This window comes from Pelophylax lessonae (genome assembly GCF_965119305.1).
Source record: "Pelophylax lessonae genome assembly, chromosome: 4".
Classification (NCBI taxonomy): domain Eukaryota; kingdom Metazoa; phylum Chordata; class Amphibia; order Anura; family Ranidae; genus Pelophylax; species Pelophylax lessonae.
The window spans coordinates 302,678,661-302,816,040 of record NC_138771.1 but is presented as its reverse complement, the minus strand read 5'-3'; the positions used below and the strand labels follow the sequence as shown (position 1 = coordinate 302,816,040).

The following is a 137,380-nucleotide window of genomic DNA, read 5'->3' as shown; positions in this document are numbered from 1 at the left end:
CATTTCACATTCCGTCTTCTGCCAGTGTAGGGAGAGGTCTGCTGTGCTCATCAGGGAGAGTTTGCTAGACACATGTAGCGCCTTGAATATCCACAAAAGTCCTTTTCAGGGCTGGTATTTATCGGTATAGGTCTAGTATCTTTTGAGCTTAGGGAGAGGTATCCTGTGGTTGCTTTAGGGGCAGTTAGAGATCGGCTGCAGTCACACAGAAATCACTTTGTCAATGTCCACAAAAGTCATTTAAAATGCTCCAATGTCGTTTTAGGGTCTATTACAGTCTCTTTACTATAGGGGCAGGTATCCTGTGGTTGCTGTAGGGGCAGTTAGAGATCGGCTGCAGTCACACACAAATCGCTTTGTCAATGTCCACAAAAGTCATTTAAAATGCTCCAATGTCGTTTTAGGGTCTATTACAGTCTCTTTACTATAGGGACAGGTATCCTGTGGTTGCTGTAGGAGCAGTTAGAGATCGGCTGCAGTCACACACAGATCGCTTTGTCAATGTCCACAAAAGTCATTTAAAATGCTCCAATGTCGTTTTAGGGTCTATTACAGTCTCTTTACTATAGGGGCAGGTATCCTGTGGTTGTCACAGGTGTGTGAATGGACCCTATATGTATTAGACAATGTATTTACCGGCTGCTGTCATTTCTGGCTGATTTATGAAAAAATATATATATTTTTTGCTGTAAAAAAAAAAAAAAACATTTAGGGCAACTTTTTCAATTGCAATACTTCTGTTATGACATTGTCCATGTGCTGGGACTATTTGTGTACAGCTAGTACATCTTTTGTGGCTGAAAATATGACCTAAAGGTTTTCAAAGTTCGCCTCCCATTAAAGTCAATGGGGCCTGCCTGCGAACTCGCGGTTCGCGGACTTTTGAGAAAATTTGCAGCTGGCGATAGCGAACCGCCCCGGCCGATGTTCGTCCATCACTAGTCATTTACTGGCCCTTTACTCATGTTAATGACTAGAGTCTATGATCGGTATTATTTTAATTCATTTATAGCTGAGGCTTAGTAAAATGTGTTTACTTTACTACAGTTTATGATGAATGAACGGGAAGCTCTGTACAGAGCTATTCCTTTCCATTCATTCTGTGCAGCTGGGGGCTTCAGAGAAAGGGACTGATGAATTTGTCCTCAGTCCCATTCTTTATTACAAAAGTAAGACATCAGGGGTCTGTTTAGACCCCTGATATTTCACCAAAGCCCCCCAACAGGGGGCCTAAAAATATGTAATAAGATATTTAAACAAAATAAAACTGCAAAAAATAAATAAAATAGTAAAAAAAATAAAACAACAAAAATATAAAACTACTGACACCAGAGGCAGAACAACCAGGGTCGCAAAGATTGCAATTTCAACAGGGCTGTTGCATTCCGCCACCGTGGGGAACCCCAAGACAGCAGGAAGGTGGCCCACTGCGGGATTGTAATAAAAGGTCCCACAATGGGAGTAAAGAGCCCTGGGATCAGTAGGAAGGGCCCTGGTCGGGGGCCAGGGGGGCGTTTCATGACTTCTTGCACCGGGGCCATGAAGGTTCTAGTTACGCCTCTGCTCTATTTACTTTTTGTTGCAGAAGGATGGAGCCATCTTTGTTCTGGGACTATAAGAGAACAGATTTTACTTTGTGGATTGAGATGCTGTTTGACAGATGATGCAACATTGTAGATCCTCGTGCCTTTACAGATCTTGGCTGTGTTCAAAAATGTCCGGCATAGATCATCTCCTTTTGTGGTCTCTCATCTTGACATCTGCTACAAAGCCAGATCACTGAAGGACTGGGGAAAAGATTCCTCCCGCTCGCTTGTAACAGACATAATCTCAGCCAAGGCAAAGTCACATGCCTGAAGCCCAAGGATGGTTTTTTTTTTTCAAATGCTTTGTTTTTATTGAGAATTTATCCAATTATACATTATACATAACATTTATGATATCTCAAACATTTCTAATTTAGCACATGTTATACTATCTCTACTTTTCCTCTTGCTGTTTCTTCAAATTCTCCTTTTTTCTATTTTCCCCCTCCCCCTCCCTCCACCCCCCCAAAAGAAAGCAAAAAACACAAACAAACAAAAAAAAAAAAGGAAAATAAATGTAATCTCCCCCTCCCCCCTCCTCTCCCCTCCTCTCCCCCTCCCATCCCAAGTCCTCCACGGTTGTAAGAGATGGTGGGCCCTTCCCGTCCTCCCTTCCTTTCCTCTTATTTTATTTCATTTTGCCATATGTTGTCTCCCTTCTTCAGAATTTATGAATTGGTTCCACAGTTCCCAAATTTTCCTATGTCTATCTTGCCTACTCTGTGCTGTGGCAACCAATTCTTCTAGCCTCCTATTGTCTTCCACCCTATGTATCCAGTCGGAGACCGAGGGTGGTTGTGTTTTCTTCCAGAATCCTGGGATACATGTTTTTGCCACGTTTATTAAGAAAGGAATTATCGATCTCGCGTATTTATTTACTGGTATATCAGATATATTTAACAGGAAAAGGCCTGGGTTTTCTTCTATTTCATATTCCGTAAACTTCTGGATTATATTTCTCACTCCTGTCCAGTATGTTTTTATCTTGGGGCAACTCCAAAATATATGGTATAATGTGCCTACTTCTCTCCTGCACCTCCAACATAAATTAGTTTCATTTGGAAACCAGTTATGGAGCTTCCTAGGCGTGACATACCACCTCGTTATAAGCTTATAGTTCATCTCTTGTATTCTAGTACATCTAACTGGTTCAAATGCCAGCCTCAGTATCCTCTGGATCTGGTCATTTGACAGTTCACAATTCAAGTCTGTCTCCCACTTTCTTACCCAAGGTAGTTCTGGTTGTTTGTCTGGGTTTGTCAGTAGGCCATAAGTGATTGATAGGGTCCGTTGTAAATTTCCTTGTTTTACACATGCTTGTTCGAATTTTGTTAATGCTCTGTCAAAATCATTTGGGGATGGCAATGATGCTAAAAAGTGGTGTAGTTGAATTGCCTGCCAAAATGGCATATTAAATGGTCCTTCCCTGTCCGTCAATCCGGCCACCGAGGGCCACTTTTTGTTTATTAAAAAAGATGAGGCCTGTTCCTGCCCTTTTTCCCTTAGTACTGTAAACTGTCTGTCGTCCATTCCCGGTAGAAACCGAGGATTGCCTAATATTGGGAATAGGGGAGATCTGTCCGTTGTCAGTTTAGAGTATATGTTTGATCTTGTACAAATTCGTAGCGTGTTCCCAATTATTGAGTGATATTTCAATTTCTTAGGTATATCTTGGTAACACCACATAGCTCTCTTCAAATTTACCTCTGTTTGGGCCTGTTCCAGTTCTACCCACAGTTTAGTGCCCAAGTGGTGCCACCAATCCAGGACTCTACTCACATGGGTAGCCTGGTAATATGCTTTCATATCTGGAATAGCTAGGCCTCCTATTTTTTTAGGTAGCGTCAGCGTTTTCCTGGCTATACGCGGTTTTTTGTTGGACCATATATATTTTACATATAAAGAATGTATTACCTTAAAAAACTTGCTAGGTATCTTCACCGGTAATGCCCGAAATAGATATATACATTTTGGTAATACGATCATTTTCAGCAAATTGCATTTACCGAACCATAACTGCATTCCTCCATGCCATTGTTCTTGGAGTCTTTTAGTTGATACTATCAAGGGAGCGAAGTTGAGATCATACACTTGCTCTAGTTTCGCCGGAAGGAGTGTTCCCAGATATCTCACTGCTGTTTCATTCCATTTGAAATTAAAGTTATTTTTCAAAGCTCGTATTTGGGTCGGGGGGATCCCCACTCCCATTGCCTCCGATTTCCCAAAGTTAATTTTCAAATTTGATATTGCCCCATACCTTTTAAACTCCTGTATAAGGTTCGGCAGTGAGATACCTGGGTTGGTGAGGGAAAACAACATGTCGTCCGCGTAAGAGGCTATCTTATATTGCTTCCCTTTTACTCTTACTCCCTCAATATCTGGATTTCGCCGAACTGTACAGAGGAATGGTTCCAATGTCAATGCAAAGAGGAGGGGTGATAGCGGACACCCCTGCCGTGTGCCGTTTTTTATTGGGAATGCCTCTGATAGAATCCCATTAGCTTTCACCCACGCTGATGGGTTTGTATAGACTCTGGTTATCTTATCTACCATCGATTTTCCTAGACCTATATATTTGAGCACGGCGAACAGAAAAGGCCACCCGACCCGGTCAAATGCCTTCTCTGCATCTGCGCTCAGCACTACACAGGGCTTCTTTTCCTCATTTACTATTTGAATCAAATTGAGTATCCTTGTGGTATTATCTTTTGCCTCTCTTGCTATCATAAAGCCCACCTGGTCCAGGTGTACCAATTTTGGTAATACTTTTGCCAGCCTGTCTGCTAAGACTTTGGTGAATATCTTTAAATCTACATTTAGTAGAGATATTGGTCTATAGCTGCCACAAGCAGCTGGATCTTTGCCTTCCTTTAAAATCAGTGAGATGTGTGCCGCTAAGGTGTCTCTATTTAGTTCCCCCTCTAAGTCTGTTGCGTTATACAATTTTACCAGGTATGGGCCCAGGGTTGGGAACAATAGGTGGCAATATTGCATTGTTAAACCATCTGGTCCTGGAGCTTTCCCTGGTTTCATTGCCTTTATTGCCTGTTGTACCTCCTCTATAGTTATTCCTGTTTCTAGAAACTCCCGGTCTTCCTCCGCCAATTTGGGCAGTTGTGACTGATCTAGGTATTTTCCAATCTCCCGGTGTGCAGGTGGATCTCTTTTTAGGTCATATAAGGTGGCATAGTATTCCTTAAACACCTCTGTTATTTGACTTGGTAGGGTTTTCTTAATCCCACCTGCTGTTACAATATGTGGTATGTATGACCTCAACTTCTGCTCCCGTACAGTCCTAGCCAGCGTTTTTCCGCATTTATTTCCTGCCTCGTAATTCAACCTACGACATCTCTGTATATCTGCCTTAGCTTTGTATTTTAGCAAATCAATGATCTGTTTTCTAATAGACGTTAACTCTACCAATATATTGTTTGATAGTGAGTATTTATGTTTTGTTTCTAATACTCTAAGTCTATCCAGTAGCTGTGTCATTTGTTCATTTCTTTCCCTTTTAATGCGGGCGCCATGTTTAATTAGGATCCCTCTCATCACTGTCTTGTGAGCCTCCCAGAGAATTCCAGTTCGACACTCAGCTTGATCATTAGTCTCAAAGTAGGCTTTAAGCTCTTGATTTACTTCTCTTAAAATTTCCTCTCTTTGTAATAGACTCTCATTCAATCTCCAACACTGTCTTTTCTGTAGGGCATTCGTTGTCAGGCTATATATTATTGTAATAGGTGCGTTATCTGACCAGGTAATGCTGTTAATGACTGAGTTTTTAACTGCCTGTAGCTGGGCATGAGGTATCATAAAGTAGTCTATTCTAGAGTAGTTCTTGTGTGGATTTGAATAAAATGAATATTCCTTTTCGGTGGGATGTTGTAACCGACAAACATCAATCAGCTGAGCTTTGTACAGTGCCTTTAATATTCGTCTACTTATTCTAGTCGGTAATGCTGAGGTCCCGGAAGAGGTGTCTACTGCTGGAGCCAATGGAGCGTTAAAATCTCCTCCCAGGATCAACTGACCCTCTGAGAAGCTCACAAGACTACTCAATATTTTCAATAAGAATACATCCTGTTTATTATTAGGAGCATAAAGTGTCGCTACTGTCACCTGTATTTCGCCTATTAATCCTTTCAGGAATAAAAATCTTCCCTCTGGATCTTGTCTGCTATCCTGTAAAGTCCAAGGGACATCTTTTGCTATCAGGATCGAAACCCCTCTTGATTTTGCATGTATGTTTGTAGAATGGTATGTATATGGGTATAGCCTATTTTTGAGGTAAGGTATTTTATCTGTCCTGAAGTGCGTCTCTTGTATTAATGCTATGCTGACGTTATGTTGCTTTAACTCATTCATTAGTATCCGTCTTTTTTCTGGGACATTTAGTCCTTTGACATTATACGAAGTGATTTTTAAGTCTTCCATCTTCAAATGTTCCTATCCCAATAGAGAATGAGAACTGAGAGAGGAGATATCAGAGGAGAGAGAGAGAAAGAGAGGAAGAGAAGAGAAAAAAAAAACCACACACCCCACCCCTCTTCCCACCCGTCGGCAGAGGGAGAGATCCGAGCTCGTAAGAGATCGGATCTGTCCCTCGTCGACTCGGATAGTAATCCTATCCTTTCCTCACACCGCACTGCTAAGTGCGTCCTGTGTGAGTTTCTTAAAATAAGGGGCTTGCCCCGGTGTGACTTCCCGCCACTTTCTAACATCTCCTTCCCTTTCTTCTTCAAAATAAAACACCCGGAGAGAAGGGAGAGAAAAAAAAGCAATTTGGTACTTCATTAGATCTGTTTCCCCCTCTACCCATAGCAGTGGACCGAGTCCATGGAGAAGTGGAAGAAAAGGGCGAGGAGGGAGGGCAAGGTACAAAAAGTACAATAGAGCTATCATTGTCCCACCTCCCCCTCCCAACCTCCATATCCCAGTATGTCCCTCTATTCAAACAGACATTCCTCTCCTATCTCTTTCTTCTTATATAGTTCTTGTCTTAATGCAGTCTAATACAAATTTTATATTATCTCAATCCTCCCAAAAAAAAAAAAAAGGGGGGAATTCTCCCCGGTGATTTCGTTAAAGTGATTATCCTGTAATACACTTAACATGTGACTTAGTGAAGTAATACCATACAAAAAAACAAAAAAACAAAAAAACAAAAAAAAAGGAAAAAAAACCCTGGTTATTTCCTTAAAGTGATTGTGCATTAGTAAATCCTAGACATAGTGCCCAAAAAAGAAAAAAAAAAAAGGGAGACATACCAAAATCATATCTTGTGTGTTTATCTTGTAAGGGGTGTTGTTTCCAAAAGTAAAACCCTCACCCTTGTTTCTTGTGTGAAAAAAAAAAGAAAAAAAAAAAGAAAAAGGAGATATACCAAAATGATATCTCGTGTGTTTATGTTGTAAGGGGTGTTGTTTCCAAAAGAAAAACCCTCACCCTTGTTTCTTGTGTGAAAAAAAAAGAAAAAGGAGATATACCGAAATCATATCTCGTGTGTTTATCTTGTAAGGGGTGTTGTTTCCAAAAGTAAAACCCTCACCCTTGTTTCTTGTGTGAAAAAAAAAAAAAAAAAAAAGGAGAAAAGAAATCCTGTCCCTCACTAAGCTCTATATGGGACATACTATAAATTACAAAAGTCTCAGTCCTATTTTAGTTCTTCGTGAATTACTCATCTTCGACTTAAATCTTCTCCTCTTCTCGCAGTTGTCCCTTTCTCATGCTGTTGGGGATACTGAAGCGGTCCCTCTCTAGGTAGGGAACTCAGCCAGTTACTGATCTTTATGGGTTCTGTTTCTATAAACCGAAAAAAATGCCATTCGGTATTGATACGTCCTCAATTTGTAGTGCCTGTCATTTCTACGGAACGTTATGGAAAAGGGGAAGCCCCATCTATATGTGCACCCTGCATTCTTAGCTAATTCCAATAGTGGCCTTATAAGCGCTCTTCTCCTTAGTGTTCCTCTGGAGAGGTCTGCATATACTTTTACTGGTTCTCCTTCCACTGTTATGTCCTGGGCTTCCCATGCCGATTTCAGAATAATTTCTTTGTGCGTAAAATAATGTATTTTACAGATCACATCCCTGGGCCTCCTTTCCTCCTTACTTCTAGGGCCGAGAGTTCTATGAATCCTCTCTATTTCCAAATTTTCTGGATATCTGTCCTTCAAGATCTGTTTAAAGATCTCCTTTGCTGCCTCCGCTAGATTTTCATTACTAATAGTTTCAGTGAGGCCTCGCAGATGAAGATTGCTACGTCTACTCCTATTCTCCATGTCCTCCAGCTGTAGTTGTATTGCGTCCTCTGTCTCCCTCTGTACTTCACATTTTAGTTCTAAAGCTGACAATCTCTCCTTTATCGAATTAATTGAGGTCTCTTCATTTTCTAAGCGGGTTGCAATAGTTTGTATATCTTTTTTAACTTCCTGGATCTCTTGCTGGTGCTTCTCCTCTATTCTATTGATCATTGTTTCTATGTCCGCCTTAGTCGGTAGTGCTTGTAGTAAGCTTATCAGTTCCGAGTTTTGTGTAGCGGTCTGTGTAAGCATACAGGGTATCGGCGTCTCTCTATGGCTGCTCATTGAGCTATTAGGTTCCCCTGTAGCCGAGAGAGAGGTCTCTAAAGAATTTGGTATATCACTAGCCTCTGGGCTTGTGGATGTCATTTTTTTACCTTTGGAAGCTTTCTGGCTGTTAGAGAAAAAACGCTCAATTTCTCCCTCCGTTTTACTTGCTTGCGTCTTTCCTATACTCTTTCTTCCTCTCCGCCTTTTAGCCAGTGTCATCCTTCTCTTTTATCTCCTCAGTAACCAGGTTCCTTATTTTAGGGGTGTATTTTGGTAAGTTAAACTCCCTTACCCTTGAACACTTGTATAATTTTTAGGGATATTGAGAATATTGAGGAAAGGGTCCCGCACCTCCGCCACCCAGCTTTAAGATAGGGTATCTTACTTCGTGCTCAGCATCACTCCATATACACCAAATACATTGTGATACTCACGGTTCCTGATGTAATTACCACCTTCCTCAGACCCTCTTTCTCTTTTTATGTAAGGTCCAATATTTTCAGCAGACTTTATAGGGAGCAGGAAGCTGGAATATTCCTTTGGGGGAAAAGGGGGTTGGTAAGTAAGCCTTCCGGGTTCCACACGTCTAGATGAGTGGGGGCTAAAGACTCCTTTCGGGTCAGAGCCCTCTCTTCTCAATCAAACTGGGGTTGGTCTGTAAATGTCTACTCAGGTGCCTTACCGGTGGAGGGAGGGGTGTAACAGTCCCTGTAGTCAGGAATAAAGATGTATGGTCCCCAGAAATGGGGGTAGAGATGTGAGGTCTTTATCTATAATGCTGATGCTATAAGATCTCTATCAGGCAGGGCTAGGGTGGCGAGTCCCGATTTGAGGGAAGCCGGGGGTGCAAAGTCCCTGTCTATAGAGACAGAGGGACACAGAGTCTCTATACCTGTCCGCAGGTGTGTAGGGTCTGTGGAGGTGGAAGTACAGAGTCCCCTATAAATATACAGGTGGGGGAGCCCAATGGAGGTGTGTAGTATTTAGAAATTTTATGTAGTAATGTCCAGGGTCAAAACAGCGGGGTCAAAACAGCGGGTTAAATCTGTACTGATATTCCCAAAGCACAGTGACCCCAAGGAAAATTGCACTCTCACTATTTGCCACGTCTCCCACACCCGTTGTATGCCTTGAGCTTCAGAGCAGCCTGAGCGGGTGGCTGAGTCCCTGGCCCCTGGCGCAGCGCTATGCTTCCTGCCTGGAATGTATGTCAGACTCGGATTGAGTGTAAAATCAATAGCTGGCTTTGCTCACCGCTTTGTCCAGGGTCAATGCTGGTGTCTCGGCGGGTGCTCAGCCACCTCCGCTCCTCCAGACCGTCTCCACACCGTGTAAGGCTGCTCCACTCGTGTCGGCTGCGGCTGCGGCTTCGGCGGGTCTGGCTCTCCTATCTCTCTCCGGGTTTGCTCGTGGAGATGCAGATCGTGGCGGCGCTCGTCACCCAGTGGTACTCACATTACCGCTTCCGGTGCACGCCCCCAAGACAATCGGGGTGTAACTCTTACCATTCTGTAGCCTGCCTCCAAATATATGTGTGGACTATTTGGAAGGTATGTGACCCTCAAGGATGGCTTTTTAACAATAAAATATACAGCTTTTATACATATATATATATATATATATATATATATATATATATATACACATACATATACACAGTATATATTTGAAAATAAGTGAAAATGTCCAAAGTGGGCCCAATTAGCCATTTTCCCTCCCCGGTGTCATGTAACTCCTTAGTGTTACAAGGTCTCAGGTGTGAATGGGGAGCAGGTGTGTTAGATTTGGTGTTATCGCTATCACTCTCTCTTACTGGTCACTGGAAATTCAAAATGTCACCTCATGGCAAAGAACTCTCTGAGGATCTGAAAAAGGAATTGTTGCTCTATATAAAGATTGCCTAGGCTAGAAGAAGATTGCCAAGACCCTGAAACTGAGCTGCAGCACGGTGGCCAAGACCATACAGCAGTTTAACAGGACAGGTTTCATTTAGAATAGGCCTCACCATAGTCGACCAAAGAGGTTAAGTGCACATGCTCAGCGTCATATCCAGAGGTTGTCTTTGGAAAATGGACGTATGAGTGCTACCAGGATTGCTGCAAAGGGGTGGGGGGTCAGCCTGTCAGTGCTCAGATCATACGCTGCACACTGCATCAAATTGGTCTGCATGGCTGTTGTACCAGAAGGAAGCCTCTCTATTAGCTGTGGACAGAGGTAACATTAGGGGTGCAATAAACCCCTGATGTCTCCATGATGAGAACCTGTCACCTGCCCAATGCTATGGCATAGGGGGCTTGTTAAAGAGATGCTCAGCCCTCTTTCCTGTTTGTTCCCCCTCTTACCTGTAGTGCTGTAGTCTCTTAAAGGAAATACTCACCTGCATAGCCAATCCAGCGTTGTTCCGCTGCAAACCGCCATGTGGGTGACATATACCGGATCCTGTGCGGCCATCTTAATCCTGTTCAGCTGGCTGCCTCTTCTGGGTGCAGGCAGCCAGATACCAATGGTGAACTAGGCCCACCCCTAGACCACTCTGTATGCCTAAACATGCAGCCTCCTGATGATACAGTATTCCGGGTGGCTATAGGATGGGATACATATGATTCTTTCCGAGGTCAGAATGGTGGCAGAAAAAAAATAAACACAGAAATAAAAGCAGCAATTCTGCCTTGGGAGGTGAGTTTATGGAGTTAAGTTCCACTTTAACTCTCTTGTAATAGCAATAAAGTTAAAAATTCAAATAAAAAAAAAAAGGAAAAAGCAACCCTGTCACATGCAAACGCAAAACACACATAGGTCGCACATATGTATGTAAACAGCAACCACGCCACACATATGAGAAATCACTGCCAATGTTGGGTTGAGAGCAAAAACTCTAGGGCGATCATTCTCAGCTGACTCTAAATTGATAACCTCCAAAGGCTTTAAAACCTGCAATTTTAAGGCTTGACATGTTTGGATTTGGTATCTACTTACTCAATATAACCCCATCTTTTATATTTTACAAAAACATGGTTATTGTGTTTATGTGCACTAAAATTAATTTCAGTTTATTTTTTACTGAAAATTTGGATTTGATAAATATTGGCAACAACTGCCACCTTCTAATTCTACATGGCCCTGCCTTTAGAAAATAGATAATTGTTTTGGGCATTTAGGCAATTTTCTAGTGAGAATGCTGATGACAGGAACATAAAGGATTAAAAGAACCGTGAGCTGAAACTCACATTGCCTGACTGACTGACTACATACAATTACCCCTGAGAATTTTTATGGTGTATTGGTAATTTATATAGTACTGTCATGTGAATGGATAGGACACAATTTAGGTAGCAGAAAAACGTATACCAATATCAACAATATATATACTGTATAAACCTACTGCCTGGTTGTATTTCTATGTTACTGTCGTCTACAACTAAGTTTGAGCTAAAGAAAATAGACCTGCTTATACTTGTAGTGCTGCTCTAAGCAAAAAAGGAAGGTATATAATGTCCCGCTGGTGCTCAGAATTGGGGTGCCAACATGGGATATCACCATCCAGTAGTGTGTAGTATGCTTAGAAAAATCGCTGCTCCCTCTGACATATTTAGCCCCACCTATCGGACCTTAGTCTTAGAGGTTCTCTATGACTAAGCGCTGGTGGGTGGGGCAAAACATGTTAGAAGACTTGGCATGTCAATGACACGGATATCACAGAATGTGTGGGGAGGGATTTTTCTTTTTTTTTTTTTTCTTCTCTTATTTATACATAGAGGTATGGAGGAATAATCAATGTTTATTTGACTTGGAAATGCCATATATATATGTATGTATGAATGTAAATTTTTATTTTTGTTTTCTTTTTCTCATTCTTCTATATGTATTTAACTAGAAAAAAAAAAAAAAAACATTTAAAAGAAAAAAAGAAGACTTGGCATGTAGAGTGGTTTAAGGCTGAGGCCATCTTACTATGGGTGTTTGCTCTATTTGTTTATCAACCCATTGTTTTTTTTTTTTTTTTTCTTTTTTTACCTTTTAAAAGAAGGCAATTAGATTAACAAATACAGCAACCAATGAAAAATTATTATTTTACCGCTTTGAGGCTCCGTTCACATGTAGGCGTTTTTGGGCGTTTTTGGAGCTTTTTTCTGCTCACTGATCAGCTCTCAAAACGCCCAACAAGACAAATCCCATTCATTGCAATGACCCCTGTTCACATCTGAGCGTTTTGACGCCCTAAGGAAAACGCCCAACGCTCAAAAAAGTACTTGAGCTTCTTTTTGGGCAGATCACAGACGTTTTGTCCCATAGACCTCAATGTAAAGTGATATTTGGCGTTTCACAGGCGTTTTACAAGCGTTTAGTTGCTCCTGATCAGCTCAAACAGCACAACTCTCCACCCAGCTCTCCACCCAGCTCTCCACCCAGGTCTCCACCCCCTTGGCATGCCTCTGCTGTGAGCACATTTTCCTGAAACATGGAGAACAGCTTAGGCAGTTTAGGTGACCAGACCCTGCCATACCAAGGTGACCGTAGCCTGCTGTCATACCAGGGTGACCGTAATGTAGTTTAGGTGAACTGACTCTGCTATGCCAGGCTGACCAAACTCTTCCATGCCAAGGTGACCGTAACGAAGTTTAGGTGAACTGACTCTGCTATGCCAGGCTGACCAAACTCTTCCATGCCAAGGTGACCGTAACGAAGTTTAGGTGAACTGACTCTGCTATGCCAGGCTGACCAAACTCTTCCATGCCAAGGTGACCGTAATGTAGTTTAAGGTAAATTGACTCTGCTATGCCAAGGTGACCGTAATGTAGATATATATATGGAATCAAAAAACACCATTTTGAAGCCCTAAAACCCAATAAATGCCCCTAAAAAGTGCCTAGGGTTCTGGATCATGCCACAGGGACTATGAATCTGGCAAAAAAAAGTTCTTAAAAATTGTCGTTTTTGATAGAGAGCCAATTATTGAAAAAAATAAAAAAAAAAAGATTTCTTTGGATTTAGTTTTAATTTTAGTGTCTGGGGGGTCTAAAAAGTGTACCTGTGAAGTTTCAGCTCTGTAGCATGTCCAGAACCATAAAAAAAAAAGATCATGCAGAAGAGGAGGTCCCTGGGAGGTCCAATGCAGAGGAGGAGGTCCCTGGGAGGTTCCTTTGCAAATGTTGTAAAAAAAACACTCTGCTTTTCCATTGGTCACCAAAAACACCTGTTAAAAACGCCCAAAAAAACGCCTGTAAAACGCTTGCAAAAACGCCTATAAAAACGCCTGTAAAACGCCTGAAAAACGATAAACAAACGCCTGAAAAACGCCAAAGCCTACATGTGAACGGAGCCTGACTCAAATAAAGTAAAATCTGATAAGTCTAGGTTACTATACACAACTTTTAGCAAGAAATTATTAAACTGATTTCAAAATTCACTCCAGAATACAGATGCAAAAGGCATTTTAATACTTTAATCATTTATATTATTTATATTATTATTACATACACATGCATTCAGTAAATAAGGCTTTAGGTACTTCATTAGGAGAATATACATTGTCCTGCCTAAAAATTCATTTTGCTGAGGGGCGTGGCTAGCGGGACATGTGAGCGGACGTGCTTTTGGCGGCTCTGAGCTCCCCTCGCTGTAATCCTGCTCCATCCTTGGAATCCTACGCTCCTTTTTCGTTTTTTCTTGCTGCGGGAGTTCGGTGCAGTGTTCTGGGTGCCTCCGGTTGCCATTTCGGTGGATGGGCAAGAGGAGAAAGCAGCCTCCGGCCAGGATGAGCGTTACCACCCGGTCCTGCCAAGATGGCCGCCGCTCCACCATGCCTCTGCCTTCCCCGGCCTCCACTCCGGATCTGTTTGGGGAGGCATCCGGAGCCTCTCCACCGCATTCACCGGGTGCCTCGGCTCCTCCGGAGCTTCTCTCCCAGACGTCCCCCAGCGCGGATGGGATGGATGACGATCCGGCGCAGGAACCCACCCTGAAGGACGTTCTGCAGGCCCTCAAGGTAAATCATTCCGATCTTATGGGGAAGGTGGCAGAGCTCAAGCTGGACATTACTATCATGCGCCAGGACATGAGCAAAGTCCGGGACCGGGTTACTGAAACGGAACGTCGCATTAGTGACCTGGAGGACACTGTACACCCCCTGGTCCCTGATTTGAGACAGTGCGGGAAGAGGCTTAAAAGTGTGGAGGACAAGATGGACGATTTGGAAAACCGTTTACGCCGTAATAACGTACGGCTGGTGGGGCTGCCAGAGCGGGTTGAGGGGTCTGACCCTGTGTCCTTCCTGGAAAGCTGGTTCCAGGAGGAATTTGGCCAAAATTCCCTGTCCGCATGCTTTGTGATTGAGCGGGCTCACAGGGTACCAGGTAGGCCTCTCCCTGTGGGCAGCCCCCCCCGCACAGTGATAATTCGCTTCCTGAACTACAGGGACAGGGACTCTATCCTTCGTTCTGCCAGGATTAAAGGGAACCTGAAGATTAACAATGCGGTGGTCTCTCTTTACCCGGATTACTCTCCTGTGGTCCGCACTCTGCGGGCTAAGTATCAACAAGCCAAGCAGATGCTCCGGGAAAGGGCTATGCAATACTCCATGATGTTTCCTGCTACCCTTTGAGTCACCTATCAAGATAAAGCACATTTTTTCCAGTCTCCTGCTGCTGTTGTTTCCTGGTTGGAGTCCCTGCCTCGCCAAGACCGGGGGTCTGGACACCGAGCCCCTGATACCTGATCTGTCTTCTCGGATGCTGTTTTGGTTCAGTTTGGTGATGGCCGTCACCCGCCCAGGACCACTTGGACTCTTTTTCTGGGAGTGTTAGGATGCCTTACAGCCCTTCTGGTGAGGGGAGCTCCCCCTCCTAGAGCTAGGGGCTGCCTTGTTTTTGATTCCCCCTTGTTCTACATTTTTTTTTTTTTTTTTTTTTCCCCTTGACTTGTTGAACACTACAGTTGTGTACTTTCCTTTGGTTACATGCTGGGGACATTGCCCAGGTTGGTCTTAGCCGACTGACCCTGGCTGGCCACGTTCTCTCGCTTCCAGTACAAGTTTTTGGGATAAAGCCCGCGCCTAGTTTGTTTTTTTTATTCTTTTTCTTTTGGGCGTCCGGGCAGGGGATTCTGAGGGGTTATTTTGTTTTTTCCCCCCTCCCCCCTCCTTTTTTCTCCCTGATTGTTTGTGAGCTGGGGGGCTGGGGCTGTTCCTTTTGTGAGCCCTGTCCCCCCTCTTGTCTTATGTCTTTTCTGTTTGGTTGGGTGTGTGTTTGTGTGTATGAGGTGTATGTGTGTGACTGTTTTTCTGTGGCCTTCCTCTGCCTCCGGGATCACGCTGCAGTACCTGGGGATTTGGTTTGTTGGGTTTTACAGCCCTTCATTGCTTATTTGATGATTTATCTATGTCACGGGTCACGTGTGTCTCCTGGAACGTGAGGGGTCTGAACTCAAAATTTAAGAGGGCCATGTTGTTTGATTTCCTGAAGAGCCATAAGCCGCATGTCCTGTGTTTGCAGGAGACGCACCTGACTGGCTCTCGCACCCGTGCGCTACACAAATATTGGGTCTCTAGTTCCTACCACTCCACTTACTCTAATTACGCTAGGGGGGTCTCCATATTGATCCGTAAGGGGTTGCCCTTTGTGTGTTCCAGGGTGCTCACGGACCCGTTTGGCCGCTACATTTTTTTACATTGCCAAATACATGCGGTACAGCTCCTCCTGGTGGTGGTGTACGTGTCTCCTCCTGTTACGGCTGCCTTCTTCTCGGACCTGAGTGTGGGGTTGGCTGACTTTCCCTGTGTTCCTACTCTCCTGTTGGGGGACTTTAATTCGGTCCTGGACCCTATCCTGGACCGCTTGCGGCCCCTCCAACATGAGTCTAGGCTGTTCAGTCAGTGGTGTGCCTCGTGTAACTATGTTGATGTCTGGCGCCTGCGCCACCCGGTGGCGAGGGTTTATTCTTGCCAATCTAGAACGTACAATGCTCTTTCCAGGCTTGACTATGCCCTGACTTCCTCTGACATGACACCTTTGGTTCACTCTGTGGACTACGTTGCTCAGACGCTTTCGGACCATTCTATACTTACGGTTGAATTGATGTTGGGCCACAGGGTCGCTTTTCGGACGTGGAGGCTCAGCCCTTTATGGGTCTCTGCGCCTGAACTGCGGGACTTGGTCCTCCAGGATATGAATTCCTACTGGGAATTTAATGCTCACTCCTCTACCGCGGGGTCCCGCTGGGATGCCTTTAAGGCCTCTACTCGGGGCGCCTACATCTCCCGCATCGCGGCCCATCGCTGTTCCAGCCGGGCTGCTTTGCGTGAGCTGAAAGGCTCCCTGGCTACTGCGCATGCTCGTTACGCTGCCGACCCTACTCCGGTGCTCCGGGATGCCCTGGTTGGGGCTCATACGGCCCTTAAACTACACTTGATTGACATGACTCGTAAACAGCAACTGTATCTTGCTGCTAGACTGCATGAACATAGTGGGAAGAATGGTAAACTTCTGGCCTTTCTCTCCCGGGCGGATTACGTGGACCGCTCGATTGCCCAGATTAGAACGACTGATGGTTCGGTAGTGGCGGACCCACTGCGAATTAATGAGACATTCCGCTCCTTTTACTCTGATTTATATTCGGAGCCGGGGGCGGTTGATGAGACCGAGCTTGTGGGGTTTTTGGACTCGTTGGTCTTTCCGGTGTTGTCCGATGCCCACAGGCTGATGTTGGACGCTCCTTTGACGACTAAGGAGATCGAGACGGCTATTGGCTCCCTGCCATCTAATAAGACACCAGGACTCGATGGCTTGCCCGCGGAATGGTACCAGGAGTACCCCGGGGATCTTGCCAGTAGATTGCGGGACCTTTATAAGGTGGCCCTGGATGAGGGTGAACTCCCGGCATCTATGCGGGAGGCACTCATCGTGGTACTGCCCAAACCGGACAAGGACGGCTTACTGTGTGACTCATATCGACCCATTTCGCTGCTTAACAGTGATGTGAAGATTCTTGCAAAACTTTTGGCTACCCGCCTCGCTAAAGCTATAACTACCCTTGTCCATCCCGATCAGAATGGGTTCATGCCTGGGAAGAGCACGTATGATAACATTCGCAGGCTCCATATACACCAATACACTGCAACTCAGGAGGCGAGGAGTGGCCTGGTGTTGTCTCTCGATATTCGGAAGGCCTTTGATACTGTGAGATGGGACTTCCTTTGGCAGGTTATGTCGAAAATGGGGTTTGGCCTCCAGTTTATCCGATGGGTGCGTTTGCTCTACTCACGGCCGCTAGCCAGAATTTGTACGAATAAGGATGTGTCTGCGACCTTTTCCCTCCACCGTGGTACTAGGCAGGGCTGCTATCCGCTACTGTTTGCCCTTGCCATTGAGCCGTTGGCTCTGGCGGTGCGACAGACGGTGACGGTGGGTGGTATCCTTTGTGGTGGCCTGGAGGAGAAATTTTCGCTGTACGCGGATGATGCCCTCATATATCTGGATGGCACCGAGTCCTCCTTTGAAGCCTTGCTGGGAGTGGTGGAGGAGTTCGGCGGGGTGTCCGGCCTTAGAGTGGGATGGGATAAATCGGTGGCTTTTCCGCTTGGCCCACCCGCGGATTATAGTTTTTTACAGCGTTTTGGCGTCTCCCTCTCTACAGCGTTTAAATACTTAGGGATACGGGTACACACGGATCTCCAGGTCTATAGCTCTTTGAATGTACAGCCTATTATCGCCCACATGGAGGTTCGGTTGCGTACCTGGTCTTCACTGCCACTAAATCTCATTGGCAGGATTAACATTTTTAAGATGATTTACTTACCTAAATTCCTTTATGTTTTTCGGGCTTCCCCAGTTTTTCTACCTAGGCGGTTGTTCAACAAAATTGACTCTGCCCTTACCTCCTTTTTTTGGCAGGGCTCCCGCCCTCGCATGGCCAGGTCCTCTCTCCAGGCCTCCAAATTCCAGGGGGGCCTGGCGTGTCCAGACCTTTATAAGTACTTCATTGCGTCCCAGCTTACGTACTTGTATGATGGCCTCGGCGATTCTCCGGGTAACTCCTCCACCATTCTCGTATTGGCCATGCATGGCTCGCAGGCACAGGCTACGGATGCCCTGCACAGATCTGTCCCTAGACGCTGCTCCCGTAACTCTCCTATGGAGGTAGGGTGGTTGGCCTGGCATGCTGGTAATAAGTTGTTAGTGGAGACGCCTGCTGTGTCTCCCAATGCCCCATTATGGGATAATCACAACTTCCCCGAGCTCTATGGTCATCCGGATTCGGGCTGGTGGTCTGGACTTGGGGTGACCCATGTCTCTCACGTCTTTCAGTCGTCTCATTTTGTTTCCTTTGATGACCTGAAGGCCCACCATGGTGTGAGCAACCGTTTTTTCTTTAAATACCTGTTATTACGCCACGCCACCCGTGCACAGTTTGCGGGACTGACCCTGGAGCTCGGGGAATCCCCGATGGAGCTGTTATTGTCTATTGAAGGGATTAATAAAATGATCACTACGTTTTATATGAGGCTGCAGGCGGCGGGTGCTGACCCGTTTAAAACGGCCATGGGCCGGTGGGTCGCGCTCTTGCCCGACCTGACAGAGGAGACATGGGAGGAGGCCACGGAGGTTTGTTTTCAGGATCTTATTAGTTCGAATAATAGGTTAATACAGTTTAAATTTATCCATCATCTGCATTATACACCCCAGAGGTTGGTCCGTATGGGGGTAGCCCCGGGAGCCGCTTGCCCTAGGTGCGGCTGTCCTGCTGCGGACTTGCTCCACATGTTCTGGTCCTGTCCCCATGTTAAAGGTTACTGGACATCTATTTTTGCCTTTTTTACTAATAAACTGCACCTGTCGGTCCCTCTTACTCCTGAGGTAGGCCTGCTGGGTGTGTTGAATGACATTGTACATCGTGTACGCCCTAGGATCCTGCTCCGCATCTTACTGTTCTATGCCAGGAAACTTATTTTGTTACATTGGAGGAGGGCTGAAACGCCTACCATACAGGAGTTCTATGCTTTGGTGCGCAGTGATGTTCCGCTTTATAAGCTAATTTATAAGAGTAGAGGGTGTCCTAAAAAGTTCACTAATGTCTGGCAGCCCTGGCTTGATGTGGAAGACTCGTATTGGGCAGATGCCCCTTTGCCCTCCAGCTTATCTCTCGATTGAGTCTGAGTAGCCCCGGATGTTATGCGGTTTATATTTGTTTTATTACACGGGTTGTTTGTTCTATACCCCCCCCCCCCCTTATCTTGGGGGGTGGGTACCTGGAGGTAGGGGATGGTGTGTGATTGTGGTGTGTGATTGTGGATGTGTGGGTGTGTATGGTATGGTTAGTCTTGTTGGTATGTTCCTTTCTCCTCCCCCCCCCCATCTCTGTGACAACCGGTTGGGAGTGTAGCCTCGCAGTTGCTTGGCCCTCCTGGCTCTTTGTAGTACGCATCACATTTTTTCCCCTTCCCCCCCTTGTTTTGGGCCGTTAGGCCCCTCTCTACTCCCCCCCCTTCCCCCCCCCTTCTGTGGTGTTAGGCTAAGATGTCTTCTGATACCCTTGTGTAATTTACATGCTTGCCTTACACTTGTTTTATGGGCTATGTTGCCCTTGTGTTTTCTTTTTGTTACTGTTATGCAAAAATTTAAATAAACACCTTTCAAAAAAAAAAAAATTCATTTTGCTGAATTTCAAACTGGTAAACCATAAGGTCATGTTTATTGCTCACTGTATGGCACCAATAAAAATATTACACATTTCTCTGATTTCAATAATTCTTTAATAAAAGCTGTTACATACATAATTAAAACATGTTACAGAAATGTAACTTATTACTAAATTCCATAGTTATATATTGAAGCACTTTTAGAATGTTATCAAGATACATGTATATGCATAGAATATTCACATAGCATTTAAATATATGTTTTAAGCCTCAGATAAACGAAAATTGCGTAAAAGTCATTAAAGAAACATTCAAGAACCGTATATTTCAAACTTAAAACTGACACATATCATGTCATCTCCATAATACTTTGGTTTCTGAACTTGCAACACTATTTTGTGAAAGATTTAAAGTTACATTTGATTATCTGAGGGATGATTCGCTGAAGGCAAATAGCTGGTTCACTTTGCAAGGGAAGTTGAGCATTGCAAGCGAGTTTAGTGAATGTGGTGAAATTCCACTTTGCATAGAATCACATGAAGGTAAAATGAAAAAAAAAAATACTTGTATATAATTGGATGATGAAAGTCAATAGAGCTTAACCTCAGTCAATAAACTCTAGGCAAATTTCCTTCACAAAGTCCAATTTCCCTTGCAAAGTGAACAGGCTATTTACCTTAGTAAATCAACCGCACATTAAAGTATTTGTTCCAAAACCTTGATAAACATCAGGAGACAATGGTTGTCAGTGGTGTGAAAAGGCGTTGGGGCTGTTTTGCTAAAGAAATAATGTTTACAGAGGTCTATGTTCACTTTGAATGCCCAAGTGTACTTAAACCCTATGAAGTAAATGGAAGGCAGCTGGAGATGTTTCACAGAATCGAACAGTATGACAGTTCTTTTTCAATGACTGTACCCTGTAATCCTTAATTCCCAAGGCACTCACTACTAAGGCTTCATGTAAACGGGATGTTTGGCTAGTTCTCCTGATGCTGGAACTTGACAGCTAGTAAACAATGTTTTAAAAATGTCTGTTTTCCCACGTTTACATGCCGCGTTTATGCACCTTTAGCGGCATTTGCATTTAGAAGCATTTTTACATTGTAAATTGATCAGAAATGTATCCTCATTGAAAACACGTATAAACAAAATGCTTATAAACACGAGTTACCGACTGCCCCATAGAGGAGAGTGGGCTCCATCCTTGTCCGTTCTGCATAGCGGAGAGGAAAGGACCTGTCATCCGTCTGCTCAGCAGGGATCATCGGAGAGATCAGCCGCTAAGCCGGTGGACTCGGCTTGGGCGGATCCACCCCATGCGAAAGGGGCCTAATGCTCTCATAGACTTTACAAATTTGACGTAAATGAGGTTACATACATTAAGCTGGCCATTCATTATATAATTTTCTTGTTCCATTTTTTTATTAGATTTACCTTCAACTATGTAGTTCAAGGGCCTGCCTGATTGCATACAAATTGAAAGTGTTTAGGTATGACCTCATTATATAGTTTTGGTAAATCTAAAGGAAAATTGTATTAAGAGAATTGTAAAATGTATGGCCAGACTTACCTATATTAAGCACCCCTTATAATTGAGTAATAAATTGTGAAGTTAAATAATGTTTACTTGTCACTTAGATAGGTCATAAGATGTATTTTTGAAGGATTTTAAGTCACATCTGTTTTTGAATAATGCAGAATACACTATAGTAAAATTACATATGACAGCACAGATCAGTGTGTATACATATGCATAATAAAAATATATTCAGCATATGTAATAAGTTTAAGGAACATATACTATTTAAAATATATCATAATTAAGAAAAGCATTCAATTATATAGATTATAATTACATAGAATGCATTAAGATAAAAAAAATTCTGCCTTTACATTCCCTTTAAGGGAAGCTCTTATATATCTGCATTAATATATCTGCATTCCCTCTGTAAGCACTGGTGATTTATATTGATTAAAGTCAAGCCTACCCCTAATGATTATTTTGTTTTTGGGGCTAGGGTATGATATGACCCTTTCTATGCATTGTTCAGGATGTCAAGAAGGTTTATACAGTTAAGAATGATGCAGTGCAAATTGCAGCAACCCATGAAAACCATAAATATTTCAGCATACAGGCGTCATATCAGTGGAGGATACAATCTGAATGGTTGTCATGTTAAAAGAGCTTACTCAGTTTGCTTATTCTATGGAGAAATCCTGTAGGATCCTAGTGTCAGGATCTCCTCCTAAACTGTTGTAGTACTGGCAGGCAGTGGCGTCAGCAGGGGGGGCAGATCCCGGGTACAGCCCCGAGTGGGCCCCCAAAAAAGCCCCGGATCTCCTATCCCTATAGACAATTATTAGCCCAGAGACCCAAGGCCTGGGGTTGGCCGGGAACTCGGGGATTGGCAGCCTGCCCTGGGGCCGTTTGCAGGGCTGCCTCTGGAGGAGGGCGAGCGCCACCGCCTGTTTACACAGAACAAGGATTTCCCACTTACCCCACGCAGCCAAGTGTCAAGTGAAGTCCCGCCTCTTGCACTGGCTCCTATGATGGACGTCTCACTGGTCCAATGCCAGGACATGTAATGTGCATCATAGGAGCTGATCCATGAGGCGAGACTTAGTGTGGCAACAGCCGCATGGCGTCTGGTTGGCGGAAGATCCCTGCTCAGTGTAAACTGGCTGCTCTTCTCTCCCCTCCCAATGTACTGGCAAGGCTGCGCTGATAGACACTGGCAAGGCTGCTTTAATGGGCACTGGCAAGGCTGCACTAATGGGCACTCTCTGACCAGGCTGCATTGATGGGCACAGGTAAAAATGAGCTGATGGGCACTGGCAAGGCTGCGCTGATGGGCACGGGTGAGGCAAAACTGATGAGCACTGTGATCAGGCTGCATTGATGGGCACTGGCAAGGCTGCATTAATGGGCACTGGCAAGACTGCGCTGATGGGCACAGGTGAGGATGAGCTGATGGGCATGGGTGAGGCTGAGCTGATGGGCACTGTCTGATCAGGCTGCATTGATGAGCACAGGTGAGGCTGAGCTGATGGGCACTGATCTGACTGCATTGATGGGCACTAATCGGGCTGCATTGATGGGCACTGATGAGGCTGCATTGATGATTTGATGGGCAATGGTGAGGCTGCATTGATGGGCATTGGTGAGGCTGAGCTGAGGAGCACTGATGATGCTGCATTGATGGGCACTGGTGAGGCTAAGCTGGTGGGCACTGATGAGGCTGCATTGATGGGCACTGATGAGGCTGCATTGATGGGCATTGGTGAGGCTGAGCTGATGGGCACAGGTGAGGCTGCATTGATGGGCACAGGTGAGGCTGAACTGATATGCACAGGTGAGGCTGAGCTGATTGGCACTGGTGAGGCTGCATTGATGGGCACTGGTGAGGCTGCATTGATGGGCACTGGTGAGGCTGCATTAATGGGCACTGGTGAGGCTGCATTAATGGGCACTGGTGAGGCTGCATGTATGGGCACTGGTGAGGCTGCATTGATGGGCACTGGTGAGGCTGAGCTGATGGGCACTGATGAGGCTGCACTGATGAGCACTGATGAGGTTGAGCTGATGGGCATTGGTGAGGCTGCATTGAGGGGCACTGGGCATTGTGCATAGTGGGGCATTGGGCAGGGGTGAGGGGGGGGGGCATTGGGTGTAGCGTGGGCTGGACTTACTTTAAAATGTGGGAGGGGTTACAAATTTCCTTTTCGTGCTGAAGCCCCTGGTCTTTTTCCCAACTAGCAACACCCCTGCTGGCAGGTTTTGCTGGGTTGGATATGAGTTGTAAATAGACAGATAGATAGGTTATCTTCATTTTTATCTGTGAAGAGCTCAGTGTGAAATTGGTGACAGCATTATTCCACTTTTTTCAGGTTTAACTTAAAAAGAACGCAAGATCTTGTATATGATGGTCCAGTACTCATTATTACACCTGCCCTTAACTATCCATGGAGGCAAAACATCTCACAATCTGATATATATATATATATATATATATTCTTCAGGATATATATTGGATGGTGTTGAACACAAATAAAAAGGCACATTGCATTAAATAATTTATGACATTATACAGTGCGGCATAATATTCAGAAGGATGTTGGTAAACTCTACTTCTTTGATTCCTAAATAGTATCAGTAAATGCTCTGACATACTACTTTAACTCTAAATTCTTTCTAAATTGAACACCATGAACTAATCATATTTGAACACCTCAAACTTGATAACAATCTTCTTCCATGATGGGATCACTGCTGTGCTTTTATTAATATTTTCACTCCAGCTTTCTGAGAGCGCTGCACAGGATACCAATTTCACCTGCAGGAAAGGAATAGTTATGAAGTTTAAAATCCAGTTTTTTTTGACATGTGATTCCTTGCATTTAATATATTTGATAGGTATTTTATATATCTACCATCATTTCCCATCAGTTTCATGTTCTCAGGGGGCTGCAGATACCGCATACACCCTGCCATTCAAGTGAATGCATGCTAATTGTATTTCCCAAATAAGACCGTGTTTCTTGTTCAGGAAACACTTACAAGAACCTGCACAGGAAAATAAATATAACACAGAAAGAGGGATTTCTGTTGATTACCCCAGAGACTTCTCCAAAAAAGGAAGACGCTGGGGCCGCTATTGTGTCCAGCCGGAGATCGTGCATCTGGAAATGACCAAACTCCGGACTGGAAGTACGCTTCCGGAAACCGGTGGTCCGGAGTTTGCTCTCCAGCCTGAACCGCAAGCTGGAGACCTCAGCAAGCCCACCCAAAGGAAGGGTGTGTGCAGAGGCTATATGGATATGTCCAGTAAATACTTATAGGTATGTGTTATTACAGGTTTTGCTTTTTTTTCTTTTTTTTTTCTTTCCTAGCAGACAGACATTTTTTTCTTTTGTTTGAAATCCCTTGTGGAGTTTGTGCGCATATTGGATCGAGGAAAATTATATATTAATCAATTTTGCTGTTTATGTGTACTACATACAATTTTAACTTTGTTTATCCTTGTAGATGTATGGAAGTTGTGTCAAGCAATGCTCGGTCCTGAAGAAGTCCACGAAACATGTCGACTTGTGCTTGAATATGGACGTAATCTTGTCATGAGAAACTTTCAGACATTTTATGGAACATTATTGAAGTGAATTTAAATTTTTTTTTGCAATAATGTAATGTTCTGCTTTTTATACACATGTAAGTGGAATGTGCTTACTTAAAGGAGTTGTAAAGTCAGAAGGTTTTTTATCTTAATGCATTCTATGCATTAGGATAAAAAAACCTTCTGGGTGTAGCAGCCTCCCCAGCACCCCTTAATACCTGAGCCCCATCTCTCTCCAGCGATGTCCACGAGTCCCTTAGCCATCCGGGAATCTCCCTCCTGATTGGCTGAGACACAGCCACTGCGATATTGGCTCCTGAGACTGTCAATCAAATTCAGTTATCCAATCAAGAGAGAGAGAGAGAGCAGGGCCAAATTACAACTCCATGTCTGAATGAACACAGGGAGCTGCAGCTCGGCTCAGGTGCCCCCATATCAAGCTGCTTGCTGTGGGGGCACTCGACAGGAGGGAGGGAGGTAAGTATAACATGTTTGTTATTTTTATTTTTTTAACGAGACTTTACAATCACTTTATCACAAGACATGGAAATGCAATTATTTTAGTACATATAAACTGCTAAATATCTTTTCCCATCAGCAATATATAGCAGTCTTGTGACTTCTATCAGTGTCTGGCTGAGCAATGGTTAAAGCTTGTAAGAGGAGTTTTCATTCTCCTCTGACTGTCCTATGAGGTTGCAGGACCCCCGGCCCTCTGTCTGAACAGTGTTGATTGGCCCTGTGCTGACCACATGCACCCTCCAAAATAAAAAAAAAAAAACTCTCTAGCAATACACATTAAACTGAGCATGTGCAGAGTGCCCCCAAGGATCTGTACTATCAGCAGATGGATTTGGGGACTGTGGAAGAAGGGGAGGATCAGAGAAGACAGGATCAAACAGCCTTTTTACAGGCCTTTTTTAATGCGCAGGATTAACCCCTTAGGTTCCACAGTGAGTATAGACATAAAAATAACACTGAAAAGTGTTAATCTCCTCTAGAAGAAAAGGGGGGGGGGGGTTAAGGCAATAATTGATGAAAACACAGAAAATAAAATGTAAGTAATTTATTATTGTAATAAAAAATTACACACCAGGTCATTGATTGACAGATAAAGAGGTTCCATGACCGAGCGTGGAAAGCCACAACAGGTCATGGATCACAAAAGTCACAAAGCATACAAACTACCAATGTGATACATTGAAACATGAATTTGTAAGAAAGCAAGGGATATGTGCCCCTCCCGTGCCAGGATGTGAACCCAAGGCGAGGGAGAGTGTTCAATCCAATGCGTTTCGAGTAGTTTACTGAACTTTTAGTTCCAATCTTCGTCAGGGATATGTGAACTGGTGGTCCCTTTATTTTCCTACCTAAAAGGAAATACCAACAAACAAACACATAAAGAAAGTTGTTGTAAAAAACATATTGGGTGCATTAATGCGTTACCAACCTAACCCCACACTCCCACCTATGGTCATGAATGTTAGACAATTGAAAAAAGCAGGCACATATGCATAGAATAATACCCACCAAATCCTCTTTGTAACAACAAGTAATTGCAGTTGCTGTGAAGATCCAAGCCTCAACGAAAGGGTAATAAACTGCTCCTGTTGACCCAAGGAGGAACCGGATCGGCTCATAGGCTGTCCCGGATATGAAGTTTGGCACCTATAGTCTGCCCATCCAGTAGGCCCACGGGGTATATATCGACAAGAGTACCCCTTAATGTATGGTGCCTAAAAATTAGCAAATATGTATGGTGGTAACTCAAAAATTGTAACCCGATAGCCCAGGCTAAAGAGGAAAAAAAAAAGGGGGGAGATTATTTGCAAAGGAATTCAGCCATACAGCCATGATGCCTGGCTGAGGATAAGAAAACACCCCCAATGCTCAAAGCTCAAGATGTATAAAAATATAGGTGTTACTTACAGACAGCCAAAGAATAGAAGTCCCCAATAGGCATAGGCCAAATTCAGGCAGATCCAGATGGAGGTCCGTGATAGCTAAGAATAATATACCACAAGTATATGGACCCCTCGCTCCCTCCTACAGAGTGGAGGAGCGTAGGGATAAGGCACCGGTTGTGGGTCTTGGCGTCCTCTATTTAAGGAGAGGCTTGGTACATAGCCACGCCCTGCTTGCATTCCCTCTGGTTCGCGCTACCCGGAAGAAGCTGCGTTCCCGCGTATGGGCCGGAAGTGGCGCAAACGGCGCACCGGAAGTGACGTCACTGTCAACTTCCGGTTTCCGAGGGGAACGATGTAGAAGACTAATAACCACCGATACTAGTAGAAACACTGCGCAGCGTAGTAGAACTGACTCAAACCACGCTGGGCAATGTACTATGGCCCCCCACTGGCGGATATCCAAGTGAAGGGGCCCACATGTGCCGGACCGGAGGGGAAGAGAGACCACCAAACAGACACTTTGTACCCTCTATTTGGTCATGAAAGCAAACCAAAAAATTATATATAGAAAAATGTATGATACAAGAAAAGGGGGCTTGGATCTCAAGAGGAGGGAGAAGGGAGGACAAAAAAAGGGGGAAAAAAACAGGGGGAATAAGCGCCCCCAAACCATGCTGAAAGGCGCCTGCCCTAATCAATAAACACTCATAATCCATAAATAGAGAATGTGGATGGTTACGTACCACACATGCATACCCAAATGTATCAACCAAAACAATTCTTGATTCTTCTTCTTCTCCCCCCCCCCCCCTTTTTTTTTTTTTTTGTTTGTTTGTCTCACTATTTGATATATATTTCAAACAACAGAGCAAAAATATATTTTTTGGTGTAACTTTTGGTGTGGTCAATAATAATTGTTTGCACAATTGTTATTATCATATATTTTTTTGTTGTTTCTTTTGATTAATACATTTTTTGTGTTTCTTTGCATCCTTGTGTAATTGTTTTGGTTGATACATTTGGGTATGCATGTGTGGTACGTAACCATCCACATTCTCTATTTATGGATTATGAGTGTTTATTGATTAGGGCAGGCACCTTTCAGCATGGTTTGGGGGCGCTTATTCCCCCTGTTTTTTTCCCCCTTTTTTTGTCCTCCCTTCTCCCTCCTCCTCTTGAGATCCAAGCCCCCTTTTCTTGTATCATACATTTTTCTATATATAATTTTTTGGTTTGCTTTCATGACCAAATAGAGGGTACAAAGTGTCTGGTGGTCTCTCTGCCCCTCCGGTCCGGCACATGTGGGCCCCTTCACTTGGATATCCGCCAGTGGGGGGCCATAGTACATTGCCCAGCGTGGTTTGAGTCAGTTCTACCACGCTGTGCAGTGTTTCTACTAGTGTCGGTGGTTATTAGTCTTCTACATCGTTCCCCTCGGAAACCGGAAGTTGACGGTGACATCACTTCCGGTGCGCCGTTTGCGCCACTTCCGGCCCATACGCGGGAACGCAGCTACTTCCGGGTAGCGCAAACCCGTGGGAATGCAAGGAGGGCGTGGCTATGTACCACGCCTCTCCTTAAATAGAGGACGCCAAGATCCACGACCGGTGCCTTATCCCCACGCTCCTCCACTCTGTAGGAGGGAGCCAGGGGTCCATATACTTGTGGTATATTATTCTTAGCTATCACGGACCTCCATCTGGATCTGCCTGAATTTGGCCTATGCCTATTGGGGACTTCTATTCTTTGGCTGTCTGTAAGTAACACCTATATTTTTATACATCTTGAGCTTTGAGCATTGGGGGTGTTTTCTTATCCTCAGCCAGGCATCATGGCTGTATGGCTGAATTCCTTTGCAAATAATCTCCCCCCTTTTTTTTTTCCTCTTTAGCCTGGGCTATTGGGTTACAATTTTTGAGTTACCACCATACATATTTGCTAATTTTTATTATTTTTAGGAACCATACATTAAGGGGTACTCTTGTCGATATATACCCCGTGGGCCTACTGGATGGGCAGACTATAGGTGCCAAACTTCATATCCGGGACAGCCTATGAGCCGATCCGGTTCCTCCTTGGGTCAACAGTGACAGTTTATTACCCTTTCGTTGAGGCTTGGATCTTCACAGCAACTGCAATTACTTGTTGTTACAAAGAGGATTTGGTGGGTATTATTCTATGCATATGTGCCTGCTTTTTTCAATTGTCTAACATTCATGACCGTAGGTGGGAGTGTGGGGTTATGTTGGAAAGGCATTCATGCACCCAATATGTTTTTTACAACAACTTTCTTTATGTGTTTGTTTGGTGGTATTTCCTTTTAGGTAGGAAAATAAAGGGACCACCAGTTCACATATCCCTGACGAAGATTGGAACTAAAAGTTCAGTAAACTACTCGAAACGCATTGGATTGAACACTCTCCCTCGCCTTGGGTTCACATCCTGGCGCGGGAGGGGCACATATCCCTTGCTTTCTTACAAATTCATGTTTCAATGTATCACATTGGTAGTTTGTATGCTTTGTGACTTTTGTGATCCATGATCTGTTGTGGCTTTCCACGCTCGGTCATGGAACCTCTTTATCTGTCAATCAATGACATGGTGTGTAATTTTTTATTACAATAATAAATTACTTACATTTTATTTACTGTTTTTTCATCAATTATTGCCTTAAAAATCCCCCCTTTTCTTCTAGAGGAGATTAACACTTTTAAGTGTTATTTTTATGTATTGACTGTTTGGGATGATGGCAATTGCATGTCACTAATCATCTAGGACCAACTTCTGTGTCCCACAGTGAGTATAGAAAGCATGCTTTACAGCATATACTGTACCAACTGATTTTACTGTTGTGGGTTTAGTAACACTTTAAAATGTGTCTGGGGTAATCAACAAAAATCCCTCTTTCCATGTTATATTTAGTAACTTGGTGTTGCAGTTGGGATGAAAACACCAGAAAGGTAGTAAGGATAGTGTTGTGAAGAACTCCTATTATTTTTAAGTCAATATCTTACATGGTCAGGTGAACAGTAATGCAAAGAACCATTGGTGTTTACAAGTGTATAGTCTTGTACAGCCATTTACTTAAATGACATGCTGTATATGGGCACCTTCAGCTCCCTAGGCACAGGAAATTATGCTAGGCATATAAAATGTCTGAGAACACTCTGTGTACATGAATCTTTAAACCTATTAAGTTAGACATGTCATGTAGGTTAAAAAAAAGGCAAAAAGATTAAATCTCACCTAACTGTTAAAATGGAACTAAACCCATCAATTTAACTGTTTCTCAAAACGGTTACATTCCAAGCACGTTGTGAATAATAACTGTCACAGATGTTTGTGTTCTCAACTGAACTGTCAAACCATCAGATGGATGTTGTGGTAACTGATCACACGTGAAGCGCCATGCAATCTGCATATCAAACAGAGGCTAAGATGGCAGCTTGCTTTGCTTGAAAAGGATAGGAGGGTTTAATTCCATTTTATGGTCTGCCTCCTATTATTGCGTATTACTTGTTCAAGATGATGATGATGGAAAGGGAATTTGGATATGGCTATTTAGGCCTTATGGTCCCTCTATCATCAAGAGTAAGTTGTAACTGAATCTGCTACTATCACTGTTGCTAAGCCACTAGGGGCCAGTCCTTGTTAAAAGAGCCATGGAGTTCACATCGTTTTTTTTCCCTCTCCTGGTATTCATTGACTTTTACTAACACTGTCCCATAACATTAACCTTACTCCCTATTCCTAGTCTATATGAACATATTATTGTATTTAAAGCCCTTTTTTTTTCATTTGGTATAGAGTAGGGAGGAGTTACATTTTCTGTTAGGATTTGTTGTCTGGGGAGAATTACCCTCTATATTTTTGCTTGTGACTATTGCCACTGGGGCTAAAAGTGAGGGAACATCTAAAATGTGGAGTTGCTACTGGATCAGGAATAGAGAAAAAGGATCCAGTTTGGACAACTGGTTGGGTTTACGTTCAACGGAACACAAACCTCCTCCTTTCTGTAATAAAGCATAAATACAAGCTGCTCAAATAATATATAACTGTTATGCTGTTATTTAAAACTTATGAAACAGTGATCAACATAGAGTATTGTAAAAAGTTCAGTAAAAAATAAAACCTATCCTAGGATCAGCAATCATTCTTAACTGTTCTGACTACACTAAACAGAAAAAAGCAGAATAATAATAAAAATAGCGCAAAGAGGGAAAAGAAATGTGGGACTTTAAATGAGTACAGCTAGACACGGGGTCTATCACTGTATATAAAGTATTGTAAATCATAGATAATCTGTGTATTACATATAAATACAAAAATAAAAAATAACTTTTCAAAATCCTTAATAATAAATAAACGATTTTATTGTGAAAACAAATTCTCCATAGGTACACAAATATACAATGTAAAAAACAAACTTTAATCTTAAGATAAAAAAATCGGATAGGATTGTCTGAGTAATTGTCGGCTCATTATAAGAGGCCTTGGGTAGGGATGTCTGAGTAAATGTCGGCTTGACGCGTTTCGTAGACCTCCGTCCACTCATCAGGAGCATTATATTGTGTCTATAAATGAGAATGTGGGTTAAATAATTGTAATCATATGAACTATAATAGGGAATAAGATGGAATAGACACTAACTTATGCGGTGTCATGAATCCAAGAGCAATCCAGGCTAATGTAGAAAGACCCAAGCTACATTAGCCTGGATTGCTCTTGGATTCATGACACTGCATAAGTTAGTGTCTATTCCATCTTATTCCCTATTATAGTTCATATGATTACAATTACTTAACCCACATTCTCATTTATAGACACAATATAATGCTCCTGATGAGTGGACGGAGGTCCACGAAACACGTCAAGCCGACATTTACTCAGACAACCCTACCCAAGGCCTCTTATAATGACCCGACAATTACTCAGACAATCCTATTCGATTTTTTTTTTATCTTAAGATTATGTATTTTTAGCTAATATAGCCTCATATTAAATCTGTTTTTATTAATGAATGATTTTGGTTATGCTATCCATGTATTTATTCTCATTTATATGACCTGTGTATGTATTATGTATTAATATCTTTTAATAATATCCAGACATATTATGTTATATATTACAAATGATTAATCAGATACTCGATTTTGTGCCAGCTCTACATGGGTCCCCATTATCTGGGTTTATAAAAAGTTTGTTTTTTACACAATATATTTTTGTACCTATGGAGAATTTGTTTTCACAATAAAATCGTTTATTTATTATTAAGGATTTTGAAAAGTTATTATTATTTTTGTATTTATATGTAATACACGGATTATCTATGTTTTACAATACTTTATATACAGTGATAGCCCCCGTGTCTAGCTGTACTCATTTAAAGTCCCACATTTCTTTTCCCTCTTTGCCATATTTAACTAGGGATGGAGATAGCTAGACACTTTATTAAGAACAACAAGTGGCAGATCTACTTCCTTTGTTTGTCTTAATAATAAAAATAGATCTTATTTTTTGATTCTGTTAAAAAAAAAAAAAAAAGATAATAATTAATTACCATATGTAACCAGTGGTCTATTAATGTGCTAAATAAGCATTTATTGTTAAAATACAAAGCAGTACTGGGACAGTTCTACAGTAGAAAATATACACAAATATAACAAATTGCACAGATATTAATAATAACTTACTGTTGATGCAGTCAGCCAGATTCTTCAGCTGTTGTACATTATCCAGGACCTCAATACTTTGTGTATATGGATTGTAGCGAACCGAGAATGGACGTGGTATTATGGCAGCAAATTTCCTGTCAAAATGATAGAACACTGCAAGTTAATTCAAATGAATGTACTTTATTCATTGTTTATAAATCACTTATGAAGAGTAAATTAGTAATCTATACTCTTTTTAAGGTGACAGTCATCCTTCAATTTTCAGTCTTAAAAAAGTCTCAGCAGGCGAAAAGCCTTATCAAAATTGGTTGGAAATATGACATCCTGAAAACTGTGTACATTGTGATAAATGATGAAACTACTGAGATTGGAAGGGTCAAAGTAAAAGTTGCAGCCTACATAAACAGAAGCAAGTTCTCACCTCACTTTCTCTTTTGCATCTTCAAAACTTTCAGCGACAAAATAAACTGGTTGGAACTCTGTTATTGGGTATTTTTGTTTAGATGTCTTCTCTGGTTCAAAGGGTTTCACTTCTGGCTTCTCTGTCAAACAGTACTGCAAAAAGAAAAAGACAACATAAATGAATAAAAATGTATAGGTGGGAATGTCTAATGAGTGTATCTATGATCAAAACATTTTTTTTCTTAGTTTTTTGATAATGTGAGGGTTAGAACCCTTGTCAGGTTTTACTTTTATTTAAGGCTCTGTTGGCGAGAGTTTCCCTTACTTCCTGCTTCAAGGATAAAGTTTTACTATACAGGAAATGATGAAAAGTCTGAAACAGGAAAACAAACAACAATAAAAACTGCAAAGGGTTCTAGCTATCCACTAATAATAAAGCAGGTATTGCATAATAAATTGATGGGTGATCAAAAGGCACAACATCCCTGCCTAATTTAAACCAAAGATAAATATGTTTATGAGACCATTTAGGTGCCAAAATAAAACCAAAATCAATTAAAATAGTACTTTATTATTAAAGATATAAAAAAGTATGTTTTATATAGAATACATGAGTTATGAAAACATCCTACGTTTAATACCTATGATACATAGTTACATGAATAACCCAGAAATATGTGTACTTTCGATTACTATGACATATACATATATACAGTTTACTTGAATGAGCAAGGATGGGTTGGTGTCTATTTTAAGGCATTTCGTAGTCAGCTTCATCAAAAAGACAGAGGTGATATAATATGTAGGACCAGGTGCACAATGAAAGCAGCGAACTTATAACAAAAGCCCCAAAAGACTGGTATACTAAAGAGGTCACAAATTGCTAGATCAGCAACCTATCCCTGGAGCTGGTCATAAGCAATCAGTATGTCAAATCTAGCAGTTTTCGATTCAAGTATGCTGAATATAGAAATGCACTCAAGGCAGGCTCTCTGGATGTTCCCAGTGCTCCCACACCCCCCAAGCTGTAACTTTCCTTAAATTCTCACCCAGCATGTTTCTCCACCATGCACTTCCACCAACCTGCACTACTTAACTTAAAAGAACATTTTTACTACTGGTCTGTGTTGCTTTTGGAGAAGAAAGGTTGTCCCTGGGACAGGAAGTGAGGGAAAATCTCCCTGATTAAGCCCTGGACAGCAGTAAAGCCCCAGCAGGAGTTCTAATCCTTCTCCCTATTCTCCAAAACTAACAAAAATGCCCTGGCTTTAGATATGTTTTACTACAAGACAAATCTGTTTTGGTAGGGAAACTTGAATGCAATTCAGTTGTGGTTTCCATGCACTTGATATAGTCATATTAAAGAGGTTGTAACACAAGGACAGTACAACCTAATGTAAATTTTCTCAATAACAAACTAGACATAATCATCGCTCTGTCCTAATTTCACAACTAGTAATACTGCATTTAAGTAAATTACACAAACATCTGTGTTTTGCAGAAGACATACTAGTGAGTTACATCTTCATTTTGGAAGGCTTGAATGACTTCTCTTTTTTATTTGTGGGCAATTACATACCTTCCTGTTAGTCACAACTTGGCTCTGGATTGATTAAAATTTTTAGGCTATTCATCTGTAATGGTGGTAGTGGATTTATTCTTCCTACCAAGTAGGCCTACCGTGCAGCCCCCGCCACCCCCCACATTCCATTACCCCAGCACACTGGCTAGTCTTAGTATCACACTAACAATATCAGATGTCATTGCCCCACAAGACATATTGAGGTTGCAGAGAGGTTAAAAGAGACCCCTGTGCATAAGTAAACCAAGAACTGACAACTACAGCACAAAGCTCTGATTGAGTTTTATTAAATAAAACAGCACTAAGAGTCAAGTAGATCCAGTAAATGTTGTAACCAATGCCAACAAATCTGCTTTCAGTTTACTGAAGTTAGATCATTGATGGATGAACTCTGACTGGCTGCTTCTTGGATTACAGAATAGGCCAAATGTGAATTGTTTTTAATTTTAATATTTCACAGTGGTGGTACAATGCATAAACTCTTAATATACAGCCTATTCTAATAACATTTACACTTTCTGTATTGTACTTTCATTGTAAATATATTAGAATGAGTATAAAAAACCTGTAATTCTCCAAAGGATGAAAGCAGGCCAGCCCCATAAGCCTTTATTTTATCTCCCTGTTTGCAAAGGCCGAATTCAGCAGTGAACCAATAGACCTTTTGGGAGAAAAACATAATCATCATTATTAGTACACAGTAAAGAAAGTAGATGCTAAATTGCCTTGATTTGAAAGCAAATCTCATCCCCGGGGTTAGTTACAAAACATTACTTATGACACATTTCTAAAATTATTTAGAATCAATTAAGAAAATAATGATAAAAAAACCTGGTCACATGGCCTGTCAAAAGCATGTGACTGGTGTCAAGCAAAGAGAATGCTGTGATATACCAAGGCACCACCCTGCAGTTTGGTTTGCTTTATATAAATGGGTCACACACATAGCTGCTGTTAGAAATCACAGGGCCCCATACAGCCTACCTGACTGCCCCCCCAACCCGGACAAAAGTAAATGAGGACATAGATACAACCACTCACTATGTTCATTTGAAAAAGGAAAAAGACCAAAAAATTTTGGCATGAGAGGAGAGGAGGAAGCCGACAGCACTGCAGAGGAAAAGGGGCCTGGACAGATGGAAGCAGCACATGTGCTAGAACCAATCGCCCTGCATGGCAGACGAAGGGAGAAAAGAGGAGGAGAAGTTGGAAGCGCTGCAGGGGGAGGCAGAAGAAGATTGGTGTCTGCAATAAGACAGTACAGTTGGCCCTCTTGCTCAGCAGGTGCCTGGGTCCCATTTTAAACTGATGGGGCCCAGGCCCAGTACAGGAGGGCTGGCTGTACTGCATAATTAGCAGCCCTGGCCACACACTGCGGGACTGTGTAGAGACCATGTAGCATTTTAAATGAGCCTCGTGTGTCATTTGGCTCCCCTAGCAACAATATTAAGGGGCTGTTTGCCTTTCTTAGGTGCATCTTAGAGGCAATTTCTCTAGTGTTAGAGAATACTGATTGGTTTCAAAGCAATTGTCCAGGTATTTTCTAAAAGCTATTGCTTCCTGCTGGCTACCTGTTTTTGGGCCCCATAGCAGTCACACGTTCTGTTACGGCTATAGTTTTGCCACTGATGCAGACAAAAAAATTGTACAGCCCAGTTTCTGGTAGAAAAATGTCAAGAAATGTGTCTTAAATGGGGTTGATATAATGGTATTATATTCAAATTGTTCTAAAAGGATTTAAAATGTATATAGTTGAACACATTTTTGTGATCCCTGTATAAAGGACGTGGTGGATGAGGACAAAAGGCACCTAAAAATTATCTACTGTATTAGTTTACACAGTATGACTTGTTATACTTACTGTAGCCAACATCTCAATATATTCATCTGGAGCACCGAGTGATGCCAATCCAATCTCCTAATGAGATAGAGGAGTTGAAAATGTTATTTTGTTATTTTGACCCAACCATTATACTTAAATCTCAAAATGTGAATGAAAAATACTTACCTGAGAAAACTGAGCAAAACTTGGGTCAGCAAATAAAGGAGCGTGTCCCAGAAGTTCATGGCAAATATCACTGTATATAGGTCAAAATCAATCAAAAATACAAGTTGAACAGCAATTGGTTCAAAAAAGCTTCAATGAAAACAAACCTAATATGTGGGTACTTTTTATGTTTATATTGTTGTTCATTGACATATTTTTTGCAACAATTTAAATGGTTAAAAAAAATAAATTGTAAAAGTATTTTCCTTTAACATATAAAATAATTTAAAGTATATCTAAAGTAATTTTTTTTCATTTTTAAAAGATTAGGGTAAAGCTAAAACCACTGTCAATTTATTTATTTATTTATTTTTTATCAATGTTCCATTGTGAAGATTTCCTATCACTTCCTGTTTTGTAGCCACAAAAGGAAGTGAGAGGAAAAAATCTCCAGAATGAGGGAAATCTCCTTTGAGACAGCTGTCACCACAGCAAGTTTCCCCATTGGAAAATTTACCCTTTATTCCTGTTCTAGTAAAAACTCAAAATGTTGGACTTTACTTCCTTTTTAGTCCTAGTGATAATAGTAACCAGGACCAATAGAGAGGGTAAATCCCCCTAGCAATCTCCCACACACAGCAATAAGAACCTGTAGGGCTCCAACCTTTGCCTACTCTATCCAGAACTATACTATATCAATATATCAGAGACCTTGATGAAGAAAATATTATTATACCTTTATAGCTAACTATTACATATTTACATCTCATATTTATAGTACTTGTAAAATAAACAAAATGTACTCACGGTTCAGGCGTATACATGGGTTTTGAGCAATGGCGGATATACTGGGTTGAGTGAAAAACTCGAAATGCTAGTCCTGCCAAAAAGTCACGAGAGGACAGCAAACCAGCAACAGGACGTAAACGGAATCCAGTGCAATCTTCACAAAAAAAAAAAATAGACAAAGAAAATAATGTTTTTCCCTTTTTATTTTCAGCTACTGGTCAGATCCTTTGCTTAAGTGAAAGATTTGTTATGTCTATAAGGTTGGACTGGCTCCCTCTGGTGGATCATCTAACGCAATTTTAACTGGGTTGTATAAACCTTTTCAGAAAAATATCATCTTTTGCCCATATTCTGATATGACAGAGTAAAGTGGTGCCTTTTTGAAAATCCTTAATAGGAGGATTTAAAGTGGTTGTTACCACAACAATGGAATTCACTGCCAGCCCTCCATTATATATATAGGCATACCATACTGTATAAGTGTTTTATTAAAATTAAAGTTACTTGGTGCTCACCCTTTCCCTTTACAGGCTTGTAGAGGATCTTCGTGCCTTTGAAAGGTCATTCACTGTTTATTTTGTGTATATATATATATATATATATATATATATATATATATATATATATATGTACAAATGTTAATTGTAGCATATTAGTTAGTCTGGATGTTTAACCCATTCCTGTCAGACAGAGTTTTGTTTGGCGGGGGTGCATTAATATAATGCACTTGGTGAAACCCCATGTGTAAATGTATAAATATTGTACAGGAGAGGTCTATATTTTTTCACGTAATTTATTGTATTTACTGGCCACATATGGGGTATGCCCCATGGCACTGTACATATGTTATTTCCCTTTTCCCCTCTTTGCAAGTTTGTGGGATACTCCATGTCAATTTTTGTAGAGGTATTTTTGTAGGGGTGGATGCCTAGAGCCAGTAAGGACATGGCTCAGTTTGGCAAGGGGGTGGAAGTAGCACCCTCCTAGGTAGGTGCTCGAGAGAGAGTATAGTTTTGGATCTTTTCTGCTTACCAGAAAGATTGCCAGGTAAATATATTTTGTTCTCTGCCTACCATAGAGCAGGATCTGCTAGAAAACTCTGCTCATGGTGCTCAGGTGCAGCTCAGTTTGCCTGAAGTGTTTCACACTGGTCCAATAGGGAGGCATATTGAGCAGTGGGAGGAAACCTAACAAAGAAGTGCACCGGCATTTAGTACAGCCCTGGTGATTAGCAGAGGAAAATGCCTCGATGCATGCTGGGATACTGTCTAGTATATGATTAATGATTATGATAAAATCATGGTTAAAATACAAGGTTTTAGATTAAGTATGTGATTTTAAATGGTCTATGTATAAAACCATAGCTGCGCAGACACGATAAACTTCTGTACAGCAAGAATGAAAATTTGCTGTATTTTCTTTAACCAGTTCTGGACTGGAGGGATTTGCCCCCTTAATGACAAGTTAATTTTTTGCAATTCTGCACTGCGTTACTTTAATGGAAAATTGGGCAGGCACACAACGCTGTACGGAAATAAAATTGATGTCCTTTTTTTTCCCACAGATAGAGCATTCTTTTGGTGGTATTTAATCACCTGTGCGATTTTTATTTTTTGCGCTATAAACAAAAAAAGAGCTACAATTCTGAAAAAAAGAAAAAAAAAAAACAATATTTTTTACTTTCTGCTATATAACATTCCCCCCCCCCCAAAAAAAAAGAACATTTAAAAATTAAATTTTTTCATAATTTCAGGCCAATTTGCATTCCAAAAAATTGCAATAAGCGTATTTTGATTGGTTTGATTGGTTTGCGCAAAAGTAATCATATACAAACTAGGGGAAAGATTTATGTCTTTTTTTTTTTTACTAGTAATGGCAGCGATCTGCGATTTTTAGCAGGACTGCGACATTGCGGCGGACAGATTAGACCCCTAACTGAACTTTTTGACACTTTTGGGGGGACCAGTGACATTACTACAGTATATCCTATATAGAAGGATCACAGGCGCTCTGTAATACTTTCAGAGAGAATAACTGTCGGCTGTATTTACAACAGCTGACCATTCTTCTCTCTCAGCGGGGAGCGATCGCGGATGCCCGGCGGCAACCAGTGCCACCAGCCCCATGCATCGCCATTCCCGCTGCCTAGTGGGGGCGGAAGCGTACACCCAATACCCTAGCACTACGCGCGCGACCGACGTAGTCCTAAGTCGGTACATGCAGGAGGTGCTGCCTGCCACAGTAAAACAGTCCGGAACCGATTAATATGATTAGTTCCGATAATATCTGCACTAGTGCATCTAGTGGCCATAACACATTTTTTTCCTGATCTAAATGTCTGTGGAAAAAAAATGCATTATGGCCACTACATATACATATTGTACGATTTTTGTATAGTGTGTACATAACTTTCAACAGCCGATTCCGAATTTCCGTACGGAAATTCTGGAAGGGACAAACTCCAAATTTTTTCTCATACGGGAAAAAACGAATGATTTTCATTTAATGTGTGTACCGTTTTCGTATGATTTTTGTACAAGAAAAATCTGCGCATGATCAGAAACAATAAACAACAAAAAAAAAGCCTTTGTTGTACGAGAATTTTGTACGAATTTTCATTCATTGGTTCCGATTCCGATTATGATCGTTCGCCTGATTTTCTTATAGGGTGTACCCCACTTAACAGCCCTGGGTTCTTTCTGGTCAGATCAGACATTTCTGCCGATTGTGTTGCTGATTAATATACATCATTCTTATTTGCTAAGCATTAGGGAACAATATTCCAAGGTATTACAGTTTTTATAAAAAACAAAATAAAAAATATGCTTATTCTTTGAGGTTAGCTATGCGTGTATTTATCCACATACTTTGCAAGAAGTTAGACACATCTTCAAGCTGAGGAATGTTATTTTCATTATATCCACAATATTCTTCCAACAAAGGAAAGACATGGTTATGCTCATAGCAAGCATGGGTGGGATATAAAGATTTTAGCTCTCTGAAAACTGTCCCCCACGTTTTCTTCTCCTGTTCTGTGTAGGCAACACGAGGAATAGGCTGACCACTAAAAAAACAAAAACAAACATGGACTTTCATTTAGTTCATATGAACAGTTTTTGGAGGCAAAGCATTACCCTGCATTGTAAAACTTTCTTACTTCCTTACCCATCCAACTCCTGAATAACTGGACAAAACTACTGAAGGAGATGTCATAGGGCTTACACTGTTAGAGCAGTGTCATGATTCCAGTCTGCAGGGACCTTTAACATGTCATATTTATTCACAGCTCTGTGTAGAACATAACTGTTTTAATTAATAAAAGTCCAAAACAGTGGTGTCTAACAATGAACAGTACATGGAACAGTTCTGGATCTTGAAGAGTGGCCCCTTACTTTTCTCAATGGCTGCACATTTTATTATTTTTTTAATTATGTAAAAGAAATAGAGAATAATTTGAGTTCAAATGTATTATTAACTAACTTTCAATTTAGGTAGAACCTTTTCTATAGTGCAATAGAAAACATGCATAGTTAAAAGTTTATCTTTGAAGGTTGTCCTTCATTTAGGTTATGATACCACTAGTATTAGTTAATCACATTCCACTGGACTTAACATTTACTGAACATGTCTAGTTCAATGCGACTAAATACTACTTGCTAAAGCTAGCAATAGTCACTTTCTTTTGGACCTGCCTCTGTAATTTGGAAGATGTTTTGCCATTCATCAGAGTAGCTTTATTAGTTTCTAAGAGTGTCAGGACCATACTCCATCAATTATAGCTGCATGGGCAACTCAAGTCATCTTAATCCAATCACAATGGAAGTTGTCAAGGCAGATGATGATAGTACAAAATTATAATGGGAAGCATCAAAGTTTGTGAAACCCGCTCTAAATGCAAACTCCAATCACTATGATGATTATGTACTTAGAACAAGGTTGTTTCATATACTCTCCCACCTGACACTCATGAGAGGAAGCTACTTGGATGAATAATAAAATGTTTTTAACATTACAAAGCAAGTCTAGTTGAATGTGACTAAGCACTACCAGCTATACAATAACCTAGATAAATTATAAACTTCCCAGAGAAAGAAAAAGATCCATTTAAACCCCTACCAAAACCAACAGAACCAAGTAGGCAATCTGCAATGTCCAGAAATGTACAATGGACAGCTAGTGTAAGTTCTAATCACATGAATGTTTTCAACAGCACTGAAGCACCCTCCTAGATGGGTGCTAGGCAGGGGAGTAGAAGGTAAAGCATAGTCTGCTCCATCGCCTTATCAGGGGAGCCTGATCAGTAGTTAAGCCTGTTGCATGTGTCCAGGGTGTGATTCATCTGGGCTGAGGGAGTATCTCCACTGTATCCAATAGGGGAGTCTGTTGGACAGTGGAGAAAACCCAGCCAGGAACACACAGGCTTTGTAACTATATCAGTGGTTTGGCACAAACAGTGGTGCATCCTGGGATATGTTATAAAAGCCAAGGGCACATGTGACAGGGTGTCTTTGGGCGGGAAGCCAGGTCCCAGGAGGAGGGTGACAGCTGTCTCTCCTCCTGTCTGATGTGGAAGGTGGTCACAGGCGGTCGGCCTCGTGAGCCAAAAGTGTGGTGCTGAGCCAGGAGGTCCAGGAAGCTGACAAGTGGAGTTTGAGGCAGAAGCAACCTTGGGAAAAACAGTGTCCATGAGTACCGGGAAGCTTGTCAGGGGTCTGCCCAGGAAGGGGATCGCTCCAGTGAAGAGTCAGTGGACAGGTGTTAGCAAACACAGCAAGTGAGAAAGGGGGTGCAAAGCTAGGACCCTGAAGAGTAACTTAAACAGGATCATACTTTCTATCTTCACTTCAGTGGCAAGGTGAAGCAGCGGCCTTGCCACACACTGCAGTAAGTGTCCTCAGAATTGTGCATAGTTCATAGTTGGAGTATCCCACTCATCCCTTCTCCTATCCCAGTTCAAAATAAAATACAAAAAAAAAACAAAATCCCTGGATTGGTTATTGACTGAGCCAAGGACTTTAAATGCTATTTGTCTGCTATCAGTTGTTAAGGGTAACCCAGGGGAATCTAGAAAGTGCAATTCTCAGCATTCCTCTAGGGGGAAGTGCTACAGCACAAAGAAATTATGGGTAAAGGGGCATAAAAAATATTTATAGCAAAATATTTACCCTGGCCAGGGAGAATTTAGGAGATACCAGGTAAAAATATCTACAGTCACATTTTTCTAAAAATTGATGGATAGAATGGTGAAGGGTTAAAACCCCTGTCCCGTTTTATTGATATCCTGGGTCCTGTTAAAGACATTTTCTCTGATTTTCTGTTTTGGGGGCAATGCTTTAAAGAAAAGAAGCTGAGAGAAAATCTGCAAAAGGGAAACAGACAACCATGAATATCTGACAAGGGTTCTAGCCTTCCCCTATGTAATTTAAAATTGCATATTTACTTCTGTCTGTGCTGCTGTTGGAGCATTTTCTCAATTTCCTGTCTATTAAAAAGGTTGTCCTCAGGACAGGAAGCATTGGAGAATATCTCCAGTGGAGCCCCAGACATTAGTACAAACTTGCAGGGGTCTAATTCTTTCCCACCCTATCCAAAACTAAAATAATAAGGCTGTCACAAATCTGTATGGTCTACATGTAACTGTAAATTCAGCAGACCACTAAAGGAGAAGTATAGCCAAAGCTTTTTTGGCTATAATTCACCTATGGATCACAGGAGTGCAGTTAGTTCTGCGCTTCTGTAAACTGCTTTTACCTGACAGCAGGATTTTTAAAAAAATAATTTTTTTGCACATTTTTGAATATATGTTCTGTTTTAAAGGTATATTTTTCATTTCCAGAAACCTAATAATTTTCTGATACACAGTGTCCTTGATTTTATTTGCTGTAAAAAGAAGAGTACTAATATTGCACATTCATTTTATTTAAAAGAAAAAGAATAAACTTTGCAAATACTGATAAATCTGATAAATGATTTGTAGAAAAAGTAAATAAAAATCGAAATAATAGAAATAGAAAATCATCAATAACTGTACTTACTGCTTGTAGTTGAATGCAATGTCGGCAAATTCTTTGCGTCTAGCCCGATACACGGGATCAGTGAATCCCTAAGAACAAATAAAGAAATCATGCTTAAAATTTCTCATGTTCCATATATAATGCCAAATTCTTAATAGTGATAACCTCTTAGTGTACTATAGCATGAACTAATGCACAATTGAAATTGTAGCACAGAGGTGTTTGTGTGTCCTGCAAACCCTCTTTTGGATGCTGAAATGTAAGTTTTAAAAGTTTGTTGCTTATTAACATTGAGAGACTTGACAGGTCTCTAAAGAATTCCTTCAAGGGAAATTATAGATACCTGTCTGGCAGCTCATGTCCACCTTCGTTTCATTTCAGTGCTGCAGCATCGGCCAGACACTAACACTAGGAAATCATTTTGGGGCAATGTGCTATAAATCTTTATTTACACAGTGATCATGATTTGGTTAGAGATACAATTTGGGGATTTAGTACCAATTACAGTTATTATAACTGTACACTTTAGGAAGCAAATATTTTCTTTTCTCGTATGTGGCAAATAGAACATTTTTAAGTGTATTGACTAATATTGGTCAATGATACTACAAGGAAAGTCCAACTGAGTCACATTTAGGAATATATTTGCACTGTGGTTCAGCTTAATTTTTAACATGCAAGTGTTTTGTTACTCACAGGAAATGACACTTACGTGTAATAAAGATAGACTGATTGCTTTTATTTTTCTTTTGAAAACATCCCTCCAAAGCCCATGAATCACAGCAAACAATAATACCTATTGCATACTGAATTAAGTGAGCAATTATCTATAATTACACAAGATCAATTAAAGTAATAGAAACATTTTCAGCTGCATTTATCCCCCTCTGTGTTGGTCACAAATGAATATTCTGCGTGTTTGTTCCTGTTTTTCAAAGCGGACAGTTTAATGGATGAAACGCACCTGAGCATTGATTGTAACATTAGAAAAAAAACAGTTGACAAGCTTTTCATACATATAAAATATACATTTATACTTGGTCATTATACTTGGTCAAGGAATACATAAGTCTTGCTTTGACCATTACATTTGGCCATTGAGATCAAGGCTGAGGTCAGCACATACCACTGTTTAAATTACTTAGTAAACATTTTAAAACTGAATGTTGTTGTTCCAAATAACCTTAGACGGGTTTTACCTTTGTTTGCCGTCATTTAGTTTTGTTTATGGTATGATAAAGCAAAGAAAGACAAATCGGCATCTTACCAGGGTTGTTCTAGGATGGGATATACTGTATAAAGCTCACAAATCCATATAGCTCAATTCACATAGCTAAAAAGCTAGAATAAGGAACTTATTTAAAAAAAAAAAAAAAACAAAAACATTTAGTTGGTTTTTGCTGTGTCCCATTATATTGCAAAATAACAGTCACATAATTAAAAATTAGGATCTTTAGAGTTGTAAATATAACCTGTATATAACCTGAATATATGTCCCCATCAGAGACTTCTTGCTCACCTGTGTCCCCCGTTAGCTCTTTCCACACATCTGTGTCCCCATCAGAGACTCCTTGCACATCTGGGTCCCCGATAAAGCTTTCCACACATCTGTGTCCCCATCAGAGCTTTCCAAACATCTGTGTCCCCATCATAGTCTCCTTCCACATCTGTTTCCCCATCAGTCTCTTTGCACATCTGTGTCCCCATTAGAGACCCCTTGCACATCTGTGTCCCCATCACAGCCTTTCCACACATCTGTGTCCCCATCTGAGCCTTTCCTCACGTTGGTGTCCCCCATTAGATCATTTCAACACATCTGTGTCCCCATCAGAGCGTTTCCATACATCTGTGTCCCCATCAGAGCCTTTCCTCATATCTGTGTCCCCATCAAAGCCGTTCCGCATATCTGTCCCCATCAGTGCTTTCCTCATATCTGTGTCCCTCATCAGAGCCTTTCCGCACATCTTTGTCCCCCTCAGAGCCTTTCTGCACATCTTTTTCCCCATCAGAGCCTTTCGGGACATGTGTCCCCATCAGAGACTTTACGCATATCTGTGTCGCCATTAGAGTCTTTTTGCACATCTGTGTCCCCCATCAGAGCTTTTCTGCACATCTTTGATCCCATCAGAGCCTTTCAGCACATCTGTGTCCCCATCAGAGCCTTATTGCCCATCTGTGTCCCCATCAGAGTCTTTCCACACATCTGTGTCCCCATCAGAGTCTTTCCGCACATCTGTGTCCCCGTCAGAGCCTTTCTGCACATCTGTGTTACCATCAGAGTCATTCCGCACATCTTTGTTCCCATTAGAGCCTTTCTGCACATCTTTGTCCCCGTTAGAGCCTTTCAGCATATTTGTGTCCCCATAAGGGCCTTCCACGCATCTGTGTCCCCATCACAGCCTTTCCACACATGTGTGTCCCCATCAGAGCCTTTCCACACATCTGTGTCCCCATCAGGGCCTTCCACACATCTGTGTCCCCATCAGAGTGCCCCCCATATCTGTGCCCACTATATCTGTGTCCCCATCAGAATCTCCTGGATATCTGTGTCTTCAGTGTTAGCACATCCATGTCCAGAACATTGCCATTTACATTGTCCCCATTTCCCTCTTACATTGCTGGCACATTGAACAGCATAGCTCTCCTGCACCTCCCGACTCCCGCCCGTTGCTACACAAGCAGGCTGAATGTGGAAGGATCGCTAATATAAACAGCAAGTGGAGCCGGGAGGTGCTGCCCTGATGATGGCATTGGTTGCTAGGATGCAGGCGGAGTTGGGGGAAGCGGCTTTGTCTGATGTTTGCCAGGCTTTGCTACTGAGAACAGTGGGGGAATCTAAAAGCAAGCAGACCGGCAGTGCTGTGTCTGCAGTGTCGGCATTATATATGTGAGCTGTGGCCCGGAGAAAACAAACAAGCAGGCTGGATGTGGACCATGGGCCAGGGTTTGGAGGCCCCTGCCCTAAAAACTTAGGGTATACAGGGTAATATACCTATGCACCTTTCCCACTGCAGGCAATGCCAAATACTGTACAGTTTCGATGCTGCCAAACCTTCTGATTTCCACAGGGAAATCTCCCAAATAGGGGCATCAAAAAAGGTTTTTGCTGGAGCTGGACTTTCACACTTCACTGTCACTGGAATGAGGGCCTGCCCTTTTATTTTTAACAATTTGCATCTTTATCAACCTTTTTTTCCATAAATGGGGGAACCCTACCTGTGACTTCCTGTAAATCATTGTCGAGGAAAAATTTCTATACTTTGATAAATGTGTCCCCCATAGTGACGGAACTACCAGGGTCGCCAAAGTCGCACTTGCTACTGGGCCCTGGAGTTCCACCACTGTGGGGGGAACCAAGCAGTGTTGCCAACCTCCCACCAATAACAGCCTGATTTCTCCCATCCATAGGACAGGAGAAAAGAAACAGCCTGAGCCGCGAGTGTGTGTGACAGCCCAGGGACAGGAGAGCAGAGAGAAATACAATCTCCTCCTCCTCCGACCCCTGTTTCTCCTGTCTCTGCCTGGCTTGCACACTCTCCTATCCCTGGCTTAAACCTGTGCATGAGAGAGGGGGGATGTGTGGGTGGGAAATTTTAAAAACAGCCTGCTAAACATTCCCAGCTTTGTCAATGATGAGCCCCCAGCTACCAGCCTCCCAGGTCAGTGATCTCTGCTCTGTGATCACTGAAGTGAACTGTCCCTATCTCCCTCCCTTCTCTCCCCTATCTGTCTCCCTCCCCCTCTCAGTTCTTCCAGTAGGTTCTCAAACTTCACTTTTTAGCACTTAGGCAGCCAATACATTGATTGCTTTTTTTTTTTTTTTTTTTAATTTAACCATCAGGCCCCTTTCACACCAATTGTGCAGACCAATTGGGTTTGCCTGTCACTTTTTCAGGCAGACTCGACTGGACCACCCATTGTTCTTTGTGCAGCAGCGGATGTCAGTGGACATGTGTCCACTGACACCCACCAGCATCCAATCTGCTAAAAACAGATGCATGGGGATCTATTCTCCATCCATCTAGCACAGGGGTGTCAAACTCCATTTCATCACGGGCCGCATCAGCATTATGGTTGCCCTCAAAGGGCCGGTTATAGCTGTAGGATTAGATGTCCAGAGCACCACATGTCCTGGGGGGCAAAGAGGAGCCTTTCTACAGCTGCACAGAGGAGTGCAGGATCTGGCAAAGGAGTTCTGTCCTCTCTGCTGTCGAATAGAGACAAGGTGGGGGCAGAGACAAGGGGGGGTGACGAGGGCCACATTAAAAAAGGCCTGGGGGGCCGCATTCGGCCCGCGGGCCTTGTGTTTGACACCTGTGATCTAGCAGATCAAATCACATGACAGAGAGATGGAAATGGACAGGCACTCCATTTCCATCTGACCATCCAACAGAGAATAGCGGCTGTGTCCATATCTGCTCTACATAGTGAAGCAGACATGGACCTGTCATCCATCTGCTCAGTGGGGATCACTGGAGAGATCCGCGCTGAGCAGGCGGATCTGGTGAATGGGGTCTGGCCAATCTGAAAGGGGCCTCGGGTTGTACGAAAATTTTAAAAAAGATTCCCCCATCTACACAGTCAAGGTGGATGGGGGAATCTTCCCACTATGGACCAGTGGCCGAACTACCAGGATCAGAAAGGTCGCTTGTGCGATCAGGTCCTGGTGTTCCACCATCATTGGGGTTCCCAGCCTCCTCTTGCTGTCCTGTCCCTGCTATTGAGCAGCGCTGGTCTCTGTCTCTATGGCTGCCGCTTCAGCAGATTATTAGCCAGTGCTGGTTATTTTATGAGGCTGATGGGCACATGTGCAGGAGGGCCAGCACAACTGGTTGGAGACAGCTGAGCCTCCCACAGGTTGCCTATCAGTGGTTATGCTACATAGCCTTCTCTGTTGACATTCTTATGGGAATGCGATCCAGGTGATGCTCCCAGTGGGATCTAATATTAAATATGATAGTGGTTTTACTGATCAGAGCCCACACCTTACTGGTATGGAGACCACATGGCTGCTGAACATATGGTTGATACATATGTGATTGTAATCTTGATGCTAATAAATACTGTGTTTAGTAGACCTAATTGGAAGCATCACCTGGAACACATCCCGATTGGCATGTTAACAGAGAAGGCTATGCAACATTCCCGCTGCTAGGTGACCAGGAGGGGGGGGGGCTTAGCTGTCTACAACCAATAGTGCAAGCTCTCCCCCCCGCATGAACCCATCAGCCCCATATGGGATTCAGCACTGGGCCCCAATAGACTGCCACCGCTGGCGTAGAGACAGAGATACCAGACCAGCACTGTCAAAAGCAGGGGCAAGACAGCAATAGGAGGCTGGGGACCTGACAAAGGCAGGAACATCAGGTCCCGTTTACAAGTGCAACCTTTGCAACCATGGTAGTTCTGCCACTGCATTGGACCTTTATATGGAATTCCCTGATGTGCTGGTGACATATCGCTTGTTTTCTGCCACCGTTGGGGGGCCAAGACAGAAGGAAAGGGGCCCACAGCAGAACAGATCAGTGGTTAGGGCCGTGGGACTGATGTGCCCATCAGTCCCATGGCCCTTCCCACTGAACTGTTCTGCTATGGGCCCCTTTCCTTCTGTCTTGGGGCCCCCCCACGGTGATTTGGGGGGCTCTTCAAGGTTTATTGCACCAGGGCCCTGAAGGTTCTAGTTATGCCCCTGGTCCCCTAGATATATTTATTAAAAAATATAAGAACACATGTTCAATAACTGATACTTTAACCACTTGTCGACTCCCCCCCGCCTCAGATATACTGCGGCAGGCTGGCTCGGCTGTGCGAACCAAAGTTTTTCTCACAAATATAGCTTTCTTTTGGTGGTATTTGATCACCTGTGCAATTTTTATTTTTTGTGCTATAAACAAAAAAAAGAGCGACAATTCTGAAAAAACAAAACAAAAAAAAAAAAACAATATTTTTCACTTTCTGCTATATAACATTACCCAAAAAAAAGAAGCAATTTTTCATAATTTTAGACCAATTTGAATTTTGCTACAAATTTTTGGTAAAAAAAATCGCATTAAGCATATTTTGATTGGTTTGCACAAAAGTTATCGCGTCCAGAAAGTAGGTTAAAGATTTATGTCATTATTATTTTATTTATTCTTTTTACTAATGGTGGCTATCTGCGACTTTTAGCGGGACTGCGACATTGCGGAGGACAGATCGGACCCTTAACTGACATTTTTTACACTTTTTGGGGGCCAGTGACATTACTAGAGTAATCAGTGCTAAAAATATGCACTGTTTCTGTAATAATGACACTGGCAGGGAAGGGGTTAACTCAGGGATTATCAAAGGGTTAAGTGTATGCCTAGGGGAGTGTTTTGTAACTGTATGGGGGAGGGACTTGTGAAATGAACACAGAGATCTGTAATCCTATATAGGAGGATCACAGTCGCATTGCTTACAACAGCAGACTGTCATTCTCTCTCAGCGGGGAGCGATCGCGGGTGCCAGTCGGCATTCGCGGCCTAGTGGATCAACATCCCCGCTTCCTAGTGGGGGCGCACCTCCAGAGGCACATGCTTGCCCCCCAGGAGCGCTCTCGTGAACCGACGTACCCATACTTTGGTACTCACCAGCCGGATGTGCGTTTCACAGGGCGGAACTGACGTGCCTACGCTCTCTTAGTGGTGCTTCCGGGACGCGCACGGCGTCCCGGAAGCACCACTAAACGAGGGGTTTGCGGTCCCTACTCACCTACGGATTCTGTTATATGCTTTTAAATGTGAGTACGTCTTAATACTTGTTAATAAACTGTATTATTTTAAACGGTACATCACTATATTAGTGTCTTTTATCCATATACCATCGGATACCGTTTTCAACATTTGGAGAGCTGCCCCTCATACCCCTTACTGTTTACCGCTTGTTTACCTAATTACTGGAGGGAGGAAGTAAGACTAACCCCAGGAGGATTGGAGAGCTCCACCAAGGTGTACCGAGGGTTTACCCCAAAAAATCTAACGCTGGTTACCCCTGTAGGGGTGCCGCTCTCTGGTGAGTGCGGGCTGTATTGAGAGGGGAGCACGGAATTTCCTCACCCAGCACCCACATCATGAATCCATCACTGGGACTTACTCCTCTCCTCTAAGAGACTTTTTGGCACTTTGTTTTGCACTATTGCTGCACTTTTTGATATTTATCATATATATTAAATTTTTGGACTTTTTTCCACCAAGCATTTACTATGGACTATTTTGTGTTTATTTTCCATTTTTAATTTATTTATTTTCACCAGATATCACGTATTTATACCAACACCGGGAACTTTTTGAGATATTCTTATCAGTGATTCAAATATATCTGTTTATTTCACTTGGCACAATCCACTATATACATATTTTATTACTATATTTTTCACCTGGATATCTATATTTATATAACACTATCACTGCCACCTAGTGTTTGAAATATTTATTACACCAGTCACTTTTAATTTTTTATACCTCAAGATACATCACGTTTGATCACAGGAAAATATTTGCACCTTATTTACTGGTTTTAAGGTATGCTTTTAGTCACATTAAGGTTTACATTTCACCTTCTATCAGTGGTCTACACCAATTAATTTATGCATTTTTAACGTATTTACTGGTATAGCATAAATTACCTATAATTGATAAGCGTTTACCAAGTACTGTTTGTGGCTTAATTGTGGTGGATACCCATCCTTATTGGCAGCGCCAATATACCCTACCACTTTTCAATACCTAGATATAGCTTTATACTATATTTTGGGGTAGGCTGCAGCCTATTAGTTTTTTAATTAATTTATCCACTTTGCGCGGAATTTTTTACATTAATAAATGCTAAATGACACTTTTAAAGTAAAATTAGTAGAACTGCTTCCACTCTCTTCCATGTCCTGTATAACAATGCTAGGAATTTGGCGGGGCCTATCTTATATACTGGGGGGCGTATTCACTAATGATTGGACTATGGACCCCCTAGTCACTCCAATCACATTCCTAGTATTCTTCTGCCCCCTCAATTGGCTTTTGCTAATGGTTCTGGTCCAATCACTGGCTTTTAAAGCCCATTTCCTGAACCATTGCATTTTGGTCAATTCTGGTTGCCGAATTCCGAACTTTTTGGGCAAAAAGTTCTAAATTCGTCCGAACCTCGAACACCGAATGTTTGGGCCGAACCGATGGTCGACCCGAACCGATCGATCATCCCTATTTACCAGTTGCCGACCGCTTACATTATATTTACGGCAGCAAGCTGGCTCCTACAGACAGAACGATGTAGGGATACGTCTCTCGCCTAAAGGCCGCTAGGGGGCGATCATCAGCAGGGAAGCCAACGCATGTGTCAGGTGGCTCCGATTGCCGCCTGACACCTGCAAGCTCTCCCCGCTGAGAGAGAAGGACGATCGGCTGATGTAAACACAGCTGACCGTCCTTGACCGTCCTTCTCCCTGAAATAATCACAGAGATAATGTGATCCTGCTATGTAGGATCGCATGTCTCTGTTATCATTTCACAAGCCCAACCCCCCACAGTTAGAATCACTCCCCTAGGGTCACATTTAATCCCTTGATCACCTATACTGTTAACCCATTCCCTGCCAGTGTCATTATTACAGTAACAGTGCATATTTTTTGCACTGATTACTGTAGTAATGTCACTGGTCCCCCCAAAAGTGACAAAAATGTCAGTCAGAGGTCTGATCTGTCCGCCGCAGTGTTGCAGTCCTGCAAAAAAAAAAAAAAAAATCGCAGATCGCCGCCATTACTAGTAAAAAAACCCATAAAACATTAAAAATTACATAAATCTTTCCCGTAGTTAGTAGACGCAATAACTTTTGTGCAAACCAATCAAAAGTCATATCAGCAGGGAGCATCAATAGTTTCAAAAAACTATTAGATGGACACCTTAAAGACCACAACATACAGGGGTATACAATGTACGGTTAACAGCAAACACACACACATCATAGGTTGAACTGGATGGACTTTTTTCAACCTCACTAACTAGCAGAAAACAAATTTGCTTAAAATGTTAAAAAATTTAGATTTTTTAATTTTTTTGTTTTTTGAGAATGTCATATAGCAGAATGTGAAAAATATTGTTTTTTTTTCAAAATTGTCGCTCTTTTTTTGTTTTTAGCGCAAAAAATAAAAATCGCACAGGTGATCAAATACCTCTAAAAGAAAGCTCTGTTTGTGGGAAAAAAAAGGACGTAAATTTCGTTTGGATACAGTGTTGCACGACCGCACAATTGTCAGTTAAATAACGCAGTGCCGAATTGCAAAATAGGGCCTGGTCATTAAGGGGGCAAATCCTTCCGGTCCAGAAGTGGTTAAAATCACATCACAGGTATGACAGGAACATAAAAGTTAATGCATTTCGCGCTAACGTAAGCGCTTACTCAAACCTCATATACACATACATTTTATGAAATATATATATTATATGTATGATACAAGTAAGCATGGTATGGCAATTAAGCAAACAAACAATTGTTTGTGATATTTTGATTTATGTGTTATATGACATGTTAGTATGGGAAGGTAAGGAGCAAAGGCTCTCAGTAGTGTAGTGAGAGTGCATCTTTAATTGATTTACTAGTTAATTGTTCAATTGCTTAATTGCCATACCATGCTTACTTGTATCATATATATATATATTTCATGCAATGTACGTGTATATGAGGTTTGAGTAAGCGGTGACGTTAGTGCGAAATGCGTTACCTTTTATGTTCCTGTCATACCTGTGATGTGATTTTAATTTTCAATAAAGTTACCAAGGAGTGCAGCAATATTCCGTATTTTTGCACGTCTCTGAATTTTAATGATAGGTTCATTTTAACAGTGAGAGACAGAATAACAACAAAAATATCCAGAAAAATGCATTTCACAAAAGTTATAAATTGATTTACAATTTTATTGAGTGAAATAAGTATGTGCTCCTAATCTCAGCTTGTTACCTGTATAAAAGACACTTGTCCACAGAAGCAATCAATCAATTAGATTCCAATCTCTCCACCATGGCCAAGACCAAATAGCTGTCCAAGGATGTCAGGGACAAGATTGTAGACCTACACAAGGCAGGAATGGGCTACAAGACCATCATCAATCGGCTTGGTCAGAGGGTGACAACAGTTAGTGTGATTATTCGCATATGGAAGAAACACAAAATAGCTATCAATCTCCCTTGGTCTGGAGCTCCATGCAAGATCTCACCTCATGGAGTTTCAATGATCATGAGGAGGAATCAGCCCAGAACTACACAGGAGAATCTTGTCAATGATCTCAAGGCAGCTGGGACCATAGTCACCAAGAAAACAATTGGTACCACACTACGCCGTGAAGGACTGAAATCCTGCAGCGCCCGCAAGGTCCCCCTGCTCAAGAAAGCACATGTACAGGCCGTCTGATGTTTTGCTAATGAACATCTGAATGATTCAGAGGAGGACTGGGTGAAAGTGTTGTGGTCAGATGAGACCAAAATCTAGTTCTTTGGCATCAACTCAACTTGCCATATTTGGAGGAGGGAGAATGCTGCCTATGACCCCAAGAACACTATCCCCACTGTCAAACATGGGGGTGGAAACATTATGCTTTGGGGGTGTTTTTCTGCTAAGGTGAGAGGAAAAATTCACTCAAAGGGATGATGGACAGGGCCATGTACTGACAAATCTTGGGTGAGAACCTCTTTTACTCAGCCAGGGCATTGAAAATGGGTCGTGGATGGATATTCCAGCATGACAATGACCCAAAACACACGGCCAAGGCAACAAAAGAGTGGCTCAAGAAGAAGCACATTAAGGTTTTGGAGAGGCCTAGCCAGTCTCCAGACCTTAATCTCATAGAAAATATGTGGAGGGAGCTGAAGGTTCACGTTACCAAACGTCATCTTCGAAACCGTAATGAGAGGATCTGCAAAGAGGAGTGGGACAAAATCCCTCCTAAGATGTGTGCAAACCTGGTGGCCAACTACAAGAAAGGTCTGACCTCTGTGATTGCCAACAAGGGTTTTGCCATCAAGTTGTAAGTCATGTTTTGCAAAGGGGTCAAAGACATATTTCACTCATTAAAATGCATATTCATTTAAAACTTTTTTGAATTGCGTTTTTCTGGACTTTTTTGTTGTTGTTCTGTCTCTCACTATTAAAATAAAAGCTACCATTAAAATTATAGACTGATCATTTCTTTGTCAGTGGGCAAACATACAAAATCAGCAGGGGATCAAATACTTTTTTCTCTCACTGTAGTATTATAATTGTTAAACGTATTTATAAAATAAATGATTGCACTCACAGGATGATCTGCATCGAGTTCCGCTCCATAACTCAGAATCTGATTTGCAAACTTGTCTAGATCCTGAATGGTCCTTGGAAACCATGGAACTAAAATGGATGACATAACAGATTATAACAAAATGACACAGCACAAGGCTGTCTGACAATTTTCCACATTTGTTTAATAAGAAACTCTCAAAATGTCAACTTATGAGTACAGCAATTTCAACTGAGGGGGGCCGAGAGCCAGAATGGGTTCCTCACAGATGTGCCTTCTGAAGTTTTTTATTTTATGAATATTGGTATGTAGTATAAAATAAATATTCATTCCTCAGCCCATCCTACATTCATAGTTTGTGTTTCATTCTCAGAAGCTATAGTACGCCCTCTATGAATGGAGGAGGTGAGAAGAAATGATGGGCATTGTCAGCATGCCCATCACAGGTGTATCAGCTCTTCTAACCCCTGCGGCACTGGAAAATCACAGCAACAGGGTTGGGGGGGGGGATTGGAGGAGGAGGATTTCAGCCAATGCAGAAGCCAGCAGTCTAAGTGATACTACCTATTGATAGTAAGTAACATCCCTTATGCTGCTTTTTTTTTGGGGGGGGGGGGGTTATTTGTAACAATACTTAAGCTTTAGGCTGGTCAGAACAGAAGAACCAATCTTGATCTGTTATCTGACTAAACTGAATTAATTAAGTAAGTCTTCCAGACTCTTCCAAAATGACATCCAGAGCTTGTGATCACAGACGTTGTCTGAAATATGAACTTGGATTTAGCAAAAGCCCACAACCTCATGCTATCATTTTGTGAGAATCTGTTACATGCTTTATTGGGTGCAGACTATTAAAGAAAGAAATGACAGACTGGGATCATTTCTTACTAGCCGACACCACACCCTAGGGCTCTAGACACCCTTGCCCTCCCCTACTCTTTACACATGCTTGTGTACCTACCCCCATATACTTTGTACAAGGTCATGTCAATGGTATCACTGTCTTGCAGCTATACTAAATATCTGTTTGGAAATTATGGAAAATCCATCAGGCAATGTGACACCATTATTTAGCTTTGTAACAAGACTCAATTCCATGGTACACATTGGAATATTAAAAGTTTAGGTGGAGTAGATAGGTAAGATCATCACAAATAATGAGATTAAAAGCCGTAAGTGCAGTCGTCCTTTGAATTATGTATACATAATGGGATTTCAGATATTAAAGTGTAAAAATGGTACTTTATAACTCTTTATTATATAGTAATTTTTCTTCAAACCTCTACCCAAAGTGTATACAGTATGTACTTTTTCTTTCATTCTTACCAATAAAATAGACAGCCATCTTATGGGGGTCATTAGACCTAATCGTTGCTCTACATTATTGTATAGTGGTCAGATGGTACAACCCTGGTGGTACAAACACTATTTCTTTATTCCTCATCAGAATTGTAATCAATATAGCCCATGCCCTTCCCAGTAACCAGATGTCAAAATAATTGTTCCTTTATGGGAGTTTCCTAATCTTACCTTCTTGAAGACTGGGGCAATCTCCCACTACACACCACTTAGGATTTGCAGGGCAGTAAGAGTTTTATGTTTTTTAATAAAGTAATCAAGGCTGGTCATTACTGCCCTGCACCAGGGCCGATCCTAGGGTCACAGGCGCCTGGGTGCAGAAATTTTTCTGGCGCCCCCACGTGGGCGTAGTCATCTTTCTAACTCCTCCCCTTTACAAATGTTTCTATGGCAATGGCTCAAACACAGAGATGCTCCCCTAAGACGTCTTCCTTACCGCGGGACACTCCCACGATCTCTTAACAATAAACAAATTACAGTAAGAGAAGCAGAGTACTCTAATGGGAACTGGAGGGGGGTCTATCTAATGGACACAGAGAGGGTATCTGTTAGAGAGTCTGTTAGACAGAGCCCCCAAACAGGAGATGGTAAGAGACTGCAGACTTGATACAAGAGATCAATGCATCAATGCAGACTGATCAGTGCCCACCAAATGCAGCCTCATCAGTGCCCACCAAATGCAGCCTACCAGTGCCCACCAAATGCAGCCTACCAGTGCCAACCAAATGCAGCCTACCAGTGCCCACCAAATGCAGCCTACCAGTGCCCACCAAATGCAGCCTTATCAGTGCCCACCAAATGGGCATGGTACAGGGGGAGATGGTTAGAGGCCGTGGACATGGTACAGGGGTGAGATGGTTAGAGGCTGTGGACATGGTACAGGGGGGAGATTGTTAGAGGCTGTGGACATGGTACAGGGGGGAGATGGTTAGAGGCTGCAGACATGGTACAGGGGGGAGATGTCTGAGGCTTCGGACATGGTACGGGGGGGGGGGGGGGAGATGTCTGAGGCTGCGGACATGGTACAGTGGGGGAGATGTCTGAGGCTGCGGGCATGGTACAGGGGTGAGATGTCTGAGGCTGCAGACATGGTACAGGGGTGAGATGTCTGAGGCTGCAGGCATGGTACAGGGGTGAGATGTCTGAGGCTGCGGACATGGTACAGGGGGGAGATGTCTGAGGCTGCGGGCATGGTACAGCGGGAGATGGTTAGAGGCTGTGGACATGGTACAGGGGGAGATGGTTAGAGGCTGTGGACATGGTACATGGGGAGATGGTTAGAGGCTGTGGACATGGTACAGGGGGGAGATTGTTAGAGGCTGTGGACATGGTACAGGGGGGAGATGTCTGAGGCTGCAGGCATGGTACAGGGGGGAGATGTCTGAGGCTGCAGGCATGGTACAGGGGGGAGATGTCTGAGGCTGCGGGCATGGTACAGGGGGGAGATGTCTGAGGCTGTGGACATGGTACAGGGGGGAGATGTCTGAGGCTGTGGACATGGTACAGGGGGGAGATGTCTGAGGCTGCGGACATGGTACAGGGGGGGGGGGGGGAGATGTCTGAGGCTGCGGACATGGTACGGGGGGGGGAGATGTCTGAGGCTGCGGACATGGTACAGTGGGGGAGATGTCTGAGGCTGCGGGCATGGTACAGGGGGGGAGATGTCTGAGGCTGGGGACATGGTACAGGGGGGAGATGTCTGAGGCTGCAGACATGGTACAGGGGGGAGATGTCTGAGGCTGCGGGCATGGTACAGGGGGGAGATGTCTGAGGCTGCGGGCATGGTACAGGGGGGATATGTCTGAGGCTGTGGACATGGAACAGGGGGGAGATATCTGAGGCTGCGGACATGGTACAGGGGGGGGGGGGGGTAGATGTCTGAGGCTGCGGACATGGTACAGGGGGGAGATATCTGAGGCTGCGGACATGGTACGGGGGGGGGTAGATGTCTGAGGCTGCGGGCATGGTACAGGGGTGAGATGTCTGAGGCTGCAGACATGGTACAGGGGTGAGATGTCTGAGGCTGCAGGCATGGTACAGGGGTGAGATGTCTGAGGCTGCGGACATGGTACAGGGGGGAGATGTCTGAGGCTGCGGGCATGGTACAGGGGGGGAGATGTCTGAGGCTGGGGACATGGTACAGGGGGGAGATGTCTGAGGCTGCAGACATGGTACAGGGGGGAGATGTCTGAGGCTGCGGGCATGGTACAGGGGGGAGATGTCTGAGGCTGCGGGCATGGTACAGGGGGGATATGTCTGAGGCTGTGGACATGGAACAGGGGGGAGATATCTGAGGCTGCGGACATGGTACAGGGGGGGGGGGGGTAGATGTCTGAGGCTGCGGACATGGTACAGGGGGGAGATATCTGAGGCTGCGGACATGGTACGGGGGGGGGGGTAGATGTCTGAGGCTGCGGGCATGGTACAGGGGTGAGATGTCTGAGGCTGCAGACATGGTACAGGGGTGAGATGTCTGAGGCTGCAGGCATGGTACAGGGGTGAGATGTCTGAGGCTGCGGACATGGTACAGGGGGGAGATGTCTGAGGCTGCGGGCATGGTACAGCGGGAGATGGTTAGAGGCTGTGGACATGGTACAGGGGGGAGATTGTTAGAGGCTGTGGACATGGTACAGGGGGGAGATGTCTGAGGCTGCGGACATGGTACGGGGGGGGAGATGTCTGAGGCTGCGGACATGGTACAGTGGGGGAGATGTCTGAGGCTGCGGGCATGGTACAGGGGGGGAGATGTCTGAGGCTGGGGACATGGTACAGGGGGGAGATGTCTGAGGCTGCAGACATGGTACAGGGGGGAGATGTCTGAGGCTGCGGGCATGGTACAGGGGGGAGATGTCTGAGGCTGCGGGCATGGTACAGGGGGGATATGTCTGAGGCTGTGGACATGGAACAGGGGGGAGATATCTGAGGCTGCGGACATGGTACAGGGGGGGGGGGGGTAGATGTCTGAGGCTGCGGACATGGTACAGGGGGGGAGATGTCTGAGGCTGCGGACATGGTACAGGGGGGAGATGTCTGAGGCTGCGGACATGGTACAGGGGGGAGATGTCTGAGGCTGCGGGCATGGTACAGTGGGGGAGATGTCTGAGGCTGCGGGCATGGTACAGGGGGGAGATGTCTGAGGCTGCAGACATGGTACAGGGGGGAGATGTCTGAGGCTGCGGACATGGTACAGGGGGGGAGATGTCTGAGGCTGCAGACATGGTACAGGGGGGAGATGTCTGAGGCTGCGGACATGGTACAGGGGGGGGGAGACGTCTGAGGCTGCAGACATGGTACAGGGGGGAGATATCTGAGGCTGCGGACATGGAACAGGGGGGAGATATCTGAGGCTGCGGACATGGTACAGGGGGGGAGACGTCTGAGGCTGCGGGCATGCTACAGGGGGAGGTGGTCAGAAGCTGTGGAGGGGTCTTACCTGGCCGTGATGAGAGGCACGCGCCACTGCTGGGCCACTGCAGTTTACTTTAGATTTAAAAATGGCGCCCCGCCGGCGCCATTACATCACTGCTGACAGAGAGGACAGGAGGCGGGACTGCTGATTACTTAGCTGAGAGGAGACAGGACGAAGAGGAGGCGGGGCGGAGGCGGGACGAAGTTCTTAGCTGGGAGGAGGCGGTATGCAGAGAAGACATCCTCAGGTCTGAGAGGAGGCGGGGCGGAGGCGGGACAAAGTGCTTAGCTGGGAGGAGGCAGGATGGAGAGAAGACATCCTCGGTCTGAGAGGAGGCGGGGCGGAGGCGGGACGAACTGCTTAGCTGGGAGGAGGCGGGACGGAGGTCGAGCATAATTGTAATAATGCAGAGCTTGCTGATTACATTTTTTCTCTACCTCCGTCCCGTCTCCTCCCAACTAAGCAATCCGTCCCGCCTCCTCTCAGACCCGAGAATGTCTTCTCTCCATCCCGCCTCCTCCCAGCTAAGCAACCAGTCCTGCTGCCTCCTCTCTGTCAGCTGTGTATTAAATTTTAGAACACCGGCACTGTCACTGGAGCTTCGGCGCCCCTCCTCTGCCTCAGCTCGCGGCGCCTGGGTGCGATGCACCCCGTGCACCCGCCTCGGACCGGCCCTGCCCTGCACTACCTTTTTACTGAATAGCTGTTCTAAAGATGAAAGTGGTCCTGTTTTTTATTAGGTTCATGACAGTAATATATTGTTAGATGATTCCTTTTTGTGCTGTTAGAGTGTTTATTGTAAAAAAAAAAAATCCTGCCTTGCCCCAATGATTTTAAAAACAACAATATGTCCTTTTGATAATATACATTCCCATTTACAATTCCTTGCCTTCATTTGTGTAATAATTTGATTTATTCTTACAGTAAAACTCTCAGAACAGAGCCTCTGACAGTTTTGCGGGACTCATTGAAGTAATCAGCATTTGCTTAAAGTTGTATTTATATTCCATGCTGACCTCTCCGACTGAGGAGGACAAGGAGAAGTACAGCACTTTATCCAAACTCACACGACATTTGGCCGTGTGTACTGAACTTGTGTGTAGGTGGTTAATCACAACTTTAAATAAGTCCCTTTAAATAATACTAATAAGTTGTTTCTAGCCATGCCAGGATGGATAATCAAGGAGTAACATAAGATTAGGCCATTCCTGATGATGTCAAATCGACGAAACACTTAGGGCGGAGCCTCTTGAGTCCTTGCATCATTTCCGGTTCCGGTCTGTGGAAAGCAGGGCGTCCCAAACACAGTGTTTTTATATGCTACACACTTCCTGCATAATTAGTGCAATTTTAATACTTTTTAAATAAAGTACGAGGATCTGCTTTATGAGGATTGCCTCTGTACATTTATTCTGCATGAACCTACCACTGATGAGTGTATAGAAGACCAAAGGAAGGAAAGAGGAGGAATCTATGCTATTGCCAAGGACCGTAGGCGTATACACACAGTGCTTTCTAACCCCCTGAGGGATTATATATTTTGGTGAGTGTGGTCCTGGAGGGGGAGCATGAGTAGAAGCACTTTCACATAACAAAAGCTCCAGATACACGGCTTTCAAAGAATTTTCATGTTTTTCTATATATTTTTCATATGTTGGATGCATATATTTGCATAAGTATTGTTGGTACCCCCTAAAGAGGGGAAATGTACTAGAAGAGACATTTGCTCTCTACTTTCTAAAACTTACCCTGGGAGGATTCCTGCGGGGGGAGGGTTTAAAGTTCTGTTGAATCATTTATTTATGCACATACCTTATTCACTTTTAATCACATACCAGGGTTGTTTGCATTGCACACCCAAGAGAGAGAGGTGCACTCTAGTTCACCATATTGTCTGAGACCTTATTGAAGCATTATATCATTTTTGGCAGTGCCACACCAACACCAATTCCATTAAATACTTAATGTTCAGTAAAAAATGCTGCTCCAGACTTCCTTTAGTTCTGCTCACATATGTGAATGCCTAGGTATCATGATCACATGATCTCTGGGAAGAGGAATAGCTAGAAGATTGACTGGTCCTTCCCTTCAGCAGAGATCATGTTACTAAATTAATAAACAACAATTCTTATGGTACAAAGATTGCGTGTACAGTGGGAATTGGGCCCTACATAGTCCAATATGAATCAACTGACACTCATAAGATGGCCAAATGACAAGGCCTTCACATGTGTGACAAACACTGGAGCAGCAGTAATGGCAAGCATTTAATCGCTTTTTTGATTTATCCATTCTAGCAAGACTGTTGCCCAACCGACTAGCTTTAAAAAAGTTTAAATTTGAGCCTTTTAAAATCATCTTTAAATCTCATGACAGCATGCAAAATATCCATTCAAGAAGGAAGCAGTAGCAATTAAGCTTACTCACTTGTAATCACATTGCTCTGATGTAGCACGGGTGCTGAAGAGCCAAAAGAATCATGAAGCAAAAAAGCAGATGTTGCACCTGGAATCAAGTACATGAAAGGGAAGGGAAAGGACCCAAAATACATATAGAAAATGCAAAGTATGAAGAAAGCAGACAAAATTTGAAACAGAAAAGCAGGCAAATTAACATTCAATTATACAGCCCTAGGTGGCATTCATTGGAATGCAAATTTTAAACAAAATGCATACATATACTGTATAACAGATATTGATATATACCCGTATGTATATTTGTATATACACATATATACTGTATGTTATACACAGACACATAACAAAGCTGGGCAATAGCACAATTAATATCAAAGCTATCATTTTCATAGGATTTTTTTGAATTCTACTATACATTTTCTGAGTAAATATATACAAGATAAATCATGTTTATGCACTAACTGGAAATAAATAATGTACCGAGTACTGCATAATAGTCATTAATAAAGGTACATATAGGATAAACTATATACAGTTAAACAATGTATATTACTGAAAATGTTGGCTTGTATTTCGTTATATGCAGCTCGCCCATGCTCTCCATAGTCAGTTGCCACAAACTTAATTTATGGTCATCCAATTAGATTGCTCTGAGTAACCCACTTATCATGAATACTCTTATTTTATCTCTGTGTCCTTGCCTGCTATAGAGGGGCTCCGGGTCCGATGGCTGCAGGATATACCAGATCTAGACAATGATGATTGCAGCGATATTTGGCATTTCCCATTTTTTTCCACGATATTTGGGATTTAACATGTTTTCCATGTATTCTGGACCCGTCCTACCATCATCAGGTTCTGGGAGGAGTGCTAGCTTTGATTAACCTCGTGACGTCTATCCCTTTGTGACCCTCACCATGAATCTGTCTAGTAGGCCTAGTGGAAAATCTGATTCCCACGGTGGCAGAAAGGACTCTGTTTAGCTTACTCCTTTTCTACGCTAGGAAGGCCATATCGATGCAATGGAAAAAACCTAGCCCCACACACCTCTTTTCTTCTTGAAACAACTGATGTATAACAGCTTACTGCTTTATAAAGACACCTATGCTAACAGAGGTTGCCCTAGAAATATGATAGGGTATGGTACAAATGGCTGGCAGGGCCCTCATCAGCTTCAGTAATCACTCTGCATTAATGTCTATTCAGCTGTACGAGTAGTCTATATTAGGATTCTTTTTGCTATCGGGACATCCCTCCCTCGTGGGCTATTATATCCTTTGCACTTTTGTCATGCCTGCTTAAGATTTTATTTGTTATTGCAAGCCATACCTTAATTTTAATGGATGGGGCCATGCTATTCTTTGTTTTTTATTTTTTTCTTGCAATGTCATTCTGATAGCCCATGCATGGGTTACCATCTTGGTGTATTGTTGAGGTTTTTGTTTGTGTCCTCTGTAAAACTTTAAAAAACAGATTTGCAAAAAAAAAAAAAAAATTCAGATTGTAGCAAAACCTTTTACTTAAGGCCTGGTTCACACTAGTGCAATTTCGTACAGAATGGCACGACAATTAAAATCAAATTAATTGATCCCTCCAGAGGTGGTTCTGGCCAGCTCAGTAGATTGCTTTAAAAAGGCCTGGATTATTTCCTAAGTGTACAGATTATAACTGGGTAATAATATTTATAGGTAGAGTTGATCCAGGGAATATCCGATTGCCTCTCGGGGGATCAGGAAGGAATTTTTTCCCTGCAGTAACAAAATGGATCATGCTTTGCTGGGATTTTTTGTCTTCTTCTGGATCAATTGTGGGTATAGAATTGTGTATATGTGATTGTATGGTTGTGTTTTCTTTTTTATTGGTTGAGCTAGATGGACTTGGACTCAACCTGACTAACTATATACTATAAAATCCCAATGGTGCCCATTCATATCAATGCAATGCAACTTCAATGTGACTTTAGGGAAGGTACAGGTGTTTGGTGCGATGCAGAGTGATTTTGTGCTCCATAGATTTAAAAAAATTCACGTAAAACGAATGTACATTCCTTTTTAGTGCATTTTTAGCAACGTTTTAAAGTTTAGCAACGGAGTAAAGTCTCCCCCCCCCCCTCCCCATGAAAAACACATAAAAAATGCCCTGACAAAATTGAATTAAGTCGTAGCTGCACTAGTGTGAGCCTAGTCTAAAAGAAAATACCAAGAACAGTCTACTTTCTGACCAACGTCTTAAGCTTGACACGAAAAAACTGCTGTTTTACAAAAAAGCCACAAGATGGCAGCATTTAGCAATGCATGATCTGGACCTAAACTAGTGCCACAAGCCTGTATTATACGCATGAGAAAAAATTCCAGGATTGCTGCACTCAAATTTATTAAACAAAAAGAAGTAATATATACAAATAAACAAAAAATGAAAGGTTCCATAACAACGGTTTCGGGCTAAAATTCGCTCACGCCCTTCTTCAGGTTGGAACACGTACAAATGATTCTCAATGATTCGCAATATCAAACTTAATTATATAGTCTTCTTATTCAGAGAACGATTTAGGCATTTAACTCTTTCAATACAAAACCAAGTATCTCTTATCTCATAATATCCTGAATCTCAGATCGATGGCTGAACAGGCTAAGTTTGTTCTCTATATAGTTAACAGGAAGATCTTCTCTTTAACTATATAGTTAAATTAGAGCCGTTCAACTCACCTGTACACTATGTATATATATATATATATATATATATATATATATATATATTCTTATCAAGGTGAAGGCGCCTGGTTCTTATTATATATAGAGTACTCCTATATGAATTAAAGGTGCCTGCTGCCCTTTTTATTTTTGTGGTAAAATACCCAAAAATTACAGGTTAATATCAATGGAAAATGGGCGCTAGCAATGGTATGGGTTTATAGAATTATTTAATATGGCTGTAGATGTATTTAGAAATCTAGGTGGTTATCTCTAATTTTAAGTGAATTCTGGTAGTTGTGCTAGTGTTATATATCCAATTTAAAGTGCAACCAGTGTATAAATATAAATAAAATTGTGATAATACCATTAAATAAACATTTTTGGTAGAAATCAAATATTTTCAAATAATTTGTCACAAGCAGTGTGCATAATCTGTGACTTTTTGTGAAAACAAATATTAAATGAGTGACACTGGTGATATTGAGGTGAATTTTATAAAAAATAATAATATTGATAAAAATTCATAAAATATTTATAAAACATATGCAATAAAAATGTGTATTCACAAAATTATTGTGCAACAAGTGAAAATAGTCAGTGAACATAAATGAGTTGTTCAAGGTGATTTTGTGCTCCAATGTGCTATTGATAAAATAAGCAATTTCTGCCTCTTACCAGATGGCTTTAGGTCGCGACCTATATATTGCACAATAATTTTGTGCAATATATAGCTTGCACAAAGCTTTCTACCAAAAATGTTTATTTAATGGTATTATCACAATTTTATTTATATTTATACACTGGTTGCACTTTAAATTGGATATATAACACTAGCACAACTACCAGAATTCATTTAAAATTAGAGATAACCACCTAGATTTCTAAATACATCTACAGCCATATGAAATAATTCTATAAACCCATACCATTGCTAGTGCCCATTTTTCATTGATATTAATATATCTATATATATATATACATACACAAACTGGTGCATCTCATAAAATTGGAATATCATCAAAAAGTTAATTTATTTCAGTAATTCAATTCAAAAAGTGAAACTCATGTTTTATATAGACGTGTTACACACAGAATGATATATATCAAGCACCTTTCTTTTAATTTTGATGATTAAGGCTCACAGCTAGTAAAAACCCAAAATTCAGTATCTCAGAAAATTAGAATATGACATAAGACCAATAAAAAAAATGATTTTAAATACAGAAATGTTGCCTTACTGAAAAGTATGTCCATGTACAGTATAGTATGCACTCAATACTTGGTTGGGGCTCCTTGTGCATGAATTACTGCATCAATGCGATATGGCATGGAGGCGATAAGCCTGTGGCACTGCTGAGGTGTTATGAAAGCCCAGGTTGCTTTGATAGAGGCTTTCAGCTCACCTGCATTGTTGGGTCTGGTGACTCTCATCTTCCTTTTGACAATACCACACAAATTCTCCATGGGATTTAGGTCAGGCAAGTTTGCTGACCAATCAAGCACAGTGATACCATGATCATTAAACCTAGTATTGGTACTTTTGGCAGTGCGGACAGGTGACAAGTCCTGCTGGAAAATGAAATCAGCATCTCCATAAAGCCGATCAGCAGAGGGAAGCATGAAGTGCTCTAGAATTTCCTGGTAGGGGGCTGCGCTTACTTTGGACTTGATAAAACACAGTGGACCAACACCAGCAGATGACATGGCTCCCCAAGTCATCACTGACTGTGGAAACTTCACACTGGACACTTGCAATTTGGACTCTGTGCCTCTCCACATCCTCCAGGCTCTGGGACTATGATTTCCAAATGAAATGCAATGAGCCATGTCATCTAGTGTTGGTCCTCTGTGTTTTATCAACATCTGTGTGTCATAAAGCAATTTTTGTTTTTTTTCCCCTAAAATGGTTCAATCCTCTGCTTTTCTCAAAAGTCATCTCAAATGACCATCTTATAAGTAATGCGATTAAGAATACAGTGATCATCTTTTAAATTAAATTATGATATCATAAAAACTAATACTTTTATGTGTATGCAGAAAATTCAGATGGCAGTAAAAAATGTAACAATTGGAAACTGCAATTTCCTATCATAAAAAATAATAGCATGTGTATTAAAAGAAAACCTTTTCCACTTGTGCTTTAGTAAACTGACTCTGTAGAGAATTTACCACTAGTTACTGTAGCCAGGTGCTGGACTACATCAACATCAAGAAGGAGACATTGCTCTGTATTCGCCTCTCTCCCTTCACTGTGATATTTATATTATGCTGCACTTTCCTCCTCCAGCCAGCAGGAGGAGAGCTAAAGCAAGTGTTCTGAGAATGCTGGGAATTGTAGTTTAGGAAGGCAGCCATATAATGATTACACTACAATGGTTATATAATTACACTATAATGGCCTATGCCGAGCACACACTAATCACCCCGAGGCGAACCTTCCCTCTGCTGCCCGGGCCCCGCTCTGTGTCCCCAGCCCACTCCCCCTCACAGTGCTACCGGCCTCTCTCTTCTCCTGCTGGCTGCTGCTGCGGGCACACAAAGGGCTGCGGTTTGATTTGGACCAGTGCACAAAGCAAGGTCTATAAAGACATAAATGAGCGAGTTTGGAGTGGAGGAACTTGACTGACCTGAAGAGAGTCCTTACCCTAACCCGAAAGAACACCTTTGGGATGAATTAGAGCAGAGACTATGAGCCAAGCTCTATTGTCTAGGGATGATCGAACTTTTGAAAAGTTCGGTTCGGCCAGAACATCCGAACTTCCCGAAAGTTCGGCCCGGATTTCAGAACCCCATTGAAATCAATGGGACCCGAACTTCGGTAATCAAAAAACACAATTTTTAAGCCCTAAAACCCAATAAATTCCCCTAAAAAGTGCCTAGGGTTCTGGGTCATGCCCCATTAACTATTAATCACACATAAAAAAGTTCTTAAAAATTGTCATTTTTGATAAAAAAGCCAATTATTGAAAAAAAAAAGAGTGATTTTTTTATTTTGACTTTAGATTTAGTATCTGGGGGGGGGGGGGGGTCTAAAAAGTGTACATGTGAAGTTTCAGCTCTGTAGCATGTCCAGAACCATGAAAAAAAAAAAAGATAATTTTTCAGTAGAACAGGGATGTGGGACCCTCCTTTTACACCTATATGATCTTTTTTTCTGGTTCTGGACATGCTACAGAGCTGAAACTTCACAGGTACACCCTTTAGACCCCCAGACACAAAATCACACAAAAAAAAGTTTTTGATAAAAAAGCCAATTATTGAAAAAATAAAAAAAAAAAAGAGATTTTTTGATTTTTTTGAGTTTCAGAAATATATTTCTTTAAATGATTTCATTAGCGCAAGCATATATTTCTGCTACTATCACACCTATATATGTCTAGGTGTGTATATAAATATATGTATGTGTGTATATACACCACTATACACAAGTTCAGATGTTTTGTCTGCCTCAAAAGAACCCCAAAAAATGCCCAAAAAAACGCTAGCGTCAAAAAAAAAAATGCCCAGGTGTGTTTTTGCTGGCATTTTTTGGGGGTTTTTGGAGGCAGGCAAAACATCAGAACTTGTGCACAGTACCACTATACACAAGTTCAGATGTTTTTCCTGACTGCAAAGAACCAAAAAAAATGCCTTCTATTAAACCGGCAAGGTGTTACAGCAGCGAAGCCATACTCCTGTTCTGAAAGTTTTCTAATACAAACAATCTTTTTTTTTATGGTTCTGGACATGCTACAGAGCTGAAACTTCACATGTACACTTTTTAGACCCCCCAGATCTGAAATTCAAAGTAAAAATCAAAAAATCTCTCTTTTTTTTTTTTTTAATTTTTTTCAATAATTGGCTTTTTTTATCAAAAATGACAATTTTTAAGAACTTTTTTGTGTGATTTTGTGTCTGGGGGGTCTAAAAGGTGTACCTGTGAAGTTTCAGCTCTGTAGCATGTCCAGAACCAGAAAAAAAGGATTTTTTTCGTATTAGAAAACTTTCAGCTCAGGGGGTTAGCGTCTCTCGGTTTTCACACCTTGCCGGTTTCAAAGCAGGCATTTTTTTGGGTTCTTTGCAGTCAGGAAAAACATCTGAACTTGTGTATAGTGGTACTGTGCACAAGTTCTGATGTTTTGCCTGCCTCCAAAAACTCCCAAAAAATGCCAGCAAAAACACACCTGGGCATTTTTTTTTTGACGCTAGCGTTTTTTTTGGCATTTTTTGGGGTTCTTTTGAGGCAGGCAAAACATCTGATCTTGTGTATAGTGGTATATATACACACATAATTATATGTATATAGACACCTAGCCATATATAGGTGTGATAGTAGCAGAAATATATTACTGTAAATGATTTCATTAGCGCAAGCATATATTTCTGCTACTATCACACCTATATATGTCTAGGTGTGTATATAAATATATGTATGTGTGTATATACACCACTATACACAAGTTCTGATGTTTTGCCTGCCTCCAAAAACCCCCAAAAAATGCCAGCAAAAACACACCTGGGCATTTTTGTTTTTGAAGTTAGCGTTTTTTTGGCATTTTTTGGGGTTCTTTTGAGGCAGGCAAAACATCTGAACTTGTGTATAGTGGTATATATACACACACATAATTATATGTATATAGACACCTAGCCATATATAGGTGTGATAGTAGCAGAAATATATTACTGTAAATGATTTCATTAGCGCAAGCATATATTTCTGCTACTATCACACCTATATATGTCTAGGGGTATATATACAGACATATATGTATATATATACCCCCTATACACATGTTCAGATGTCATGTCTGACATCAAACATGTCCTCAAAAAAGCACTGGCAGTGGCAGCCCCTGCAGCATGAAAAATGCTTGGCTGGTGAGAAGCCATATTCCTGTCCCGAAGCAATTCAGAGAAATGATCATTTCTCTATAGCGGTCACCCTGCTATGGAAGGGTTTTGTCACCCTTCCATAGCAGTCACTTTCAGTTAACCCTACACTACACTACGGTCCCCTTACACTTAACACTTTCCCTACAGAAACTAAATTTTTGAAGATAACTTAAGTGTAAAGGAGCACTCTAACTACACTAGATATCCCTTTCCTCACACTAATAAATGCTAAATGACACTTTTAAAGTAAAATTAACAAAACTGCTTCCACTCTCTTCCATGTCCAGTATAACAATGCTAGGAATATGGCGGGGGCGATCTTATATACTGGTGGGCGTATTCACTAATGATTGGTCTAGGGACCCCCTAGTCACTCCAATCACATTCCTAGCATTCTCCTGCCCCCTCAATTGGCTTTTGCTAATGGTTCTGGTCCAATCACGAGCTTTTAAAGCCCATTTCCTGAAGCATTGCATTTTGGTCGGTTCTGGTTGCTGAATTCCGAACTTTTTGGGCAAAAAGTTCTAAATTCGGCCGAACCTCGAACACCCAATGTTCGGGCCGAACCGATGGTGGACCCGAACCGTTCGATCATCCCTACTCTTGTCCACATCAGTGGCTGGCCTTACAAATACACTTCTGGAAGAATGGTCAAACATTCCCATAGACACACTCCTAAACCTTGTGGACAGCCTTCCCAGAAGAGTTGAAGCTGTTATAGCTGCAAGGGGGGGGGGGGGGGGCAACTCAATATTGAACCCTACGGACTAAAGCCCAATTGTTGGCCGTAAATTTCTGGCCAACGTCCGATCGGCCGATTGTCAGCTTGTTAGTATGATGCTTTCGACAACCGACTGCGACTTTTCGGCCGAACAAAATCTGGTGTGCATGCTATAATATTTTTTTGGCTGTCACCAGAACGGCCGATTGTTCGTCAGTCAGTACAGATTTCGGCCGACAAAAGTCAGATGAGCAAGACTGGGCATGCTCAGAGAAGAAAAAACACACGGAAAGTAAACCAGAACATGACATCACTTCTGCAGTTGGTTGTTGTTGGCCGACAAAATTTGTGTGCAGTCTAGAGCACATTTCAACCAACACAACAACAATGGACAAAAGACGGCCGATCGGTCGGGCAACAATCGGTGCGTGTGTACGAGGCTTAAGACTGGGATGCCATTAAAGTTCATGTGCATGTAAAGGTGTATTCAAAAACATATCTCACTGCACCTGGTGTGAATGGACATGTTTATGTAAGTGAATTAGTTTAGCTTTACAAATATAAATTAGAGTTGTGGAAGTTATATTGTTTGCCAGGATGGTTTTTGGATATTACTGTATGTCTTTAATTTTTATAAATGGGGAGACACAGCATGGAGGCTAAGCAACTGATTACAGTAAACCTGTCATGAGGGAAGCATGTGGCTCAAACTGTTAGTCCCGGTTCATACATATGCGATGCGGGAACCCTGCGAATCCACTGCGGGTTCCTGCATTGCACTCAACTCGCAGGAAGTTCACACTGCCATATGCGATACACTGGGGGTGTCAATACAAAGTTAATGACACCCCCAGATCAGTTCACATATCGCAGTGCATTCATGTCCGAACTGTCAGTTCGGACATGAATCGGATAGAGTAGGTGTGAACACTCAAGCGATCCGATTCTGGTGTGGACCCAAAAAAGGGTCCTGTGCGACTTTGGTCTGAATGCGATGCGATTTCAGCCTAACAATCTGTATGGCTGAATTCGCATTCGCACAGACATAGCATGGGATTTGCAGAGCAGTTTGCTCTGAATCACATGCAATGTCTGTCATCGCATATGTGTGAACCGGCTCCTAAAGTGAAGTTTAGGAAGCATCATTTTTTTACATTGGTCTAGCTTAGATGTATGTACCATACCTGTGGGATCCGTGTGGAAGCTGGAAATCACAGTAGTAGGCACTGCTATTACAGTCATTGCCACTAGCTTCTGCTTTCTGTTGCAAGCAGCTGTCCTACTGCTTAGTTAGCAGGGGCACCATTCAGAGAACACTTTGCATTTTCACAATTGCAAAGTGTTCTCTGATGGAACGAGATGGTAATCGTGACATCACAAGCCCACCTTTCCACCTTGTCCAATCAGAGAACACTTTGCATTCACTGTTAAAATGCAATGGGGGATATTTACTAAAACTGGTGCATACTGCAACTGGTGCAGCTGTGCATAGTAACCAGGGCTGCTGTTAGAAATCATGTGGCGCCTACACAGCCTACCTGACACCCCCCCTCCCAGCCAAAAGTGACTGAGGACATAGATTTATCAGTCCATTTCTCTGTAGCCTCAGATGCACAGATTAATGAATAGGAAGCATTCTGAGGCTTCTGCTTAATCATAGACTGAAGCATAGTGAACACAGTTTACTATGCATCAGTGATGAATGGACACAGGAGTGATTGGTACCAATTTCTCACTGTGTTCATTCAGAAAAGGAAGGGGCCAGTAAATGACATCCACCTGTTTGCCCACAGCAGCTGCCGGCGGGAGAGGAGGGAAGCTGGAAGCGCTGTGGGGTGGGGGGGGGGCGATGGAAGGGGCGCATGTGCTTTCAGTAAAGGCGGTGGGAGGGAGAGGAGGAGAAGCCGGAAACACTGCAGTGGGTGACTGAAGAGGATTGATGTCTGCAATAAGAGAATACAGTCGACCCTCCTGTTCAACAAGTGCCTGGGCCTCCCTTTTGAACTGATGGGGACCAGGCACATTACAGGAGGGTTGGCTGTACTGCCTTTTCAGCGGCTATGATAGTAACCAATCAGATTCTAACGTCAGCTTGTTCAATTTGCTTTGACAATTAAACCTAGAAACTGATTGGTTACCATGCACAGCTGCAAATTGTTCTCTGAAAGGTGTCCGTACCGAGCAAGTGGCCTCCTACGTTCACAATGCAACAGTCTAGCTGCTTGGAAGGAGACCCACTGGAGTACCAGTGCCTACAAAGTGTCTTCCATCTTCCACAGGGATCCCACAAATATGGCATGTACATACTCACATCAGTTCAAGCTGGACCAATGTAACCACGTAAATTTTAGCTTTAAAGCTGGAGAGTTTCTGTGACAGCCAGGTAAATAACATTTTTAAAGATCAGCAGGGGTAGCCTGCATGTTTCTCCTATTTCATTGTCTCTTTAAATCTTGTCATTAACAGGGTCATTGAGCTTTTCAGTAGCATTAGTTGTGTTGGTTTAGTATGAGAATATATGATTGCTGAAATACGTTTATCGATTTCAGTCCCTAAAAAGGACTTGTTTGCTACCCCTATGTAATATTAATCCAAATGCTGCTGAGAGAGTGTTTGAGTTTAAAGGGCATCTGCCACCAAAAATCAATAGATAACTACTTAGATAACATGACATGATCCCAATAACTCTCTCAGTGCTCAGATTAACTGTACAAAATAATACAAAGTTCATTTAAAGTAAAACTAAAGGTAAAACTTTTTTTTTTTTTTTTTAGTTCTGAATAGAGTGAAGAGGGATTAGAACGCCTGTCAGGTCTTCATTGCTGTCTGTGCCCCCATTAGGAAGATTCATCCTCTCTTTTTGCCCTGTTGTTTGTAATCACAAAAGGTGAAAGTAATTTAAGTAAATCCCAAATTTTGCTTCGTCACTATAACAGAAATAGAGGCGAAATCTTTCAATAGTCGGGACGCTAGGTCTGGGGACCCTGGTGATAACCAGCAATTCCCTTACTTTGGAAGGATATCCTCTTAAGTTGCATCAAAATTGCATTTCAAAGTTGCACTGGAAATCAAGCAACTTTGGAGTTGCACAAGTGTGAATGGAGCCTTTAAAAGGAATTTAACTACTTGCCGCCCGTAGGACATCCTCGGGTTTCAGTAGTTATTCCGGGTAAGGATCTTTTCAGCTGGTGATTCTCTTTCTATCAGAAGTGATTTGAGTGGCTAATTAGTCACTCAATCACTTCTGCAGGTGGTAGAATGGGGTCCCACCCTCCTGCCGCCACTGCCGCCTTTCCCAGGCTTTACAATCCCCATCATGGAGCCTGGGATCAATGTGGCCTGTGGCATTGCCTCACTGAATAGAGAGAGAGGAACGGACATTGTTCCTCTCTCTCTTTTTATGTAACCCCCCGAAACTGGGAGTTACCTATGTTCATCATTTCCGGTTCCGCCTCTTTATTTACTTGGCCACTAGCGGCCAGGAAAGCAGCCAACAGACCGATCTGTGTCTGATTGGCTGCTTCGAAGGCTAGATGGGAAATTTTGGGTCTAATAGACCCCAGATCTCTCCATAAAGAAGGGCCTGTCATGGCCCATGCTGTCACAAGAGATGTTTTTCATCCGTTGTGATGGCAATAACGTTAAAAAAGAACTACAGTCTACTCCCATAATTTGTAAACTTCTTTGCTTTTCTGAAGCTTCCCTCCAACTACTTTGCATATTATTTTATATATACTGTACTTACCAAATATGCTGCAGAATCCTCCCACCATCAAGTCTGGCTATGTGACAGGAAGTGTCAATTTGCAAAGGGACACAGATGGAAACATAAAAAACAACAAAGGTCTTAACCCTCCACTAAGCTGGCCGTACACTGTTCAAAATTTGTCCAGGTCAGCAGAAAGTGCCCGAATTTCAATCAGCGTGTGGACATCCCTGCTAGACAAAAGAAAACCCTTTGGTTGACTTCTGTCGAAGGGACAAGCTGGAAAACTTTGCTTGATTGACAGGGAGGTAGGGAGGGGCGAGGTATAGGCATGGGGGTATTCCTCCATCTACCTTGCTAGTGCCTCCCCTCCCTATCTGGCCAGCACCTACCTTCCAGGTTGGAAAACCCCAAATACAGCATCAGGGACTGTGTTGTGATGGCAGGCACTGGTCAAATACAGGCGGCAGCATTAATAGCCCACACAGTCAGATGCTCCTGGCTGCTTACTGGCAGAGCAGAGCTGTGCAGGCACCATGGCAGCCATTAAATTAATAACCGCTCCGAAGAAAGCTGGCCACCTGATTCATCACCTGGTATTACCTGACAGGCACAGCTACACAGAAGCTGCGATTTATTGCCACTTGTGCACAGAACATACACTGGTGACTGAAATTAGTGGAGATGAGTAGCTTTGTGAAAGGCACCTTGTGTGCTCCATCACACTGTGGCCAGGAACTGAATATGAACAGGCTAAAAGAGTTCACTGACTAGCCTTACCTCTCTAGATTTTTAGTGGTGGATTTTCATTTTTTTCTGTTTCAATGATTTTTATTGAAAATTTTTAAGAAGGAACAACAAAGGTACAAAAATATAAACTGCAAACATAGGCACATCAGTCCCAATTGTCCGCTGCAAGCAAAAAAATAAAGAAAGAGAAAAAACAAGCATAATAAACAATCATGGTGCACTATCGTGCTGTGCATTTGAATCTGTTGCCCTGAGCAAATGGAAACGTTAATCAAGATCAAGTATTGGTTGATACAAACAACAGGCTACAATGAGCTTTATTAGCGAGAAATGAAGGGTGTTACAAGGAACCTCAGTATCAGCCGTTTATTCAGCTTACCACCGTGTCACAGCTCTGGGGTAGCTAATGCAAGCACACATAGGCACCGCAATTGGGAGTACCTAATTAGGCGCATGTTAGATAGCGATGATGCCAAAGAGAGAGGAGTAAAGCAGAGTAGTAGGAGAAAGGAAATGGAAGAAGTAGAAAAAAGAGGAGGACCCCGCCCCGCACCCCGCACCCCCACATCCCCGAAACCCAGGCGACTAGAGACCTCTTAATCACCACCAGTAAAGTAGCGGAGCCATGGATCCCACACTTTATCAAACTGTTTCCTTTTATCGTTTAGCATAGCTGACAAACGTTCATTGAGCATTATCCATGAAAGCTTATGTCAGAGCTGCTCGAATGGCAGGATAGTGGACCACCAAGACCGTGCAATCGTAATTTTTCGCAGCCGTGAAAATAAATGTAATGAGCCTTCTCTGGGCTCTCGTGGCTGTCTCCGCCTTCAGACCCAATAAGGCTTGTTGTGGGGATTTAGTCAGGTCAATTTGCGTAAGGGTGAATATAAAATTGTATACCCGTATCCAAAAACGGAGTACCTTATGGCATTGCCACCAGATATGGAACATTGTTCCTTCCTGACCGCAGCCCCAGAAGCACAAAGAAGACGCCCCAGGTACATATTTTGATATCCGCACTGGTACCATATACCAGCTCAGTAGTACTTTGTAGTTTGCTTCTATAATCGAGGTATTAATTAACGATCTGGAGGCATCCTGAGCCATGAGTTGCCACTCGGCCAGCTCAATACTTTCCCGCATGTCAGCTTCCCACTTAACCATATAAGACAACTTCACGGACGAATCCGACAGCATATTATATAATGCGGATATATCCGTGAAGCTTGTCGTATTCCCGACACAAATATTCCATAGGGGTCATTGTTGTGATGTCTGAGAGCTGGGATAAAGTGCGTAGATAATGTGCAATTTGAGTAAATCGATAGTATTCTGACACAGGCAAGGTGTATTTCTCAATCAATTTCTGCTTTGTCAGAATCCCCCTATGGTCACAAAAATCTGCTATGCGTATGAGCCCCTTATTTGTCCACCACATGAAAAGTCTGGGGGAGAGATCCGGGGGGGAACCCGCTATTATTGAGCAGAGGAGCCAAGAGGGTGTGGAGTGATTTAAAGTTATGAGCTTTAGACAGTCTGTCCCAAATGGCCATTGAATGGGATAGGGCCGGGCATAATATGGGGGGGCGCTCCTTGGGCGGTTGCCACATAATATGAGAAATCAGCTTGTCAGGAACAGAGCGTGCCTCCATCTGCATCCTGATGGTAGGGGAACAGGTCGAGTGAAGCTTCACTAGTTGGGAGAGTTGTGCAGCATAGTAATACTTCATCAAATCTGGCACCCCCGGGCAAAAAGAGAGGATGAATCTTCCTAATGGGAGCCGATCCCTCCAGAGAGATATTCATTGCTTGATTCGTTTTTAAACCCGATATATATGCAAACTTTTCAAACAGCACAAAAAGGTTGGGGAGAGTCGTGATCAGCGATGAGATCAGGGCCAAAATGTCATCCGCAAACAGGATGCACTTGTGCTCCGATCCCCCGCAGACCACCCCCCTAATATCCGCAGATGCGCGGATTTTGAGTGCCAGTGGTTCTAAAGCCAACACAAAAAGTAGGGGGGATAAGGTTCCCCTACAAATAGAAATGGGACCCGACGTGTAACCCTTCAGCGTGAGTGTGGCCGTGGGAGAGCTATAGAGAGCCCTCAACAGGGTGAGGAAGGGCTTGCCAAAGCCATATCTCGCCAAAACATCAAATAGGTATTCCCATGAGAGGGAATCAAAGGCTTTATGAATATCTAATGAAAGGAGCATGCTCTTTCGAGGGCCCTCCCCATCCCAATCTGGAAGTGGAGTGGATTGCTGAAATGATGTCCAGTACCCGTCTAGTTTGCTCAGAGATTTTCATTTTATTATTCTAGGTTTAGTCTTTAGGTTTAGTTTTTTTTTTCTAAGTTTTTGGTAGTCCCAGCACTGCTGCTCTACTCCACAGGGCATCCACATCCAAACCACTGGCCATGTAGAGGACTTTGCTCAGGAGAAGAAACCCAACAAAATCTGCCATAGATTTACCATAGCACACGTATGCTTTGCAAGTAGAGCCTGAACCTTTGAGAAACCCCATTGAGCGCTACGGGTGAGGTGGGCATTGACGTAACCACGCTGGGACTAGGTGGAGCTGTGTATGCCAAGGATTGGATTGTGAAATGCTAGTTTTTTGCTTCCAAAATTATTTTTGTATGGGAATAAATACTTTTCATTAGCAATTTTCACTATGGTTCTTTCCTCTTGCCTCCCATAGGATTGGCACCACGCTGAGAGCTGCTGAGAGCCACAGATTTGGAGTGTACAGCCAGGGGGAGGGGTGCCACTTATAACACTGGAAAGCGTATATAGACCTCCTTTAATTGGTGAGGTCCATTCAAGCAGGTGAGAAGATACCCATAAGTGGGGTGAAGGGCACTGTGGTGATCAGAGGCAATCACTGAAGAGTTTCTGGTGTATGGGACTACACTCTTTTTTTCATGGACATTGAATCATTTATTGATGGACTGTATATATATATATATATATATATATATAAAATAAAAGATGGACTCACGTAAATGTATTATATATAGATGATTTTTACACTGTTTTCAGATATTTATTTATGCACTATAATTTGAATGCACTTTACTGAAGGAGAGAGTTGCGCTTTTTTGTGGCTACAGGTATGCTTTGCTTGCTTGTAATCCTATAAAGTGAAAACAGCGTAGCTTCAACTTGTTTATATGGGGTCCTATAGGGGCCAACTCATATGTATGCTACCATGAGAAAGTTAGGATAAAAAATTTTGACTATACATAGACCTTAAACTTTAACTGTTCATCACTATGATTGCAGGCTGAAAATAGAGCAATTTATGTGCAAATTATTGCTAATGTTCTTTTTTTTCTCTTAAGTGGCTGTTATATCATAATGAGGATTACTCAGTTTTCACTCTTGGAGGGTTTTTTAAAATGTCAGCAAGGATCTTTTACTATTATTCTACTAGACTTCATAAAATATATGTTTATATAATTGGATGTTTATGTCTATTTTCAGGAAGCAGGATCCAACTATGAAACATTTTCTCAGCGGAGACAATGAAGCCTTTCTTATCTGTTTCTAAAAACAGACTTGCTTGTGGCTACTATATTCTGTTCAGATACCCCGCCAGCATCTCACTCTCTAAATCTAAAATAATCCAATTAGGCATTAAGGGATTTCTGAAAACATTCTCTTGCTGTCATGCTTGTCACTGCAGTGTCTGTCTGGGCAGGAGGGTTGTCTTCTTGCCGAGTTATAAATCAATGGCAGGAGCTGGTTTAACACTGACCCCCAGAGAAAACTGAGGACGTTCTGTGTCCTGACCAATAAATACTGGTTTGTTTTTAGGAAGAAAAGATGCATTCTATGCATTTATGCTGAACACCCAAGTTGCAGCCAAATTAATACAAAGGTCAAAAATGAGATACTTCGTTAGTGAGCTATTTATATATAGCGCTATTACATTTAATTAAACAGATTGCATCATTTAGGTATTTTTTTATTGCAATAATTTAATTTTAGCATTGTATATTATAGGCTTGAAATTGTAAGAAGTTAATTTAAGATCTGGACTGTCTGCACAAAGAATTAAATACATTAAGATGAACTTAAAGGGCAGCTCTGAACAAACTGATAAAAACAAGTATCATTGGATTGAGGAGTGCAACGTGCTTGAAACATCTAAGTTGTATCCAGGATGTCAGGTCTGTGGAATAAGAGAAACCTGTGTTGACAGTGAAAAGGGAAGGCTGGGGTTGCTCATGTCTCCTTCTAAAAACGATAGTTGTCTAGCTGTCAGTACTTTCTGAATCACTGACCCAAAGTAAGCATGAAGATCAGCTTTTCTGATTTCAGCTGTTGCATGCCTGTTCCAAGGCAGTAATTTAGATAGGACTGATGCCATTTGATTAAAATAAAAGTTGGGTAAATATCATTTCCATAGAGAGGTCACTACTGGAAGTCTCTCTATTTCTCTTAGTAAATGCTTCATTTAATTTGGTAACAGTAAAAGGGTGGAAAATGGGGCTTTATTGGTGTTGGCTACCCCATTCAGCAAAGAAATTCTACACAAATCTTTAAAACATTAGTTTATTAATATCCAAAACAGTAAAAAAGTATTCCTCATATCAATGGAAGTAAATAGAGTTGCTATACAGTAATGTATCCATATATTAAGCACGACAATTAAAAAAAAAGAGAATAACCCCCCCCCCCCCCTCACATGGAAATTGAAGAAGCTCAGTTTCTCCCACAAATTCACTGTGTGCACGTAGGAGGAGAGAGCTACTCCCGATGCGTTTCGCCTATATAGCTTCCTCAGGGGTATTGGATAGAGAGAGTTTAAATGGGTGAAGAAAAGTAAACTGCCATCTCAGAGGGATTTATAGATTTCCACCTTGATCCAGTAAGGGATCATACACAAGAGATTGAAGGGTGCCGCAAATAAATTTCCACATTCAGGGTAGAGGGGGGAGGAAGAAGAGAAGGAGGTGGCCCACCCGAAAAGGGAGTTCAACTCAGGCACAAAGGGAGGGTTATATAGGTATCTTAGAATATCTTTGGCTATTAGCACCAGACAGATTCCTATTGCTCCAAAATTCAGGCCAAGATGATGAGACCGCACTGTACTTCAAATGGCAATATAATCCACAAAGTGTCTTGTCCTACTCAGATCGGGAATGCATCAGATCCATCCCTGGATGACCAGCAGCTTCCTTTAAATTCCCCATGACTACTGTTGGAAAGGGCAATGTACAGGTCCAACAGTCACTCAGAGAAGGATTTTCAAGAAGTAGATTAGAGAATTACAAAGATGGAAGTGAGTAGAGTTACCCTTTCAAAAGAAAGTTATATTTTTTCAGGAGCATAACTACATTTAGAGGCTCCACTCACTGTCGCCATCTTCTCCCCATTTCAGCACCTTTATTCTTCACTCATTGGCTCACTATGAAGTAGCTTGTACACATGCATGCTGGAGATGCATTGTTCTGCTGCCTGGCTCCATTCTCAGCTTCTTACTCAGAACAGGAATGGGCTGGGAGTGTAAACTGCGATGTGAGTGCACCACAGACAGTATGTGCTATAAGTAGACACATACACAATGTAAAAGATATAAACCAGCTTTATTATACAGAGGTTAAAAACCCATAGTTGCGTCATCAAATACATCTCATTCTAAAAAGATGAGAATAATATACAAGCATGAAGCCAATTCAGCAGTTTAGCATAGATACATATTTGGAGTTACAGACATTTGGTTTATTCACATCTGTTTTCATAACACATCAGGTTTCAACGCGTTTCAATAAACCTAATATCTGTAACTCGAAAAATGTATCAATGCTAAACCGCTGGATTGGCTTTATGCTTGTATATTATTCTCATGTTTTTAGAATGATATGTATTTTATGACCCAAGTATAGATTTTTATTAATATAGTATAATATAGATGGTTTATATCTTGTATATTGTGTATGTCTCTACCTCAGTGACAACCTCACATCTATTAAAGTCCTGTCACCCTTTTGGGTTTTTTTTCTTTGTTCTTGTACTGTTTCCAATAGGATGTGGATGTGATCAGTTGTCTGTAGAAATGGTAGTCTATTAAGTATGTGCTATAAAAAAAAAGTTACTAGTAGGAAAAGGAAAACATTTTTTTTTTGACAGAACACACAAAGCTGTAGACTTACTAAGACTTCAGGTTGGCTTTAAAGTTTGTAGCTGAGAAACGGTTGTGCTACTAGAAGAGTTGCATTAGATTCCCAAAAGGCAAACTTAGTGGATTTCTGTACCTGCAAGCAGTTTACTGTAGGTGACAGTTTGCATCTAAGTTCTTAGTTACCACTTACTAAGTAATTCCAGCTCACAGTAGGCATATTCGCTAATCTCCATGACTGCTACTGTACAGGGGAACCTATTCACATTCTAACTGCTACTGGCTGCAGACCTCAGCTTTGCCTAACTGTCTACAAATTTTAGTAAGAAGGAAAACAATGTCCATGCAGAGGATTCCAGACAGCTTTAAAACATTTGCATATGACAGCACTAATCCCCGTTAAAGTGTATAACCAGAATCTTTTTTCCGTTTTTGATAGAGTATGTTTATCTTTCACTGTATATGTACCATTGGGGAATTTTCCCTTTATTTCCGGCCCTGCTGACACATTTCATCACATCACTGTGACTTTCTCAAAGGTAAGATGACATCATTGTGCATGAGCAGACCAGAAATGAGGAATGATTACATGTAACCAATGCTAATGTATCATTTAAGGGGGGAATATAACCATTTAGGAGGCAATTGTTCTGTGTGCAACAGGTTACAGTGCACTTACATTGTGAGAGATTTAATCTTGTTTTAATAAGCTACAGCTGATTTTATTACTTATTGCGCAATCAGAGATATTTATGTCTCTAAACTGATATTATTAGGAGCCAGTGGTGGTATATGGTGTGGAGAGAAGTGTAATATCTGATGGTGGAGGAGTAAATGTTGACATAAGGAATGGAGACGAGAGCTATATCTGGTGCAACAGGGAGCACTGGCCCTATTTAAAGGGCAAGGCATGTCGTGTCTTGACCTTACTGTGAAGTTGGTCAATCCCCTAGGTAAGCAGTCTGTTTGAATAGTAGAGGAGAATGGCACTGATGGTGAACATTAATATTATTGGCACAGTCAAGATTATTCATGATGATATACAGTGGGGAAAATTATTTGATTCCCTGCAGATTTTGTAAGTTTGCCAACTTACAAAAAAATGAAGGGTCTATAATTTTTATCATAGGTGTTTTTATAATGATGAAGATAGAATATCAACCAAAAATCCAGAAAAAACACATTAAACAAATGTTATAAATTGAGTTGCAGTTCCGTGAGTAAAATAGGTATTTGATCCCTGTCCAATCAACAATAGTTTGGGCTCCCACAGACTGGCTACAGTGTCTGCTCATGTGGTACACAAATTAGTCCGGTCAATTTAAGAAGGTGCTCCTAACAGCAACTCATTATGTGTATAAAAGACACCTGTCTATTGAATCTCTTTCTTCCATCCAAACCAAACCTCACTATCATGGGCAATATCAAAGAGCTGTCAAAGGATGTCAGGGACAAAATTATACAACTGCACAAGCCTAGAATGGGCTACAAGACCATCAGCAAGAAGCTTGACAACTGCTGGAGCAATTATTTGCAAATGAAAGAGATACAAAATAACCATCAAACGCCCTCAGTCTGGAGCTCCATGCAAGATTTAACCTCATGGGTTAAGGAGCATGTGAATGATCTCAAGGCAGTTGTGACCACAGTCACCAAAACAAATTTTTCTGTAGACCGATGAGGTTAAAATTTAACTTTTTGGTCGAAATGAGCAAAGGTACGTTTGGAGAAGAAGGGGCACAGAATATAATGAAAAGAACCTCTGTCCAACTGTTAAGTATGGGGGTGGATCAATCATGCTTTAGGGTTGTATTGCAGCCAGTGGCACAGGGAACATCTCATGAGTAGAAGGAAAAATGGATTCAATAAAATTTCAGCAAATTTTGGATGGTAACTTGATGCCATCTGTGAAAAAGCTGAAGTTAAAGAGAGGATGGCTTCTACAAATGGATAATGATCCTAAACACACCTCAAAATCCACGGGGGATTACATCAAGAGGCGTAAACTGAAGGTTTTGCCATGGCCTTCACAATCTCCTGACCTCAACATAATTGAAAATCTATAAAAGACAGACAGCCCAGAAATCTCAAAGAACTGGAAGACTTTTGTAAGGAAGAATGGGCAAAGATACCTCAAACAAGAATTGAAACACTCTTAGCTGGCTACAAAAAGCGTTTACAAGCTTTGATACTTGCCAAAGGGGGCAGTACAAGATATTAACTCTGCAGGGTGCCCAAACTTTTGCAGACGCCATTTTTTCGTTTTCTGTTATTTTCAAAGTGTAAATGATGGAAATAAAATCTAACTTTTGTTGACATATTATATTATGAAAGTCTAATCTGTAATTTGATGCCTTTTGGAGATTTTTCCATCTTTCCTTGACTTCTTTATGCACGTTAATACAAATTTTTACCTGGGGTGCCCAAACTTTCGATCCCCACTGTAAAATACACCTTTAATTAAAATCATAGACCCTTAATTTCTTTGTAAGTGGGCAAACTTACAGAATCTGCAGGAATCAAATATTTATTTTCCCCACTGTATATAGGCAATCAGCTTCTAACTTCAGCTTGTTCAATTACTTTTTGGCAATAAAACCTAGGAGTTGCACCAGATTTTGCATTCTCGGTTTTAGTAGATACAAAAAGATTTTTTTTATGGAACTTTTATTGATTACATTTATTAAAATGGACACTAGAACAGTGGTTCTTAACCTGGGTTCGATCGAACCCCAGGGGTTCGGTGGGTCAGTCTCGAGGGTTCGGCACACCCTCCACTAGTACCACTTCGCTGTCAGGGACTATTTCTCCAGTTTCGGGCATGTCCTTCTGCTCGCACTCGCAGATCTCTCTGCCCCTGGCTCACTCTCACTGCTGGCTGTGCAGCTCGGCTCCCGGTCGAATACGATCCAGCCGGAGCCGGCGTCGCCCACTGTGGAGTGGTGGGGTGAGACAGGCCAGATGTGCGGTGCAGAGAGGGACTGTCTGGGGGAGGGACTAACCCGTGCAGCTGCCGCCCAGCGCAGCGCGGGAGAGAACCACCAGGCCAGACAGCCACAGCAGCAGAAGAAGCCGGCAGGTGAGAGGCCAGAGAGCCAGTGGTGACAGTGGTGCTGCAGCCTGCAGGAGGAAAACCTAGCCTGTGATCGGGAGTCGGGACACAGGTGAAAAAAAGGTAGGACTGGAGTAGTACTGGTTGTACTAGTCTAGTGACTGACTGTCTGTGTGAGAACACTGAGAAGACTATGTAAAGGGGATCTATTTTATGGGGAACCTGGCCTGCTGTAAGGGGGGAGATCTAAATGGGGGACAGGACCTCACCTCACCCTGGCCTGCTGTAAGGGGGGATCTATATGGGGGACATGATCCCCCATATAGATCCCCCTTACAGTAGGCCAGGGTGAGATGAGGTCCCCCATATAGATCCCCCCCTACAACAGGCCAGGGTGGGGTTAGGTCACTCTGGGGCCCCCCATATAGATCCCCCCTACAGCAGGCCAGGGTGAGGTTAGGTCACTCTGGGGCCCCCCATATAGAACCCCCCCTACAGCAGGCCAGGGTCCGGACCTCACCTCACCCTGTCCTGCTGTAAGGGGGGAGATCTATTTGGGGGACGTGACCTCACCTCACCCTGGCCTGCTGTAAGGGGGGATCTATATGGGGGACCTGGGATCTATATGGGGGACCTCACCTTGGCCTGCTGTAAGGGGGGATCTATATGGGGGACCAGATCCCCCATATAGATCCCCCCTTACAGCAGGCCAGGGTGAGGTGAGGTCCCGCCCCATATAGATCTCCCCCCCTTACAGCAGGCCAGGGTGAGGTGACATGAGACATGATAATGACATGAGATTGGCACTTGCCAAGATAAAGCCGTGCATTTCTGAACTGGTCTCTGAAAGACAACAGCAGAAGTCACACTAATTTGCAGTAAGTATTCATTATTATGTTTTTGCTTTTGTGCGAAAATCATGTTTTAATGGGTTTGTTCATTTTGTGCACCTATGTATAAATATATACCAAAAATAATATATACCTATGTTTTGAATTTGAAAAAATCATATTTTATTTTTCCAATTAAGAAGGGTTCGGTGAATGCGCATATGAAACTGGTGGGGTTCAGTACCTCCAACAAGGTTAAGAACCACTGCACTAGAATTTTTAATGGTGTTGATATTGTTGCATGTCTGAAATAAATGTATGTTGAATAATTAGGTGTTAAATAGTGGTTGCACTGCAATTTATTGTTAAGATCCTCCATCTTGTTATTTAAAGTAATTGTGTATTTTTTTATGTCAACCCTTTCAGCCTTATTACAAAACAAAAAAAAAAAAAAAACAAAAAAAAAATATTTCCCACTGAGAGCCGGTTCACATATGAGCGACCCGACTTTCGGTGGCGACCTGTGAAGTCGCGGTGCGCAGCTCGCACCGCGACCTCGGAGCTGCCGGCACGGACTTCATATCATTGAAGTCAATGCAGGTTGCTCCGGGTCGCCCCAAAGAAGCTCCGGACCCTTTTTCTAAGTCGGAGCGACTTGTGTCGCTCCTATTAGAACGGGTCCACAGCTTCTCTATGGCAGGCGACCTGTCAGGCGACCAGGTCGCCTGACAGGTCGCCCCAGTGTGAACCGGCTCTAAACAGTATTTGTTTAAAATGTATTTTGCATTGTTACATGTACATTATGGTAGTGCATAGCTTTTTCACCACAAGCATGCAAATTTGCCTTAAAAAGGTCAGAAACAAATTTGATTTGTCTCCCATATATTTCAATGGAGTAAGGCAGAGGCTTGCAGATCTTTGGTTCACTCATCAATAAAAGTTACATAGTTAGGTTAGAAAAACAGATGTCCATCAAGTTTAAGTACAAATAAGAAAAACAAAACAGTAGACAAGGCAAAGTCATGTACAGCTGATAGATTACTGCTCAATGAACAATATCCACACTGGGATCTATAGTTAGCATAAGTAAAAAAGTGAAAGAACATTACCAGCATCCTTTTTCTTGTCTCGGGACAGTTCATGCACAGTGGCCCCAATATCTTGCCTTAGACATCGAACAATCTCATCCAGTGCTGTGGTAGTTTTGTTGTCCAAATTGATGAAAAACTGGTACTCATCTTTGTTGAGACGAGAAGGTCTGGACTCAATGTGGGTCAGACTAACTCCCCGTTCCTGTAAGGAAAAACATAGTTATTTAAAAGTGGATCATTCAAAAACATTTGCTTAGATAGTGTTATTTCACAGCAATGTTTTAATGTGATATTTAAGGATGAGGTTCAAGTTTTCATCCACTTTGGGTTCAATGCGGATGTTACAGTTTCCCCATTTACTCAAAAAGCTTTATTTGTGGCTGAAAATTTGCTCCTGATCCAGTAATATACTGCATAACCCTTGTCCCTGGTTGGATGCATCCCTGAGAACCAAAAATCTTTAAGAATAGATAATCTACCCCCCTCAGTTCAAAAGAGTGGAAGCCCAGCAGCCATATTGTCAGTGTGTCTTGCAGAAGGTTAGGGAAAGCTGTGTGGAGGAAGATGCTTTGCTATACAGTGCCATCCTGTACTATACTGTACAATTTATAGAGTACTATAATGTAGATTGCAGTGTGATGAGCTACATATCCTTGTGTTCCCTGTGATCCCAGTTCCATAGATTTATATATATATATATATATATATGGTATACATATATATTTCAGCACACTCTGTTTTATCTTACAGTGGAGGCCACTGTGTGTGCATATAAAATAGTTAACTACTCACTTAACTTGCCCCAATGACGATCACTCTATATAGCGCCAGCAGTTTACGCAGCGCTTTACAATATTAGAGGGAGACAGTACATATACAATACAATAAAATACAAGAGGATTAAGAGGGCCCTGCTCAGAAGAGCTTACAATCTAATGGTACCAGAGAATGAAAATCTCTACACAGTATTGAGTATATAATGCAAAACCTTCTGGTCACAGCAGTAGAGTCTGAGAGTTTATCACAATGTGATGCATTTTGTTTCTCAAAGTGACTGACCATATCGCCCACAGCATACCCAGCAGAAAGTTGACTAGTTGACAAATCCTTCTACACCTATTTTCTCCGAGGTGCAGAACAGCCTGTTGACTGCCAGTATTACTAATAGGCACTCTTCCCACTCCTGCTCTCTGGGGCTTTTCTGTAAGACCATGTAGCACCCTCCAAGTATAGAATGCTAGGTACATTTAGTTTTTGCTTGCTCTGTAATCAGATGAGCAGTGATTACTTGCCTTGATCTGCTCATGGTTTCACAGGCTAGGGGTTTGATTGTTTCCCCCTGCCTATGAGAGAAGTTTCTAGAGCTTACAGTGGGAAACCTACATAACTGGCCTGAACGTTTACTAGGCCCTGGCTAATCCCTGGGGGAGGTGTGCCCAGAAGGTGGTCTGGGAGGTGTTAAAAAACCTGAAGCCTTGAAGGAGATTTTAATTTTGGATCTGTGAGCTTCAGGGGGCTGCTTGTCCCTAAGGCACCTATGGACCTCTCTATCAAGGGCTTGAGTCTGAGGAGCTGGCTGCTGTAGGGCTTGTGAGTAAAGAACCTAGCGAACTCCTCTGCAGAAACATATCTCATTGTCCCCAGCTATGAGATCTTAACTTATGTGTGGCTATCTCTAGGTCACCAGTCATGAGACTTTAACTATTCTGGAGCTATTTCATTGTTCACAGCTATGAGACTTTACCTAATTTGGAGTTACCTCATGGTCCGCAGCTATGAGAAAATAGACTGTTCTGTAAACTTCCTCATGGTTCCCAGCTGTGGGAGCTAGACTGTGCTACTTTTACCTAGAGCAGAGTTTACTCTGCCAATTGTTCATAGGCATTTCTTTGAGTTTCCCAAAATTTCTTACCCCTCTCTTGTTAGATTTCTTTTTTCTCTTTTTTCTTTAGCAATAAACTTAAAAAGACATCCCCTAGACTGTTTAATGGAGCCAGAGCGAATGGATTGTTGCTTATGTTACTGGCAGCCACTGTACTACATAGGGAGAACACGTTAAATTCTCAGCGGCCCCGTCAAGGGTAGTGCTACAGCTTTAACAAATCCCCTATTAACCCATTAACTTTGTGTATTTTCAACAGATCCCAAAAGCCCCATGAAAACAGCCTCTCCCTGCTGTACATTTTTTCATTTTGCCATTGTTAAATGTCCACCATGGCAGCGCCTTTTTTCCTATGCCTCTTCATTGACAATAGTTTGTTTATTAGCTCCACAAGAAGAATGTATTTATTATCAAGATTCGACCCCTGTACACTTCAGTACGATTATGGGAAAAGTTTAGATTTTTCTAATTTAGAGGACATTTTCCAAAATTGAACCCAAGCAGATTTGATTATCCGTATTGAATTTATTGGAAGGTTGGGAAGGAAGGATTTTCCGGCACATAGATTCTTAAAAAATCAATTTTATTCAAATAACATAACACAAAAAGCAATCATGAAAAACACACAAAACATATAAACAAACAAAACAGAAAATATTGATTAAAAATTGACTGGAGCCAAAATGGGTTAACCAGTCAGAAATGAATAACATACAGCAGTTCTATTTGATGTAATCATACACATATTCATATTATTAGTCACATAATGCGACTACATGTACATATTTATATACTTAGAAACGTGATGACAGAAATTAGTAGTACGCTTGATCAGGTTGCTCTACATGTTTCGCCTCATAAAGAAGCTTCATCTGGAGCCTGCTTGTGATCAAAGAAAATGGTTCTATATAGGATAGAAACATACAGAGTTACTGATGGTATAGGTAGTTTTCAAACTTTGTATTATAATAATGAACATCTAAAATCAGAGAACTACATGCATGTTCATAGTGGTGTATCCAGTCACCGGCTGGGTCAGTGCAAACCAGGCGAGCGGCTAAACTCCATGGGCGCAATGGGCAGTGCACCCCGGAGGTCACCCATAGAATCACATGTGGGGGGCCACGCAGTGCTTATTTTATCTATTGGATATAAGGAGGTGGTATATATACCAAAAAAATAGCTGGGTACATACATACCTGTATAATTGTTATGCAGGACAACTGTCAAATGGTAATGAATAACGAAGGGACAATCATGGATAGGTACAGAGCTCGGTATATATAGAGAGAAGATTAACCCAGGGGTAGTGGAGCCTGGGAGCCACCTGGATAAGGATGTAATAGCATACCCATTAGTACTAGTGTTAGGTAATATATATTGTCTATAAGGACTTATAGAAGGTTGTAGAGCCATAAGTAAGTATATAGGTGAATCGTGATGAAAGACTGATATACACCTCCCAAGAAAAACCGTGTGGAGACATATAGGAGTAAACAAGTACACACAGTAGTATCTTACCAAACAAATTGTACTATGGAAGCATCTCTCCATATATTACATGGAGGAAGGCCATGTGGATATGCCAACAGGTGTTAGTATGTCAACATCCTAGGTAGATATAAATAAACTCTTTAGGGTATATTCTATAAGTTTCAAAGGGTCAGAGAAGGGATAGTTAGACTTGCCGAATAAAGATGGCGTATAGAGGTGGTGTATACCTTTCATTGGCTCTGTCCTAAAGTTCCATGATGTCTCCTCCGGATGGGGAACCGCCGCCATATTGAGGCCAGCGTGTATGGCCTCTTTATAGCGTGGACCCCAAGCGGCTCGTCAATGACGTCGCCGCCTCGGCCACGCCCCGCGACGTACCCACATAATGACCCGAGCGATCACATGGGTCGCATCGGGAAAACGCGGGTACGTATAGCGGGAACAGGCGTGTGCATGGGACACGTGGTGTCCCTGTATCCGCCCATTATGCCGCAGGAAATGCGCACCGGAAGTGCGTCACCTCACTGCGGCTTGTCTGGCCGCACATGTGTCAAAGGGGGAAAAACCGAGGAAGCATGCCCAGCGCCACCCATGGTCGTCGCCCGCATAGCAAGCAAACCCCAGTCCGTGAATGAAAGTGGATCACCACTACAGCGAACCAAGCAAAATAAGGAAATAAACAGAAAAAGAAGAGCATATAATTAATTATAACAAATCTAAATATAAAATTTGTCAATCAGCGTACCTAATTGTCACCATACAAAATGCAGTAATAGCTTTGAAATATAACAATTTGAAAATGTTATAATAATAATAACAAGCATTATGTTAGTTATATAAAAAATACCAAAAGTAATGAAATAAATCAAATACAAAGAATAATATTGGGCCAATGAAAGGGAAGCTTATGTTTGGAATTAAAATAAGATTATTTTTATGGTATATTTTGGATTTGAGTGAAAGGATATACTCATAGACCGTGACCAGAGAAACAAACAAAGGACATATACATAGACTAGAATATTATCTAGGGATATTGGAACACGTACCCCCAGATGAGTTAGCCATTTAAAGGTTAAAACTATAGAAAGGGTTTATATGATAACATCTCATTGATTCCTGGCCTCTGAGTGGCATTTAGTCGTTCGATCCAGAGGGTTTCCCTCTGGAGGATCCGTTTATCCCAGTTACCCCCTCGGGGATCTTGGGGGATAATCTCTAAGACAAAGAACCTAGCCTTCTTAGGGTTGAATCTATGGTGAAGATCTATGTGTCTACTCACTGGTGTGAGCATTTTCCCCCCGGCTGATACATAGACATGGTCTTTTATCCGTTGTCGTAGTTCTCTAATTGTCTTTCCGACATAGAAGATACCACAGGCGCAGTACATTAAATACACTACGCCTCGGGTATTGCAATCTGCCCTAAAGTTAGGTCTTAACGTTTCCCCATTGGGTAATGGATATTGTGTAGCTTCTTCAACCCAGGGGCAGAACTCACACCGTCTGCATTTATATGTACCTCTAGGAGATTTAGATTTGGTTTTCGATGGTTCATAGTGGCTAGACATAAGATGGTCTCTCAATGATGTTGTACGTTTGAAAACTATTTGGGGATAATCCGTAATGTATTTTTTGATAGTAGAATCGTTATGGAGTATGTGCCATTGTTTTTGTAGAATGGATCGTAAAATATCTGTATGTACAGAGTATTTTGTGATGAATTTGACAGTTTGTTGAGTAGGAACTGTTTTTTTGCGAAACAGCAAATCATTCCTATTATGTTCTGCAGCTCGGTTGAATGCGTCTCTGAGTGTGCGTTTGCTGTAACCTCTAATTTTAAGACGATCACGGAGTGAGTTTGCTTGTTTTCTAAAATCAGAATCAGACGTACAATTACGTCTGAGACGAGCATATTGAGCATACGGGATGCTACGAATTAATGCCGGGGGATGTGCACTGGAGGCATGAAGAATAACATTCCCTGCGGTTTCCTTTCGGTACAGGTCCGTACTCAAATGTCCATTTGCTAATTTATGCACTGTAAGGTCCAAAAATGTGACCTGTGATGAATTGATCGTACTTGTTAGTTTTAGGTTAAAAGTATTAAAGTTCAGTGCTGTAATGAATTCATCTAGCATAGATCTGGACCCTGTCCATATCACAAATATGTCGTCTATGTATCTAAGCCATACGGTTACATAGACGAAATATTCGGACAAAACATCAGCAGATGTGATATATCGTTCCCACCCCCCCAGGTACAGGTTGGCGTAAGCCGGTGCGCAACAAGTGCCCATGGCCACGCCCTGTACCTGGAGGTAGTGGGAACCATTGAAGACAAAGCAGTTATGTCTAAGAATATAAGAAAGTAATTGTAACAAAAATTCACAAAAAGGCCAAGTTCGATGATTCTGTTCATATAGAAAGGTACGTATCGTCTCGACGCCCTGCTCGATACCAATCAGCTCTAATTGATCAAGACACATATGACTTTTTGAATAACCGCTTCCCCAGACAAGCGACGTTTTACGCCTTACCTAAAACACACAAAAACCTTACATCTCCACCTGGTCGACCCATTGTCTCCGGCATTGGGAGTCTAACGGAAAATGCTAGCAGATACCTCGACTTTTTTTTGTTACCACATGTAATTAGTCTTCCATCCTACATCAAGGACACACTTGATTTTCTTAAAACATTGAATGATATGGTCGTTCCTCTCGATGCCCTGCTCGTGACTTTGGATGTTGAGGCATTATATTCCAGCATCCCTCACGAGCAGGGCGTCGAGACGATACGTACCTTTCTATATGAACAGAATCATCGAACTTGGCCTTTTTGTGAATTTTTGTTACAATTACTTTCTTATATTCTTAGACATAACTGCTTTGTCTTCAATGGTTCCCACTACCTCCAGGTACAGGGCGTGGCCATGGGCACTTGTTGCGCACCGGCTTACGCCAACCTGTACCTGGGGGGGTGGGAACGATATATCACATCTGCTGATGTTTTGTCCGAATATTTCGTCTATGTAGCCGTATGGCTTAGATACATAGACGACATATTTGTGATATGGACAGGGTCCAGATCTATGCTAGATGAATTCATTACAGCACTGAACTTTAATACTTTTAACCTAAAACTAACAAGTACGATCAATTCATCACAGGTCACATTTTTGGACCTTACAGTGCATAAATTAGCAAATGGACATTTGAGTACGGACCTGTACCGAAAGGAAACCGCAGGGAATGTTATTCTTCATGCCTCCAGTGCACATCCCCCGGCATTAATTCGTAGCATCCCGTATGCTCAATATGCTCGTCTCAGACGTAATTGTACGTCTGATTCTGATTTTAGAAAACAAGCAAACTCACTCCGTGATCGTCTTAAAATTAGAGGTTACAGCAAACGCACACTCAGAGACGCATTCAATCGAGCTGCAGAACATAATAGGAATGATTTGCTGTTTCGCAAAAAAACAGTTCCTACTCAACAAACTGTCAAATTCATCACAAAATACTCTGTACATACAGATATTTTACGATCCATTCTACAAAAACAATGGCACATACTCCATAACGATTCTACTATCAAAAAATACATTACGGATTATCCCCAAATAGTTTTCAAACGTACAACATCATTGAGAGACCATCTTATGTCTAGCCACTATGAACCATCGAAAACCAAATCTAAATCTCCTAGAGGTACATATAAATGCAGACGGTGTGAGTTCTGCCCCTGGGTTGAAGAAGCTACACAATATCCATTACCCAATGGGGAAACGTTAAGACCTAACTTTAGGGCAGATTGCAATACCCGAGGCGTAGTGTATTTAATGTACTGCGCCTGTGGTATCTTCTATGTCGGAAAGACAATTAGAGAACTACGACAACGGATAAAAGACCATGTCTATGTATCAGCCGGGGGGAAAATGCTCACACCAGTGAGTAGACACATAGATCTTCACCATAGATTCAACCCTAAGAAGGCTAGGTTCTTTGTCTTAGAGATTATCCCCCAAGATCCCCGAGGGGGTAACTGGGATAAACGGATCCTCCAGAGGGAAACCCTCTGGATCGAACGACTAAATGCCACTCAGAGGCCAGGAATCAATGAGATGTTATCATATAAACCCTTTCTATAGTTTTAACCTTTAAATGGCTAACTCATCTGGGGGTACGTGTTCCAATATCCCTAGATAATATTCTAGTCTATGTATATGTCCTTTGTTTGTTTCTCTGGTCACGGTCTATGAGTATATCCTTTCACTCAAATCCAAAATATACCATAAAAATAATCTTATTTTAATTCCAAACATAAGCTTCCCTTTCATTGGCCCAATATTATTCTTTGTATTTGATTTATTTCATTACTTTTGGTATTTTTTATATAACTAACATAATGCTTGTTATTATTATTATAACATTTTCAAATTGTTATATTTCAAAGCTATTACTGCATTTTGTATGGTGACAATTAGGTACGCTGATTGACAAATTTTATAATTAGATTTGTTATAATTAATTATATGCTCTTCTTTTTCTGTTTATTTCCTTATTTTGCTTGGTTCGCTGTAGTGGTGATCCACTTTCATTCACGGACTGGGGTTTGCTTGCTATGCGGGCGACGACCATGGGTGGCGCTGGGCATGCTTCCTCGGTTTTTCCCCCTTTGACACATGTGCGGCCAGACAAGCCGCAGTGAGGTGACGCACTTCCGGTGCGCATTTCCTGCGGCATAATGGGCGGATACAGGGACACCACGTGTCCCATGCACACGCCTGTTCCCGCTATACGTACCCGCGTTTTCCCGATGCGACCCATGTGATCGCTCGGGTCATTATGTGGGTACGTCGCGGGGCGTGGCCGAGGCGGCGACGTCATTGACGAGCCGCTTGGGGTCCACGCTATAAAGAGGCCATACACGCTGGCCTCAATATGGCGGCGGTTCCCCATCCGGAGGAGACATCATGGAACTTTAGGACAGAGCCAATGAAAGGTATACACCACCTCTATACGCCATCTTTATTCGGCAAGTCTAACTATCCCTTCTCTGACCCTTTGAAACTTATAGAATATACCCTAAAGAGTTTATTTATATCTACCTAGGATGTTGACATACTAACACCTGTTGGCATATCCACATGGCCTTCCTCCATGTAATATATGGAGAGATGCTTCCATAGTACAATTTGTTTGGTAAGATACTACTGTGTGTACTTGTTTACTCCTATATGTCTCCACACGGTTTTTCTTGGGAGGTGTATATCAGTCTTTCATCACGATTCACCTATATACTTACTTATGGCTCTACAACCTTCTATAAGTCCTTATAGACAATATATATTACCTAACACTAGTACTAATGGGTATGCTATTACATCCTTATCCAGGTGGCTCCCAGGCTCCACTACCCCTGGGTTAATCTTCTCTCTATATATACCGAGCTCTGTACCTATCCATGATTGTCCCTTCGTTATTCATTACCATTTGACAGTTGTCCTGCATAACAATTATACAGGTATGTATGTACCCAGCTATTTTTTTGGTATATATACCACCTCCTTATATCCAATAGATAAAATAAGCACTGCGTGGCCCCCCACATGTGATTCTATGGGTGACCTCCGGGGTGCACTGCCCATTGCGCCCATGGAGTTTAGCCGCTCGCCTGGTTTGCACTGACCCAGCCGGTGACTGGATACACCACTATGAACATGCATGTAGTTCTCTGATTTTAGATGTTCATTATTATAATACAAAGTTTGAAAACTACCTATACCATCAGTAACTCTGTATGTTTCTATCCTATATAGAACCATTTTCTTTGATCACAAGCAGGCTCCAGATGAAGCTTCTTTATGAGGCGAAACATGTAGAGCAACCTGATCAAGCGTACTACTAATTTCTGTCATCACGTTTCTAAGTATATAAATATGTACATGTAGTCGCATTATGTGACTAATAATATGAATATGTGTATGATTACATCAAATAGAACTGCTGTATGTTATTCATTTCTGACTGGTTAACCCATTTTGGCTCCAGTCAATTTTTAATCAATATTTTCTGTTTTGTTTGTTTATATGTTTTGTGTGTTTTTCATGATTGCTTTTTGTGTTATGTTATTTGAATAAAATTGATTTTTTAAGAATCTATGTGCCGGAAAATCCTTCCTTCCCAACCTTCCAATAAATTCTATGCAAAATTTGAGGATTGGCACCTTTAACAGTAACTTAGATGCTCAGATGGCTGCTATCTGACTGCATTATTATCAAATGATTATCCGTATTGATATTTCTTTTAAAAAACGTTGCATAGTTTTCCAGCCCTGATGCCTAAAATCTATGTGGCAGGCTGAAATATGCTGTGGCTGGATGGGAATGAATGCTTTACTAATTCGTACTCACATTTAGGGTCCTATGCAGTCAGGGCATTTGTCTATGAACATACAGGACCTGTAACACATAATTTTCTCCTGGCCCACAGGTGTGAATGTGGGTTTAATCACTTACCACCTAAGATTATTATTAATAAAACAGATTTCACATAATGATATGTGAACAATAATAATGATATTATACTGAAAAGTGACAATGTTTGTTGGTATAGCAATGTTTTAATGCATCACTTCACTATCTGAACACAGTCTTCTGATGTAATACTTCTACTGATCTAACACTAGTCTACATTTATTTGTAATGCCCCTGTCAAACATCAAATACGTTTTAGTATGTTGACCAATGTAAGGGAGGGAGGAGAAAAGCAAATGAAGTTCAGTGACTCGCAATGCCCAAATAAAGGAAGAGGGTGGATATTCTTTCCTAAAGCTTATAGGCTGTAGAAATTGTGTTCATCTGACGAGCCCTAAATCAAAGAGTGTTTGATAAATATGAAAACTGCCCCTAACAAATTGCTTAAGCCATGGATAGTATTCAAGAGCATCTGAAGTGTATTAGCTAAACACACATGTTTTTCTGTCGTGCCCATTTATTTAGCGTAACATCAGAGAGACCGAGGAATTACCAGTAATGTTGCAACATCCAGAAAAAACACTAATTGTTGCCAGCAAATGAAAAGAACTGGTCTGAAATGTTAGCATGCATGTTAACAAGTACAAAAAATGCTAGCTCCCTGGTTGTTGCATCGGCCTTAATACTTCTTTAATAAACATTGCAGAAGAAATATCCTTATACTTGTTTCAGGTTATGTGTTAAAGCATTTTCAGAAGGGAAGGTAAAACACAGCAACCCGGTGTTTCTTTTTGTTATCTCTTTGCAATAGATTTTTATTCAAAGGTTTAACAAAGTTCTTAGGTTGCAAACAGTATCAGACAGATATAAATGAGTAATGCACCCTCAAAGAAAATCAAGGGTTAGTACATTATGAACAGAGTATAAAAGCCAAGTTTAAACCAGGGCATCAGTTAGATAGATATTATTAATAGATAGATAGATAGATAGATAGATAGATAGATAGATAGATAGATAGATAGATAGATAGATAGATAGATAGATAGATAGATAGATAGATAGATAGATAGATAGATAGATAGATAGATAGATAGATAGAATTGCTCATATATTAGACACAATGCACGGAGATTACTTTGAAAAAACAATACTGCAACAGATGATCAAGTGTTAACCCAGAAGTAAGAAAAAAAAATGGGAGCAGTAACAGCCAGAGTTAATCTAGCACCTCAACCCATATGGAAGAAAAATATGTTTACAATATATTTAGGGAAAACATTCTAGAAATATATTGAATATGGCCAAAATTGTAGCATTTCAAATATATTTCCAATATATTTGGGAAAAATAAATTATTATTTTTTTTTAAATATATTTCAAATATATTTTTCTCCCATGTGGGAAAATACAATACCTTACTCCCATATTGACCTTGAAATGTGAGAGGCCCAAAGAACTCTCCATTTGCATCCATATGTAGTAGCAGTTTATAAGAAAACAGAAATGAAGGATAAAGAAAAGAAAAGGAAGAAATAAAGAAAAGAAACAAGAATCAGGTCCCCACCCTGAACACTCCTCAGAACTAGGGGCTTGAAGGTATTTAATCTAGGGGGTTCACACTTTCTCAAATCTGGCTTGTTTGTCTCAGAGGATGCTGGTCAGCTTTTCATTGACCATGATCCAGGAGAGTTTATGTTTTACTAAAGCAATATTAACCACTGGAGATTTCCATGCTTGTGCTATAGTAATTTTAGCTGCTAAGAAAAGAAAACAAAATGGGGTTCAAAGGTGCCTGGAGATCTCACCCAGCAGGTCCACAAATAGTGCAGTTTTAGGGTTTTTAGGGATGTTTTGTCCTGTCACTGAGTAGACCAGATCCAAATCTTTCTTCATATACTGTATCTAGACCAAAATGCTATATTTCTTTGCTAAAAATAACCCAAATCAGTGTATATTATTTAGTCTGTGTGAAAGTTATAGAGTCTACAAACTATGGTATATACCAGGGGTCTCTCAACTTTCTAAACAAAGGCTCAGTTTACTATCCTTCAGACTTTAGAGGGGCGGGACTGTAGCCAGTGGGAGTTTGAAAATGTCTTGGAGTTGGTAAAAATGCCCTATCATTGGTGTCAGTGGGAGGAATAGTACCCCATTATTGGTGTCAGTGGGAGGAATAGTGCCCATCATTGGTGTCTGTGCAAGGAATATTGCCCCATAATTGGTGTCAGTGGGAAAAATAGTGCCACACTGTTTGTGTCCTTTACAGGAATTATTCCCCATTGTTACTGTCAGTCGGAGGAATAAGTCCCCAAGGGCAGGATAAAGGAATGCAAAGGGTTGCATCAGACCCCTGGGCCACAGTTTGGAGACCACTGGTATCTACTGTATATCTGAAAATTGATCAATCCTGATGTACTGACTGCCTGTCTCATTCCTTAAGGCCCTAAAATGCAAGGACAATACAAACCCCCTCCTCCCCCAATTACCCCTTTTTGGAAAGTAGACAGTCCAAGGTATTTAGTAAGAGGCATGGCAATTTTTTTTAAATTGTAATTTTTTGTCACAATTTTTTCGAAAAATTAAGAAATGAATTATTTTTTTCAAAAATGTTTTTTCCTTTTACATACTATAACCAGTGCAGTACAGTTTCATCATATGACTGGTTTAGTGGTGATCAGGGATACTAACTGATTTTTAAAATATTTTTTTATTTTTTTACTTTTTTTTTAGTTTTTTACATTTTTTTTACATCCTGTCATTAGAGTATTTGTCACCACAGTGATACTGTACTACTCAGGGAGTAAACAGGGAATCATTTTTACACTGTGTGTGACCTGTAATGAATGGCTTTCATTCATGACTCATTAGTTACTATTGTGATGCAGTGATTGGTCCACAGCTATCACATGGCAAAGGGTTCTGTGATTGGCCCATGTACCATGTGATCACTGGTGACCAATCACAGATCACACACACAGTATTAAAACAATAATGTAATGAATGGATCATTGTGCATTAACATGGTATCTGGGCCATTCACAGTGGAACGATGCCGAGCACCACAATCCACTGTGTCTGGTGGACAGGCGGTTGCAGATCGAAAGTCACTCCCAAGGGTAGCCATGGCACTCTATGTTTAATGTAAATGCCCAGGTGCTTACCCACAAAGAAATCCATACAAGTCCAAAACAGGTATAAAGACACTCATGGGTGTTGCAGAGGAGATAGATCAAAACAGCAGCATTTCTATTGTCAAAGTTTCAATGAAACTCAGTCTATCTTTCTTAAGATGTTTTGAGAAAGTTTTGAGAAGGATGAACTAAGCTTCATCGAAACGTTCATAATAAAAACATTGCTGTTTTGGTATATTTCCCCTGCAAGACCCATGCGTGTCTCTATACCTGTTTTGGATTTATATACATTATATATATATACTGTATATTCAGCAAAATCTGTGCTTTTGTTACACTGTTCTGCTGGCAGATTCACTGGAAAAGTGATGAAGTGTCATCTGACTCATCATTCATGTCAACTTTCTTGCCCAACTTCACTAAGGAAACCCTTGGCCTGTATAGTGATGCTAGTTCCTGAACACAAATGAGATGTCAAAGACCCAGCGATGAGCAGTCCTCTTCTGAACTATTTACTGGCCCTTTTATCTGCTCTGTCTTGGCTAGTGCAACAAAATTTCTCATACACATGTGGGGAAAATAAACTGTCATTACTGCCCACAGAAGATAGGATGACAGGTCCTAAACATTCTACATGCGTTGGTTATAGGTGTTTGAGCTCCAGCAGTACAAAACGCAGGGGTGTGTTTGTAATATGAATATCTTTACTTGTGTGCACTAGCCACTTAGGTGTTCGTTTATCAAGCAGTGGAAAATATCTGCTGCTGAGTTCTCCAGCATTCTCAGAGGAGAAAGATCTCCCTGTGCCTTTTTATTTTCACTGTAGATCGCTTCTCCTTTTGAGGAGTGAAGCGATCTACAAATGCTTCGAACTGTGGAGTATGCCCCCTGTTAAAGTAATCTCGCGAGACATAGCAAGATTATATTACCAGAAGATCACTGAAACACTTGAAGTGTCCGTTTAATAAGCAGCTGTAAAATACCACTGCTGAGTACACGGGCATTCTCAGAGGAGACCGCCCACCTCATGTTAATCAAAGAATTAGGCCTCGTTCACATCTGGGCAACGCTACCTCGCACCGCGACCTCCGAGGTCGCGGTGCGAGCAGCGCGCCGCGACCTCGGAGCGGCCGCCACGGACTTCATAACATTGAAGTCTATGGCGGTCGCCTCCTGGTCGCCCCAAAGAAGCTCCGGACCCTTTTTCTAAGTTGGAGCGACTTGTGTCGCTCCTATTAGAACGGGTCCGCAGCTTCCCTATGGGAGGCGACCTGCGGCGACCTGTGAGGCGACCAGGTCGCCTCACAGGTCGCCTCAGTGTGAACCGGGGCTTAGTCCCCCTACTCAAAATATTTATATATACAGTATCTGTCAGGAGGGAGTTGTTACAACGCCATATGTAGGACGTGGGAGTAGTGGGACTAGATGTGACAGTCATGTGTATAGCAGCATGGTCTGACCACGTTATGGGGGATATTGACACGTCAGTGACAGCCTGGAGTGTATGCAGATCAACCAAGAACATATCTATTCTCGAATAAGAACCGTGTCTTGGGGAGAAATATGTGTAGTCCCGTTCCTCAACGTGGTGGTAAGTAACGCCACACATCATGCATCTCCTCTTTTTTGATGAGAGAAGCAAAGGTGGGAAGACTGGACGGCCTCTTGTTGTCTAGAGTGTGGTCTACCACCAGGTTGAAGTCGCCACAAACAATCAACCTTCCCCTTTTCACTTTGTTGATTTTAACCCAAAGTTTACGCAGGAAGCGCAATTGTTGAGTGTTAGGAGCATACACATTAACAATAGTATATGGACAATTGTCTATAAGACATAATAGTATCACATATCTACCGTCTGTGTCCGTCACCACCTGGGAGGCAGTGAAGGAGACAGAGTCTGCTATCGCCAGTAAAACCCCCCTCTTTTTGGCAGGGGCCGATGACAAAAAGATGTGTGGAAACTTTGCATGGTGGCACTTGGGGGTCCGTTCACTCTGGAAGTGTGTCTCCTGTGCAGCTACTATGTCCGCTTTGGAGCGGATAGCTTCCGACCAAAGGGAGAACCTTTTGGCGGGGTGATTTAACCCCTTCACATTAAGAGATAGACACTTCAGGGTCATGCAGATGTATTGGGCAGTGTGTGATGACCATGTCTATAGGCAACATTGAAGCCAGGTGGACGGGGATGTCCCCGTAGACATTGTTGAAACCAGTGGAGTGTAAACACCATTGTGTAGGCAGGAGGAATCTAGAAAATTGCCACTTACATAGTCCATTAGGTAAGACAGGAGCAAAGAACAGTTCAGCAGCTAGGTATGTTGTGTGCAGCTTGGAAGCCGGTCGGTGAGGTGAGGCCAGTAGTCTTGTACGCGACGTCACTGGAGCATGGATACGGGGGAGAGTTACACTGAAAGAAAAGGTGTTACGAGAAGACAAAAGGATCCAGCAATACCAAAAAACAAAAACAGAAAATAAAGTGCGTAAAAAAAGCATGGTCCGCTAGGACCAAGTGAGCAACAAGGGCTGCAAAGCCTGCAGGGGAAAGAGTACGATAGGAGGTACTCTGTTACCTGAGAAGGGCCCAGTGTTCCTGGGTGAGTAGTGCATCTAAGTGTGGTTGTGTGAGGTTCTAGACCTCCTGGAAACAACCTGCCAGTCCGGTTGGACATGTTGAGGAGCAGGAGCCTTGTGGGCATGAGACGGGTTCGGAGGGTCCGGGACGATCCCCCCACTGGTGGAGGAGGTGAAGGCCTTAGTCCATGGTGGAGACATAAGCAGTAGAGCCTTGGTGCGTTACGCAGAGCTTGGCAAGGTACTTCCACTTGTACACGATGCAGTTGTTCCTCAAAGCTTTTGTGATGGAGTTTAAGTTGTGTCGGAGCTGCAAGGTGTATTATGAGTAGTCCGGGAGGACTTGCAATGGAGCCGCCTGGTCTGGGAGGTGGTCTTTTCGGTGAAAGGCCTTCAGTATCTTTTCCTTCGCCTGGAAGAAGTGAATGCGCATAAGCACATCGCGTGGGACTTCTTGCGGGAGGAAGGACGGTTTAGGGATGCGATGGATCCTATCTATCGTCAAGTCGGAATTCGATAGGTCAGGGAAAACCTTTTTGAAGAGGTCGCGGACATAGTGAGGCAGCTGGTTAGGCGTTACTGATTCGGGGATCCCCCTAATTGTTAGATTGTTGCGCCTCGACCTATCCTCGAGGTCAGCCAGTTTGGCTTGTACAGCATGCATGTCTTCTTGGTATAATGCATGTGAGTCAACCAGGGCATTGTAGGAGGAAGTCAATTCGCTCATCTTGTTCTCCACAGTGTGTGCCCTCTCTCCCCTTCTTTTTGGCAGCATGACATGGCAGTAATGATGTTAGCTTTCAGGGAGGTGTGGAGCATGGTTAACATGTACTTGATGGTGGTGTCAGATACAGGCTGCCCAGTGGTCTGGAATGAGGAGAAGAGGTCTGAGACAGGAGGGATGGGCTGGGGAGGGTTCTGGTCAGAGCTCACCTCCATCAACAGCGCTGATTGTGTGGTATGTCTGGTGTCCATCCTAGGCCTCCACTTGGCCGGGCTCTGTGTAGAGGGAGTGGGTGAAGAGGAGTCGCCAGAGCAGTGTTGCATGCCTCCCAGAGACATGGATGTCTCATGCAGCAGCGCGGGATGTCCAGGATCCGCCTCATTAAGTGCAGGTGCGCTGGCTGCTGGCTGCGGTCTGTGTCTCTGCCGCCATTTTGGCGGAAACCAGCGGCTCTGGCGGGGAAAAAGTCAGAGAGTTTCCGCACCTGTGTTGCTTCGGAGCGCCGTCTCTGTTGTGACACCTTGTGGCCAGGGTGTTCCGCTGTCTAAATTGGGGGTTCAGGAGGCTCAGGAGGCGCTGTGGATAGGCGTAGATGTTGCGGTAGCCGGAAACACACAGGAGCACTCAGATCAGGCGGCCATATCGCTCAGCGGTCGCCACGCCCCCCTATATATACAGTATCTCACAAAAGTGAGTACACATCTCACATTTTTGTAAATATTTAATTATGTCTTTTCATATGACAACACTGAAGAAATGACACTTCGCTATTATGTAAAGTAGTGAGTGTACAGCTTGTATAACAATGTAACCTTACTGTCCCCTCAAAATAATTAAACACACAGCCATTAATATCTAAACTGCTGACAACAAAAGTGAGTACACCCCTAAGGGAATATGTCCAAATTGGGCCCAATTAGCCCCCCCCCCCGTATCATGTGACTCATTAGTATTACAAGGTCGCAGGTATGAATGGGGAGCAGGTGCGTTAAATTTTGTGTTATCGCTCTCACTCTCTCATACTGGTCACTGGAAGTTCAACATGGCACCTCATGGCAAAGAATTCTCTGAGGATCTGAAACAAAGAGTTGTTACTCAACATAAAGATGGCCTAAGCTATAAGATGATTGCCAAGACCCTGAAACTAAGCTGCAGAACGTTGACCAAGACCATACAGCGGATTAACAGGACAGGAAGCAGAGCATGATCCCCTTACTAAAGAGATTTGGCCGCAGGGCAGTATTGCAACATGATAACGACCCAAAACATACCTCCAAGACGACCACTGCCTTGCTAAAGAAGCCTCTAACATCCACCAGAGGTCTCTAACATCCACCAGCTCCATGATGTTGTCATGAAGGAGTGGAAGAGGACTCCAGTGGCAACCTGTGAAGCTCTGGTGAACTCCATGACCAAGAGGGTTAAGGCAGTGCTGAAAGATAATGATGGCCACACAAAATATTGATACTTTGGGCCCAATTTTTACATTGTCCCTTAGGGGAGTACTCACTTTTGTTGCCAGTGGTTTAGACAGTAATGGCTGTGTGTTGAGTTATTTTGAGGGGACAGCAATTGTACACTGATATACAAGCTGTACACTCACTACTTTACATTGTAGCAAAGTGTCATTACTTCAGTGTTGTCACATGACAAGATATAATTAAATATTTACAAAAATGTGAGGGGTGTACTCACTTTTGTGAGATACTGTATATCTACACACATAAACATGGCAGGGGACGTGTTTACTGTCTTAAGGGGTCTGATTGAGGAAGAAGGAAGTTAATATTCTTACTTCTTCCCCCTCAGTGAGGGGGCGGACTGGGCCGGGGGGCAATTTCCCCCTGGGCCGCTCTGATGTGCTGTAAAAAGGCCGCTGTGATGCCAGCTCAGAACTGCGCACGCGTCGTTCCAGAACTGGCCGAGTGCGGCTGTACATGAAGCGATGTGTTCTGTCATAGACAGGGCTGACAGTCTGTATTATGGAACGAGTTACCCAGCCCCTCCCTCCTCCACACAGATGGCTGCTAGAGGCTGCTCTGCTCTCTCTTTGCCCGCCCACATTGTGTGCTGTCTGTGAAGAGGATGTGTGGGTGGGAAAGTTCAAGCTGAGCAGTCGGCTTGACAGACAGAGCCTTCAATGAATCCTGTGAATGTCCAGTGCCCATCCAAGTAAGTGAGCTTCTCCTCACCTCTCCTCCCTCCCTGCTGTCTCTCCCTCCCCGTCTTTGCAGAGAGATTTTTATTTCCAGCAGCCTGTGCAGTACCTTGCTTGCCATAGACGCAATGCACTGGGCTCACACTGGTATGCTGTGGTTTGGCTGCAATGCTGGTGTACTGGCAGCCTTCCTGCATGTTACCCCCAGTCCCATAGCCCTCCTATTAGAGTACACATTTTTACTGTATGTTCTGAAAGTGCACAAAAAATCCTGCATGCTGCTTCTTTGGTGCAATTTCTGAAAATGCAGCAAAAACGCACAACCTAAAAAGAGTCTAAGGGACTGCGGCTAAGGAAAACTGCGAGTACCTCAGCACATCAGCCAAACCGCAGCACATCGTGTGAGCCAAAAGGCTTGTATGCACTTACAGCAGGAACTGCCACTTCACTGAAAAGTGATCCATGCTCAGGTCACTTTTCAAAAGGCATTTGACAGGCAGTGAGGAGGTGATATCACATTTCCTCCCTGCCTGTATTAAATTCCTAAATGCCAGTCCCTGCAGGTTAATGGCCCTTCTAAAAGGGATGCTCCACTTAGGTGAAGAAATTCACTTTGAACTCCACCTTATTTCTATTCTATCCACCTCATTGGTTGCACATCAATTACCTAAAGAGAGTTTTTGAAATAAGTTGTTCAAAGTGAATTTCTTCACCTAAGTGGAGCATCCCTTTTAGAAGATTTGAGGAAGTTATTAAACCCAGAGACTAATGGAATGAAGCCACCATAGACAGAATGAAATGTCTGCTGAATCGGCAGGATTTAGATCTATCTATGTACAGACTGGTTGTACAGAATTTATCAACTGACCAGTACAACCAGCGTGTCTTTTTTTTGTCGATCACTGCTGGCTGTTATAGCTTCCGGCAGTGTTAACTGTATTCTGATGGTTGGGAAACTTTCACACACCAACACACCACTCTTATGGAAGTTTGGTAAATCAAATGCCAGGCTTCCTGAGCATTACACCTGTGTGGCTGCCACCAAGTCTGGACACAAGTCAGCACAGGCTCCTGGAAACACAGGAGGGTGGCCAGTAAGAGGAGAGCTGGGATATGATGTTACTTACTGTACGTCATATCCCTGCCACTCCTAAACCTGCTCCACTGCAGCACCAGGCCCACAATGCCCTTAATCTGGCCCTGGGGGCCGGTGCACCAGCATGTGCCTGCATGTGCTTTTCTCACTACCCGCAATTGACACAGGAGGAGCCTGCAGCCTGGAGAACCTGGTGGTTGTGCCCAGGGAGACAGCAGGACTTGCGTGTTTAGCCTGCTGCGCTCACTGTGACTCTCAGCTACCAGGGCCGGACTGGGAATAGCATTATTATACCGGCCCAACACCATAACGCCATTATTTTCTTGTTCATAAAAGGGAAAACCATGCATTTTAAAGCAAATTTGAAGAGTGTACTATCATAGATAAGATAGATATAAAAGCAGGGCTTTATATATAAAAGAGCAAATTATAGTTAAAAGTGGTAAAAGTGCGGGCATGATACAGGAGATGTCAGAGGATGTGCGGACATGGTACAGGAGATGTCAGAGGCTGTGCGGACATGGTACAGGAGATGTCAGAGGATGTGCGGACATGGTACAGGAGATGTCAGAGGCTGTGCGGACATGGTACAGGAGATGTCAGGGGCTGTGCGGACATGATACAGGAGATGTCAGAGGATGTGCGGACATGGTACAGGAGATGTCAGAGGATGTGCGGACATGGTACAGGAGATGTCAGGGGCTGTGCGGACATGGTACAGGAGATGTCAGGGGCTGTGCGGGCATGATACAGGAGATGTCAGAGGATGTGCGGACATGGTACAGGAGATGTCAGGGGCTGTGCGGACATGGTACAGGAGATGTCAGGGGCTGTGCGGACATGGTACAGGAGATGTCAGGGGCTGTGCGGACATGGTACAGGAGATGTCAGAGGCTGTGCGGACATGGTACAGGAGATGTCAGGGGCTGTGCGGACATGATACAGGAGATGTCAGGGGCTGTGCGGACATGGTACAGGAGATGTCAGAGGATGTGCGGACATGATACAGGAGATGTCAGAGGATGTGCGGGCATGATACAGGAGATGTCAGAGGATGTGCGGACATGATACAGGAGATGTCAGGGGCTGTGCGGACATGATACAGGAGATGTCAGAGGATGTGCGGGCATGATACAGGAGATGTCAGAGGATGTGCGGACATGGTACAGGAGATGTCAGAGGATGTGCGAACATGGTACAGGAGATGTCAGGGGCTGTGCGGGCATGATACAGGAGATGTCAGAGGATGTGCGGACATGGTACAGGAGATGTCAGGGACTGTGCGGACATAGTACAGGAGATGTCAGGGGCTGTGCGGACATGATACAGGAGATGTCAGGGGCTGTGCGGACATGATACAGGAGATGTCAGGGGCTGTGCGGGCATGATACAGGAGATGTCAGAGGATGTGCGGGCATGGTACAGGAGATGTCAGAGGCTGTGCGGACATGATACAGGAGATGTCAGGGGCTGTGCGGACATGGTACAGGAGATGTCAGAGGATGTGCGGACATGATACAGGAGATGTCAGGGGCTGTGCGGACATGGTACAGGAGATGTCAGAGGCTGTGCGGACATGATACAGGAGATGTCAGAGGATGTGCGGGCATGGTACAGGAGATGTCAGGGGCTGTGCAGACATGATACAGGAGATGTCAGAGGATGTGCAGGCATGGTACAGGAGATGTCAGGGGCTGTGCAGACATGATACAGGAGATGTCAGGGGCTGTGCGGACATGATACAGGAGATGTCAGGGGCTGTGCGGACATGATACAGGAGATGTCAGGGGTTGTGCGGACATGATACAGGAGATGTTAGGGGCTGTGCGGACATGGTACAGGAGATGTCAGAGGCTGTGTGGACATGGTACAGGAGATGTCAGAGGATGTGCGGACATGGTACAGGAGAGGTCAGGGGCTGTGAGGACATGGTGCAGGAGATGTCAGGGGCTGTGCGGACATGGTACAGGAGAGGTCAGGGGCTGTGAGGACATGGTACAGGAGAGGTCAGAGGCTGTGTGGACATGGTACAGGAGAGGTCAGAGGTTGCAGACATGATGAGGGGGGTGGGATGAGTGGCAGCAGGGGTGGTGGTGAGGGGGGTGGAATCAGTGGAAGCGGTGGTGATGGTGAGGGGGGTGGGATAAGTGGCAGCGGTGATGGTGAGGGGGGTGGGATCGGTGGCAGCAGGGGTGGTGGTGAGGGGGTGGCAGCGATGGTGGTGATGAGGGGGGTGGTGGTGAGGGGGTGGCAGCGGTGGTGGTGATGAGGGGGGTGGGATCGGTGGCAGTGGTGGTGGTGAGGGGGATGGGGATCAGTAGCAGGGGTGGTGGGATCAGTGGCAGGGGTGGTGGCATCAGTGGCAGGGGTGGTGGCATCAGTGGCAGGGGTGGTGGCATCAGTGGCAGGGGTGGTGGGGGGGATCAGTAGCAGGGGTGGTGGGGGGGGGATGGGATCAGTGGCAGGGGTGGTGGGGGGGGATGGGATCGGTGGCAGTGGTGGTGGTGAAGGGGATGGGGATCAGTAGCAGGGGTGGTGGGAAGGATGGGATCGGTGGCAGTGGTGGTGGTGAAGGGGATGGGGATCAGTAGCATGGGTGGTGGGGAGGATGGGATCGGTGGCAGTGGTGGTGGTGAGGGGGATGGGGATCAGTAGCAGGGGTGGTGGGATCAGTGGCAGGGGTGGTGGCATCAGTGGCAGGGGAGGTGGGGGGGGATCAGTGGCAGGGGTGGTGGCATCAGTGGCAGGGGTGGTGGGGGGGATCAGTGGCAGGGGTGGTGGCATCAGTGGCAGGGGTGGTGGGGGGAGGGGATCAGTGGCAGGGGTGGTGGCATCAGTGGCAGGGGTGGTGGGGGGGGATCAGTGGCAGGGGTGGTGGCATCAGTGGCAGGGGTGGTGGGGGGATCAGTGGCAGGGGTGGTGGCATCAGTGGCAGGGGTGGTGGGGGGAGGGGATCAGTGGCAGGGGTGGTGGCATCAGTGGCAGGGGTGGTGGGGGGGGATCAGTGGCAGGGGTGGTGGCATCAGTGGCAGGGGTGGTGGGGGGAATCAGTGGCAGGTGTGGCGAGATCAGTAGGGGCCAGGGGGCAGTGGTGGTCTGGTGGAGGTCGGAGGATGGGACCAATAATTGCACTGCTGCTGATTTTTATTACTAACTTGGTCCGTCGATCATGCTGCTGCCATCTGTGTGTGTGTACTGCCAGACAGTACTGGATGTAGTGTGGGACTCTCGGCGCCGTGACGGTCCGTCTTGCTGAGCCTGGGTCACATGATCCACCGCCGGCTCCCGCTCCCGCAGCCGCTCCCGCCAGATGTGATGTCATGCCGCTCATAGCGGCTGACGTCACGTTGGAAAGACTTCACCGGGGCGGGGCTGCAGCGGCCGTCACAGCGCGGCCGCGGCGCGGTCCCAATAGCGGCCGCGTCTTAAAGCGGCCGCGTCTTAAAGCGGCCAAATGAATCTTAAAGCGGCCCCAATCTTAAAGTGGCCCCAGGGCCGGCGGCCCACCAGGAAATTTCCCGCTATCCCGGTCGGCCAGTCCGGCCCTGTCAGCTACTCTGCTTGCTTGGCTTGCCCAGTGGTGTGGTGCTCACTCACCAGAGAAGGTCTAGACTCCTCAAGTAGCGCTTAGTGTGACAGCCAAGACTTTAGGCTTAATCTTCCTGCCGTCTCTTTGGTCTGTGTACTGAGTGTGGGGAAGGGGCAGGCTCTCTGTCTCAATCTCTCTGGGGGCAATCAATCTGTGAGACTGCTCCACATAATTGCCCAAACATAGAGAGGCTGCCCCACAGAGAGTAACCACTTCACACTGCCCACACAGAGTGAGACCGCTTCACACTGCCCGCACAGAGAGAGACCGCTTCACACTGCCCGCACAGCGTGAGACCGCTTCACACTGCCCGCACAGAGTGAGACCGCTTCACACTGCCCGCACAGAGAGAGACCGCTTCACACTGCCCACACAGAGAGAGACCGCTTCACACTGCCCGCACAGCGTGAGACCGCTTCACACTGCCCGCACAGAGTGAGACCGCTTCACACTGCCCGCACAGAGAGAGACTGCTTCACACTGCCCGAACAGAGAGAGACCGCTTCACACTGCCGGCACAGAGAGAGACCGCTTCACACTGCCTGCACAGAGAGAGACCGCTTCACACTGCCCGCACAGCGTGAGACCGCTTCACACTGCCCGCACAGAGAGAGACCGCTTCACACTGCCCGCACAGCGTGAGACCGCTTCACACTGCCCGCACAGAGAGACACCGCTTCACACTGCCAGCACAGAGAGAGAGAGAGAGAGAGACCGCTCAACATTGCCCGCACAGAGAGAGAGAGAGAGAGACCGCTCAACATTGCCCGCAGAGAGAAAGAGGGCTCCCCTGCCCTGCCCTGCCCTCAGTTCTACCCTGATTCTGTCTTCTCTCTCTGATTCTCCACCTCTGAGCTGGAGAATCTGAGAGGGAGAATTCTCACAGAGATTGCCATGGAAGTGCGGAGATCGCAGCTTCATAAACTGGCTGTTTCTGTGCATGTCAATGACAGATTCTCTGGGTGTGGAGATGATTAGCGGAGAACATGTTCTCCCCCGATCATCTCTGTTTCATAAACCAATAATGGTCTGAGATGAGCTGCAATCATCAGGATCGAAGCTCATCTCAGTTTCATAAAAGAACACCATAATGTGTAGATTAATGTGGCAGGAGAGCAGACCTAACCTACCTATTGACCCAAGGACTAAAACAATTGGTTCTAGGCACAGAGAGGAAGCTATTGCATGTTACTAAGGCCTCATGCACAAGGAAGTCAAAATAAATGCGTCCAGATGTGTATGGAGCACATTTCTAAATGCATCTAGAAGAATGTAATGCTTTTCTATGCCTGAATGCACACTTTCACATTAAGCAGCTGCTAGGTGTATTCCGTCTACCTGCGTTTACACAAACAAGAAATATGTACATTTTTTGGACCATTTTGCCTAATTTTATACAGCTAACTTTGTGTAAACATGTGTATAATGCAGGTAAACCAAATATAACTTGTAAAACATGCAACTATTTTTTTTATTATTTTTTTTTATTTGTGTAGTGCTACCCCTCGAGGAACCGTGCACACCTAAAGATGACACGCCTCGCACACCAAGCCCTTACTGACACACCTTAAGGCTAAATTCACCTTTTCAGGCAGAATTTCACTTTGCATAATAAATAGAATCTTGTTGTAATATCATTTTTGTCCCAGCAATCCATGTCCACAAAAGGTTTGAAATGTCATCTTTCTGTCTGAGTTTTAAACCATTTTTCTGGCTGCATCACTTCCTGTAGGTCAGCTCCCATCATTCTCGCATTCGCAGCACAGGCAGTTCACACTGCCATATGCAAATCGCTGGGGGTGTCAATTAAAAGTTAACGACATCCCCCAGATCAGCTCACATATCGCAGTGCGAACTGACAGTTCGCACATGAATCGGATCGCACTGGTGTGAACCACCATGCGATCTGATTCTGCTGCGGACCAAAAAAAGGGTCCTGTGCATGTTCAATGTGATTCAGATGCAAATTCAGCCATACAATCTGTATGGCTGAATTCGCACCACACTACACAAAGTCTTAACAATGTGGAATGCCCATAAGGCATATATTAGGGGAATGTTGTTGCAACAAGGGGCCAGACTGAAGAGACAATATAACTCTCGCCTTGACTCACTTTTAGGCGACATTCATACTCTAGATCAACAGAACAAACCATCACCGTCTGTGGCACGCTCACAAGCTCTGCTGAAACTTAGGGAGGAACTCCGTCTCCACCTAATGCAAAAGTATGACCTGCACCTTAGACGGTTGAAACTCTTAACATATGCTAATGCCATTAGAGCTGGCAAATATTTGGCCAATCGCCTAAAATCTGCCAGAATGAAAAATAAAATTGCATACCTTATACACCCCTCATCCAAACATAAAATACACAATCCCCAAGACATTGCAGATCATTTTGCTGACTATTACAGTGCTCTGTATAATTTAAGAGACGATAATACTATGTCCCATCCTACTGAATGTCAAATTTCCGATTTTCTGACTAATCTTAATCTCCCATCCCTGACAGATTGCCAACTGCAATCACTGAATGATCCTATTTCTGAGCAGGAAATTTGTAGAGTTATAGCGTCTCTTCCACAGGGTAAATCCCCAGGTCCTGAACGCCTTCTCTGCTGTTATCCCTCAACGCAGAGAAGGCGTTCGATAGAGTGGAATGGCGATATATGGATACAGTGTTGACCCGTTTTGGATTTTGTGGGGGGAGTAAATCCGCTATAATGGCTTTATATTCATGCCCGTCTGCCAGGGTGTACACATCAGGTCTTCTATCTAAATCTTTTCAGATCTCCAATGGAAAGTCGTCAAGGATGCCCGCTTTCGCCTACTATTTTCAATCTTATGATTGAGCCACTTGCCGAGTCAATACGCCAACATCCTCTAATATCTGGGTTCCATGTCGGAGATGAGAATCATGTGATCAGCCTTTTCGCTGATGATGTGATCCTCCTCCTGACCGAACCAGAAAAATCCTTACCTGCAGTGTCCAGCCTATTGCGTACTTTTAGTTCTATATCTTACTACAAAATTTATTATTCTAAATCTCTTATTCTTGACTTGGGAATAGATCCTCGAGAAGGGTTAAAACTTCAGTCGTCCAACCCATTTACGTGGGCAAAGGATGGTATTCCCTATCTAGGGATTACTTTGACCCCAAAATTACACCTAATGGCCCGTACTAACTATGAACCGCTAATAAATAATATTCAATCACAATTGAACAATATGACAAAAACTACCATTTCATGGGTAGGTAGAATAGCGGCATACAAGATGTCTATTCTTCTACAAATTCTATACTTCCTTAGAGTTCTCCCTCTACCTATTCCAAAAAAATACATTACAACCCTTACGAAATCATTAACTCAGTTTATTTGGCTACACAAAAAACCTAGATGCGGGAGGAAAAACCTTATTGCCCACAAAAAAGTAGGAGGCATGGGGCTTCCAGACCTCAATGACTACAGGTTAGCGGCTATTTTAGGTCAACTAGGTTATTGGTTTCAAACATCCAATAGGCCTCGATTGGTGGACATGGAGATGTCATTGTATGGTGCTCCGCATCTGGTATCTGTCCTATATATGGATCGTCTGAATCCTAGAGGTCTATCTTCCTTCTCTCCACCAATAGAAGCATCTTTGTTAGCATGGCGCAATCTTATGACCAATGCAAATAAGGAACCCCCTATCGATATTCCACCTATCCCGATACAATCCCTGGAGACCAGAATACCTTTTTTATACACCAAACCCCTACTTAGCCACAATATTACATATGTACATGACTTTTGTTCGGGAGGTGCTTCTCGAAAATGGTCAGACATGCAAAAGTGCTTCTCTCTCCCTCCCAAACTATACTTTCTTTGTTTTCGCATTTAACAATATTTGTCAAAACACTCTTTACCTTCCTTATATGTCTTCCCATCTGTTTGGGCTTTTTTAACAGCACCAACACATAGAAAAGGAGGAATCTCACTCATCTATAAGGCTTTCCAATATAAATCAGAATTTCAACTATCTTCAGCTATTCAGAAATGGAATAGGGACCTGGATACTTCATACTCGCTGGCAGACTGGCAACGAGCTATACAATCTAACTACCGTATTACCAAATGTGTAGGGCACTGGGAGACAATGCTCAAATTGCTTCACAGATGGCATTACACACCATACAAACTTTCCAAATTCTCGCCCCACCACTCTGACCAATGTTGGAGACAGTGCGGACAAGTGGGCAATCTATCTCACATTATTGTTTAACGGGATGCTGGAAACTAATTTTTCAAATGCTTTCCTCAGTAACAGGGATTATACAAAAGCCTTCCATGGGCCTTGCTCTACTTAATCTTGGGATTGATAGATTTCCACTATCCATGCGACAAGTAGTATGCCACATTCTGTTAGCGGCACGCCACAATATACTCATCAACTGGGGCACTCAAAATTCACTCAACATATCTGATGTCAAATTAGCGGTCAATCGCAACCACCTGTTTGAGCGTTTGCTAGCAATCAACCAGGGCTCATGTGAGGCCTTCGACGACAGGTTGAAAACGTGGAACAATTTTAGAGGGTAAAATAAATGAATACTCAGTTCAATATTCTTTAGAGCCTATTGTGTCTTGGCGATGCCTGGGCGGGGGGCCCCTGCTCGCTCTCCTCTTGTACAATTAGTACCCATTTGGGGTGCGGGGGGGGGGAGGGGGTAGCGGAGGATCGACCAAGATATCGCCTATCCTTTTAAAAATCTATTTGCTTTCTATATGGTGATAACGGTACGTTTCCCATGCTTATACACAATTCTAAAGCAATTGTTTAATGTATAGAGATACTGTATTGCATTTGACATTTCTATCCTGTGTATTTCTGTTTAATTTGTGCTTGTTACACTGCAATGGATTTGCTTTTCTTTTTGTTTGTATATGTAAAATCAATAAAAATTTATTGCATCAAAAAGATGACCATACACATTATAATCTGAGTGTACAATCTCTTTTAGACCTACTCTCAGCTATGTGGTGCAAGGGCCTGCCTGATTTGATACAAATTGATAGATTGTTCAGATGAGTCCTCCTGTTTCAAAGTTCTAGTAAATCTAGAGAAAATTGTAAAGGTATAATCAGAAATTATCAGATTGCATAGTGTATGGCCATCTTTATACAAGTACATAGAAGGGAATGGATGGAGACACTCGGCTCTCAGGCCCCATTCACATCTTTACATAGTGGGAACTCAAGCCAATTTTGGAGAGTTTCCACTGGTCACGTATATGGTAGCCCATTTACTTGAATGGTCAAAACCACAGAACAAAATTCCCCAATGAAGCTCCAAAACCTTTTTTAGAGTGGAGCGTGATGCATTTTTTACCATGGTTTTTAATGCGTTTGCAGCGTTTTTCTGAAACGTATGGTAAAGCATGCATTTTTCTGTGCAGTTTGCAATATGTTTGGAAACACACAGATGTGAATGGAGCCTCACTGTTTTTGCGTAAACACACCAATTTCGCTTTCAGGCCCCATTCACATCTAGAGTAGAGGGAGCACGTTTTTTGGCTTGTTTTTTTTAATGACACGCACAAGGAAACCCATTAAAGTCAACCTGTTGATTTCAATGGGTTGTCCTACCCATGTCAAAGTAGTTCATGGGACATTTTGGCATGGTGCGAGGTGCATGGTTTTTACTGTGTGTTTAAGGTTTTTATTGTGTGCTGCTTTTGTCACCCATTTTTTCATGTGGCAAAATATGTTTTTGGTCTGCCGTTAAGAATTAATGGCACTGAAAGCGCAACTATTTAATTTTAGGTGTATAAAGGTGACCATACACTATACAATTTGATTGGAATTGGAATAGGAGGATCCACCTATCTATCCATTCACTCTGTATCCAAACAAACAGGCCTTCATTACGTCAGGGGTGTCAAACCGCATGCAGCCCCAGGGAGTTTAGTATGCAGACTTAGCAAACATAGAAGCTGTGGCAGTCTACATTGAGAAGCCAGTCAAATGCCTGGAGGGATGCTGGGGATGCTGTGCAAACATAGTTGATGGGTGAAGCATATGTGTGCTAATGCAAGGCTCGACAAAACCCAGGTGCCAGGTCGCATTGGCGATTAGAATTAGCGACCTGTCGCCTAGGCTAAACTGCCGCAGGTGTCTTGTCCCCAAGCGGGCCCCACCCACAGTTGCGCGGACTAAGATGCCACGCCAGTAGGTATTTGAGGCCGCGGCTTTGTGGCCTGCTGTAGGGAGACGCATACATTGGGGAACTGGAACCCTCTTGTGGTGGACGGGGCAAAAAGAAGCAGTCACTGGAAATGCTAAAGGTTTCACCTGCCTGTTCTCACTGCTCGGAGAAGAGGTTGAAGATGTTGAGGGCTTGATCTGGCACCCTGTCCTTACAAGTGAGTGGACCAGTGGCGAGCGTAGCATTCAGGGCGCAGGGGCGCCGCCCCCCCCCCCCCCCCGTCCATGCGTCCGGCCCCCTAATCTGCATGCAGGGGCGCCGGACGCATGGAGCTCAATGGGTTTTTTTTTTTCCATCACCTGATTAGAGCCAGAGGCTCTAATAGGGCGATGCAAAGGGTGGACCCTGGGCGCAGAGCAGTGCGTCCCAATTCGCTATTGTCACACGGATCCTCCTCCTGCCCAATCAGGGAGCGCGTCTGATACGCGCTTCCTGATTGGCCGCAACGCAAACCAAATCCCATTGGCCGAGGAGGAGGAGGAGGCGGGAGCGGGAGGACTTGTGGAGACGCCGGGGGAATCGGGATTGAACCCGCCGCCGCCAGGACACTGAAGAGAAGGTGCCACCGCAGCTGCTCCAGGGCTCCAGGTAAGTGCACTGGTCTCGGGGGGGGGGGGGGGCATTGAAGGGTGTGTGTGGTGTGTGCTGGTCACTGCATACTAAGGGGACATGTGTGCTGGTCACTGCATACTAAGGGGACATGTGTGCTGGTCACTGCATGCTAAGGGGACATGTGCGCTGGTCACTACATTCTAAGGGGACATGTGTGCTGGTCACTGCATGCTAAGGGGACATGTACGCTGGTCACTACATTCTAAGGGGACATGTGTGCTGGTCACTGCATACTAAGGGGACATGTGTGCTGGTCACTGCATACTAAGGGGACATGTGTGCTGGTCACTATATTCTAAGGGGACATGTGTGCTGGTCACTGCATACTAAGGGGACATGTACGCTGGTCACTACATTCTAAGGGGACATGTGTGCTGGTCACTGCATACTAAGGGGACATGTGTGCTGGTCACTGCATACTAAAGGGACATGTGTGCTGGTCACTACATTCTAAGGGGACATGTTTGCTGGTCACTACATTCTAAGGGGACATGTGTGCTGGTCACTACATTCTAAGGGGACATGTATGCTGGTCACTACATTCTAAGGGGGCATGTATGCTGGTCACTGCATTCTAAGGGGGCATGTATGCTGGTCACTGCATACTAAGGGGACATGTGTGCTGGTCACTGCATACTAAGGGGACATGTGTGCTGGTCACTACATTCTAAGGGGACATGTGTGCTGGTCACTGCATACTAAGGGGACATGTACGCTGGTCACTACATTCTAAGGGGACATGTGTGCTGGTCACTGCATACTAAGGGGACATGTGTGCTGGTCACTGCATACTAAAGGGACATGTGTGCTGGTCACTACATTCTAAGGGGACAGGTGTGCTGGTCACCACATTCTAAGGGGGCATGTACGCTGGTCACTGCATACTAAGGGGACATGTGTGCTGGTCACTGCATACTAAGGGGGCATGTACGCTGGTCACTACATTCTAAGGTCTAAGGGGGCATGTATGCTGGTCACTACATTCTAAGGGGGCATGTATGCTGGTCACTACATTCTAAGGGGGCATGTATGCTGGTCACTACATTCTAAGGGGGCATGTATGCTGGTCACTGCATTCTAAGGGGGCATGTACGCTGGTCACTGCATTCTAAGGGGGCATGTACGCTGGTCACTACATTCTAAGGGGGCATGTACGCTGGTCACTACATTCTAAGGGGGGGCATGTACACTGGTCACTGCATTCTAAGGGGGCATGTACGCTGGTCACTACATTCTAAGGGGACATGTACGCTGGTCACTACATTCTAAGGGGACATGTGTGCTGGTCACTGCATACTAAGGGGACATGTGTGCTGGTCACTGCATACTAAGGGGGCATGTACGCTTGTCACTACATTCTAAGGGGGCATGTATGCTGGTCACTACATTCTAAGGGGGCATGTATGCTGGTCACTGCATTCTAAGGGGGCATGTACGCTGGTCACTGCATTCTAAGGGGGCATGTACGCTGGTCACTACATTCTAAGGGGACATGTACGCTGGTCACTACATTCTAAGGGGGCATGTACGCTGGTCACTACATTCTAAGGGGTGGCATGTACACTGGTCACTGCATTCTAAGGGGGCATGTACGCTGGTCACTACATTCTAAGGGGGCATGTACGCTGGTCACTACATTGAAGGGGGCATGTATGCTGGTCACTGCATTGAAAGGGGTATGTACGCTGGTCACTACATTGAAGGGGGCATGTACGCTGGTCACTGCATTGAAAGGGGGCACGCTGGTCTCTCTGCATTGAAAGGGGACACACTATATCTTAATTACTGAAGGTCCCTTTCACACTTTTGCGACCTCAAAGTCACGCAATCTTTTACAGCGTTTTTTGCCGCAAAGCAATGCCTATTACATTTTTCTGTTTGCGCCCCCCCCCCCAAAAAATTGAGCACCAGCCGTCACTGGAGTGGACAGGTAGTGTGGAGCAGCTCAGTTCCATTTACAACCCCACAAAGATGGAAACAGTTTTTTTTTATTTATTTTTTTCCATTAAAATCCATTTATTGTTATTTTTTATTCTCTCCTTGTCATGCCACACAACTGAAGGCCCCTTTCACACGGGCTGTCTGATCAGATCCGCCTGTCAGTTTTTCAGGCGAACCTGATCTAACCCTCTAGTCTCCTCTATGGAGTGGCGGATGTCCTATGACAACCGCCGCCATCCGATCCTGTCGGCAAAATACAGATGGATAGTTGTCCTTCTTTTAAACCGTCTGACGGATCGAACCAAATGGCATCGAATTGAAATGGACAGGAAGTCCATTTCCATCTGACTTCCCCAATGAGAAGAGCGGGAATGTGTCCATCTGCTGAGCAAGCAGATTCCATGTAGCGGAAGTGCACGTGTGAAAGGAGCCTAAAGTGGCATGAGTTACTAGATCACTGGATCTCCTATCGCCGCCAACTTGCTGCACTGTCCTTCCCTAGTGAGCCACTGCCCATCACACCATCAAGCCAAGTACACACAGGCCAAATGCCAGGAGGCAACTTTAGCCGGTTCACTAAAAATTGGCCGCCATTCGGCCCGTGTATATGGCAGCTGGTCCGACAAAAGCCAGCCATTCGGCGTGCGCGAAAAAAAAATGGCTCCTAACTTTTTAAGCTGGCTTCTAGATTTCACGCAAATTTGTCAAGCTCTGTGCTAATGAGGTCACTGCAGGATGTGTGTGCTAATGAGGTCAGCAGCTGGCAAACTCCTTCCTATGTCTTACTGGTTTTTCTGTCCCAAATCTAAATACCAGAAATTGATGAAACTTTCTAAGAAATTCAGCAATGGGCTAAGGTAAGGCCTTTTGTTATTATTATTATTCAGCAGCAGAGGTACATTAATAGTATATTCTTACATAGGGGAGCTGGAAATTAGAAAAAAAAAAAGGGACTTTAGTCTTTAAGGTATTTCAAAAAATCTGTATGGCCAAGAATAGCCTAAAAGAAGAGAGGATTAGAAAGTATACTATACAAACAATGAATAAGACAATAGCATTACTTTAAGATATATGGTTAAACACCTGCAGTATTTTGAATAACAGTAATTAACAGATCTGAACTGCATTTACCTAGCAATAGTATATAAAGACAGTTCTAACAACCTATGCTGCTGGCCAGTGATTGATGAAAAAAAAGAAATTTCTGCCTAGAAAAGCTGGGGCCCTTGTAGAAAGCACAACAGTTCCCAGCAGACAACAGATTAACTTGTGCAATGTTATTTTCTTGCCAGATTCAAAAATTCAAAAGTGTAAAATACACAGACATGATACAAAGCTATGATCCTAATGGATTACACTGTATCATGCCATTTCAGCACAGGATTGCACCTGGTGACTTTTCCAGTGCCCTGCCTGTGCTTTTCCAGTGCTTTGTGCCTGGAAAATTTTGAACGACCATGGCGTCCAAAAAGCGCTCTTTTTGCGCAAAAGTACTTTTAGACAAACTGGAAAACAGCGACAGCGCAACTGAGTTACTTGAAGAACTGAGCAATAGTGATTCATGGGAAAATTCATCATCAGGTACAGAAAGTAATGACAGCAACGATTCTGATGTCTCTTTCTGACACATAGCTTGTGGAATTTGGGAAGTATATCAAATGATTCTTCAGAATTTCCAACAGAGCTATGTGCCAGAAAAAGGCATCAGAATCGTCACTGTCATCACTTTCCGTACCTGATGACGAATTTTCCCACGAATCGCTATCGCTCAGTGCTTCAAGTAACTCCGTTTCGCTGTCGCTGTTTTCCAGTTTGCCTAAAAGAGCTTTTTGCGGAAAAAGAACGCTTTTCGGACGCCATGGTCTTTCTCAATTTTCCAGGCACAAAAAAAAAGCACAGGCAGGGCACTGGAAAAGTCACCAGGTGAAATCCTGTGGTGAAATGGCATGATACAGTGTAATTCGTTAGGATCACAACTTTGTATCCTGTCATTTAGTGTAGTTACATTTTTGAAATTGCCGCCGGTTCCACCCCCCCTGCGTCGCAACGCTCGCAGGGAAGGGAACCAGAAGACAGGTGCTGGCATCGGCAGAGCACACAGCAGGAGGACGGCGGGGGATCGCAGGGGAAGGTGAGTTTTAAAATGTAAAATAACAGATTTCCATGCAAAACAATGTACTTTTAGCACAGAAATCCTGACATAATCAGACCGCCAGGGAGGTTAAAGGAGAATTATAAAAAAAATTTAAACCCACAAGTGCTTTTTTTCTTACCACTGCTTTTACTTAATACTGGCTTTTGAAATTTACTAATGCAGCATTTTAGAAATTTAATGAAAGGTTTAGCACTGGAAAACACTTCTTAAAAGATAAAAAGTGCATTTTATACAACGATATAGATCAGACCAGAATGAGAGACAAATGAGGAGCAATAAGGGACAGAGGGACTTTATTCCAAATCAGGGATGGTTGGGAGCTAGCCTGTGCCCTTAAGAGGATAAGAAAGCCAATCTCATGATCAGCATGGGTGAAGAACCTTTTCTTTTTTTACAGTTTAATTTTCACTTTTGCCATATGGTTTTGGGAGAGCTTACTCTGTAGGCTGTTTATTAATCTATTAGTAACCCATTCTATTCAAATCATCAAGATCACTTGCACCCAAACATAATATATTATAGTATGTGTTTACTCTAATGTTTTCAACATAAATCAATAGTTATAGAAAGAGTATTAGGAGAATATGATTGCATTTTGTTTTATCTGATTGTTTCTTTGACAAGGATTACTTTGAAGTTATACGTTTCCGTGTGCAGTCTAAACAAAACAGACAGTGAAACATTGTGACCCTTCCTAGTGCCCTTGAGGACTATTTGAAGAGTCAGAACACAAACATTTACTACAAAATGTGCAAACTCTTCTAAAGAGGAGCTCGTGCTCCCCTTGTTTCACATGAAAAGCAAACAAAAAGCTGATTACAAACTCAAAGCAGCATTAGGATATCAACAACATAAACTGTCATGAACTGCTGAAATAAATCTAAGCCCAATCACTAAAACCCTAGAGTATCTCACAAACGTGAGTACACCCCTCACATTTTTGTAAATATGTTATTATATCTTTTCATGTGACAACACTGAAGAAATGACACTTTGCTACGATGTAAAGTAGTGAATGTACAACTTGTATAACAGTGTAAATTTTCTGTCCCCTCAAAATAACTCAACTCACAGCCATTAATGTCTAAACCGCTGTCAAAGACTGGTTAACAGCTAGAGGAGGGAGCTGCTGAGCAGGAAGAGTTTGATAGACTGAGTCAGGCAGTGCTGCACTGTTGGAACTGTAGTCCAGAGGAGAGAGACTCTACAAGAGATTTTGAACTGCATTTCTAAGAGGGAGATTGACAGGAGAAGCTGCATTTTCTCAAGCGGCATGGGACACAACTTCCTCTTGCCGTGAGGAGATTGAGAGTGCACATCTCTGGGATTAGTTATGTGCTTCTATGGGGATTTACTATTTGCTGCTAGAGAAAGCGACTGAGCCCTTTAGGAACTGACCATGCAGCCATCTGGTAGCCTCACTGCTGCCTGTAGGCTTGACTGGGACTATTCCTATGTGCACCAATGGTACAACTGGGCCCCAATACTAGCTAGATTTGCTAGGACAAAAAACTGTCACTTTACAGCTGCTACACAGAGACCTTTACCTATTGCTTATGCTAAGAGCTACCTCTCAGGGTACATTGCACCATATCCTAGCCATCCTTCTAGAGTAGACTCTAAATTAGTTAAAGTATTATTATAATTGTGGTAATGCTGAAATGCACTGTTTCATGCTGACTTAGTTTATTCATCATGAGTTAAACCCAGTCTTGTGGTACAGAACTCTATGGAGAGGTTTTTGGGTTCCGTTGTATCCGTTGTATCCACCGTAGTTCTATTTGGAGGAGGCGTTTATTCCAATCCCCCCCTCTCTGTGGAATATGGATCCTGTCTAGAGCCATAAAGAAAACATGTAAACAACATGGAACTGTGTAATCCTGACCTCCCACTAGGAAGACATGTAGCGTATCAACATGGTTACAAAATGCCCAAAATAAACTTTATGGCTCTAGACAGGATCTAAAAGCCACCGTACCCCCGGGCCTAAACGAAATAGCAAGCTATCGCCCTTTTTTGGAAGGTTTTGTATCAGGCAAAACGGATTAAAACATAAAACCTCCCTAAAAGCGTAATATTAAAAAATAGGTTTAAATCCACCTTATGTTCAAAAAAATCCCCTTTATGAACATACATATTCATGACTATATGCAAAACTCTGACAAAAAATCCCCCCCCCTTTTTCCTTCCACAAACCCCCCCCCTTCCCCCCCCCCCTTCATTTCCGCATGACCTCCAAACTTGTTTGTTCTCCAGGGTACAATGAGCCCTTTTTTCTTTCTTTTTTTCTTTCTGCTGTTAAAACTTATGATACAATTGATTATATAAATAAATATATACTTTGCATTATTTATTGTATATTTACATTTTCTCAATATATTTGGTATAACTTATTGACCTCTGATGAAATTTTTCAATCATGAAGAACGCACCCGGCACGGAAAGCCCCTGGGCAAGCCAGGGGTTAAACTAGGCACCTCGGAATATACCATCTCCCGTAAGATCCCCCTCCCGGGATCTTGGTTCCTTCCTCCCGTGTCGGCGGCCAATAATGTGCGACTAGTCTCCCGATGCGCACGCACCCCACAGGCGCGTGCGCACAACAGGGAATGACGTCAGCCACACAAGAAGCTCGGTACGTGCGGCTCACAGTGCGCACGCGCGACGGGCTTTAAAAAGGCCGGGGAATCAGCGTCTCCTCACATCACCCTCACACCGAGGGAAACGAGGAGACAGAGCGGACGCAACCTGCAGCGAACCCCCAAACAATTGTAAGTGTTACCTTTCATTGTTAAAATCACCACTCCCTAATAAAAGCACTATACTTGGCTCCATTGCCTGTGTTTTTTTCGGAGTTCTAACCAAAACAAGTCACATGTAATTCCAGCATCTAATTCATCTGCCAATCCAGGCATGAACAGATCATCCAACCAATATCTAGTAAGTTGACGCCACCATCAATAATGTTAGACTTTTCAAAAATCTTTTTATTCAGTATCTCCTGATATTTACCACCCACCATACCTGCAGGTTGCTCACACTTGGTTCTCGCTGCGGATCTTCTAGACTTGAATAAATATCACCAAAACAGGTCAAACGTATGTACTTTCAGTGTTTTTCCTCACCGACATTATGTAACCAAATATATGAAAATATTATGATATATACAGATGATCATTAAATCCGTCACTATCTCTACAGACTTGGTGACACAAAACCCTTGACAAAGGCTACTCTGTTAGCCGAAACGCGTCGGGTCAACATTTGATGAATTCTCTGTGAAACATCCAAGCAATCCAGCCTGGAGAAACAGAGTCTCTTTCATCAAAAATAACCAAAGTCACACATATTGCACCACTGTCACGGAAACTCTTTTTCCAAACCTAGCATTCTTCTATGCACCTTGGGTCTGTAACCCAAACACCTTACATCACCACAAATGTCTTTTAAAATATTTCTGTTGTTGAATATACACTTGTATTCGCAATAAATTGCAACCATTTATTTTATACAACTGTGTATCTTTCACTTGCCCGTAAAAGTCCCACCCCTTGGCTTGAGAAACCAACCCATACCCCACGTGGTACAGAACTCTATTCTAAGTTACCTTGGCACAGTGAGTATACTGTACTGTAACTTAATCTTCCATGTGTTCATTTATGATCAAACTATCATTGATTCTAACCCGTACCAATACATTGAGTTAATTTACCACTAAACAATCTTGTGTCTATTTTCCGGTGCTAATTCACAGCCGAGTTAAAGGTATCTATATTTTTATAGGTGCTTGCATTACCTTACCTTACCTTGCCTTGTAAACAATACATTTGTGTGTGCATACGTATATTAATGTATGTAATATATGTATATATATATATATATATATATATATATATATATATATAAATACCTTTTTTTCTGTGTTTTTTAGGTGACCACATAATCTATGTTCTTAGCTGCATAGTGGTTTGGCGAGGTGGAGAATCAGCAGGACACTGATCATCCCAATGAATGGCTGTGCAAAGACAGAAAACTGACCACGCTGGAATGGATGAGCTTCTATGCCTAGCATAGTTAGTTTGAAATAGAAAAGCAGGGGGACTGGCAGCAGTTTTGCCAACCGTCAGTATTTTTACTGGCAGCCAGAAAGAAATGGGCACTTTTCTCCTGCCAGTAAAAAAATATGGCTGTGGCACTTGGCTCGGAACTGCGCATGCGCAGTTACAAGCCGGAGGCGGCGGAGACCATTCAAGTGCATGCTACATTGTGTTCAAGTGGCACTAGTGGGGAGTGGGTCTGGTGGAGGTGATGCCTGATTGTGTCATGTGATGTCATCATGCAAGGGAGCGAAACCTCATGTCTGTGTCTGCAGGAAAGGTGCAAGGTAAGCCAAGAGTGGGACTGTCAGTGCTGTGTGGACTGGGGTGGATTGAAAGGACCACCTGGCGTGGAGAGAGACTGTCACTGTGATTCAGGAGGGGACGTGTCATGTCAATGAGGTGTCATCATCATCTGTGCTGCTGCACACTGCTGTCAGTGTCACTGTGAGAGTCAATTTCATGTGTGTGTTTCATGAATCTTGTCCCTGAGCTACTTATTTAATATTATGACAATAAAATAGAAAATATGTTTTTTTTTGCCTTAATATCTACCTTAAATCACATTGCTAATTGCATATTGCACTTGTTTGTAGCCTAGATACTGAAATTTGCACTTAACTGTCATTGTGTAACTTTTGAAAATGCCAGTTAAAATTTGGATGTGCTGGTAAATTTTGGGGGCCGTGTCAGTAAATAACAATCTGCTACATTGGCAACAACACTGACTAGCAGGATCACCAGGTACATTACACAAAGAAAGCGATACAAGGAGGAGAACAGGATACTTGAAATCACAAATGCATGGTACAACAGGCACACATCAGGAATATGAGATATTGGTGAAAGAAATTCTTTAAGACTATATTAACCATATCATAAGAAAAGCCACATCTGCCCAGGAGATGTGCACCCGATAGCTAGCAAGGCCTCAAGGAATGTCAAGGATGGCTTCAGAACTCCTGTGTAGATAGTTTAATACGTACTAAAATACCAGGAGGGACCCACTGCAGCTGGATGACCCTGTGTGCAAGGGGTCTAATTTTTTTGAGAATGTTAAATCAATTTTCATGAATGAAAAGCTCAGTTCTGGAAGCCAAAGAAAGTTTAGTGGCAGTGAAATAACCAGCATGCTTGTTTTAAAATACTTTAAGCAAGAACTATCTACCTAAAGGCCCGTACACATGTACCGATCGTCGGCAGACAAGCGTCGGCCGACGACCGATCTGCCGATTGTACGCTTGTTAGTATGATGCCTCCGACAGCCGTCAGTGCACATTCTGCCGACAAGAATCTGTCATGCAAGCATTCAAATTTTTGTATGCCGACACCAGAGCGGCCGATTGTTCGCCAGTCAGTACAGAATTCGGCCGACAGACAGCAGATTAGCAAGACTGGGCATGCTCAGAAAAGAAAAAACACAGGGAAAGTTAACCATCACATGACATCACTTCTGCAGTCGGCTGTAGTCGGCAGACAAAATTCTTGTGCTGTCTTTGCACTTTTCAACAGACACTGACAGCCCGGGGACAAAAGACGGCCGATCGTTCGCTGACGATCGGTACGTGTGTACGGGGCTTTAGTCTCCATTCACACTACCGCGACTTGCCAGGCGACTTGTCAGCCTGACAAGTTGCGGTCCATCATGGTCCATGCAGTGCTACAGGACCCGTTCTAATAGGAGCGACACAAGTCGCTCCGACTTAGAAAAAGGGTCCTGTACTACTTCGGGGCGACTTCAGAGCGACTTGCACAGACATTCATTATATGAAGTCCGTGCAAGTCGCAGCGAAGTCGCGGTGCACGCGACTTCACAGGTCGCCCCCGAAGTCGTGCCGCTTCAGTGTGAATGCAGTCTAAACCTGGAAGATCATTGTTGTGCACATGGGCTGCCTCCACAACTCATAAAATGTTGCTAAATGATGATTGTAAACAGGGCATTTTTTCTTAGAGAATAGGTGCATTAACTCCCCTCTTCTGAGTCACCCTTCGTTTCTGCTCCCTACCCACCTCTGAGCACCATCCCTTGGTTCCACCTCCTACCCACCTCCCTGTGCCACCCTTTTTAGAGAATACAGAACCAAGTATCATTTTGGGCTACTAAGTGATTTGCACGGAATTTGTTAATGATAATAAGGAAGACAGTAAAATAGATTCCCTCCAGTGAGCAACAATAGACCCCCCACCCTAGCAATAGCAGACACCCCACAAAAGATAGACCCCCAAAGGTAGTCCCTCAGCAGCAACTACAGATCTTCCCGCAGCCAGCATCAGAAAACCCTCCAAGAGCAAGCAACAATAGACCTCTCCCTCAACTGTAGATCCCTCCCTGCAACAAGTGACCCCCCCCCCCAGCAACATCAGTTCCCCCAACAAAAATGATCCTCCCCAGCAACAATAGATCTCCACACAAAAATAGATCCCCTCCAGGGACAATAGATCCCAAAGCAGCCAGCATTAAAGAGGTTGTAAACCCCCCTTAATGACTTTTTCCTATAGGTAAGCCTATAATAAGGCTTACCTATAGGTACTGTAAATATCTCCTAAACTTGTACCTCTTAGGAGATATTTACATTGCATGCAGCTGATGACGTCATCGGCGCATGCGCTCTGAAGGAACAGCCACCGTGCCGTTTCTTCAGAGCCCTGTGCCGTGAATGACAGCTCCCGTGTGTCATTGTGCCTCCGGCCATGGAGGATGCGAACCAAGAAGAAGGATGGCTGAAAATGTCTGCTGTGTTACCAGGGAGCGGGCGGCACTGCGGGGGCTTCGTTCTAAGGTGAGTATTTCATAACGAGCTAGTATGCAACGCATACTAGCTCATTATGCCTTTGTCTTTCAGGTTTTTCTTTTTTTTCTGAGGTTTACAACCTCTTTAATGCCATTATACATTCATTGCTGGAGGTGCCAGAACTGAAGAAAAAAAGCCCTGATTGTAAATCTATGTGGCTTCCTTCCTTCAACTGTCACCTAGACTTGCAGAGAATTACTACATTGCTACATTGGTACATCACCCTGTAGTAAGTGGTGGTGTACCACAATTAAAACAATGTGGCAAAGATAAAAAGCATATGTAGAAAATTCATCGATCCTTACCTCAAATATGCACAGGACCTTGGCCAGAGCTCCAACTTTTTCTTTGAGTGAAAAGATCAAAGAGATCCTGTTGTCTTTAGTGCTTTCTTCAATATAGTTAGAATCCTGCATACCAAGGACATTTTTGAGTTACTGAAAAGCTTTTCCTGAACAACCAATATTCCCAGAACACCAATAAACAGTAAAACTTCAATTCAAATTCAAACGTAAAAAAATAAATAGATAAAAAAATAAAAAATACAAATTATAAATTATAAAGTTAAACCTCAAAAGTAGTTCAATACCATCTATTTAATACAGTCATTTGTATAGTGCCAACAATTTATGCAGTGCTGTGCATATATTGTACATTTACATCAGCCCCTGCCCTCAAAGAGCTTACAATCTAGGATCCTTGTTTCACATACATACAAGGACTATTTAGACAGGAGCCAGTTAACCCCAACGAAAGCACAGAGAGAACATGCAAATTGTATGCAGATAGTGTCCTGACCAGGATTTGTAGCCAGGGACCCCAGTGCTGCAAGGCAGAAGTGTTAACAACCAGACCACTGTGCTGTCCCACATTCCATTAACTGTCATATTAAAGCAGCAATATTTACCTGAATTCTATTCTGGACATTCCGTGTATTTTCTGTTTTCAATTTTTCTGATAAAAATGCTTTTGAAAATCATAGTGATATATCAGAATTGTTTAAAACTGATTTCTACTGTAAACCTTAACCACTTGCTGACCGCCCGCTGCAGTTTCACTGCGGCAGGCTGGCTTGGCTGTGTGTAACGACGTAGCCCTACATCGGTCGTGCGCGCGGTGCTGGGGGGGGCCTGGGTTGGGCTGGGGGGGGCGATCGCTTCTCGCTGAGAAAAAAGGACAGTCAGCTTTTGTAAACACTGGTGTTTATATCCCTTTACACCTGTATTCTTATCAAAGAATATTTGGTCTAGATTTATATCTACTATTGTATTATATTTACATCCAAAATTGTATTTGCAGTTGTATTTATGCTTTTGTTTTTATTTATATGTATTATTGGTTTGTATATGGAAAAAGGAAGTATGTACTATATGGATTAGATGAACCCACCCTGCTAGAGGATGATTGGCAGTGTTGCACATTGGATGAGTTCCAGCACCACTGCCACGCCCCCAGAGGGAGGAGCTCTATAGACCACATGGATGGCCTTTGGGCCCTTGCACTGGTATTTAAACCTGTGAGTAGATCATGCCACAGTGGCTCTGAGGAAGAGGCTTATGCCTCGAAACGCGTCAGCCGTCATTCCTAATGAGACTATGGACACCTGTATGGACTACTTCTGATACTCAAGTGCATGAGTTTGATGTGATTGATTTTCACCTACGTTTGTGAGTAGCCATTTTTAATGTTTCAACTAATAAAGCCTGTAATGAGGATAATGCGCTAGGTCGGTGCGCCCTTTTTTTGTGTTTTTGTTTGAAGCTGTTGTAAACACAGCTGACTGTTCTTCTCTCTGAAATGATCACAGAGCTCATGTGAACCTTCTATATAGGAACACAGGTCTCTGTGGTCATTTCACAAGCCCATCCCCCATACAGTTAGAAATCACTCCCCTAGGCTCACACTTAACCCCTTTGATCACCCCTGGGTTAACCCCTTCCCTGCCAGTGTCATTATTACAGTACTTCTTGTACAGAACAGTGCGTGTTTTTAGCACTGATTACTGTAGTAATGTCACTGGTCCCCCCAAAAGTGTCAAAAATGTCAGTTAGGGGTCCGATCTGTCTGCTGCAATGTCGCAGTCCCGATTTAAATCGCTGATCGCCGCCATTACTAGTGAAAAGAAAATGACAAATCTTTACCGTAGTTAGTAGACGCGATAACTTTTGCGCAAACCAATCAAAATTGCTTATTGCGATTTTTTTACCAAAAATATGTAGCAGAAAACAAATTGGCCTAAAATGTTAAAAAATTTTGATTTTTTAATTTTTTTTGAGAATGTCATATAGCAGAATGTGAAAAATATTGTTTTTTTTTTTTTTTCAAAATTGTTGCTCTTTTTTTGTTTATAGCGCAAAAAATAAAAAATCGCACAGGTGATCAAATACCACCAAAAGAAAGCTCTATTTGTGGGAAAAAAGGACATCAATTTTATTTGGGCACAGCGTCGCATGACCACGCAATTGTCCGTTAAAGTAACGCAGTGCCGAATCGCAAAATAGGGCCTGGTCATTAAGGGGGCAAATCCTTCCGGTCTTAAAGTGGTTAAAGCCCAAATCAAGCCTAAAAATGACCCCTTGCAGTGGAGCTGCGAATTGCTTGTTTAGTTTGAGGAAGAGAGGAAGCACTTTTTTTTACCTGATCCTATACCCCCCTCCCCTAACCCAGCGTAGGGAAGAAGAAGCTGCAGGAACCTGTCTAGCAGCCTGGAGCAGCAGAGAATTTGGTAAGAAAATATTGTTTAACCACTTGCCGACCAGCCACTGTACTTATACTGCGGCAGGTCAGCTCTGTCCTGCGAAACGATGTACCACAAGACAGTTAGTGGGGGCAGACAACGCACAATTGTCAGTTAAAGTAACGCAGTGCCGTATCGCAAAAAATGGCCTGGTCATTAACCACTTCTGGACTAGAAGATTTTCCCCCTTAATGACCAGGCCATTTTCTTGCGATTCTGCACTGTGTTATTTTAACGGACAATTGCGCGGTCGTGCGATGCTGTACCTAAATAAAAGTAATGTCCTTTTTTTCCCACAAGTAGAGCTTTCTTTTGGCGGTATTTGATCACACCTGTGATTTTTATTTTTTGGGCTATAAATAAAAAAAGAGCAACAATTCTGAAAATAAATAAAATATTTTTCACTTTCTGCTATATAACATTCCCCCCAAAAAATGTAAAATCTAATTTTTTCATTATTTTAGGCCAATTTGTACTCTGCTACATATTTTTGGTAAAAAAAAAATCCCAATAAGCGTATTTTGATTGGTTTGCGCAAAAGTTATTGCCTCTAAAAACCCAGGGGCGATCAAAGGGTTAAGTGTGAGCCTAGGGGGTGTTTTCTAACTGTGAGGGGGATGGGCTTGTGAAATCAATACAGAGATCTGTGTTCCTAAATCGGAGGAACACAGGAGCTCTGCATTGATTCCTGAGAGAACAACGATCTGCTGTGTTTACAACTGCAGACCACCATTCTCTCTTCATGGGGAGCGATCGTGGGTGCCCGGTGGCGATCCGCTTACCTGCTGCTGAGTGGGGTACAGCGATTAGTGGGAACCTGTCGCCGTATAACTGCAGCGTCTGGTTGGCAAGTAGTTAAGGAGGTAAAACCTTCTGGTCCAGAAGTGGATAATCAATACCCTAAACTAAAGCAGTGATGGCGAGCCTTGGCACCCCAGATATTTTTGAACTACATTTCCCATGATGCTCATGCACTCTGCAGTGTAGTTGAGCATCATGGAAAGTGTATTTTACAAGCAGTTAAGGCTCCATGCACACTAGCGCTTTTTTTAATCTCCTAGAAGCTGGTATTAGCCTTTTTTTTCTGCTCCTTGAAGTGTTATCCTATGTGTCCACTTTAGGCTATTAGCGTTTTTTGAGCTTCAGCGTCTAGGAGCAAAAAAGAAAATGTTTTTGTAACGTTTCCTGGAGTTTTTTCCAGCATAAACGCTGCTAAACGCTACTAATAGTGTTTTTTTGTGCTTTTATTTTCCTTCTTTTGAAGGAACTGCAAAAACGCACAAAAAAAAAAAAAAACCCCCTAACGCTCCTAAACGCTCTTAAACACTCAGTTTGGTGTGTATTGCTAGAGAGTTTATATTTATCTTGGGAGGGTGCACGTGATCAGCACAGGGCCAATCAGCACTGTCCAGACAGAGGGTCAGGGGTCCTGGAAACTGATAGGACAGCTCATTGCAGTATGGAAACTCCTCCTACAAGCTTTACTAGGAACTGATAGAAGTCACAAGACTGCTATATACTGCTGATGAGAAAAGGTGTTTAGCAGTTTATATTTACTAAAATAATTGCATTTCCATGTTCTGTGTGCTGTGGGAGACCAGATATAGTGAATGCAGGCGTCTGTGTTTAGTAACATTCTAATTTAATATCATAGTGCATATAACAATGAATTGCTGTAACACATACCAACCAATCAGAGTTTAGCTTTTGGTGGTGCTGAGTGAGCAGAAAATTTTCTGATTGGCTGTTCCAGCAAAAAAATATGTTGATACACGACTCTATTATTTAGCCCCCATTCACATTGACTGCTGCTTTGTGTGACTTCATCTGAAATCGCACGATTTCAAAGCTGCATGTCAGTGCGACTTCGGGCGCCACTTGGAAGACATCTGATGCACAGATGTCTATGCAAGTCGCATCCGAAATCGTCAAAAGTAGTGCAGGAGCTACTTTTTTAAATCGGTGTGGCACCGCAAAGTCAACATCGCCCTGATTTGAACAGAGCGTCTCTGAAGACGAGTGTCTTCAATATGAACAGGGGCTTAATTATCAAGTGCATACTGAGTGAGCAGCAACATTTCTGATTGTCAATGCTAACTAATATGATTGAATAATTTATTTGTTGTGTATATATATATATATATATATATATATATATATATATGTACATACATACATACATACACACACAAACACACATATATATATATATATACAACAAATAAATTATGTATGTATGTATGTGTATGTATGTATATATATATATATACATATATACATACATACACACACAAACACACATATATACATACATACATACATACATACATACATACATATATACATACACACATATATATATATATATATATATATATATATATGTGTATGTATAAAAAATATATGTATATATATATATATATATATATATATACACACACATATACACATATATATATATATATATATATATATATATATATATATATATATATATGAATATATATATATAGGCTCTTTATTTAAAAGGTTTACACACTTTTTTTAACTCTATGAAATATTAAAAAAATGCGGAAACTTTTTGTAGACTATGTATATATATATATATATATATATATATATATACATATATATCTATACAAAAGAAAACACACTAGTTCATGCAAAATACATTGTGCAATAATTACATGCAGTACAGAGGTTACATTTCAAATGTGTACACAAAGTTTTGCTTTTTTGCAATACTAGTTTTAGAATAAAACATTGTAACATAAGCACAAAAAGTGGATAAATACACTGACAAAGTTTTTCAACTTACATAGGTATGTCCTCCATTCATCTTGCTTGTATCTACATTCATCTTGCTAGTCTTGGTCTCAGAAGAGCTGAGGTCAGCCAATGCACCTGTGTGAGTTCTGTGACTGGTGCAGCAGCAGCAGAGTATTTAAAGCCCTTCTTTTCACTCAATAATCCAGCCTGTTTAATGTTCTTCACCAAAGCTTCTCCAATCACCGGTCTGCTTAAAGAGGCGCTGCCATCATGTGACTGGATGTGGCCATCGCCTCCTCACTTATCTGTGTTCATGGAATGATACAAGTGGTTTTCATAAACACAACCAACAAATTGCAAAAATTGCTGCCTGTTTTTTATCCAAAACATATGCCATGTGTCTGTGTGTTGGTTAACTGCTATTAACTGTCTTCATTTAGAAGGCTCTTTTTGAAGACTCGTGTTACGGAAGAATTATGGTCTGCTACGTTATACCATATTATATAGTGGTGTAGCGTCTGCTATCTTTATCTATTATCAGGAATCTATATTAACATGAAGAAAATAGTTAATCCATTTAGTATATATGTCTCTTAAGTAATAAAATCTGCAGGTAATGACTTTACCTGCAGTGGCTGATCACCCAGCAGCCACACCACTGAAGATGAATGTGTCAAATACAGACTTCATGGATTGCACAAATGTATATACCAGTCTTTCTCAGCAAGGGTTCCTTCAAAGGATGTTAGTGGTTCCATGAGCAGTGAGCACTAGCATATTGTATTGATCTCCCACCTGGTAGTTCCAGCGCCAACATTACATGGCAGAGCTAGTGGTGTGGGAGCAGTGAAACATTTCCTCTCATTTTTAAGATAAGTAACCACTGATGCCAATGATTTTTTTGGTTGTCCATAATGGGGTTGTTGTCCTTACTCATCATAAGTATAAGATATAAGAGGGCCCTTCACTGGCCATTAGTATGATGGGTTAATTTTTCCCAAAAATTAACAGTGTAGGGCAGGGATCTCCAAACTATGGCCCTCCAGTTGTTGGGGAACTACACGTCCTATGAGGCATTGAAAAACTCTGACATTCACAGACATGACTAGGCATGATGAGAATTGTAGTTCCTGAACAACTGAAGGGTCATAGTTTGGAGAGCCCTGGTACAAGGGGTCCTGTTCCTTACTGACCACCAGTGTAAGGGGAGCCTTTTCCCTGCTGATTAGTAAAGTAAGGGTGGGCCTTCTCCCACTTATCATCGATATAAGGGGTCCCTTCTCCCCACTGACCACCAATGTAAGGGTTCTCTTCTCCCCACTGACCACCAATGTAAGGGTTCTCTTCTCCCACTGACCATCAATGTCAGTGGCCTTCTCCCACTCACCATCAAAAAAGAGGGGCTTTTCTACCCACTGACCACCAGTGTAGCGGTTCCCTTCTCCCACTGACCATCAATACCAGCGGGCCTTCTTCCACTGACCATCAATATAAGGGGCCCTTCTCCTCACTGACCACCAATGTAAGGGTTCTCTTCTCCCACTGACCATCAATATCAGTGGCCTTCTCCCACTGACCATCAATATAAGGGGCCCTTCTCCCCACTGACCACCAATGTAAGGGTTCTCTTCTCCCACTGACCACCAATATCAGTGGCCTTCTCCCACTGACCATCAATATAAGGGGCCCTTCTCCCCACTGACCACCAATGTAAGGGTTCTCTTCTCCCACTGACCATCAATATCAGTGGCCTTCTCCCACTCACCATAAAAAAAGAGGGGCTTTTCTACCCACTGACCACCAGTGTAGCGGTTCCCTTCTCCCACTGAGCATCAATACCAGCGGGCCTTCTTCCACTGACCTTCGATATAAGGGGCCCTTCTCCTCACTGACCACCAATGTAAGGGTTCTTTTCTCCCACTGACCATCAATATCAATGGCCTTCTCCCAATGACCATCAAAAAAGAGAGGCTTTTCTACCCACTGACCACCAGTGTAGGGGTTCCCTTCTCTCACTGACCATCAATACCAGCGTGCCTTCTTCCACTGACCATCAATATAAGGGGCCCTTCTCCCCACTGACCACCAGTGTAAGGGTTATCCTTTTCCACTGACCATCAACACCAGTGGGCCTTCTCCCACTGACCATCAATATAAGGGGGCCTTTCTACCCACTGACCACCAAAGTAAGGGTTCTCTTCCGCTGACATCAATACAAAGGGCCTTCTCCTATTCACCATCAATGTAAGTGAGCTATGCTTCCACTGACCATCAATGTAAGAGGGATATTCCACACTGACTACTCCATTAAGAAAATATTCACTAGATGAGAGTCGCACTCCATCATAAAATCCACTTATTGCTTTGTTCCATGAAAACCTGCTCTATCCCTATGAGCATGCCGTTGTGAGTGGAACGCGTCTGGGGAGTGTGGCTTTCGGGTGGAAACACTATGTATGTGTGCAACCATCTCATTTTACATGGAATATTGTAATAAGTGGATTTTATTATACTCATAGGAGTAAGCACCCTAATACCCCGGGAATAGCGGTGCTATACATAGTAGGTATGCCTCTCCATTGAGGTAGTTAAAAGAATAATTCTGGCAATTGACATGTAAGATTGTCTGGAATCTATATTTCAAAAGTGTTGATCCAGGCAGTGGCGTAGCGTGGGTTGTCAGCACCCGGGGCAAGGCAAGTAATTTGCGCCCCCCTAACCCGCGGGATTTTAGCACTCGAGTCTCTTCCACTAGATTAGTTAAAGAAACCCTTCTCCCTAAGCACATGTATTGTTTGTTATGAAAATACTGATGTAATTAAAGTAAAATGCATCTAAATACAAGTTTGAATGACCAGTGTGCCCCCTTTCAATGCAGAGAGACCAGCGTACCCCCTTTCAATGCAGAATGACCAGCGTGCCCCCTTTCAATGCAGAATGACCAGCGTGCCCCCTTTCAATGCAGAGAGACCAGCCTGCCCCTTTCAATGCAGAATGACCAGCGTGCCCCCTTTCAATGCAGAATGACCAGCGTGCCCCCTTTCAATGCAGAATGACCAGCGTGCCACCTTTCAATGCAGAATGACCAGCGTGCCCCCTTTCAATGCAGACAGACCAGCGTGCCCCCTTCAATGCAGAGATACTTACCTGCAATGGCAGCTTCTCCTCAGTCCCCCGGCGTCTCCTTGAGTCCTCCCGCCTCCTCCTCGGCCAATCGCAAGCGTTCGCCTTTCGGCCAATCAGACCCGCTTCCTGATTTGCCAGGAGGAGGATCCGTGTGACAATAGCGAATTTTCATTCGCTATTGTCACACAATGGATGGGCTTGGGGCGCACTGCTCTGCGCCCCATGTCCACCCTTTTTTGAAGCCTATTAGAGCCTCTGGCTCTAATCAGGTGATAAAAAAAACCCCACTCTGTGACAGCACCAGGCTGCTGACTCACTCGCTGCTAAACTGACTGAGCAGTGAGGAGAGGCGGCATAGGCGGGGCTTGGCTTGCAACACCACCCCACCCTACACCAATGGACAGGTGAGGCACAGTCCAGCCCCGCCCCCACCCACCATTTTCAGCCATAGGGCGGCCGCGCTGGACATCTCCCAGCCTAAAGATTGAGGCAGCCGCAGACAGTGTGTGAACTGTGTATGTCAGAGTCAGACAGACAGAGTGACACTGCGGATGCGCCCCCCCAAATGTTGCGCCCGGTGCGGCCGGCCCCCCCCTGCACCCCCCACACTACGCCACTGGATCCAGGTATGTCTTTAAGAAGGTAAAAGCTTATGCAGGGCAATGAATGAAAGAAACCACACTGGAATATTAACTGTGCATTTTCAATAAGGATGAAGAGACCCATGTCTATTTGTGTTTGGGCTCCTTCAAAGGTAGTTAGTGGTTCTTTTCAGTTCTGCATGTCATTATAATAAATTCCCCAGTTCATAGAACAGGGGGTTGCAAACTATATGCCCCCCCAAGTGGGCAGGTAAGTTGCATATAACACACACCTGTATGCTGATATCTCATCATGGATGCTGGTGGTGATAAAGAGTAGATCATCTCCCATCATTCACTACCTTAGTGCATCATAGAATAGACGTGTATTACCAGTCGGGACCACACCTCCCTTTTCACTATAACACCTCTTTTTTTTGGGTCTTCCTATTCCATAGTTCTGGTAAATCTAAAGGAAATTGTACAGAGATTGTACAATCAGATTGCATAGTGTATGGCCATCTTCATACAAGTACATAGGAGGGGGTGAACGGAGACACTCATTTCCGCATAGTGGAAACTTGCGTCCCTGTATGGGTTTGTTTCAGGGGGAGGGTGTTTTCAAATGTTTCTGCTTGTCATGCATAGGGCACCCTATTCACTTGAATGGGCTGCCCTATACATCACAAACGCCCCAAAGAATGTCGTGAACTTTTTTTTTTTTTAGAGTAGAGCATAACACTCTATCCCATTAAGACGATCATATTAGGTTTTTTATATAAAACAGTACCATTAATATGTTTATGGATTGCCAATATAAAAGTTTAAAAGATATACTTATGGTATGGATTATATTAAAATTATGAGGTTATAAAATATGTACTTATATATATAAATTAAGATTAACTTTATAGATAAATAAATAAATTTAACATAGTGGGTCGCTTTTCATATTATTACCCTTCAGAGGGCAGTTGGATATAGTTTAAGTGAAATTGTAAACTACTAAGATTAAACACCAGAAATGTGCCACTAATCAAAATGGAGGCTGCCATATTAACTGTTTTAGCAAATTTTAGCATAGTGTTTCGCTTTTCATAGTGTTACCCTTCAGAGGGCATATTTGCAAAATTTAAAATTTAACATAAAAAAATTTTACTCGATACTCAACCTTAGGACACGCCAAATTGTAATTTTAAGAGATTGGTGTTAAATATTAAAATTATAGCATAGTGGGTCACTTTTCATATTGTTACCCTTCAGAGGGTAGTTGGATATAATTTAAGTGAAAATATAAACTAACTAGATTAGACGCCAGAAATGTGCCACTAGTCAAAAATGGAAGCTGCCATATTAACTGTTTTAGCAAATTGTAGCATTTTTTGTAATTAAATTGTAGCAAATAATTTTAATATTTAACACCAATCTCTTAAAATTACAAGCGCTGTAGGTCCTAGTGCTATACAGCACATAGGACCCAACAATTCTGGTAAGTCATTTATTTCTACCACAAGCCACAGGAAAAGAGGAATCCACGTCACGAAAGTCACAAACTTTTATTTATTGAGCACGAAGCACTTTGCACCTGATCACCACTTGAAAAGACTTTATTTATTGAATTTTACATTTATTT

At 42.9% G+C, this 137,380-nt stretch overlaps 1 protein-coding gene across 1 annotated transcript; it reads right to left on the bottom strand.

The window, feature by feature from the left end:
- Window positions 1–23,561: 23,561 nt before the first annotated feature.
- PAH (phenylalanine hydroxylase) lies at window positions 23,562–132,249 on the bottom strand. The gene is made up of 13 exons (XM_082254086.1): window positions 132,090–132,249; window positions 126,840–126,944; window positions 85,584–85,767; window positions 54,554–54,642; window positions 43,276–43,343; window positions 40,108–40,304; window positions 37,259–37,394; window positions 36,473–36,542; window positions 36,326–36,382; window positions 35,030–35,125; window positions 32,902–33,035; window positions 32,499–32,614; window positions 23,562–24,121 (listed from the first exon to the last, which is right to left on the bottom strand). The coding sequence occupies exons 1-13, from the start codon at window positions 132,129–132,131 to the stop codon at window positions 24,078–24,080; spliced, it is 1,338 nt and encodes a 445-aa protein (XP_082110212.1). The 5' UTR covers window positions 132,132–132,249; the 3' UTR covers window positions 23,562–24,077.
- Window positions 132,250–137,380: the final 5,131 nt, after the last annotated feature.

What these genes read in the sequence shown, in the direction of transcription:
- PAH (XM_082254086.1), bottom strand. Translation starts at nt 132,131, where the DNA reads ATGAATGTAGATACAAGCAAGATGAATGGAGGACATACCTAT. An exon ending in ATTGCATTCAACTACAAGCA is followed by an intron (nt 40,305 to 43,275) that starts GTAAGTACAGTT and finishes TTGTTTTTTTAG; the next exon opens with TGGTCAGCCTATTCCTCGTG. An exon ending in GTTTTGCTCAGTTTTCTCAG is followed by an intron (nt 36,383 to 36,472) that starts GTAAGTATTTTT and finishes CTATCTCATTAG; the next exon opens with GAGATTGGATTGGCATCACT.